This window comes from Dipteris shenzhenensis, chromosome 20 (genome assembly GCF_047967505.1).
Source record: "Dipteris shenzhenensis isolate YYH24624 ecotype China chromosome 20, Dip_SZ_1.0, whole genome shotgun sequence".
Taxonomy (NCBI): Eukaryota; Viridiplantae; Streptophyta; class Polypodiopsida; order Gleicheniales; family Dipteridaceae; genus Dipteris; species Dipteris shenzhenensis.
The window spans coordinates 49,288,878-49,431,278 of NC_141615.1; the positions used below are offsets into that span (position 1 = coordinate 49,288,878).

At 44.8% G+C, this 142,401-nt stretch overlaps 2 protein-coding genes across 3 annotated transcripts; one reads left to right on the top strand and one right to left on the bottom strand.

Moving 5' to 3' along the window:
* Positions 1 to 20,152: 20,152 nt before the first annotated feature.
* LOC147889786 (Late embryogenesis abundant protein, group 2) lies at positions 20,153 to 28,051 on the bottom strand. The gene is made up of 2 exons (XM_087391963.1): positions 27,006 to 28,051; positions 20,153 to 20,476 (listed from the first exon to the last, which is right to left on the bottom strand). Exons 1-2 carry the CDS (start codon positions 27,951 to 27,953, stop codon positions 20,471 to 20,473), a joined length of 954 nt encoding a protein of 317 aa, XP_087248089.1. The 5' UTR covers positions 27,954 to 28,051; the 3' UTR covers positions 20,153 to 20,470.
* Positions 28,052 to 54,298: 26,247 nt separating this feature from the next.
* On the top strand, positions 54,299 to 121,129 carry EMB2759 (embryo defective 2759). 2 transcript variants are annotated; one of them, XM_087392090.1, is made up of 4 exons: positions 54,299 to 54,688; positions 84,570 to 84,703; positions 119,333 to 119,737; positions 120,179 to 121,129. In XM_087392090.1, the coding sequence occupies exons 1-4, from the start codon at positions 54,671 to 54,673 to the stop codon at positions 120,615 to 120,617; spliced, it is 996 nt and encodes a 331-aa protein (XP_087248216.1). In that variant the 5' UTR covers positions 54,299 to 54,670; the 3' UTR covers positions 120,618 to 121,129. The 2 variants fall into 2 exon arrangements, with proteins under 2 accessions (XP_087248216.1, XP_087248215.1); XM_087392089.1 differs by having other exon boundaries at positions 54,301 to 54,688; positions 119,312 to 119,737.
* Positions 121,130 to 142,401: the final 21,272 nt, after the last annotated feature.

Consider the following 142,401-nt stretch of genomic DNA (forward strand, 5'->3'; position numbering starts at 1 on the left):
CAGTGTGCCTCAAGGTCAAAGGGAAGAAAGTGTTCAAGAAGAAGTCCAAGGTACTGGAAAAACCCAAAAGTTACTACAATGATTATTCCATGAAGCTAGGTTTCTCCGAATTTCTTTGTAATAATATGCAATTGTATGGTTAACATGTTTTGGATGAAACCCTATTGGATCATTTTGGTGCCGATGCATTGCTTGTCCTTGCCACCCAAAACTCCATTGGATGGTGCTTGGCTACTTGTTGAGCCAACCAGGGTGTTTGGTTGTTCGGCACCTAGGTAGGTTCTTATGTCACCTAGGAGTCAACACTTATTTACTTTCTTCGCTCACAAATTGATTTCCCTTTGTTAAGATTCCTTAGTGTGCAATGGACAAGGAGATTGGTGAGAGGATTCCTTGGGTTTGGACTTTGCACTCTCCCAAACTACAAGATAAGTAGTTGGCTACATTAGCTGTCCAAAATGCCTGATTCTTCATGCTCATCTAACTCAGTGTGCCTCAAGGTCAAAGGGAAGAAAGTGTTCAAGAAGAAGTCGAAAGTACTGGAAAAACCCAAAAGTTACTACAATGATTATTCCATGAAGCTAGGTTTCTCCGAATTTCTTTGTAATAATATGCAATTGTATGGTTAACATGTTTTGGACGAAACCCTTCTATTCCAAACCAATCTTTTGTTCCACACCATGAATTGCATGCTGTAATATTTTGTTTGGGCACAAGGTAAATTTGCAACAACGAATAGTGAGGTTATTTACTCCCCAGTGCCTGGCTGAAGTCTTGGCTTCTCCATACCCTTTCATTATTCCAATCTTGGATTACCATGAGACTTAGGATGTGCACATTTTTGTACTGGTATGATGATAGCATGGTTAATGCATTTTGATGGTGCATATAAGTCCTCTACAAAAGCAGCAAGAGCCACCATGACCTTAGCCTCACCTGACGGGATGGAATTTCAATATAGTAGCCCTATGGCAACAAATACTTGCAATCAAGCAGAGTATTCAGCTCTCATCTTTGGCTTATAGAAAGAAAAGGATCATCAAATCACCCAGCCTTGAAGTGGGGGGGGATACTCAACTCATGTGCCAACAAGTAAGTGGTGATTGGAAAGCGCAAAGTGAAACCTTGGTCTCACGCCATCAGTATGCCACTAAACTTTGCAAAGAGTTCCAAGAGATCCAAGTGCACCACATTCCGAGATCCAAGTGCACCACATTCCAAGATCCCAAAATAGTGTGGCTAACACACTTTCCCATGCCATTTGTGAGTCAATAGAAGGTACCTTTTCAAAAGGGGATTCCTGCCTACACAATTCAAAGTGATTTCTGAAGCAAGAGCCGAGACCCTCCCAATGGAAACAAATGGCCCGCATGAAGGTCATCATCTGTAAATATTGTGGAAGGTGTGGCCACCGTGAGACCAAATGCTTTGAGTATCTTATACAGGTTCACCGACTTTGGGCAATCATCAAGAAAGTTCTCCATTGACTTGCTCAGAAGGAGATAAAATTCCAGATTGCACCCTGCTAGAAGAGATCTCATGAAGGCTACAAGAGCTTGAAGAAGCTGAGGGTGGTGTGCAAGCTCTACAACTCCTTACCTTTGTTTTGGATTTTCTCTTTGCATTGATGAATAATTTGATGCAATGCCATGTACCTCAACAATAAGCATCCTTGTATAATTTTTCCTTTCCATTTGTTTTTTCTCTCTCTCTTTTCAAATAATGGTTGATATCCCAGTGTTTAGTGGATGGATGGATGAGAATCCTAGTGAGTATCTTGTGGCCTTTAAATGCTGGTGTGTTTCCCTTAATTTTCTAATAGAAGACCATTGGTTGTTAGTGCTTCCCACATTCTTGGAAGGATTAGCCTAGGTATGGTACGAGAAGCAACCAAAGGTAGTTCGTCAAAGCTGGCCAACGCTGACGGAAGCAATGATTGCATATTTGGAAAGGATGAAGAGCTAGAGAATTTATAGTTACAGGTGGAAAATTTGAAGCACTTGGAAGGTGAGACGATGCGTCAATATGTGGATCGAACGCATGTGCTCCTTGATTGCCTGATTGCCACGTAAGAAGAAAATGCCAAATTCCAAAGTGGAATGACTCAACATGTGCTAAGTTACCTATTTGCTAGAGCCAATGATGAATTCCACCTCAAGCTGAAGTGGAAGAATCCATAGACCATGGCATGTGCCCAAGAAATTGCTCAATATTTCAACAAGGTTCAGTTTGACCCCGCATCAAAGAAGGCCATTGTACTACCTCAACCCTCTCAAGTCTTGTAGCACCTACCAGGGGTGCCCCTAGTGGGAATATACCCTCAACCTCCACCAGGGGTGTTGTTGAGAAACCATCTCAACATCATGTGTTCAATATTGTGCATAGCATTAACACATAGTGTGCAACTAAATCTAGTGTATAGTTAGCCATTTGTGGTGTGCTCTCTAGATGTGCCCTCTCTCCTCATCTCCACTCTTCTCCTCTCCTCTCTTCATAGTTTGTCGCGGTATCAGAGCATCCTTGCCTTCCACTAAGGCATTGCGATCCTTGAGAGCATGAGAGTGATCAAGAGATTGAGAGATTGAGTGTTCCATTCACTTTGGTAGAGTGATAGAAAATTTCCGTCCATAGGATTTCCATTCATCTCTTTTGAGAGTTTGTGAAAGATCGATAGAGTGAAAGTATCCATTCTTCTTCACTGAGAGAGGGATAGTGTTCTAAAAGAGTGATATGAGCAAAGTTCTTCTTCTTAGGGAGAGAGATAGGTCTTAGTCATTGCGAGAGAGATCGGGAGAGTATAAGGAGTGATTTCTACTCCTTTGAAAGAGTGAGAGAGAGGTTATTATCCTCAACTGACATAGAGAGGTTCTTGAAGTGTTTGTTCCAAAAACAAGGGAACACGCAAGGCTTCAGCATCAAAAGCACGGGAGACAACAAGAGCTTCAACAACTAAGGCACCAAGCGACTGCATTCAACGAGGCAACTAAGCGCCAGAACTCTATGCCTCTACAACAACAGTGAGCTTCCCTCAACGACTTCCTTCTGCCAATACAGGCTAGTCTCAAATACCATCAGTGACTATCCTAGCTACTACAGCAGCTTGGCGGCCTTGCAGCAACCTAAGGCGGCTTCTGCCTTTGAGTTGACCTTGGGCGCTTGGCCCTCATAGCACGAAACGACTCCAGCCAAGCTCCTACAAGGCTGACTGTTTGCCTCCTACAACGACTCCCTGCAACACCAAACAAGCTCACGTAGAGGCTCCTGCATGCAACACCACCCAACACAACAGCTTAAACGGCGATCTCCTCCATCTACGGCTCCCAACGACTCCTTTGCAGCACCCCAACGCTCAACTCGGACTGTAGTGGCGAGGCTCTCTCAACAGCAACCCGTCCACCAACGAACTCCCAACCAACGTCCAGACACTGTAATCAACAGTCATCCCGCTCTCCACAAGGCTCACAACTGGACAAGGCTACAGGCTCCCAGCTTTGCACTCAGCCCTACAACAGAACTCCAGCCCCACGGGACAGCAGTGACATACTCCTTTGGTGACCACGAAATCGACAACGCCGATACACCCTGCAGCCAACGCCTTCTCCACGGCTCGAACAAACTCTACAAAGGCTCCTCCAACAGCAGTTGCCTCCACAAATCCGCGACACGTAGCACCTCTCCATCAACGACGACGACAGGAAGAGCCCGGTGATGGAATTTTTTTTACGACAATAGAATCTTTGAGAGATTCTGAAAGAATTTCTTCGGATAAGACTATCCCACGTGGCATTTGGTCACCACTAGCCCTTCTCTGCCACATCACCAACAACCACAAGGTGCCACATGTTGCCTCATCTGCTACGTAGGCAGTTGGCATACCTGCCATGTCATCAATGACACGTGTGGCAGTCCTGTCTGCCACATCAGTAGTCCCTACCAAAGGCACCATGTCACCATCTATCCTCAATGCCACATCATCGTGAGTTACACATCATCCTTGATTGCCACATCAGTAATGACTGCCATGTCACCCTATCCACATCTACCACCTCAACAAGTACAATCAACAGGCCACCTCAGCATCCCAATCAAAGTAAAAGTGCCACGTGGATTGTCCACCTCATCTACCACATGGTTATCCCCTGCCAAGCACACAGCCCCTCTGCAGCCACATTGTGCACACTGCATGTGCACCCTCTTGCGACCTTAGCAGTGCCCAAGAGGCACACCCCTTCGCAGGCACCCCTCTACATGGGACTCACCCTACCACATCATCATTTCACCCTTTTTGCCCCTCCACCTTGATCAAGCGATATCTCTTGATATAGGAAGAAGTTGAGGGTGCTCCAAAAAGGAAAATTGCTCCATTTTTTGTGCTCTACGCAGAGCACATTTTGGTGCAAGTATCACACACTTTTGAGCCTCGCCAACAAATCCACTTCTTGCATGCACATCAACGTCTACATCAACACATCTGACCCAACACCTAAAACGAACAAAGAAAAGGAATTATTTGCTGCTTTTTCATCACTCGACGGTTGGTCTAGATCTAGTTCAGAGTATATTAGATGATAGATCATCCATAGTGAAGAGAACTCCAAAGCAGCCAATCGAAGCCATGCCCAAAAATTCCTAAATAGTTTCTATGCGAAGTTAGTCGCTTCGCTCACATGCAGTGTCACACGATCACATTTCCTGAAACCCAACGTTCCACAGTTTAGTGAGTAGACTTCAAAGTTTTTCAGACGCATTGACCAATTGATCAAAGGACAGATTGCACATTTGTGCATTTTGCGCACACATGCCACCATTGTAAAGCCTGTTTGGCTATTTTCCGCCATTGTGCACATCATTTGAACCTTGTAAAGCCTCTTGGCTATTCTCAACATCATTTGCCACAAGCCTTGCAATAGGTTGGATTATATAATGCAATTCTATTTTCACCAATAGTTTAGATTGCAGACAATGTATTGAAGTTGATTAAGACAGCGATTTCATAGACACTTTGAGTACATTTCTTGCACCATGTCTACGACTAGCAACCTCAATTTGGAGGCATCCGCTAAGCTAGACAACTCCAATTACGGCACATGGAAATACCAAATGGAGACCATTCTTATACTTCAAGACAAATGGGAGTATGTCGATGGGTCTACACCTAGACCTATGGACAATCCAGCCGGCAGTAGCTCCACTCCCACCGTTGCCGCAGCACTAGCAACAGGATCTATAGCTGCACCAGTGTCCGCACCTGTAGTACATCCTACCACCATTGCCTGAGCACAGGCAGAATGGGACAAGAAAGACAAATATGCATATCATTTGATCAAGCAGAATGCGCAAGATGTCATGCTTGGACAGCTCAACACAGTCAAGACATCAAAAGAAGCATGGGATACGTTCGCAGCTCTTTATGAGTCTAAGAACACTTCCAGGATTCTCACACTGAGAAACCAAATCAACTAGAGTTTTTGCAACAACATTGAAACCGGTCATGCTTACATCTCGGGTCAAGGATTACAACAATCAACTCGTAGCAGCAAGAGAGACTATGAATCCCATAGAAATGGGTTCAAGTCATCCTCAATGGACTAGGAAAGGGATACGAGAATCTAGTTCAGAGTATTGCCATTCAATAGCAAATTCCAACGTTGGAACAGCTATAGTCAGTTTTACTTGGCGAAGAACTCAGGACGCAAGCCATCACGCATGCAAAGGTCTTTCCAATGATTAAGCATTCACAGCTTCAGATAGAAGTAGAGGCAAAGGCAGAGGCAGAGATAGATCATTTCAATGAAGTGGTCATTATTAACAACAAAGTCATTAGCAAAGTCAACATCAGCATCATCCTTAGCAACATCAGCATTAGAATCCAAGAGAAAATCATTCCAACAGAGGAATATTCCAAGGACGAGGGAATGCATCCACCAATGTGTCAAACTTTCAGTGGAACTATTGTCATAAGTTTGGACACTATGAAAGAGATCGCCACCACAAGAAGCAGTATGGCTGAAGTGGTCATTCCAGCGACAATCGAGGGAATTTTTAAGGAAGAGGAAATCATCGTGGGCATCCAAGTCATAGTCATTATGCCAATGAACTTGAGAACATGTTTCTTGCAAGCGAGGACTGAAACAGTGTATCTTGACATAGATTGCAATTCAAAAGGGGAATGCAGCTATCATGTCGATCAAGCAGATTAGGGTCCTTGGTACATTGACTGTGGCACATCATCTCACATGACAAAGCATCAGGAATGGTTCATAGAGATGAAACCATTAGAAGGACAGAAGAACGTTATCGACACTGTAGATAACACACCGAATCCAGTTCAAGGCAAAGGCATTATCCCTACGAACAATGTCACTGGTACGAAAGGATTAGTGAAAGATGTACTCTATGTTTCGAATCTCAGCAAGAAGCTCTTATTAGTTGGGCGAATGACGGAACACAACGACTGAGTCATCTTTGATGGAGATGAATGCATGATCAAATCCAAGGGATATCAACTAGTAGGAAAGGTAGCCAAGGAAGGACGCTTGTTAAAAATGCTAGCTTCAATACCAGATTTGCATGCCATGTTAGCTCAACAAAAAAGATGTTACTTTCTCCACTATGGCACAAGAGATATGGACATGTCAATTTAAAAAGCTTGATAGAACTCAGTAATCATAATATGGCAATTGGAATTCCTAAGCTATAGTTTCTTGGAAAAGTTTGTGAAGCATGTTGCTTCGGTAAACAATAGCAAACCAATTTCAGTATAAGCACCTCTCAAGCACGAGGTATTCTTGATTTGATTCATACAGATGTTTGGGGTTATCCACAAACCCACAACATCAATGATTCACTTTACTACTTGACTTTCATCGATGACTATAGTATATATTGTTGGGTCTACTTCCTGAAAGAGAAATCTAGAGTCTTTTCCAAATTTCAAGAATTCAAAGCCATGGTAGAAAACTAGACATGCAGAAAGATCAAAGTCATGAGATCAGACAGAGGAGGTAAATACATGTCTTCAACATTCATGAAATTCTGTAGAAGTAATGGCATTTGAAGACAATTCACTTGTGTAGATACTCCTTAGCAAAATGCAAGAGCTAAAAGGAAGAATGGTACTTTAGCAGACAGTGCTAGAGCAATGCTTAGTGAGAAGCATCTTCCAGATCAGGATTGGGTAGAAGCACTTGCCACTGCAAACTACATACTTAATCGACTTCCAACCAAACTGATTTAGGGTATGACACCTTATGAAGCATTCACTGAATACAAGCTACACATTAGGCATCTCCACATATTTGGTTGCATAGCGTTTGCCCACATACATGATGATCATCCTAGAAAATTGGATGTGAAGTCACGTAAATGCATCATCTTTGGCTACAGTGAAGAAAGCAAAGCATACAAGTTGTATGATCCCATCAACCACAAGGTCATTATCTCCAGTGACATAATCTTTGATGAGGAATCAGAATGGAAAACCTCAAATACAAAGGAGATAGACACATCGATTACTCAATCACCTACAAAAATGTTGATGAAGAAGAGAGAAAATTGCCAGAGACATCCTGAGAAGAGCAATAGCAACTCAGAGGGTCTACTAGGGAAAACAAACCACCAACCAGATCGACATATGCTCAGAAACCACAAATTATGCTCTTATGACTACCATCATGGGCTAGTGTACTTCAAAGACGTAGTTGACAAGCCAGAGTGGCAAACTATTGTGAATCAAGAAATGGAAACTTTGTACAAGAACAATACTTAGGAATTATGTAACCTTCCACACAGAAAGAAGGCCATAGAAAACAAATGGGCTTACAAAGTGAAGTACAATCCAGATGGAAGCATTGAAAGATACAAAGCCAAACTAGTTGCAAAAGGATTTACAGAGCAATATGGTCAAGACTGTGATGAGACTTATGCTTCAGTAGCAAAGGTGGATTCCATATGGTTCTTGATATCCCTAGCAACACTCAACAGATGGAATGTGTACCAACTAGATGTCAAGAATGCTTTTCTCAGTGGTTACCTAGAAGAGGAAGTCTACATGCAACAACCAGCAGAGGCTATGTTGAACTTGAGAAAGAGACTCGGGTTTTCCATCTCAAGAAAAGTCTATATAGCTTAAAGAAGGAACCCAAAAGTTGGTACAACAGAATCGATAAGTATTTTGCTAATTTGGGATACATGAAGTCCACTGCAGAACATATATGCTCTACTACAAAGTTTAAGGGGAAGACATTACTATTGCACTTTTGTACATAGATGATCTGATTGTGACTAGAAGCAATAATAGTTTCATTAAAAGGTTGAAACAAGACTTATTTGCAAAGTTTGACATGAAGATCTTATGCACTATTGTCTTGGAATTGAGTCCTGGAGAGACTCAGATAGCACCTTCATGAGTCAGCTAAAATATGTTGATAGTCTCCTGAAGAAGTTTCATATGGCACATTGCAAGATTGCAGCCACTCCCATGGAATAGAGTTTGAAACTTACAAAAGATTCAGAAAAGCCTACATTCAATGAGAGATACTATCGACAGCTCATTGGATCTCTTATACATCTGACTATCACATAGCCAAATTTTTGTTATGCAGAAAGTTCCCTAGCACAGTTTATGGCAAATCCAAACTAGTCTCACTAGGATGCAGCCGAAAGCATCTTGAGATACCTCAGAGGTACAAGACAGTTTGGAATAGAATACAGAGGAAGTCATCTAAGGTTGCATAGATACTATGACAATGAATATGCCGAAGATCATGAGACCAAGAGATCCACACAAGGATATGCATTTTTCCTTGGTCAAGGTGCTATATCATGGTTGTCAAACAAACAGCCAATTGTTTCTTTGTCTTCAACATAAGCAAAATATAGGGCACTCACAACAGGTGCATGGAAGGCTATATGGCTTAGAAGACTATTGTTAGAAACAGATTACTTTGATGAATCAAAGCCAACGACAATGTACTGTGATAATCAATCGGCTCAAGCATTGGCCAAGAATCCAATATATCACTCCATGACAAAGCACATTGATGTCAGAGAGCACTTCATTAGAGAAAGAGTGTTACTTGGTGACATCACACTGCAGCATTGTGATAGCAAAGAGAATGTTGCAGACATCTTTATCAAACCACCTGGCAAAAATATTTTCAAGAAGCACCAACAAGCTCTTGGTTTGATGCAGAGGACGAACATTCCCATTAAAGGGGTGTTATGGAATGTAATGCTCAATCCTTCGATTCCCAGAATCATCATCTTGAGGGAAGGCCTACTTCATGATGTTGATCTTGAGGGAAGGTGTTGAGAAGCCATCTCAACATCATGTGTTCAATATTGTGCATAGTACTGACACATAGAGTGCTATAAAGAAAAGGGTTAGATGCCCTAACCCTAACCCTAAAGGGGCTTGTATATTTTCTACATTTTCAACTAAATCTCATGTATAGTTAGTGATTTGTCGTGTGCTCTCTAGTTGTGCCCTCTCTCCTCATCTTCACTCTTCTCCTCTCCTCTCTTCATATTTTGTCAAGTGTATCCTCAACTGCCACCTGGAATGTACACCTATCTGCTGCCAAGAGTGTATCCACAACCTCCAACTACAGGGCTTCCACCATCTCGCCCCCAAGCCCCTCTTCTTCCTACCCCTCCTGTTCTGCCACCTGAAGAACCTAGCATCAATGACCTCACAAAGGCACTTAGTGACCTCCGGCTTGAGATGGTGGGATTGGGAAACAAGCCAACTGCATTCCAAGGGTGTTAGAGACTCACTGTTCCCACCTGTGAGCCCCCGTTTTGTGGGGACAAGGGGCAGTGAGAGTAAGGAGGGATGGGAAAGAGAGACTCAGCAAACAACAAAGATTTGGGGGGGGCTCCATGCCTTCCTAGATGCAAAGGACTGGCTGCACAGGGCACCCTTTTATAGGGGCCAGTGGCAGGGCCAGTCGGCCCAACCAGGGCCACCGGGCCGACCCTGGGTTTTCCAGACTGATCTGGTCAGCAGGGAACCGACCCTGCTGGTCGGCCATACCAACAGGCCTGGGCAGTGCCTATAAAAGGCCCACACTTCCCTTTATTCTGGCATCCAGTGCAGGACAGAAAGCCTCTGTTTTAGGCTGTGCTGTGCACTCAGATTCGGCATCTTCTGACAGAGAGAATTCCTTCAGTTTGTCTCAGCACTTGGCTGAGTTTTGTATTGCTCCCCTGGAGCCAGTTTTCTGCCCACCATCCGGTGGATGAATATATTCTCTCTCTGTCTAAGTTTTCTCTGAGTGAGTATTGTATCTGTGATTAGTTATCTGAGTTGAGTGTTGCTAGAGCGGGAGAGATCTTGGCTGGAGGTTAGAGTGATTCTTTCCTTCTGTTTTCTAACATGGTATCAGAGCCATAGGCTCTCGACTCTTCCTCATCAATAACACTCTCTGAAGGAAGGAGTTCCTTGGCTGTAAGGCAACTCTGTTTTCAGCTCAGTTCAGTACAGAAGGTCAGTTCATTTATTTCTGTTTCAGTTTTTTCAAGTTCTGTAGCTATTCACCGAGATGGATCAGCGATCAGAAGCTTCTATTGCTCGTCCTTCCTCCTTCTCCATTCATCTTCCTTCTTCATTTATCCCTAATTTCGGTGAAGCTGGAAAGCTTGATGGTACAAACTTTCCAATCTGGAAAGTCAAGATCCGAAGCCATCTCTGTTGGCACGGAGGTTGTGGAAGATTGTCAATGGTACTGAAGAAAAGCCGGAGGATATTGTGGACAAGAGAGGTGAAGTTCTAACTGAAGTAGATGCAGATGAACTCTATGCATGGGAGGAGAGGGATGCTCAGGCCTTAGCAATGCTTATAGGCATGATAGGAGATTTTGTGATTCCTCATATCCAGTTGGCAGAAACGTCTTCAGAGGCGTGGACCATACTGAAGGAGCTGTATGAAACCGATAATACAGCTCGTATCATCACATTGCAGCATCAGCTTTATAACCTTGATATGAATGAGGGTGATAGTGTTCATGATCATCTGACGAAGGTGAAAGTTGAGCGGGACCAGCTCGCAGCAGTTGGTCAGAAGGTGGACTCGAGTCAATTAGCATTACTCACACTCCACAAGTTGCCACGGAGTTTCAAAAGTTTTGTGACATTGATTATAATTCAAAAGGGGAATGCAATTATCAAGTTGATCAAGTACGATCACTGCGGGTCAACGGACAAAGCCAATCAACTTTGAGGAGCTTTGTCCACTCCTACTTCAGGCGGAGGCCCGAGAGAAACTCTTTACGCAAACCGACGAAAAGGCATTGGTTGACAAAGACAAGCCTGGCAAAGGCAAGTCAAAGGATTCCAAGAAATCAGAGGACGCTGAACGTAAGAAGAAAATGAAGTGCTTTTACTGTGAAAAGCTTGGCCACTCCGCCAAAGAATGCCGGAAGAAGAAGGCGGATCAAAAGTGGAAAAGAGAAGCCAAAAACAAAGAAGAGCCTAAGAGTGATTCTGCCAATGTGACAACTGGACAGTTATTCTTACTCAGTGAACATTGTTCAGCTTATGCAGTTAGTGAAGGTAAAGAAGGTTGGTATGTTGACAGTGGTGCTTCTAAGCACATGTCCAACAGAAGGACGTGGTTCAAAACCATGGACAGTACACACCCGGATTCCAAAGTTTCTGTTGGGGATAGCCGGACATGTCCTGTGAAGGGCATAGGTAGCATTCCTTTCATTACCATGGCGGGTGAGGAGAAGGATATCTTTGGAGTACTTTATGTACCCGACCTTTGCAAGAATTTACTATCTGTAAGTCAGATGGACAAAAACAACATGGTAGTTCTTTTTCAAGATGGCAAGGTTACCATGACATCTAAAGGGAGTGGGCAAGTGGTGGCACAAGGTGTTGAAGAGAATGGACTGTACCGTCTTAGTGCAATGTTGGTTCATGATGATCACGGAAAGTCCAAACTTTGGCATGAGCACTTCGGTCACGTCAGCTATGGAATCTTGGGTGAAATGTCAAAGTCGAAGATGGTGGATGGACTTCCACCAATTACAGGCAAGGATGATGTCTGTAGGGCTTGTCTTGAAGGCAAGCAGCACAGGGATAAGTTCCCACAAGAAGCTTCGTTTCGGGCCAGCAAACCACTTAAGTTGGTTCATGCCGACATTTGTGGTCCAATGTCTACTGCATCATGGGCAGGATCCAGGTATTCACTTCTCTTTGTGGATGATTTCAGTAGAATGACTTGGGTATATTGTTTGGCTAAAAAGTCTCAGGCTTTTGAGAAATTCAAAGACTGGAAGGCTAGAGTTGAAAAGGAGACAGGGGAAGATGTGAAGACATTTCGCACAGACAGGGGGGGAGAATTCACCTCAAGTGAGTTTAATACATTTTGTCGCAAGCATGGGATCAAGCGACAACTCACCACGGCACATACTTCTCAGCAAAACGGGGTAGCCAAGAGAAAGCATAGAACCACCACCGAGACAGGGCTTGCTATGCTCCGAGGGAGAAATCTTTCTAAAGCCTATTGGAGTGAAGCTATCAATACAGCGGTACACATTCTCAACCGGACCAAGACGAAGGCCGTCAAGGACAAGACTCCATATGAGGCATTTTATGGTAAGAAGCCCTCTATTTCTCATCTCCGTATTTTTGGTTCTAACGCGTGGGTGCATGTGCCCAAGGAAGATAGGACCAAGCTTGATTCTCGAAGCAGACCATGTATCTTTGTTGGGTATAGTGAAGAATCCAAGGCCTACCACCTCTTCGATCCAGTAAAGAAGCAAATACTCATCAGTCGTGATGTTGTCTTCGCGGAAAAGAACCTAAACCCCAGGTGGAGCCTCAGATTGAGGAGGAGGAGATTGTTCAACCTCCGATCCCACCCCGTCCCAGATTGACCATTCAAGAGGTTACCCAATCAAAAGCTGATATTCCACCCGATACTCAGGAAGAGCAGGATGTTCTAGCAGAAGTTCCCATTCCTCCTCCCACAGAGAAGCAGAAAAGTTTGCCCCAATGGTACCTCCGGACATTGGAAGAGTCTCGTGTCACCTCATTACCTGAGAGTAGCAATTCCGGATTGCGGCGGTCTCAACGTCTTCAAAAGACCCCATCCGTGAATGTTGCTTTGGTGGCTCAGATTGTTGAGCCAAGAACCTTCGCGGAGGCGAAAGACAATCCCGAATGGCAGGCTGCCATGCAAGCAGAGATGGATGCTATTCTGAAGAGCCATACATGGGACTTAGTGGCCAGGCCCCTTCGACGGAAAGTCATCGGCACTAAGTGGGTATACAAACTTAAATACAAATCTGACGGCAGCTTGGATAAGTATAAAGCAAGGTTGGTTGTGAAAGGTTTTGCTCAAACTGAAGGCATGGATTTTGATGAAACTTTTGCTCCCACAGCTTGCATGGTTACTATCCGGACAGTGATTGCCCTTGCTGCCCCATTCCAGTGGCCTATTTTTCAAATGGATGTGAAGTCCCCATTCCTTCATGGAACCCTGGAGGAGGAGGTATATGTGGAGCAGCCACTGGGCTTTCAAGATCCAGTGTCCCCATTAAAGGTCTGCAGGTTGAAGAAGGCGTTATACGGGCTGAAACAGGCCCCCAGAGCTTGGTACCAAAGGATTGATATATTCTTTCAGAAGATAGGGCTCAGTCGAAGTCCTTCTGAGGCAAACCTTTACTTGTTCGTTGAGAAGGGATTGCGATTGGTACTCATCCTCTATGTTGATGATCTTATCTTGACAGGTGATCATGTCAAGAAGATTTCACAGGTCAAGGAGCTACTCATGTCTGAGTTTGAGATGACTGACCTTGGGTTATTACATTACTTCCTTGGGATTGAAGTAAAGCAGGCTAAAGACAGGATCTTCATTTCACAGGACAAATATTGCAGAGAAATTCTGAAGAGATTTCAACTGGAGGATTGATGAAGCTAAGTGTTCACGAAACATCTCAGCTGGTTGATACTCTTTTGAAACGACGATTGGTAGGAAGTTTGCTTTACCTTACTAATACGCGCCCTGATATTTGTTATGCAGTTGGGCTATTATGTCAGTTTTATGCTTCTCCCAGGAAGAATCATTGGAATGCAGGTTTACGTGTACTGAGGTATCTGAAGGGTACTTGCACCTTTGGGATCAGCTACATCCAAGGCATTGAACTAGGCGGGTTCTGTGACAGTGATTGGTGGGCAGGTGATGTGGACACCAGAAGGTCGACGACAGGATATTGTTTCTTACTTGCATCTGGAGCCATCTCTTGGCTAAGTAAGAAGCAACCCACACTGTCCCTTTCATCTACAAAGGCAGAGTACAGAGCCGCGTGTACAGCCGCTTGTGAGACATTGTGGTTGCGGTGGATTCTGGAGGACATGGATGTGTATCAGGAGAATGCGACAGTGCTGATGTGCGACAATCAGAGTTGCATAGCTATTGCCAAGAATCCAGTGTACCATGCGCAGACCAAACACATCGAAGTTCATTATCATTTTGTTCGAGAGCTCATCATCGACGACGTGATCGAGCTTATCTACTACCCGACCGCCGACAATTTGTCCGATCTTTTCACGAAGGCACTCCCTCGAGAATAGATGGAGCACCTCATCAAACGCATGGGGATTGGCCCACAGTTGTGACATTGAGGGGGGGTGTTAGAGACTCATTGTTCCCACCTGTGAGCCCCCGTTTTGTGGGGACAAGGAGCAGTGAGGGTAAGGAGGGATGGGAAAGAGAGACTCAGCAAACAGCAGAGATTTGGGGGGGGCTCCATGCCTTCCTAGATGCAAAGGACTGGCTGCACAGGGCACCCTTTTATAGGGACCTGTGGCAGGGCCAGTCGGCCCAACCAGGGCCACCGACCAGGGCCGACCCTGGTCGGTTTTCCAGACTGATATGGTCGGTCCCCAGTGGTCGGTTTTCCAGACTGATATGGTCGGTCCCCAGTCAGGGAACCAACCCCGCTGGTCGGCCATACCAACAGGCCTTGGCAGTGCCTATAAAAGGCCCACACTTCCCTTCATTCTGGCATCCAGTGCAGGAACTTTTGATATAGTAGTTATCAATGACAACATCTACTGTGTGTTGGTGGCGATCCATATCTTCAAAATTTGATGAAATTTCTCGTAACTTTCCCTTCTTTTTGGACCTTTGTGTGGAAATCCCTTGCTAAAGTTCACGCCTCACTTTGGGACTTAATGCTATCAGCTGAGGAAGTGTGATATTCAAGGGCTAGTGGGCAATGTCTTGAACTACCAAAAAATCTTCTTGAGTAGAACTGATAGGGAAATCTGATGGCAACCACTTACCTCCACGGGTTCTAGGAACCTTAGCTTTCTCCCTAGGTAAATTGGTCATCTCAAGATCTGGGGGCTCTCAAAAGGATACCTTCTTCTTTGGCTGGCCAGGTCAACGGCTTGAGGAGGGGTCTGCAACTTCACAGCTTCTCTTCCCGAGGTCAAGAAACTCCACATCCGACTCCTCAGCATTTGATTCACCGAGGAGATTCAGTCATGGAACATTTGGGCATTCCATGTGGTAAAGACCCTTCTGGTGGCAATCAAAGCACACAGCATTAGCACATTCCCTTTGTTAGAAAACAGAAGGAAAGAATCACTCTAACCTCCAGCCAAGATCTCTCCCGCTCTAGCAACACTCAACTAAGATAACTAATCACAGATACAATACTCACTCAGAGAAAACTTAGATAGAGAGAGAATATATTCATCCACCGGATGGTGGGCAGAAAACTGGCTCCAGGGGAGCAATACAAAACTCAGCCAAGTGCTGAGACAAACTGAAGGAATTCTCTCCGTCAGAAGATGCCAAATCTGAGTGCACAGCACAGCCTAAAATAGAGGCCTGTGTGTTGATGGTGGTGCTGCATGCAACATTATTATGCCCCAAATCATGAAGAAGCTCAATCTAAAATTTACCACGCATTCCTCTACCCGAATCAAGGTTGCAGATGGAAGGCAACTAGCCACCATGGGCGTTATTGAGGCTTTGCCCATCATTGTCAATGGATTGACTACCATGGTCAATTTATGTGGTTGACATAGAAGACACATGAAGAAGCTATCCCACCATATTAGGGTGACCTTGGTTGAGAAAGAGTGATGCAATCAGTTATTAGAAAATAGGACACGTACCTTTTGGTGCTTCAAAGGAGAAAACCAAATGTACAACGCGCTCCTCTACCCGAATCAAGGTTGCAGATGGACGGCAACTGGCCACCATGGGGGTTATTGAGGATTTGCCCATCACTGGCAATGGATTGACCACCATAGTCAATTTCTATGTGGTTGATATAGAAGACACAGGAAGAAGCTATCCTGCCATATTGGGGTGACCTTGGATAAGAAAGAGTGATGCAATTAGTTACTAGAAAATGGGACATATTCCTTTTTGGTACTTCAAAGGAGAAAACCTCGTCCAACCTAGTGTTGCCGAACCAAAAGAAGAGGAAGACCTAGGAAGTGACACTGCCTCATCCTCGATATTTGGATACACAAAGGATTTAGACCGAGGAGGAGGCGGTCTCAAAGGAAGAAATCTATAGGATGGAAGTGTCCCCGCACCACAACCTATAGAAAAGGTAACAGCCAGTCCTCCTGATCTTACTCCCAATGAAAGGATGAGTTCCTAGAAATGTTTAAAGATTTCCCTAACCTCTTTGCCACAAGTTACCAAGTCTCATGCTTCTATTACCTCTTTTTTTCAACCTCCCATAAAACTAGGATTAGCAAGGTAGGCATATTGGATTTTGCATGTTTCCCAGTAGGCACATAAGAAGCCTATTCATGCACATCCCTAGATATGCACACCATTTCCATCTCCCTAGACTTGCAATAATACAATGGAATAAAGTTTTTGAAGGGCTGAGTGCTCTATATAGATTTTCTTATTCATCTAGATCTGACCTATTTATGGAGTATGGCATTTTGAATATTTATGGTTTTGAAAAGAAAAGGAGTCTCAATCCAAGAGGAGCCTAATGGGCTAAAAGCTACTCACACATGGAAAGTCACATGGAGCCATTCGGCATTCATCCAAAGGCTTGTCATGACGACCTCTCCAAATCTGACACAATGTTGCAAGCATGGATTTTTATAAGTTGACAACCTAGAGGCAAAAACAGGAGGTTATGCCCTCTCATTTGCAAGATTCCTCCCATGAAGATAACTCCCCCAAGTGCACAATGTTGGGTAACCGTAGAGGCATTATCTCTTCTACACAAGAGACACAATACAACTCTCCCCCAAGGAATACAATCCTGGGAGAAGGCATCGAACCTTACTAATCAAGCACCTAGGAAGTTCAACCTTAGTGTTAGCCGACATACAACAAAAGTAAAAGTGACCATCTATTGGAACCAAACCTTCAAAATAAACTCATGCCTAATAGAGACCTAAGACAATGGTAGTTTAAATATCCAAGGCTCAATGCACCTGCGTCACTTTAAGACACATCTCCTCCATTGAAGCGGCTAAAGATTGAATAGATAAGAACTAGCAACCACCCAAATTCTCGATAGCAAGTTTATCAACAATGGCATTTGTAAGCAGAGATACTTGTGGGCATGAATGGTTTCTCAAGCACTAGTAATAGCTTCAAAATTTTAACATATGAATCCTATAAGCTTAGAACCTATGAACAATAAGCACAAAGCACTTTAAGCATTCACATGAATATTTTCTAAAGCTCCCTTTGGCTTGATTGTTATGTCTACCCTAACTATTCTATTTTTCGGCTCTTTCTTCATGAAAGTCTCTTTCTCTTTAGAGCAGGCAAGCTTGTAATTGCTAAAATTTGCATTGATGCCTCTTCTTATTAGCTCTTATGTGAGTATATACCTAGATGAATCCAGGAACATTCCCAAACTCATCCTCTAGAAACACAACATAGTGCAGTTTCAATCACTCATAAAATTGAAAACCATAAACTCCATCACGCATAGCAAGGACTAGCTACTATGACATCCCTACTGATGTCATCAGCCCCCAACAGTGGGTGTAGACAATAGTATAAAAGTATGCTCTCACACATACAAATCCACACACTAACACATACTTGAGCATCCTTTTATACAAATTCTTCGTACTAAGTTTCTGTCGGCACTCCGGAGGTGAAGGGCAGACTTAGCCATGACAAAGGCTAGCACTAAAGGAGCATGTCTAACATTATGTTAAATGAGGGTGGATCATCTTTGCTGTAACACAGCATCATAATCCTTGCTGAGATGATTTAGTGCCATTTGGGCCAATCTTTCTATTCAGAATTGGAAAAGAAAGGCATCCCAAGCTACTCTCTCCAATGAGTGAAGGTCACCTTCTCTTTCCCCCTTTTCATCATAGGGCAACTCCACCATGTTGAAGTCACCTCCGACAGTCCATGAGTCTACAATGGGGGCCCAAGAGAGAGATTCCTTCCAAAAAAGGACCCGACCCCCTCTATTGTTGGGAGCACAAAGGTTGAGAAGACCAACCTTACATCCCCAATCAACAATATGATCCATTGTGCTCTAGAGGGTATAATGATACCATGTCCAAGCACCAAGGGAAGAAAGGAATCTAAGACTGAAATAAGTTCCTTCCCTAGTTCCAAAAGGAGGAGACCTAAAGGTATGACCACAAAGCAATTTACTTGACTTTGCACAATCTTTTGCATCCAAATTGTGCTTTTGAAATAAAAAGAAAATCAATAGATTCCCCAATGACACCTTGATGTAGTTGATTATAGATCAACGGCATTTGGTACTGTTGTGGTACGAGTAGTGAAGAAGAGGGAGATCCACAAGGGAGAGAACCCCCAGAGCGTGGTCCTTTGATCTTAACACAAGGTACTTCTACTATCTGCCGGATATCTCTAGAACACCGAGCCCGTGTGCTCCACCGCAAGCATATGTAGACTCTCTGTCTCGAACCCTTCCACCTTGCTGTCTGCAAACCAGCCTAGGTGGGCTGCCAATGAGTGAGCTAAGTCTGCAGGTCTCCGGCCAAGTTCACCTCCAGAATGAGGCCCAACTGTTGCTGCTGGTGCTGCCCCTTCTGCACCTCAAAGGCTGCTCCAGAAGATGATTTATGAGGGCACAAGGCCCTCCCTTTTATAGGGGCTGAGCCCTCCAAAACTAGCCGACCCTTTGAATGGCTTGCAGGCCCCAAGGGCAGCCCCATTGGGCCCCACCCTTGGGCACATCTATGGCCAGGTGGCTGGCCCACCATAGGCTCCACCTCTGCCCCTTTGCTGCGCCTATGTACGGCCTGCTTCCAGAGCCTGTTGCAGGCCAAGACCCTGCCCACAGCCCTCGCCATGCTGCCGTACTGGTCCACACCTATCCTGCCATGCTGCTCTTCAAGAATCGCCTTCTGCCAGGGCAGATCCAGGGCTATGTGCCCTCGCCATCTCTCCTGTATGATGATGCCATCTGATGCAGCCACGAGGGTCCCTCCAGGTACCTCTTTCTTTCTCTGATCTCTGCCCCCATGGCAGCCATGCTGCTGCTCATGTAGCATTCTCTCAGTTCCCAGGTTCACCCCCCCCCCATGCTCTCCTCATATGGGAGCTTACAAATGGGGAGGTGACCTTTCAAACAAGAAAGTGCTAAAAAGATTGTTTTTTTGTGATTGCATGGTTTCACGTGTTCTACTCAATCTGGATAATTTGAAGTTGTATAAGTTTCTCCAAGGCTAAGACAGTTTATGGTTGGAAACTAAGATTAAATTTAAGGTTGCCAACGAATATAGACTTGGACTTGGTGCTCCTCAGAGATTTCTAAGGGTTCCAGGGCTTGCTTCTTGTGGTATACCTGTGCAGCATTTTTTCAATTTTTGCATTGGCATAAATAGGCCAGCACCTTCACAACACAATTTTTGAGCTGTCGCAGTAATGTAATAAGATTGATGTTAAAATCTATATTTGGAGACAAGATCCCAAAACAATTAGTAGCTCACAACCTCCAAAACTTTAATTGGAACCCAGAATGGCTCTAGCTTTTCAGCAATGTAACGTAAAAGAAGGTGGAGTACTTTAGGTAAATGGATCTCCAAAAGATATCATTTTATTAGGATACTGATACAAGCATTATTCATACCATTGGAATACTTGTAGTTCATGAAACCTACAACATCAAATATGATTTTAAAACGTTAGGTTTTAGTCTGAGTGTTGATCAACCTGAGATGTGTTGAATTTCGGAGCCCAGATCCACCACAAAAGTAATGAAAGTAACCACATATATATAACAAGTTCTTAAAACATACTGACATAAGCATTTTTATACCATTGTAATAATTTTAGCTCTTACAACATACAATATCTCATGCGATTTCAAAACTGCTAATTTTTAGTCTAGGCGCTGATCAACCCTAGAAGAGCTGATCTGCACGGGCTGTGAAGGAGTTATAGTAAGTGCACTGCCATAGTGTCCTTTTACATCAAGCTCTGATCAGATCCAGGGCACAAGAGAAATCATGCATTTGATCACTCCTGCAACCACACACATGGATAACAACTTTTAGAAATATGTTATAGCACATGTACAGAGATAATTATCACTGACGCCGGTTACATATATTACTGCATTTATCATCCAGCTGTGGAAAGAGAACACACAAAATAATGTACAATCAGACATTTAGGCTCTGAAAGGTACGGTGGCTGAATTCACAGTGCTTCAGTAATCAGCATGGATCTACATGCCAACTTCGGAATCCCCCAATTCAAATATAAACACTTGCACACATAAGAACCATCTCGAGAAATGAAATCCCAAGAATATCTCCAGATAACCTGGACCATGAACTCTCACTGAGCTCTCAAGAAAGTACTCTTTTGGCTTCAATACACCCTGTCCATAATCACCTTCCAACAATCTGGTGAAGAAGCACCCACACTTCCCCTTATGCCTTCGAAGAGGGCGCATTCCTTTCGATCTCGCATTTCTGGAGACACATGAAGAGCAGATCCTCTCCACAGCATGTTATAAACGCTCAAATTAATGACACAAGTACATACCAGAACGTCGTATTGCCTGTGTGCCTGCTCTGAAAGCAAACCATGTACCTCAATGATGCACATACCAATGACCTGACGCACATACCAATGACCTGTATACTCCTGTAATGCCCCCTTCTAAATTACAGCATCCATCTGAACTAGAAACCCTAGGGCACTCCATGGAATCCACCCTCATGTTATGGCAGCCATGATGCTGCCCATGTGGCCATCTCTTAGAACCCAGGTTCACCCCCCCCACGCTCTCCTCATATGGGGGCTTACAGATAAGGAGGTGGCCTTTCCAATATCCAGGAGCATGCCCAAGCATCCTCTAAAACATAACATAGTGTAGTTTCAATCTCATGATAGTCAATCATAAGGTTGAAAACATAAACTCCATCACGCATAGCAGGGACTAGCTACTATGGCATCCCCACTGACATCATCAACGACCAACCGTGGGTGAAGACCATCGTATAAACATATGCTCTCACACATACAAATCCACACACCCACACATACTTGTGCATCCATTTATACAAAGTCTTCATACTGAGTTTCTGCCGGCACTCCGGAGGTGAAGGGCACACTCAGCCCAAAATCTCTTCATTCAAGCTACAAATTCTTCTGAAGACTAAACGACTTCACTTTAGTCTCTTCGAGACGAGCATCTAAATCTAGCTGATAGGGCAACGCACCACTTAAGATAGAAAGAAATGTTGGTAGTACCTTGCGTAGGCCAACTCCATTTATCTATGCCAATGGTAGAGACAGCATATCCCTTGGCCACATCTTTTGCACTCATTAGGGTCCAAGAGACCATTTGGTAAATCCAATGATGGTATGTCATATGAGAGTGTGGGTTATTCCCATGGACAGCATGATATTTTGGTCACTAACACAGAACATGAGGTTATCACAATTGGCATGGAAAAGAATGACGCATTGACTAAAGTTGGTGATTTGGGATGCATGCCTATTCAAATAATCTACTCAAATAGACTCCCACAAAATTGTCAAAGGCGAGCCTACATCAAAGGACAATTCAAATTTGAGACGCTTAGCTTAGATGCCATGCTCATGAAGCAAACAACAGAGATGCTCACATGCAGTCAGAGCCTTTCATCTTTTGGGAAGCTTACTAGTGAGCAGCCCACTATGACCTTGCCCCATGGAAAACTATATCGAGAGACTCCCACCAGTGGCACTTCCAATGGGTGATATCATCGAGTTACATGCAGCGGATAGGAGCCTGTCTTCAACACCACCTTTGGCACATCCCAACTTTTGGAAATCAGGGTCCAGTGTCCCCCCTGTAAGCCCCCACAGGAGGAGAGCACAGGGACATAGTACCAATATAGGAATGGGGGTTTTAGAGTCTATTGTGTGTGCATCAAGTTTGGATGCCACATGGGCAGATCTAGGTGGAAGGAAACATCCACAGGGCTTTCCATGTGGGCTTCCACATAGTTCACTGTTAGAGGTGCGCAGCAAGGACAGCAAGGAGGGCTATCAGATAACTGCAACTGAAGCAAACCAGCCTGGAGCACAAGAATGTATGCATGGACAGGTAGGCTGAGCTGCCAGGACCAAGTTAACACGCTGCAGACAGAGCTACAGACCTGCGCAGCAAGCAAGAGCTGTTTGGAGGGGTTATACAGGTCAGGGCAGACTACAACCATGCAGCAGATAGGCACAATGATCAGGGTTGCCACGTGGAAGCCAGGCGGCTCAAAGCAATTCCAAGGTGAGGTTCACATTACTTAGAAGAGTATCAGTATGCAGTTTATGTTTATTTGAAGACCTAACCCTTGTATAGCAATCCAAGGAGAAAGGTGGATTATTTTCTTGAATTTGTTTCAGGAAGTATCGTGCAGAATTATTCAAGTTGCTGTGAATTCAATGAAGGATTCAACCGCTTCAAGACCTCATGCAGTCAACAAAAGTTGCATTAATGTTGATATGAAGAATTCACCTTCGTATCAGAAGGAGAAGAAAGATGTACCAGAAAAGAGCAGGTATGTGCTAGAACGGAATGATTTCCAGCCATCCCAATACAAAAAGAAAGGGTTTCAACCTCGAAACCAGAACCAGAACCAGAATCGGAGGGCCCTATGGAAGAGCTCGCTTTACACTTGAGCAGATCGAGACCATTCAAAAGGAAGAGTTATGTTTTCAAATGCGAAAAAGAAGGGCATGTGGTTGCCAAGTGCTCCGAAAGGCCTTCGGGTCCGAGGGAGCAGAGAAGGCCCCAGGACATGCTAAGGCCGATGGCGGGAGATATCCCAACTATTTTGCAACAAGTGGCCAATCCAGAGGCCATAGAACTTTGCTTCCTTGGATAAAGTGAGAAATCGGAATGTCTTGATTCTTTTCGACCCAAGGGCTATTGTTGGAATGGTCACCTCCCCATCTGTAAGCCCCCATATGAGGAGAGCATGGGGGAGGTGGACCTAGGGATGTATAGACTGCCACATGGACAGCACATGAGCTGTCATATGGACAGCACAAGAGTCCTTGTGCAGGAGAGATGGCGGGGGCATGTAGCCCTGGATCTGACCTGGCTAGACGGAACTGCAGAACAGGTGTACGGGCTAGAACAGGCCCCGAATAGAGGCACACAGGTGGCGCTGACATTGGCAAGCGTACGGAGCAGGGTACAAGGCTGTGCAGACCTGGGACAGGTTGCGCTGATCAGCAACCGTACGGTGCAGGGTACAAGGCTGTACGGGGCTGGATGAGACCTGTTAGAGCAGCAAAGCAGGCTGCCATGAGGCAGGGACCTGCCTTTATATAGGCTGGGCCCTTGCCTTGATTGGAGGGCCAAGGCCCTAGAAGAGTGGGCCCAAAAGGCCCCCGTTTGTGAGCCCTAATAGGGCTGGACCAGTCACAGACTGGTCGGCCAGATTGGGGCAGGCTGGTCGGTTTTTACCAGCCCCCTTGGGGGCCTATAAAAGGAGGGCCTCCAGGCCCTCATTCACATCACCTGGAGCAGCCAAGAGTCAGCACATTGAAGCAGCAGTAAGACCTACCTTGGGCCTATCTTCTGGAGGTGAAGGAGGTACATCATAGCCTGCGGACAAAGCTGAGAAAGAGCTGCCCACCTATTCTGGCTTCCGGACAGCAAGGTGGAAGGGATCTAGACAGAGAGTCTACATAAGCTCAAGGTGGAACACGCGGGCTCAGAGATCTAGAAGTGTTTGACATCTAGTAGGAGAACCTTTTGGTATTGTATCCTGTCCTACTTTGTGGACGGAGGGAAATATAAAGAGTTGCTTCTATATTTGTTTTTGAGCATTGTCTATTTACTGGCTTGCACATTTATGCACATTAAGTTAAGAAGTCTGTGATTCCACACCCCACATCACACTGTGTGAGCTCCTGGGCAATACTATCAGTCTTCCGCTGTGTGTACCCTCTGTTGGGTCTTTTCTAACAGCTATAGATAATTTTATTTCAGAGTTGGCTCTGCAACTTGGGATGAAGACAGAGGAGCTCGAAAGGGTTTTAGATGCAGATCAGATGTTTAAAGAAAATTAAATGCCCATTACTCCTCTCATTGGGAAATTTCGCATTCATGTGCAGGACTATATTGACTAGGAGGCTAGATGCCAAGTAGGTGGTTGAGGAATTTTTATCAGAATACCTATAAGTTGTGCAGCTAAAACAAGAAGCTTATCAGTTGAGGACAACTGAAAAAGAAGCAATGGAGATGTCACACAGCCGTATTTATCCCCAGAAATAAGGAGAGAATATTAGATGCAGATCAGATGTTTCAAGAAAACTAAATGCCCATTACTCCTCTCATTGAGAAATTTCGCATTCATGTGCAGGACTATGTTGACTAGGAGGCTAGATGCGAGGAAGTCTGTGATTCCACACCCCACACCACACTGTGTGAGCTCGAGGGCAATACTATCAGTCTTCCGCTGTGTGTACCCTCTGTTGGGTCTTTTCTAACAGCTATAGATAATTTTATTTCTGAGTTGGCTCTGCAACTTGGGATCAAGACAGAGGAGGTCGGAAGGGGTTTAGATGCAGATCAGATGTTTCAAGAAAACTAAATGCCCATTACTCCTCTCATTGGGAAATTTCGCATTCATGTGCAGGACTATGTTGACTAGGAGGCTAGATGCCAGGTAGGTGGATGAGGAATTTTTCTCAGAATATCTATAAGTTGTGCAGCTAAAACAAGAAGCCACGGGGATGTCACACAGCCATATTTATCCCCAGAAATAAGGAGAGAATATTAGATGCAGATCAGATGTTTCAAGAAAACTAAATGCCCATTACTCCTCTCATTGGGAAATTTCGCATTCATGTGCAGGACTATGTTGACTAGAAGCTAGATGCGAGGTAGGTGGATGAGGAACTTTTCTCAGAATATCTATAAGTCGTGCAGCTAAAACAAGAAGCTTATCAGTTGAGGACAACTGAGAAAGAAACCAAGGTATTTATTCCCAGAAATAAGGAGATAATATTTTATTTTGACTTTGGTCAAAGGTTATTGACTCCAGTCAAAGAGTATTGACTTCGGTCAAGTGAGTTGATTTTTGTCAGCTAAAAAAAAAGTTTTGATCTTTTTTATTCTGTTTGTTTAGTTGCATGGTGGGGACTCCCACGGAGAACGAGGATAGTCCAGAGAATTAGAATGCTTGGTTTGGCTAACCATGACGGGTGAGAATGTGCTTGGCGTAGGTATTTGAAGAGGGCTAAAATCCCCATGGGAAAAGGCATACAAACTAGATGTCCGAAAGTGTTAAAGGGAGCTCCATGTTCAAGATTGCTATTTTGTTAGCAAGAACTGCCATGATTAGCAATCAGCTTGCATCTACTAGGAAAAAGGGCGAATTTTGGAGTTGGCTGCTACAGTCGTAACAGCAATTTTGTTGTAGCTACTTCTATGTGCTCCACTAGAGCTGATCTTTACAACAAACTATTGAAATTATGCAGGGAAGGCGGGGGGGGTCCACTTCCACTTCCTGCTCCCTCTTCCACCTTTCAGTTCAACTAACTTCCCAAAAGAAATTCCCTGCTGTTCCCTCTACGAAGAAGATATCTGATGCATGTTTTCCCGTAACAAAGCCCTCTTTCTCCAATATGCAGGTAGACCTTCAGATCCACACCGGTGTCTCTCTGGGCCCTGCAGCTCAATCATATCTTTGGCTCTGACGTCACAACACTGGCTCTAATACCATGTTGGACATATAAAAGGTCTTGGTAAGGAAACCATGTTAGAAACTACTTGTCAATGGGCCTTGCTTGCTTACTTGCTAGGCCAAGCCCAAACCACAAAACACAGCAGAAAATATATAAACCACCAGATCCAACCTATGACTTAGATGCTACTCAATATGTGCACACAAGCATATATCAAATCTGAAATAGGCAGTGAGATAAATAGCAACAATAAACTGAATAAAGAGCTAGACCTGAGGCCACAAAGTGTTGCTAAGGAGCCATTTTGGGGCTCCTCCTAATCCACTGAAGACCTCATTTGAAACACAGACAGCGAGAGAGCAGAAGTATTAAGCAAAATTGGAAGGCACCGATCTAGCACCAGTGGAGCAAAACACCACTGTCCGCATGGTGTAGACTGTGAATTCACTTCAGTATTCAAATTCGGTCCTATTTGTGGACATATCTATTCATGTTTTGGTTGCAATATCTCACTTTCTATTTCTGTGCATGGAGTTTATACACAGCACATGAGCCATTGGGCTCGCCCAATCTTTTTAATATAAAACATTTTATTAACATAGAATGAAGTATATCTCTTCCTCGTTTGAAAGCTCAGACTTTTGAGAGAGTTTCATGATTTAGCAAAGTATGCAAGATTGTGAATGTACCCATGTGACATGGCAACTATACCATCTAGCTAAAGGCAGCAATCAAATCTAGCGATGGCAGAGAGCAGATCTATGGGTAACCTACATCTCGGCCGAAATTCTGAAAAGACATAAAAGGAGAACAAGGACCATCAGTCCTCGGATTGACCAGATGCTTGAAATAAACCGACCTCGTATCCGTGGTCGTCGCCGTGGTCATCTAACCCTCTGGCACCGGCCTTCTTCTTAAGCGTCGTTTTACCACCTTCTCTCGAAAATGGTAAGTGCATCGGTCCAAATGGTGTGTCCACCTCCAAATTACCAACCATCGAATAACCAGCTCCCTTTCCTTTTATGATTTCCCACACAGCCGAGCCGAGATCTTTCGGGCGAAATGAGATGGGCAGCTCCACCGTTCCAAAACCGCACTTCTCTATGTTAGCAGCCCTGCTCAAGGTCGCATCTGCGATAGTCGCGTCTGCCAATGTGAACTTGTAGTCCAGCGCGGTAATTCCCAGATCAAATTTGTTCTTGTTCTGCACCTTAAGATGGAGTGCCGCAGAGGTCTCTTCAAGAGATAGATGCTCGAATTCAACCCTCTCGACATCAACATCCGGCTTGTACGGAATGGGTATTTCCCCTGTCTTCTCTAAGGGGAGAGTGAGCCTCCCAAAGACAGGGACGTCGGCAATAAGATCGACTTTGACTCTGTAGGGAATGACTTCTCCCGGATGGATGTCATCATAGGTTTCTTTGATATCCTGATAGATCAGAGTGACGGGGATCTTGATAGTCTCAGATCCATGAGCATGGATTGTACCAGCATCCGGAATAGTCCCTGAGATCAACTTGCGACCTTCACTCTCGATGAGGTATTGGATGTCGACAAGCGGAATGGGAATGGGATTGGGATTGGAGACAAGGACATCGACGACGACGTCGGCTCGCTCGAGGTTGATGTTGGGCAGATGGAATCCCACGATTTTGGCGGTAGGCTTGCCGAATCCGACGGTGTCGTGAATGAAATCTTTCACTTTGCCGAAGAAACCTTCCTGCTTGTTCTTTGCTTGATGATCATCTTCTTCTGATGAGCTCTTCCCGAACAGACCTCGATCCTGATGCTCTTGCTCGTCGGCCATTTCTCGCAGATTTTGCAACTCAGAGAGTGAGCGTGAAAGTTCTTCCCCTCGCCACCAATCGTCTCACGCCACGTGGCTCCCCGGGGGCCGTACTGCATACCCCGATTGCATTTGCATCTGCCTAATGGTTCTTCCCCTCGCCACCAATCGTTTCACGCCACCTGGCCCCCTCGCCACCTGCCACGTGACGTGGACAACCAAGAAGACCAAGCATACCGGGGACACTACTTCATATCGTGCCGCATCGCAAACCGTAACCCAGAAGCGTAGCTTGAGGTCCAATTCAGACCACCCCGCGTCCGCTCCACCCTTTTTCGACTAGAAAGGGTTGCTCGATCAATGATTCTCATGTCCTGCCAACTTGTAAACCTTGGTAGATGCAAGGAGTTGCTAACTATGGAAAGGGTAAGCGATTTATTGGTGCTACAGCGAGTGTTGGGAGGGTGGTCAAAGTGACAAAGCTAGAAGAAGAACCACAAAAATGGGCCATGAGGTGTCTCTCTAGCTCAATGTTGGCTTAATGTTGCTGCCAAACGCTATGAGCGCCTCACTCCGGCGAATGCATTCGGATGATTGGCTAGCCTCACAATTGCTTTGGTGCCATCAAGTTCGTTTTGGATCGAGCCTGAGAAGATCATAATAATGCACTCCCATGTCTATCAAGAGCACACTCTCTCAAGCGGCTCCATCTTTGGACACAATGAGGCACCACCAATTATGCATTGACGGCGGCAATCTGTGGCTTGGCCCTCTTTATTATGTTGTAATGCACAATGTAAGGGGTATTTTCACACACCTGGGTGAAAGCTTATAGTCAAGGCAAAAAGTGGCCATCCATCATTGGTCCATGTTTTCAAGTTATTGATTTAAGGAAGAAGTGGTCATCCATCATTGGGTGCAGGTTTTCAAGCTATTGATTGAAGGAGAGCATGTGTCATGCATGTGCTAAGAAGTTCATCTGAGTCATGATGTGTTTAGTCTAAGTGCAAAGAATGGCAATGTGTAGTTGATAAGGGTGGTCCACCATTTTGACCTTTGCGATCATGGTATCACAAAATGATCCGTTCTGTCATATTGGCCTAGTGATCAAGACTCTAAGTTGCTAGCTGCAAGTTAGGCTAGAGAGGGTGCAATGAATATGCCAATTAGACCTCATTTTCTGTGTGTGTGTGTGTGTGTTTAGATTAAAAAGTCCCATCAATAATTGAGCCATATAATTAATTCCATCAATTGGATAAAAAGTTAAAAAATGAAAACATAAGGAAAAAATGTTTGGGACATCTAAGTTAAAAAATGCAACTAGAGTTTGCAAAAATTTTGATCAAATTAAGAATTTGTAATAATATTGAGTTTGACAAACATAATATTGAAAAAAGATGTCGAATCCTCAAGCAGTCCAGGTTTCGAGGTCAGGGTCCACTTACCTGCCACCATCCAAACAAACTAGGTGTTAGAACATCAAAGTAGACAAGTAATGCATGTTTTCCCCCCACTTGTTATCGCTTTACCTAGGAATATAAACAACCATATGGATTCTTATATAATTAAAAAAACAATTTAGCCACAAGAGGTTTAAGTGAAGTTTAAGTCACAAGTGGACTAAGGAGCGAATGAGTGCATGGGTTAAGAAGGGATTAGAGAAGGTATGGGACGATTAGTGGGCTTGGTATGTGGGGTGGTTAAAAAGAAAGTGTAAAGGGAAGATTTCAAGGGGGTACATAAAAGAATAATTCATAGTTAGGGAAGTATTCATGTGTGTGCAAAAATTTCGGTCAAATTAAGAATTTTTAATAATATTGAGTTTGACAAACATAATATTGAAAAAAGATGTCGAATCCTCAGGCAGTCCAGGTTCCGAGGTGGGGGTCCACTTACCTGCCAGCATCCAAACAAACTAGGTGTTAGAACATCATAGTTACATTTGGGTAGACAGATAGTGCATGTTTTCCCCGGCTTGTTATCGCTTTACCTAGGAATATAGACAACCATATGGATTCTTAGATAATTAAAAAAACAATTTAGCCAAAAGTGAAGTTTAAGTCACAAGTGTAGTAAGGAGTGAATTAGTGCATGGGTTAAGAAGGGATTAGAGGAGGTTGGGATGATTAGTGCGCTTGGTATGTGGGGTGGCTAAAAGGAAAGTGTAAAGGGAAGATTTCAAGGGGATACATAAAAGAATAATTCATAGTTAGGGAAGTATTCATGTGTGTGTGTGTGTGTTCAACCTATCAAACATATATCCTATTATATACTGGATCAGTTTTCAATGTCAAAGTAAATCAATTACAAGCATCTACTATTGTCCTTTTCAAACAACTAGTGAGAGAATAATCCGTTAATAACCAACCTCTCAATACCTCATAAGTGCAAATAATCCATATCATACCATTCCTCTTAATAAGGTGTCAAAGTGGGAGTCAAATATTATACTCACATCTATATCAGTACATTGCAAAAAGTACAACGATACTAATGATTAGTCTCTAATAGAGAGTTTAATTATATTTGACAATACTTGGAGAAAATCCGTTGTAGAGTGCTTCTCGAATTTGCCAACACCGTGTCTTCATGCCTAGATTTTCTAATGCAAACCTAATGGAGAGGTACGCCAACTCACCTGCATCCATCCACAAACATAGTACGTTAGAATATGCACACTATGAATTTTGGGACTGCATGCTTCAATGTCAACACACAGTTGTTATCCGTGTCACTCGATCTAGATTAGCATTATCAAATCTTGGCATTTTACTATTCAATAGTAATCAGAGGTGGGCAATTAAAGATATGAAGAAATGCATATAAAATGTTAGTGAAATCCAAGTAATAAGTGGGAATCTCAAGTAAACCATAAATTTGGGTATTCCAACCAAGTCCAAGGGAATTCCCAAGGTCAAAAAATCCAAATATAACCTCGATATACTAATACCTTTCTTTGATCTCTTGTTGGCACTTTCCACTTATCACTATCAGAGGTTGGCATGTAGACAGTTAATGAAATGCATATAAAACCTTAAAGTAATTCCCAAAGGATTATATGGGCTAATCAAAGGCCCTGTTGTCCTTTGGTCAATTCTCAACCAATCATGATGTTGCATCATGTTAGGCCTGCACACAAGAACTCCAAAAATGATGGATAGAAACCTGCATATAGATCAAAGGGTAAAATATGTCTCGACTCAGCATATATCCAAGATGATCCCATTTTTCATTTGAATATTCTAGAACATAGGGCAAGAAACTCTTTTCAAAAGCCAATGGCATCCTAGGCATAACACACTATGATAAGATGCCAATGGGTAGGAGGATGGCATAAAGTCTAAAAGCCAGACATGTGGAACATGAAAGCATCAATCCATTCACCATAAAGGAAATTATGTTAAAAACAATACCGTAAAGACATCCTCAAATACTAAACATTGGAGATATTGTTCTTTCTCCTCATGTCTGCAATTCCCTTGTTCCAATTCAAAGACAAATTCCAAGTTCCAATGGTACAGTGTTTTTCACCTTGGATTAAATAATGCCAAAACAATCTCATCATATGGTCGAAACTTAATAAGGCATGGCCATCCATTAGGTAAAGGCCATCCCATAGATCCATATTAATGATCGTGTAGTTTACCCACATAATACTCAGGAGTGTGAGAAAATTTCCAATACAAAATAATTTAAGTATATTTTCCAAGTGGTTTTCATCACGCCCCTTGTAAGTATCACCATAATTCTTAGAATTGTAAAGAAATCCACCATGCAAGATAACTTAAATGCCCAATAACCCAAGATCATCCTAGGGGTAAAATAATGCCCATGGAGATCTACCTTACACAACTTCAGGATGAAGAATAATGGTCCTAATTATCCAGCAGGAGAGTTCCAAAGTAAATTAAAAATCGAAGGGCGTCTCATGGGATTCTATGATTTTGATTAAACATCCTCCTTAAGCTTCTTATCTAGAGCTCTGATAGAGATGTATCAAGTATCCTATGCTCGAGTTTCAAGAGCAAAACACGAAGGTAGGAGCAGAACCCAAAGAGTACATAGAAAGTAAAATAGAAATATTCCCATCCTTTCCATCAAGGGGATTACTAAAATTAAAAGGAAACTCCCTTATGAAATAGAGGGAACTTCCAATCAAATCTAAGTCTCCATCTAAAGTTTGCCAGATACAATAGAAGGAACTCTTTCTATCTTCATATCTTTCTATTCAAGCAATGAGCATAAGATAATCACATCAACTATAACCTATTCTACAATGGAATTTTTGAGACTTCAAAGTCATAACGAGCTCATCCCTAGTAGATGGAAGAGCTCTCTCCATACTATACTCCTGCTAGTGTCCCTTAACACTTTTTCGTAAACAATCTATTTGAATTTTGGTAAAATATTGTTCTACGTTATAGTCTCATGTCCATAATACCGTATTACTGATGCATTACCAATCTATGTAATAGTCTTACAAAATTATGTTCAGTAGTACTAGGAAGGAAGGTAGGCTTCAGACAACAAATAATAATCATCCTAATAAGCTCCCAAACTGGAATATCTACTTGGCGATGCTCATTTCAAGCCCATATATTAAAATACTTGCTCAAATATATGAGGGGATTGAGAATTTCTCAGCAGGGTCATCAGAGGATTGTGTCACAGTTCTGAGCTGGTCAACCTCTCTCTCAGAGGATCCGCAAGCCAGGCACCCAACGCCCTTATGCATAGACAAGCATTCAACAAGACAAGCATCTAACAAGACAAGCATTCAACAAGACAAGCAAATTGCTGCGCTATCAATTGAACATATGAAAATCGTGAAAATCTTCTATGCCCATGCAAATTAAGCAAATAGATAGTAATTAAAACAAATCCCAGTCCTTATGAGATATTTTTTGTCTCTGTGCCAACATGGATTCAGGAAGAACAGAATGTGTGTGTAGAGTAGCGACAAAGCTACGCTTGTACTTGCATAAGGCTAGAAATAATCCCTCTTAGAAATCCAACTTCCATGTTCTACATGCAAGTTCTACATACGATTCCTACATGTAACTCCTACATGCGAGTTCTACATGCAACTCCTACATGCGAGTTCTACATGCAACTCCTACATGCGAGTTCTACATGTAACTTCTATACGCAACTTCTACATGTAGAAAGAGAATGTCTTACAATTCCTACATGCAGAGAGAGAAGCTCTCCAACTTGTATAAATACCCCATAATGGAATAAAGCCCACACTCTTTGGGACATTGTGTTGAGTTCTACTTTGGTATTCCAAGCAATTGTCTCAAGTGTCCATGCTTCCTTTCACTCCACGTCCAAAAGCATGTCCTAACCTTGCAACTCCTCCTCCCCTCTCCTCCAACCTTGCAACCCATCCTCTCCCTCTCCTCCTCCCTCCTCCTCCTCTTTTCTCCTCCTCCCTCCTCCTCCTCCTCCTCCTTTTCCCTCCTCCTCCTCCTCCTCCCTCCTCTCTCTTCTTTCCCCCCATGCTCTTGCACCTTCTTCCTCTCCCACTCCTATGCTCCTCCTAAACCCTTAACCTCCATGTTCTACGAGGGAGATGAGTTCTCCACCATGTACTCTACCCTGAACCTTGGATCCTCCTTCTAACCTTGGAACTTCTTCTAAACCTTGGAACCTCCTTCTAAACCCTGGAACCTCCTTCTAACCCTTAAACTCCTCCTAAACCCTGCAACCCCCAATGAAGACAAAAGCCTTCATTACCTCAACCATGATGATACATGTTCATTTTACACATGCATGCACTATGTTTGCTTACCACACTTAAGCCTATGTCTCTCACCGGAATACGACTCGAGGTCCTAAGCTACATGTATACTATAAACAACAAGTCACATATATCTGTAGGTGATAAAAAGCCTCGGAACCCTGCATACTGAGAATACCCTGCTCTTCCCACGGAAGCCGTGGGAAAGAGCCAACATTTGGCACCGCTGCCGGGGAGACTAGCATCTCAAGTAACGAGTAAACATATGCAAGTATGTGTAAAAAACAAACTACTTCGAACTTTCATGAACATATCACTCAAGAGCTAGGAGAGCTAAAATTTTTCCAACTCAAGTAAAAAATAAATAAATAATTCCTAGTTGAAACTCTTCGTTACCGGTTTAGGAAAATGCATGTTTTCTAGAAAAACAGCACCTTAAGGAATAAATCAGACCATGTGATGGTTGTCAGAGTATAGAGCTTGAAATTCTGTACATTTCTCCTTTTTACGGAAGCACATTCTGACACAACCACCAAAAGTTATGGGCAATCGATGATTAAAGGTTCTAAATGCCATAACCCAAAAGAAAAATGAAAACCACCTCCCTAGTCAAACTTGGACAAATTCAAAGGTGCACATGTGTTTGACTAAATCCACAAGCTCCCCCTCCTTCCCTATAAAAGAGCACCCATCCCTCTCATACTTTTTCTTTCACATCTTGCCTCCATCCTCTTCCCCATTCCGAGCCCTATGCAAGACACTCCTCCCTCTCCATCGACCACTATCCTACTCCCATCCTCACACAGTGAGTTACTTTGAGCCCATCTCGCCAGCGATAACCTAGCCATCCACCCACCGTCCACTCCTCCCTCTCCATCGACCACCACCCTACTCCCATCCTCACATGGTAAGTTACTTCGAGCCCATCTCGCAGCGATAACCTAGCCATCCACCCACCGTCTATTGATCCCCGACAATCCCGTTACATCGAGAAAGACTTGGAGAGCATTCAAGTGACCATATCTTCCTCCCTTTGGATTTTTGTCAAAGTTTTTCGTCAAAGTTTTCCGTCCATCAAGTTTTTTTTCTTTTTTCTTTTTTCCCCCTCCCCCTCCTCCATCTCCCCCTCCACCCTCCCCTCCATCTCCACCACCCCTTTTCCCCCCTCCCTCCCTCCATTCCCCCCCCCCACCCCCCCCTTCCATCTCCCCTCCCCTTCCTCCATTTCCACCACCCCCCCCCCACACCCTTCCCCCCCCCTCCCTCTCCACCACCCCCTTCACCACCCCCCTTCCCCCCCCGCCACCCCCCCCCCTCTCTCTCTCTCTCTCTCTCTCTCTCTCTCTCTCTCTCTCTCTTTCCGCCCTTCTCTCTCTCTCTCTCTCTCTCTCTCTCTCCAGCCGCTCCACACCCTAAAATCCCTAACACTAACCTAATAAGCAAGGGCCAAGCCCTTGCTGCTAAGGGCATGGTGCCCATCGAAACGGTGGCGCCCGCACGCAACGCTTGCCCCACCAGCGGCGGTGCTCACCACCACCCCGTACCTCGCCACCTCCTCCCCTCGCCACCGCACCCGCCACCTTGCCACCACCTCGCCACCGCCATCTACCCCCTTGCACCTCACCTCACCTCACTGCCCGCCTCCTCCCCCCTCCCCTCCCTTCCCCTCCACTCCACACCTCCTTTCCCCTCACTTCACAACCCCCCCTCCCCTCCTCTCCACTCCACTCTCCCTCCCCGTTTGCGAAACCCCCCCCCCCTCACAGACTCTCGTCGCAACGCAACGCAAAGCCCCCCCCCCCCCCCCCGAATTTTTTTAAATTAATTAATTATTTTAAGTTTAAAAACCCTAAATCTAACCTTAGTTAGGTTTAACCTAGGTTAGGTTAGTCTAACTTAGTTAGGTTTACTAACAGCTAGGTTAGTTTAACTAACCTTCAGTTAATAACTAACTATAGTTAGTGCAACTAGTTAGGTTAACCTCCCAGTTCCAGTAACTAAGGACTATATAGGCTAGGTAATCTAACTAGAATTAACTTGGTTTAAACCCCTCAGTTGGACTTAAAGTCCATTCACACCACCCTTAAGACCCCCCCAAAAGGCCAATTTAACCCCTACTTCAACACTTCGTATCGCGCCCATTTGGGACCCAAACTGGACCCCATTTGAACCAAAATTTCACACACGGAAACACCACGCTACGAGGTATTTTTCCAGCCCATTGCACACCATTTTAGCATCCCTATCACTCGCTCATTTGCGCCCCCGTGCGAGCCTCATTTCGCACAAATTCGCTCGTATCTTCACGCCGTGACCTCCAATTGACGATCTGTCTGCACCGGCACATTTCCCTACACACGTAGGACAATCTTAGGTACATTATTAACATGATGGTTCCTACTTAAACTAACACCACTCTAACCCTCCCAACAAAACTACATCCACACCTGCACTTGCGGCAAAGACACCCTTTGCAAATCTCGCCCAATCTGCATGCAGCTAAGTTCTGGCCAATGCCTCCGACTCCAACCCTCGCCAAATTCTCATACAACTCCACTGCAGCCACCGCCCCTGACAATCCTCTACCCCAAATTCCCCTTGAGATTCAATCACTCCCTTTAACTCCTCCACACCACAACATGGCTGGATGCCATTGTGACAATGATGGGGATATCGACCTCAATGCAAAGGCTAACAATTTCTTTAATCGAAGAAATAATAACACTCAAGGCAGGCACCCCTTGGGAAAACTAGAACTTCCCAAATATAATGGTAGGGGAGATCCAGCCCGATTCCTCCAGCATTTTGATGCTGCATGCCAAGCAGGTGGAGATCAATCCCATGAAACCAAGGTGGCTTGGTTTCCCATGGCCTTAACTGATGAAGGGTCTGAATGGTACCTAGACCTTCTAGTGGAAGAGCGCGCCACATGGGACCTGCTTCAAATAGAATCTAAAACATGCTTTCAAACAGAGAGGCTACAAGATGATCCCGCTCTCCAACTAAGCAAGATCGAACAAGGCCGTCAAGAAGATGTACACACGTACTTGGGTAAGATGAAAATATTAATCGCCAAATGTGACCCACGCCCTGATGCAAAGTACCTCACAGCCTGGTTCATTGCAGGACTAAGAAAGAAAATTTGAAAGGATATAAAAAAGATTAGCAACTAAGAAACGTTCAGTGCTGCTCATGCAACAGCCATTGACATTGAGGATGGCATGACCGAGTCTAACACTAGTAGTGATGACGGTAGATCTAGTGCACGAGATAAGCGCTCAAAAAAGGGCAAATCCAAGTCCACTGCCGAAACATCAAATGAAGATCGCCTAGAGGCCATGGCCATGAAGCTGAAAGAAGACATGATGCAGGCCATGGAACAAAAACTTCACTTGTCTCAACCGCCAACTCAGACGTATCCATCACGGCGAGAAAATGTTTGGTGTCCACACTGCACGGCCAATCATACAACAAATGAGTGCCCGGTCCTAAGAGCCAAGATCACTGCACAAGCAAATCCATCGCCAAGGTTGTGGTGCCATATCTGCGTCGTCGGCAGCCATGATGAAAAAAGTTGCATATTCAACATGGGCAACAACCCACCTCGACCTCAAGAATACCAAGCGGCACCCATGCCAGTGTACAAGCAATCGGCACTTGCACAAGTGCCCCTAGCTCCGAGGCTAAATCCTGTTCCCGTTCGAACACAAGTCCCACAACTACTCAGGAATCTGAATCCACGACCATATCCAAGAGCACCAAATCTAGCTCCTCAGGCACTTCCAATACATCAATTACAAGCCGAGGAAGTAGACTCGTCATTTGAGTATGAAATAGAGTACCCAGTGTACTATGTAGAAGGTGCAGAGGGTCTAATACCAATTTATGCAATTCAAGTATGTCCCAGCACATATCGAGCACCAATCAAGTGCTACGGTTGTGGAGAAAATCACCGGATCACAGAGTGCCCTCATCGTGGTAGCCCCGCTACTTTCCAACCACTCTACAGAGATTGTGGCATAGGACATGCCTGTATGGATTGTCCCATGAAAAATAAGGTCCCACAACAAACAAAGGTTAAGCCTAACGTCCCAATCGGCATCATTGGGGTGGACCATCAAAGTCTAGGTCCAGCAAGTGTAATACCACAACCTGTAAATGTAATTACATGCCAACAGAAAAAGGCCACCAAGGGCCCTAACATTCCAATCCAACCAAAGCGACTTCTTAAAAAGAAAGCACAAGTGCCTCCACCTCCGCCAAGCAATGAGCAGCTGAGCTCATCCACATCAACTCCCGAGCCTCAAATAAAAGAAGCTCCATACCCAAATGCAGAGGTGGAGAAGGCTCATTTTCAGGCACTTCAACAATGGGTACAACAGGAACAAGCTCAATTTGAGGCTGAGAAACAAGCTCAAGACCAAATCCATTACTTGGCCCCACAAAGTATTGATACTCTACTCAAGCCTCTGTTCCAACAACAGACTCCACAACATAATGTACTGCCACATCAACTTGAAGGAGCCGCATTCTCTAGCATCTTGAGTTGCCCTATGTCAATTCCCATCAAAATCCTCCTACAGAATTGTCCCAATCTCTGGGAGAGTTTCAAAGGATAGATTGAACTCAAATCCCCCTCCACCTATGAACGACATTAAAGATATCCCTGTGCAGATGCGTGAGAGAGATGACATACGCAACATTACTGTGCCTTTGATCCACAAGGCATATAATGAAGTCCAAGCCATAGTGGATGGTGGAGCAGGTGTAAATGTCCTATCAAAGGAGCTCTATGAAGAATGGGGTCTCCCACCAATGCAAAAGGCTAATTTCAACATGCGCCTTGTCGTTGATTCACGAGCTAAACCCTTGGGAATAGTAAATGGCGTGTCCACAAAGGTCGCAGGAGTCCGCTTTTCCTTTCAATTCACAATCTTGGATCTCCCCAAAAAATCCTATCAAATCTTACTGGGACGTCCTTGGGTACGGGAAGCATCAGTCCTCCATGACGGGGGAACTGATAGACTGACAATCTAGAATCACGACACTGCTGTCAGGGTGAATGTGGGAACAGGAGCTATAAAACCAATTATGCCTAGAGCATTGGATGACATATCTTCAATGACAATCTCAAGCAAATCAGCTCCTTTGCAACAGCATGCCATAGCAGGCAATTCACAAAGCAATGTAAATAACTGGATACAAACATTGGCAACCATCGACAACTGCCATTCATTAGACCCCATCTTCTCACAGATAGATGCTAAGGTGCTACAGGTAGATCCTCCACTCACACATGAAGAACCAATCGATCTAGAGATGCCATTCTTTATGACTGACCTCGAGTGGAATAATGAACCTAAAGAAGGTACCCATACCAACGATGACTCAGATTTTCCTTGGGACCTTGCAACAGAGGCTGACAATGCTGAAATTGAAGATCAAATCTTTGATAATGACTTAGCCATTCTGCATGCCCTGATGGCTGTCGAGCTCCCAAAAGTTGAACCTCCAAAGTTACCAGATGCCACACTATTTCAAATAGATGATGTTCCAGAGTGGTGTGGAGATATCATTGGATACTTAATGATAGGAAGACCACCCCCTGAAATGAAAGCAGTAGATGCCAAAAAATTGATTCTAAAGGCTGCACCCTATCAACTCATTGCAAGATAACTGTACAAGATGGACAAGGACCAGATATCAAGAAGATGTGTAATGCCTCGTGAGATCATGCCAATCCTGAGTGAAGTCCATGAAGGCATTGTAGGAAGACACTTCCAAGGGGAAGCCACAGCAAGAAAAGTTCTCCTCGCAGGCTACCGGTGGCCAACACTGTGGGCAGATGCCTATGAATATGTAAAAGGCTACGATGTATGCCAACAAACTACTAAACCACAACACAAAGACTTCAATCCCCTAATAACAATTGTTGCACAAAAACCATTTGAAAAATGGGGGATTGACTATGTGGGTCCCATACATCCAGTAGCAAAAGGAACACAGGCACGCTACATCATTGTGGCCACTGATTACTTTACAAAATGGGCTGAAGCTAAAGCAGTCAGAAAGGCAGATGCTAGAAGCACATCAAGATTCTTATACGAAAATGTGATCACCCGATTCGGATGCCCCATTGAAATTGTGTCGGATAGGGGCACACATTTTGTCAATGAGGTAATCCAAGAACTGTTGTCTAGCTTCATGGTAATCCATAGAAAAAGCACACCCTACTACCCCCAAGGGAATGGACAGGCCGAATCCACCAACAAAATAATATGCATTATCCTCACCAAGATAGTAGAACCATAGCATTCTAATTGGGCAAAGAAACTGAATGCAGCCTTATGGGCATACAGAACCACACTCAAGGTCAATATAGGGAACACACCTTTTTAGTTGGTGTACGGCCTTGAAGCCGTGGTCCCACTAGAATTTGTAATACCAAGCCTACGCATAGCAGTACAAGAACGCATGGGAGACCATGAATCCTTGAAAGAAAGACTCTATCAATTGGAGAAGCATACAGAGACAAGACTAGTTGCCTACCATGCCATGACAACAAAAAAACGCAGAAGAAAGGCATGGTTTGACATAAATCTTAAAGCTAAAGACATCAAGGAAGGTGACTTGGTCCTATTATACAATTGCAAAGTATACAAAGGGAAACTGAAGTATCTAGGTCAAGGACCCTACCAAGTAAGAAAGATGAATCCCATCGGAGCTGTGCTGCTAGAAACTTGGATGGAGTCCAATTCAACACAACAATAAACGGGAGCCGACTGAAGTGCTACTACTCCAACACGCAAGCCATCCCCAACAAAAACGAAGATTTGGGAAACCCAAGTCTTCCTTAGTTAGGACTAGATTGTTACACGTGCACTCACTAGCATATGCATGATTTTACACATATAGTTTGCACTAGATTGTCACACGCACACTCACTAGCATATGCTCATTTTTGCACATTTAGGGAGACCTAATCGATTTTGTATTAGGGATGATTGAGTCTTAGTTTCCCTATTAAATCCCACAAATAAGCATATAGTTAGTCCCTAGCTAATCGCACATCACGTGCACTCACACGATTTTGCATAGGCACATAATAGACTGCATCAATAATAGTATCACACACTTTCATTCCATACTCTCAAAGCATGCTTGACTAGACCTCATCAGGACAACTTGACTAGACCTCACCGGGACAGTTGGGCAAACTTTTTATACCAGGGATTTCTTGGGTCTTTGATGTTCTTCCCAAAATATGAGAGAGAAATAAGCACAAGCTATGAGTCTTTGCCGATCCCAAGCATTATAGCTGGTACTAAATGTGATGCAAAGTTAGATTATTAAGTTCTAAAGGTAAGCAACGTGTCAGTTTGTTGCCTTTGCTCTCTTCATGATCTCTTGTGTCGGCAATACTCTGCCCTTGGCTCGCACAGCAACGTGGAGGATATTGGTTTTTCATGAGACAAGTGAGCAGCTACGTCTTGTTTGACCAGTTGCCAGTTTTTTGTAGTGGTATCAACGAAATGATGCAGAAGAAACTGCAAATGCTCATTTCACCTCGACACCCACACATGGATGATGTAAAGGGTTTTATGACAGATTTTTTCGTGGGCATCGTAATGGAGAAAATGCTTATTGTGTTGCCATACCTCGTTTCTTCTCACATGGAAGTAGATAGTTCAGCTGCTAGCATTCAATAGAGTCTCTCAAGGTTCTTAGAATGTGAGGGTCCTACCGAGAGTTCTACATATATTTGCAACAACTCATACAATCCGTGAAGGTTCGTGAAGGTCAATGAAAACACCATGGGCACTGGGCAGTGCGACATGTATTCAACCTTCCCTTTCCACCACCTTTCAAATGGTCGCTTCAATCTCTTTGTTGGTAGTAGAGGAGCTTCGAATGGTGACTTACCTTAGGTAGCTCCACTGCTCGAGTCCCCTGCGCCTTGGGTTGTTGTAGAGAGTATGTCACCAGGGGATCCGTTCCCATGAAGGAAGATAGTTCCTAGCTTGCATTCGAGGTAGCCGTTCACATACGGGAGGCAAAGTGGGATACGAAATTGCGAGAGGCAATAGTTGATATTTTCCATACTGTCTTTTGCTCTACCTTCGAGTGGTTTGTTTCCAAAGTGAGGGCTCCCCTAAATCGCATCTTCCTTATTTCAAGCTCTTGAATACCGTATCAGGGTATCTTTTCCTCGACTTTCGTTCCACTCAACTTTGTATTTAAGTGGGCAATAGTGGACCACATATCCTATTTCACAGAGCGCCAAAGTAGAGTCCATTAATACGACATTGACCTTCATGTGGATGCTCTGGCATAGTCCTTCTAAAGTACATCCTACTGAAGTGGAGTATACCCAAGGTATTGGTACTCTGTAAGAAGTTTAACCTCCTGCTCAAGAGGTGCATTTCAACAAAATACAAACAAAATTAGTGAGCACTATTGAGATGAGGGAGTGTAAGGCATCATCGAGAAGTGTGAGACTAAGATAGTCTAGAGTTCAATCTAATCCTTCTCTAACAATTAATAAAGTAAGGACCAAATGGTCTCTTTCTTTCATTATGTCCCTTAATGGTCCACTATGTGAAGTTGGTCCTAATGAAGCATACTAGTGGGTTTTCCAGGGTAAGTTAGGAGATTCTCTTAGATCTCCTAGAGTATATTACATATATCCTAGTATTGATTAGGGGCATAGTGGTCCTTCATTTTTGGGGCCTTATCCCATTAAATAGTATTAGAGTCCATTCACAGTATGGTGGTCTCTACAGAAGGAGATGTACCCCCAAATGTAATCACTAGGCCATATTTCTTTATAAGGGGATGGAACAAATGGAACAAGTAAAATATGAATGCTCTTCCTTCGAGATGAAAATGAAACACATCAAGTGAACAATCCCCAATGCTTACCAATACTCTCCCCCATGCTCTTTTCGCATCCATGTAGCGCCTTTCTGCCAATATCTGGGATAGGTCCAAACTCTATTGTATCAAAACATTTACCAAAATGAGATACACCCCTAGAGATCAAAGGTCCCCAATGGGGAGGGGGGTGTGTGTGTGTGTGTGTGTGTGTCTGCTGACAAACATAGTCCAGTCACATCTTATGGACACGCACTTCTAGATATGGGGAGGATGCATTATTTTATCATTTAGAATGGTCTTCAGCTATGGCCCTCTTTAGGTGGGTTCACTTGTTTCCCACACCCAGGGGGGTCTAGTGTACTTGACTATATCACGGGATCCCTTGCCTTCACACCACATATCATAGACTTCTCTACCTCACCACTCCCTCTGGAAGTGGACCACACTTATCTCTTCTTCCGCATCTCTTACCCCTGTCTCACATTGCCTTCTACTGCTCCAATCACTTACACTACTTATCATGATATACATTTTGAGCACGACCTACCTCCGGCTTACTATGCACGGCTTTACACACTACTCACATATATTGATCACATACCCCTCTTAGAGGACCGTGTTGCCTTGATTAGCTGCTCATTCCATGAGGCTGCATTACATGATTTTCCCTACACTACCCGCTCCACTAGACCTTTGCCTCTTGGATTTGTGCCTTGCCATAGTTGGTATGATGCAGAGTGTACGGCCCTTCGTTGGACAACTCCGATTCGAAGCCAAACATAATCTTCCAAATAGTCTATACACGATACATGAGTACCATTGTCTAGTACATCAGAAGAAGTAGGCATTTATCCACCGAAATAATGAAGAGTTCCTGCATACACTATTTAGTAACACCTCCAAGGATTTTTGGCACAAGTTCCTTGAGCGAAAATCACCCTCACCTCTCACCAATACCCGAACTTGGCACGCATATGCACATAGCCTTTATGATGTCCCACACCAGCCTGCCCTGGATCTCTCTCACTCACCCCGCCCCACAACTTGCACCTTGTTCACTAGAGGTGGCATCAAGGATGCAGCATTTAAACTTCACTATGGTCGAGTGATATATCACAAAGCACTTTGCACTGAATTTTTTGCATATGGGATTGATATCCTAGCCATGATCCTATTCAATGATGCAGTTTGCCTTGGCTTCCCACATGCCTGGACACTTAACACTATCATTCCTTTTCACAAGGCAGGGATCCCATGAACCTAGGAAACTATAGGGCCATTATGATTGGGCATGTCATGTCCAAGGTTTATGCATCACTGCTTGACATAGAGGTTAGCTGGTTCGTAGAGATGCAGGGACTCAAAGCAGAGGGGCAGTCAAGATTTTGACGGGACCATGAATCATGTGCTTATAGTTTGGAGCATCATAAAGGAGGCTAGATCACAAAAGCAGAAGGTATATTGTTGCTTTGTGAAATTCTGCAAGTCCTTTGACACAATCCCATAGGCTCACCTCATTAGGCGCTTGCAGGATCTGGGATGTGACTAGGAGATCATATGGGCTGTTATGGCACTCTATGAGATAGTCGGACAAGTGCCGGATGGACAGAGGACATTATGAGCACCATTGGGGTCAAACAAGGTTGCTCGCTACCACTAACCTTGTTTGGTCTCTACATACACAAGCTCGAGACATTGATGAGGACATTAGGGGGGCTAGTTGCTCTCTCGCCAACGTAGATGATGTGGTACTGATGTCCTCCTCTCCCGAGGGGCTCCAAAGACACTTGGACAAATTGCATGCCTTTTGTGAGTCACACACTTTGAAGGTTATGATCTTTAACACATCTTGAAGGAGCCATGCACATGGAACAGTTCACTTTCGATGGGAGCCGGTTGAGATTGTCTCCTCGTATACCTACTTAGGCATTCATTTATTTGGCCCGATCTTCATCATGAGATTGGCTATGTAGGCCCATTTGAGTAGAGGATATGCCTCACTTGCCTGATTGGAGAGACAGTGCTTCCATTCACATTTTCAGGACCCTCGAAACCAAGGCTCTCCTATTTTACTCTTTAGTTCAATCAACGGGCATGTATGGCAGCCCTTGTTGGGGGCCAAACCTCTCAGACATAGAGTGGGCGCGAGAAGAGTGATTACAGATCGTCTTGCTCTTGCGAATGATCTAGGGCAAGTCATAAGTGCCACACCATATCATGCAGGTCGCGTTCGGACTTACCCCCTTGCAGCTAGATGCCATCTTCCAGACTATCGCCTATCTCCATTGAGTTAGACGGTATGGATCCTGCACACTAAAATGACATAGGTTACCACTACTGGCTTGGGAATTATCTATGAGTCTCACAGATGGAGGTGACAAGAGGGGTTGGTATGCATAGACACGTAAGTGATACGAGAGACTGGGACTCCACATTGAGAGTTTGCCTCCTTTCTAGAACAACTTAGATGCTCCATCTATCCCACTTGGGTACCACGTGGTGAACCAGGTCATTCAAGAGGACCTCCTACAACTACACACTTTCAAGACCTGGTTGGAGCCGATGGAGCTTCCAACGAAGCTCAGCTTCTACAAGGATCACTACCTCCACTTCTTGAAGGAGGGTTTAATTACCCCCATAGAGTACATGCGGATCCATCTACCGTACTCATTGAGGATCACCATCAGGTAGTTTCGAGTGTCATCGCACCGACTCTGTATTGAGAGTGGACAAGTTGAGGGATCTTTGGAGAAGGCCGCATATGCATGTTGTGTGATCGACATGAGATCGAGTATGAGGAGCACTTTGCATTCAGATGCCCCATATCTATGAGATTAGTGGCCGATATCACTACCTCTATACAGACGATTTTGGGCCCCTCACTAAGCTCCTTACAGGTAGGTGTCTTGGTGCCTTCCTTCACGAGACTCTTCAGCATTGAAAGCTTCTACTCAAGGCATAGAGACAAGCTTCTCACACTTCGACATTGAGAGCTCCTACTCAGGGCGTAGAGACAGGCTTCTCACACACAGTCCAATATCTCTTAGAGCAGAATTACTGAGTTTTTCCATTCAGATCGTGTGGACCACACAGCACTTGTCGGGAGACACAACAGAGACCCAAAGTCTAAGACATGCCACACTCGACAATGGATGGACACGCAGCTTATACTTGGTGACCTCTCCTCCTTGTTCAGACTTGGAGCATGGCCCACATGAGTTAGAGTAGCTTTGGTCAGGAGTAGGGTCATCACCAAGAGATCAAGACGGACTACACCAATGGACAGCCGCCAACGCTCCATCATGGGCTACACATCATCATGATCTCAACCTTCCCTCGAGTCCCCCGAGACACCTACACCATCATGAGGTTACATTGTACTTATGAGGATGATGTTGATGACACCACTGATGCTATATGACTATGTATTTTTAGGACTTAGCATCCAGCATGGGTGATGATGCTTGCTTAGTAGCTCCACCCTTGTGCTTGTTTATATCAGGTTTTTATCAGTCTCATAGACCCATCGGGCTTTCATAGACTTTAATAAAGTTTCTTTCTTTCTTCTTCTTCTTCTTCTCTCTCTCTCTCTCTCTCTATCGTGTATTGCCTAAGTGGAATACTCCCTCAACCACTTCTCACTATTTTCTTCTCGAGGTAGTGTTCTACAACTTGCCTTCAACTAGAATGCTATGTAGACTAGGAGTATGAGCTTGGTCATTATGCTCTTCTAAGAAGCTTTGAGATTGGTGAGGAATGGGCTCAAATAAGGTGGCTCTAAAATTAAGGTGTTGGTGGATATGCTATGCGGGTTGGCTTATGAGCTTGCACACAACAATGGTGGTTTTTGCTAATGGTCAACTTTGATCATCAATGACAAAGGTATTAGGCCAAGTGGGACAAGCATGCTACTAATGATCCAAGGTTGAATGGACAACTAAGTCTTCATTAGTGAAAAACCTAACTAGGCCTTCTTGGTGTTGCAATTTCCTCTTGAAGTCTTGATGGATCATGTTGAACAACCCTTGTGTCATACTAGGCTTGTTTTGATATGACATTGAGTGATAAGGAATAGCCTGTAATGGTGAGTTGGGATTGAGAGGTGATATTAATAATGGATCAATGCCTTGGGATCGTTTCCCTTGGAACTTCTTTGACTAAGAGAGAGGAATCAAAGCGTTGTTTGCTTGTGGTCAAGAGGATTCATAAAAGGTATTCAAAGGTTGGCTAGGGGCTTCTTCGAGATTGACTTATATTTTTAATCACGTTGGCTTGCTTGGGTTGGCTAAATATAGCATAGAAATGCCAAAATTTGCATGAGCCAATGTAGAGGGACTATAAGCTTTGGACTGATGAGTTTGAAGGATGACACTTGGATGGTGTAAACTTGATGCTCGGATTAGCATGCTAGAGCTATTGTGGCTCTTGTGGATGGAAGTTCTCAATGGTGGTGGGTATCCATGGTGGAAGTACTATGGCTCCCCGCTTTGATAGGGTTTTGATGAGGCTTCCTCAATGTGTAGTAGTTTCTAAGAACTCGAGGGAGTCTGTTATATTTAGACTCTCCTCTCGAGGATGACATTATTTTCTTGGACCAGAACAATAACTTGGATGACAAGAAGTATGCAAATTGGGGATATTCAATATCTTTGAGAATCCCATGGAGCCAACAAGCTACGTATACCCAGCTACGTATACCCAATAAGTCCTCAAGGAATGCTAAGTTGATAAATGTGGTGCCTTAAGTGCAAAATAAGGGCAAGGTATGAGTAAAGGTACAAAGGCAAAACATGTTTCCACATGCAAGGAGGCTTTATCTCACACATGCACAAGCAATGCACGTATGTACCACACTCCTATTACATCGATATAATTTTCTTGCAATAATATATGCAAGCTCGCAAATCTCTCTATGAAAATATGGCTCATTTTTGTAACCTAGTTGAGCTTGAGCATGTGCTTATTTAACCTAGCTTCTCATCATGTCGCAGATAGGATTCATACACTATAGACTAGTTTAGACAGTCCATAGGTCTTGAGGTAGTCATGTGCTCATATGGTAGCAAAGCTTGGTCGTGACTTCCGCTAATGTATGGTGTTTGCAGAGACATTGAAAGAGCTATATTCGTTCTAGTGAGTGTGAGCATTATTGTGATCTTTTTTCTTTGTGTGTTCAAGTTTTCATGGTAACTGAAATAGATATCTTTGTGAGTGTGAGATTTTTTGAGAGATTCATGAGTGCATTGATAGATTGTCTTTCTTTCCCATTGTTACCACTCTGGACTGAATCTAATCTTGTATTTAAAGCTGTCTAAACCTCTACTACAACCTCCTATCCTAGCCTATGCTATGTTCCACATGCCTTTGCAACATTAAGCTTGCCTAAAACAAGTAGACGTAACATGTTAACAACCAAAACATAGCAAAGCCTATGCAAACTACGTGACAAACTACATACAAGCTATCTATGTAGCAACAACAAGCTAGCTACAACCCTACAACACTACAAAGCAATTTCAAAGACATGACCAAAAGAACACTAGTCAAGCAAGTAGGGACAACAAAAAATGCTACATAGGTGCAACACTTGGAAAGGCAAGCACCAAATGGTAGATAGGCCTGTCCATAAGCCACATGGCAAGCAAAGTCAACAATAACATGTCAACATGCCAAGTTACTAGGTGACACATCAGTAGTACCACATCAATAGCGGCCACATTAACAAGGTGCCACATGGCACACCTACAACATAAGTACTCATAGTGCCTTCTTAACACATTTTTGTAAGCAACATGCGATCACACATTGCCACATCATTACACTAGCCACGTCATCATTTTACCCCTCTTCTTGATCAAAAACTTTTGAGAAGCCATAACTTTTAATCCATGAAGAATTTTGCATGTGAGACCCACATTCTTGTCACATCAATCCTATTTTATGCAATTAGAAGTTACAAACATTGAAATAATTCAATCCGTAAGAGCTTTACAACAAATGCAAAACACGTCAAAAGCATGAATGCAAAAAAACTTATCCAATGCATGCCCAAAGTACGAGTGCATGAGATGACGGTAGCATAAAACATGGCATCCACTTATAATGCATCAAAGGCACATAAGAAAATCAGGAACAAAGCATCATACAACAAGGAGCATCAATTCCACTTCAAAGAAGCTATCAAAGAGACAATATTCAAGACAAAGAGCAAAGACTAAAATCAAAGAAGTAGCTCGCAAGGAGATGAAAGAGTCCAACAACTAGGACAAGCACATCAACAAAGCCAAAGAAGCAACATGAAGCCAACTACATAGAGTCTTCATCATCAAGAAAAGAAGAGAGTGGCAAATGATGAGAGCCACAAAGGCAAACCTTACCATCTTACCTCATGATTGTAAAAGGTCACCATATGAGTAGACCTAGTTTTCTTTCTATCAGAAGTGATCACTTGAGAGTAGCTATTCAAGCACCCAGGGGAGGTATTGACATGTAATACCACACTTTACCAGCTTTAGTAGCAGTGTGTGTACTAAGGTGAGGTGACATATTTTCTTTTATAACTTACATCTTACTACCTTGTAGTAGCCAATACATAATGGCACCAAGGGGAGGTCTTAAGAGTTGTGGTGCCATGAGCACAAGATAAGGGAAAGGTATGAAGGCAAGAGCGTATTGCCACATCGCAAGGAGGATTTATATATGGAAAGCAATGCAAGTATGTACCCGCTCCTATAAAAAGAGAGATCATTTTCATGCAGTAATATATGCAAGCTATCAAGTCTCTCTATGAGTACAAGTCTCGCTCTTGTAACCTAATTGAGCTTAAGTCTGTGCTTATTTAGTCTAGATCTTCATCATCTTTCCACCTCAGATTTATCCACTATAGACTAGTCTAAACACTCCTTAACTCTTGAGATAGTGATTTTTTTCACACCTTAGAGAGCTGAAGATGAAACAAAGGAGTCCCCCTTTACTCGGCTTAGATGGCACTTGATCACCCAATCATGCTATTGATGAGCATGGAGATAAATACTATTAATTTTTTACTAATGATCATGAGGGTATAGTTATGAACTCTAAATAGCTCTAGTTTTTACCAATATTGAACACTCAATCATGCTGTTGATGACTCATGATCCTGTAGGTTTAATGGTGCAAATTTTGAGCTACACACACCAACGAACCCAGTGTTAAACATTGTGGACAGGAGATTTTGTTGATACACCTTGCTTATATCCTTTCTATTGTTGCTTGAGAAGGAGGCATGAAAGCTAAATGCAGGGATGAACACTGAATGCAGGGTCTCGATGGAATCAGTTAAAGGTGTTTGGTGCAAATGTTGATAGAGAGGTGATTTTATCTACCTAATTATTTGCATAGGCATAGAGATGAGACCTCGTATCTTGGGTTACCACTAAAAGGTTGCTCAAGCCGTTTGGCATCAACATCTCTAAAGGTGAAATACTAGTATCTTTGGTTGGAATGTCATATCTTATCATTGAAAGAAGAGTTTTGTGGTGTTCTATGTTAATGGAGCTCCTACTCACTCCCACTGCTCTCCCGCCCCCCTGCCTACCCTTCTTGCTTCTCCCTTTTGCCTAGTCTTCGACTCTTTTCTTCTAACCTCACGAGCATTGTGTTTGTCATTGGCTGGCCCCAACCTCACCATTAGCTAGCCTATAGCCTCGCCTTTCTTCAGCCCGCCCCTTTGCCCCCAAGCTGGAGTTGCACATTCTTTTGGAACACATGAAGGTGGCTTGCATTAGCCCATGAGCATTGTGGAAGCATGCCAAGTCACCTTTGCTAGGCACTCCTTTGTGCTTAGCTTCGGAGATGGAGCCTCAGTAGTTGCATCCCTGGTCTCGTGGTTTACCTCTCGAGCTTGGAGTGGCCTCTACTCAACCTTTATGGCAGGTCACGACTACCACAGGTGCCCATTAAGGCTACTTATTGTGGGTGCTTGAGGCGCTTCTCATGCAAAGGCCAACTAAGAATATTTTCAAGACTGGCAAGGATGCCTTTCAAAGGAGCTTTTACCATTTGTTTTAGTAGCTAGCAGGTCACCTTTTAGAGTAGCCTCCCTTCACCCTTTGCATTCATGGCTTCTCCTAGAGCACCATTGGTAGTAGCCTGTCGGAGTTGGTTGTTTTGATTGTGGTTTTCTTCCAAGAGGCTGGTTTTCTTTGAAGGTAGGAACCAACCCACAGCTTGGGGGACCCAAGGTTCTTCATTCGGTACTTTCTTGGCTTTTTCACCCTTTGGAGAAGATTTGGTAGGTCACATTGGCAGAAGGTCCTTTGGGCTTATGGAGGCTTCTCTTTTTGTTAGCCCATTGAGGTAGGTTTTCTTTCTTTTAGTAGCCAGCCTAGCTAGCGTTGGGAGCAATCTTTAGCCCCAACTTGTCGCTGGCCTTCTCTCCTTTTAAGCAGCAAGGAGTTTTTTTGCTTGTTTTGGAGAAGTAGAAACTTGGTGGCAAAACTGGCCAGAGGGGCTCCACGGCAGCACCCTCAAATCCCCTAGCCGTTAAGGTTCTCCTTTCTCTAGCAGTTAAGCAACAATTGAAGCAGGTAGTTTAGGCACTATAGGACAAAGATAATGGTGGGCAGAATAGTTGGCCTCATGCGTATGAGGAGATAGGCGAGAGATTGGATTCAAGTGAGCTTGGCACTAGATGGCATACAAGAGGTCACTATCTATGGGAGAGGCATCTTCCTCCTCCAGTTGAGCTCCCTTGCCACCATCGTGGCACTTGTTGAGCAGAGCTCCATTCTCCTTAGCCCCACTTGGTTTACCTTTTCCTATGTACCACAAATTCACGGTGGAGGACATGGACTCGATGACCCACCATGTGCCTAACTTCCTGGGTGGCGATGCTCCTATTCTTTGGACTCTGGCTCCCTTCCGCAATCTTTGACCCAATATTAGATTTGCCTAATCCTGAAGGGGGAGGGGGGGATAGATCAAACATTCTGCACTGGAGGCCGATCACTTTACTTGGGCGCTTACAAGATCTTGCCCAAGGTCTTAAGCTTGCAGCTGAGGCCCCACCTACCTGATATCATTCATGACATGGAGACCAGTTTTGCTCAGGAACGCATATCTTGGACAATATCTTCACCATTTGGGAGGCATGGGATTGGGCCAAGGAGGAGTTGTAGCCTCTGGCCATCCTTCTCTTGGACTTCGAGAAGGCGTATGATAGAGTGGAGTGGTCCTTCTTGGAGGGGAGCATGTTGAGATTGGGCTTCTTGGAGAGGTGGATAATAGAGATGTCAAGTCTTTATGCATGGAGTTCTACTTAGGTGATCATTTGGGGGCCACATGGTGAGGCCTTTTCTCTTTTGCACTCAGTTTGGTAGGGCTCTCCCCTTGCCCCCTTCTCGTAGTAGAGGCACTGGGATATTTTTTGCGATCTCAAGCAATAGGCCTTGTAGGGATGATGAGGCTGCCGATTAGATAGGAGGAGGAGCCACCAAACACAAATTTTGCTGATGATATAGCTTTGCAAGTGGAGGGTTCCATAGTGAGCCTTAAGATGGTTTTGTGAGGCCTGGATCAACTAAAGCAAATCTATTGGCTCCTTCATGGACACAGAGGAGGTTTAGGAGGCTTGGGAATAGGGAGCTACTTTTGGCTTTTGTTGGGATTTTGGATTTTGCGAGGACAGAAAGTGAGACAACTTGGTTTTGCCAGGTGGGTATTGATATGCAACAGATAGTACTATCTCTAGAGAGCATTTGGCATAAGCTTTTGCACTGAAGCTCGGTAAACTCTCCCTAGTAGGTAGAGTGCTGGAAGTCAACTAGGTCCATAATGGCCACGGCTTGGCACATAGCCTCCAATTGATGCTTCCACAGGACAACTGAGACCTTGGTGCACAACTTACTTTGGGCAGAGTCATATGGCATGCGGAATACGAGAGCCTATGTGGCATGGCAAACAATGATCATGCCGCAGGCATGTGAAGGATTGGGGTATCATTGATTTGGAAATGCACAGAGCAGAGCCCTGTTGGGCAAGCTAATGGTACGAGGTCTCATCCCAGGTGTAGAGCCCTGGAAGCTCCTCCTCTAGAAGGGGCTCCTTGGCGACATTCCTCGCATAGGTGGATAGTGGCAGGAGTCCCACATGTGGGATATTTTCAGAGGCTCCCCTAACAAGGAAAGGCTCCCCCCTTATGAGGAGCCATTTTAGGGTCTAGCAGTGTTTGGTTGGGGGGGTGATTTGGGCTAGCCCATCTTGGAGGGAGGAGTTCAAGAGGCAGCCGTTCATATGGCACCCAGAGGTCTAGGACTTAGAGGGATGCATGCTAGGACAATGGACCCACATTGGATGGGCATAGTGGGACAATGACCTAGCCAAATCTTTTGGTGTTTCAAGACAGCTCCCTAGGGATGTAGAGGCTGGGGCATACGCTCTCTCGCATTTAAGGGGGGCAGGCACCCGGATGATAGAGATTGACGTAGCAATCCTTGCTTCCTGGTTGGAGGGGTTACGTAGTGCTTGGACTCCTCACAGCTGGTCTATATTATTTTGGTAGATAGGGGTGCCTCTTAGAATTCAATTTGTTTGGGAGTTACAGGGTGGGGCCAAGAGGCTAGTTGAGGCTGAGACAGAGAGGGACGACGAGGATGAGGTGGCCCTGGATGGTTTGGAGTGGCAACGGATCAGGATAGTGGGCTGCTTGGGCAAGGTTTTCTTGACACAGTCTTAGCCTCGGAGAGAGCAGTGTGGCACCTGGGCTCTAGGAGGGCTGGCCTCTCCGTGATATTCAGTGAGACCCAAAGGAGTGGTTTTGGCTAGCTCGAATAGGACACTCAAATAGGGTAGAAGAGGTGCCCTTTTTCTCATACACGACACACATCAGTTGATGTCTCCAGCTAGAGGAAAGTCTCAAGGGAACACCACTAGGTTGAGCAGGATGTCCCTCAAGAGGTTGTCTCCCACTTCAGGCCTCATGAAGATTTACTATTTCTCCTTGCCTGTTGGCTCATGGGGGATTGCCCATTGGTCGTTGGATTTGCATGGTGTTATTCAAGCATTAATAGAAGATTCCTTTTTTTGGGGGGAAAAAAAGACAAGAGATTATACAAGATATGGGAGAGTAAGAACTCTATCCCTGACCTCTACAGTATGACCAGAAAGCAAAGGGGGTGGTCTATAATGCCATGACATCCCAAGTGGTGTCGAATGCAAAAAAAGAAAACAATCCGAGGTCCTCATGAATGGGCTCAATATCTCTTGCACCACTCATGAGGACCTAGTAGATCTCTTGCACCACTCATGAGGACCCAAATAAAAGCCAGCATATCCGCCAAAGTAGATGGCTCACCACGTAAAACATGTGCATGTCTTAAACACCACATCCGCCACAATGTAATGCTAGATACCACATCCAAGCCAAACCAGCTTGTGAAGAAGGCAAGGAATCCTGAGCTAGAATAGGAATAAAAAACAAATCCTGTGGATCCATGATGCTAAGCTTTGTATGACCACGTCTCAAGCGATGTTGCATGAAGAAAGCATATCACTGACCGAGTACATCTCTTGCACGACTCCTTCTATAAAGCGAGAGAGGGAAAGGGTTGCAGAGGTGGGTGGGGCATTCGTTCATTTGACCTGGCTGCCCTGGGGCGATGCCCCGAGGCAGAGTGTGTGTTGAATGTGAGAGTAGGCGAGGCAAGGAGCGGGGCAGTGGAAGAGAGAGAGAGAAAAATAGGGGGGTGATGTGGTACGTGCGAGTGAGCGTGTGGATTGGGTTGTCCGCTTCACACAAACACAACCTTGTCATCCAAAAGCTAAAACGTAAAACCTTTTTAGCGCACTGCAATCCAATTTGCCTGCCTTGTTGGCCTTCTTCTTCCCTGCCATGAATCACAAAGCATTTTGCTTCACTACCCTCCTTTTGTAGACACAGGACCTCTCATGCTGCATTGTTCCCCTAGATTCAACCAAGCTCACCAACATTTTTTTTGCCAATTCAACGATTAGCGACTTGGCTCATCTCTGCGTAGCTTTCCTGATTTGGACGCAACACGGATTATCCCCCCACACAGGGCTCCGTCCCAGACACAGAATCGCAACATTTCCCCTTGGGAAGAAATTCGGCCTTCGACTCATGGACTACACCACACAGGTACGCACATTTGGCGTCCGTTTTTCTGTCGTTCTTGTACAGGAACCACCGTAATTTCCCTAGCAACCGAATGAACGGATACGCTCTCTAGACATGACATTGCAGGCTCCTAGCGTCCTAATTTTAAGAGCAATCCCTTCTGGAAAAAACATTCTCAGTGTGTCTAAGAACTTGCTCAGTGGGAGGTTTCATTCCTTTCGCTAGTTTTGTCCAGTCTCGATGTGAGCTCTCGACAACGCTGTCTTAGGTTCCTTCTCGGTTTGAGATTGTACCCCAACCGTTTAATTGTTTCTCTCAGAATGTGAGATGTAGATAGCCGTTTCTTCGAGCTTACACATAGTCGCCGTAGGAGGCAGCAGACTTTGAGCAAGCTCTGTCCTCTAGGCATCTCTACAAGTTCTGATTCCTTCATATACGCAGTTCTGGGCTTTGTCCCGAAGGATAACAGATAAATGTGCTTCTGCTGATATTGCCCGTGCATCTTGCCCGACGTTTAGCTAGATGGTTTATGCTGCTGCCTTATGTTGTGTAACGAACTAATCTTATACGTTCTATACACGATGAGATTCTGCAGCTTTTCTGGTGGCCCCTTGGCTATAGGAGACATGAAGCACATCTGTTGAAAACCCGCCACTTTCTCATTTATCACAAGTTCTAAACCCTTCATCTAAGCATGTTGGGTGAGCACCTGGTTTCATGTTTTTTCCCTTAGTTTTGTTTCATGTCTTTTCTAAACCTCCTTCTTCTCGTCTGTTTTCTTTCTCTCCTTTGCTCATTCACTAGTTTCACAAGAAAGTGTATCTAATCCCTTCTCTTCATCTAATCATGAATATGCTGACATTGCCCAGGGTGGTGAGCTGGATGTCTTCTCTCTGTGTATTTCCCTTGTGAGCTTAAGGGGACCATCTTAAAGGTTTAAGTCAGCAAGCTGATTAAGTTCATGTGAAATTTTGTCGTGGCTTAAGGTTTGCACGGTGGTCATTGGTTGTAATCATGCATGAACCTTGAGCGTTTATACTGGCTGAAGTTGCTCTTCACAGCTCAAAATTGTCAAACGCTTGGCACGCCAGTTGTTTGCATAAAGTCCATAAAGGCTGATGAGCAGGCTCCACGTTTTCACGGATCTACGCATGGATGCTAATGAGATGATCAGGCTCCACGTTATGGATTAAGCAAGAACGTGCATTTCTTTCTGATCTGCAGCCATTTAATTGCCGATAATTTACACAGCAATCTCATCTATATAATTGCCCTTGGCTTGTATCGGAGAAGCTATGATCATGATGTCAGTTGACACACTTTTTAACTTATGCAAACCAATATTTGCTGCATTATATATAGGGCAAAACGGTGCACATTGGCTTCACTAAAGTCAGCTTATGACTCAGGTCAGCTTATAGTCAATATTTAAACTGTGGCAAAGAGGAGATTTGAAGTTTGAGGCTTTGCACATTCATCTAGATTAGGAGCTGCAAGCATTTGTGCCATTCTGATGTATCTCTTTTTAAATGCTGGTATTTCTTAGCACTTGGTGAAATGTTAACACTTCTATGCTGCACCATACTATATATGTCTTTATGATATATCTCAGATCATCAGGTTTGAATTTAAATGCTAGATTATGTACCACCGCTTACTGGGTCACCTTGCTTGAGGGAACTCAGGTGGATTGTCACCCCATGGCAATTGCTGTGGATGAATATGTTGCCTTGCAACTTGAGCTGCAAGAACTGAGTCTTCTCTGTTTCTCCTTGTTGGAAAGGTCACCTCCCCATCTGTAAGCCCCCAAATGAGGAGAGCGTGGGGGGGGGAAGACCTAGGGCAGAAGGTGCCCAGAGAAGAGAGAGAGAGGGGGCTGCCACATGGGCAGCACCTCACAAGAGAAGAAGGCTGCAACAGATGGCACGAACTACAGTGCAGATGGCGGGGCATCCAAGTGATGGAGTGGGCCTGCAAGTGGGCAGATCAGAGTGGCGCAGCAGAGGCGGGACAGACCAGCACATGGGTCGGCCAGGAGAGAGGCTGGTTGGGCTGCTTTGAGGCAGCCAACCAGGCCTTATATAGGGCTGACCTAGGGGCTGGGCCCTTGCCTAGATTGGAGGGCCAAAAGCCCTAAAAGTGTGGGCCATAAAGGCCTAGTTTTGTGAGCCCTTAAAGGGCTGGATCAGCAGCAGACTGGTCGGCCAGTATGAGGCTGGCTGGTCGGTTTTCTCAGCAGGCCTTAGGGCCTATATAAGGAGAGGCTCTTGGCCTCATTTAATATCCAGCATAGCCAGCAGTTCTAGGGCAGAAAAGAGCAGCAGGAAGCGTACTCTCTGGGCCTATCTACAGGAGGTGAGAGAGTGCAACAGGTGCTGCAGACTTAGCTTTAGGGAGAGGCTGGACCTTGGCTGTCTTCTAGGGCAGCAAGGTGCTGAGATCATCATACCTTCTGGAGCAGCCATTCACAAGCAGGTTGGAGCAGTGGAACAGGGACCTGTGTGCTGCAGACAAAGCTTGGCAGGGGCTGCTCACCTAGGCTGATTCATAGGCAGTAAGGTGGAGAAGAACACACTGGACGGAAAGTCTATAGACGCTCAAGGTGGAGCACGCGGGCTCGAGTCTAGAGATAGCCAGCAGATTGGAGAAGGACCTTGTGGTTAGATCGGAGGACCACACCATTGGTGGGACTCTAGATCTATCTATTTTGTATTGTGTCCATAGTTTTGGATGGAAATATATATTTTGGTGGTTTCTCTATCTGGCTGGTTCATTGTCTATTGATGAGTCTGCACATCTATATTATGCACATTAAGTTAAGAAGTTTGTGATTCCACACCCACACCACACTGTGTGAGCTCCTGGGCATTACTATAAGTCTTCCGCTGTGTGTACCCTCTGTTGGGTCATTTCTAACATGGTATTAGAGCCCAAGTAGGAGGCTCACAGGTGTGGGAGCCTGAAGGCAGGGACCTTGCTGAAGGACAACCCTGATTCAGAAGCTCTTGGGAATCGACTTCCACGACTGGAGGATTGTGTCCTTGCGAGAAGGAGGGTGACTCAGGTTCAGTTAGGTGCGTTCAGAATTTTGGTCTACTGAAATAGAGTTTGGTTGACTTTGCTGTGTGGTATAAACAAGAGAGATGTCGACCTCTACAGCCTCTTCAGCCCCTGCTTTCCCTTCCTCCTCCCCCAGTTTTGTCTCTTTCACTATCCCTAACTTTGGAGAGTCTGGGAAACTGGACGGGACTAATTACCCGATCTGGAAAGTGAAGATCCGGAGTCATTTAGTGGCTCGGAAGTTGCGGAAGCTGACCACGGGAGTGGAGGCGAAGCCGGAGGACATAGTGGATAGGCAAGGGAAGATATTCATGGCAGTAGACAGAGAGGAGCTCGAAGCTTGGGAAGACAGAGATGCCCATGCCCTGGCAATAATCATAGGGACTACGGCGGACTCCGTTCTTCCACATATCTTGTTGGCTGAGACCTCAGTAGAGGCGTGGGCCACCCTGAAGGATGCAACATAAGATATATTTCCATCCACAAAGGACACAATACAAAATCTAGAGTCCCACTAAACCGTGGTCCTCTGTCCCTACCAAAAGTTGTCCTACTACCTTCTTGGCACTTCTAGATCCTTGAGGCCGGGTACTCCTTCCTGAGCTTCTGTAGACTTTAGTCACCACGCCTTGATCCCTGCACCTTGAGTGTCAGCCTTGATGTACAGCCCCTTCCAAGCTTTGTCTGCAGCTCTTCAGCCTCCTCTAGACCTCGTGGATGTAGGCCCTATTGGTGCTGATCTGCTGCTCCAATCTGCTGGTTGCTTGCTGCTCAAGTGGATGTTGAATGAGCCCTAGGGCCTCACCTTTTATAGGGGCTGGTCAAACCAACCGACCCAATAAGGGTCTTATTGGCCGACCTAGCAGCCTGCCCCAGCTGACCCACCCTGTCTGTGGAAACTAGTAGTGGGAGCACTTTTTTTGAGGTATGGCTGGCCCTGCCTGGCCACGCCACTGGCCCAGGAAGTCCTGCCCTAGTCCAACCTATTTAAGGCCCGCTTTCAGGCCCATAGCCTGCTCCAAACAGGCGCAAGCCTTATGCACCCTTTCCGCCTCTTCTTGGGCCTGTTTCAGCCCAGATCTTTGGCCCCTGGTCTGTTTCTGCAGCGCCAGCCTTCTGCCTACTGTTTCAGCTCTGCACCTGCCCTGCCGTACCAGCCCCATATGTGCAGCTGCAGACACCTGTCATGAAAGGGCATCCAGACCCATGCACTTTTGGATTGTACCTGCTCTTCCAAGCCATGTAATCTTGACCTGACTGCTTCAGGATGTCCATGCAGTCTTGTACAGGCCTCCATGCTCCAGTTGACATGTTCTAGGCTCCAGATCTTGCCCGAAACTGCTGCGAACTGATCCACCTTGCCACGCGTTTGCTTCATACAAGATCTCTCCACTAGGAGCCACACTCATGGCCAAGTAAGTCCTTGAACCTGCTGCCCACATGGAGTCCCATGTGCTTCCCATGTGGCAGCCCCACATCTCTGTGTTTTTCTGTGAGCTTGCTGCCCACATGGCAGTTACCAGATTTGCAGATGGTGCACCTTGGGGGAGATGAGACGGAGGAGCATTTACTATGTGCCTATCTGGTTTGCTACGAGATATGAGGACGCCGTCACTGCCCCCATCGGTCTTTAGTAGACTTTAATCTCTCTCTCTCTCACTCTCTCCATGGCTCATCGGATACGGAGGTCACGGAGACCATAGCCCTTGCCATAGAGAGATACGACCCGGTAGGCACAGATACGAGATATTTTCGTAGCTCACAGGAGAGCCACCATGGCACTTGGATATGCATTTTGACTCTAAGATTGAGTACTAGTTTAGAGTTTTCAGCTTTGAGTTTAGTTTAGTATAGTACTTAGCAAAAGGCAGTGCGAGCCCTCTGCTTCAGCCAATGGTGGTTTGTATGAGTTGCTCTGTGATTGTACTTTGTTTCATAGGCCTCTGAGGCCTCCCGAAGATGGTAACACATCTTGCTCTCTCTCTCTCCCTCCTCTTGACTCCTACCCTCAGCTCACCCTCAACCCATCCGCCAAGTAGAGCCCCAAAGCTAAGCACAAGAATCTCTGTAGGCTAGGGCAAGCAATGGAAGCGCAAGAAAAGAGGCAATGGATGTAGGTCATCCTCTCCCGGTTCTAGTGATGCCCTATGGGCCCTGGTATGTGCCTTGTAGGCATAGTTATAGGCACTCTAGTGTTTTAGTGCCTTTTATGCCACATAGGACATTTAGTCCCATGTGACACCTAGGACACTTAGTCCTAGGGTCTACCTTTCAAGTACCTTGTACTTTCTTTTCTCAAATATAGTTGACGTGACGGTTTATCTCCCTCAACTTCAGTACTTGCTCTTTTGCCCATCGCCCCTTCAGTGGTATTAGAGCAATACAGGTCTGGGAACGAGGAAACAGGTCCAACAATCCGTACAGTCTATACAGATCTCTGATCTACCTGTGCCTCCATCCGTACAGTCCGTACGCCCTCTCAAACAACCTGCAAACAGCACGTCCCTTCAGTTGTACTTGCTCCGTACACCGTGCTACGTACTTGCGCCACCATACAACCACGTACTTGCTCCGTACACTGTGCTACGCACCTACATCGTGGTACAGCTACTTACATGCGACTTGTGCCGTACGTTGTATTTGCTCCATACTATTTGTAACGTCCGTATAGATCAGCTGTTCGTACAGCTTGTACTTGCTTTGGGAGTTCCGTACAGGTTTCGCACATGCGAAGCTATATATAGGTTCTGTATTTGTTTTTAGCATTGGCTGTGAACCAGGTTCTTGGTTCTTGCTTGCTATATCTTTTCTGGGTCTCATTGCAGTCATTTATAGACATTTGCAGTTTGGGGGCTTTTACAAGACATTGGAAAATTTGGGACTTTTAGTTCTTTTCACCTGCTTTGGTTGCAACTTCTTGCAAGAACATTGGAGTTTTGGGATTTGGTCTGCAATTTCTTGTCTAGATTGCAGTACATTGGGTCAGATTGCAGGACATTGAGTCACATTTGTAGGACATTGGGTCAGATTGTACTACATTGGGTCACATTTGCAAAAATCTCAGCAAAATTTGGGGCTTTTCTGTATTTGCCCTCTTTTTGGCCTAATTGCCCTCATTAAATTTGGGGCTTTTGCCAGATTTGCTATTTTTTGCAGTGAACATTGCCTGAAACAGTCACATTTGGGTCAAATTTGCATTTGCCCTTTGATTTGGGCTGGAAATTTGCTGAACATTTACTTGCAGACATTTGCTGTCATTTTTGGACAGCCAGCTCTTTGCAGTGATAGCCTTGAGGCTTTTTTGTTTTCAAGTCTCTTCTTTTTAGGGTATCCCATCTGCAATGGCTGGCAACAATCACAATCTATTTGGCATTCTTCGTGAAGATGATAAGTTGGATGGCACCAACTATCTGATGTGGTCTTATCTCATGAAACATATTCTTGTTGCAAGGCATTTTTGGAATATTGTTTCTGGGATTGATGATCTGAGGCCAGCCAATGCTACAGTGGCTGCTCCTACTGCTGGTCCCTCTGTAGAGGGTACTCCTCCTGATGCCTTATCCTCTAGCACCCTTGCTGCTGCTGCTCCAACTCAGGAACAATCGAGATGGGATGCAAGAGATGCAAATGCACATTCCTGTATTGCTTTATCATGCAAGAGAATCATTATTCCACACATCCGGTCTTGCAGGACAGCAAAGGATGCTTGGGACAAATTGGCTTCTCTTTATCAGATTCGCAATGAGGCACGTGTTGCATATTTAAGAACGTAATTGCAGGAAGTCAGTATGAATGAAGGTGACTCTATGGATGCATACCTGACAAAGGTCAAGGATCTCATGGAACAACTTGCCAATATTGATGAGGTGGTGCCAAATTCTCAGCTTGTTAGTACCACATTGAATGGACTGCCAGATACATACCAAGGGTTTGCTACAACTCTTCGATTAGTGGCCATGGGTAATCTAGACCACTACTCTTTTGATCAGCTAGTCACTTTGCTTTTGCAAGAAGAGCAAAGTCGAGCTAATAGACAAGCTATTATTCCTGATCATGCATTTGCTTCACAGCAGACAGGAAGAGGCAAGGCTTCCAAGCCTATGGGCAAGCCTTGGATACACAAAGATCATGACATAGGTTTTAAAAAGAAAAGATACACAAAGGTAGTAAGTGTAGAAGATTTTTGCTCTTGGATAGATTTTCTTTTGCTTTTCATAAAAGTTTTTGTTTACCTTTTTTCTTCTCTTTCATTTTCTCTTTTATTTTCTTTGTAGATTTTTGATCTTTAGAACAACAAAATTTCTAAATTTGTATGATTGGACTTATTCTAGTCTTACAAAGGTATATTTTTCTATCACCTTAGCGGACATGCAAATTCTTTGAATTTTCGTCCAAGTGGTGATCAGCTGTTCAACTACATTGTTTTATCTTACGCGGGTGCAGAAGCCCCAACAGCTAATCTTATTTTCATTTATTCTTATTATTATTTTAATTCTTTTCTTTTTGTTTATTTATTTATTTTTTTAATTTTTTTAATTTTTAATTCTGTCTCTCTCTCTGTCTCTCTTCCCCTTAATTTTATTTTATTTTTAATTTTATTTCTTTTAAAAGTTTGCTTTTGCGTTTTGTTTTAGTTGCTCTCCTTGGTTTATTTCACTGTATGACCGCTTTATTATTTATTTATTTAGTTATTTTTTTAAAAATTTATTGGTAACTTTCCTTTTCTCTTTCTCTTTCTTTGGTGCTTCTAGGTTGATTAAGCTCTTATAGTGGCCTTGGGGCCCTGGCTAACCCTAACTATAATCGCAAGTTTGGGGGTATATTGGCATTAGCGGTACATGCTATGATGAATTCGCCTTTTGGAAACCAACAGGGCGATCTCCTGGGATCTCATCTGGCTCCTGTGACATTCCCTTGTAGTAGTAAGGGAGGAGTTACCTTGGGATGAGTAACGATTGTGCAAGCAAGCCCCCCCCTAAATACTAGTCTCGCTCCTACTAGAGTTAGGGGATATAGCAAGGGAGAAACTGCTTTGGGATGGGCAGGGAGAGTGCAAGCAAGTTCCCCAATGTTGGATCGTTTGACCTCACCGAACAACATTGGAAATTCTAGTGATGGTCTTGTCTCTTTGGTAGGTGATTTAGTTGGGTCTAGCACGGTAAATCAAAACAAAAAAGTTAGAAGAAACATATATAGAGAAAGGTATAACTTTTTAGCTAGGTCAAACATGAATAATCTTCATGATTTTGGGGAAGGTAACATTAGTTGGTCTAACTTTAAGGCTTTATTAGTTAGCACTCATTATACTAATAATAACATAAGAATTCTTAATAAACTAAGACGTCTTAGAAACAAGCATCTCAAGACTTCTATTTCTATTAGTCCTATTCATGCCATGCAAGTAATTTATGTTGTCTATAACATACATAGTAGTAATATGCTTTATGTAGGACAAACCTATAGGACAGCTTTTATTCGTTTTCAAGAACATTTTAGGGAAGCTAGAAAAGTTTATAGGAAGAATTCCTTAATTGAGAATTCAAAACCCTTATATGTAGCAATGGCAAAGTGTGGTTTTGAATCTTTTCGTTGCTTTCCCATTGAGCATATAGAGGGCCATTTTAATAATGCCAAGGACCTTTACAAGGCTGCTCGTCCTCGTGAATTGTTTTGGATGAGAACTTTACACACTTTCTTCCCAAGAGGTTTTAATTTGGAAGGAAAATCAACTCTTCGTAAAAATAAAAGAACCTCTAAAAAGAACCCTTTGATGTGGAGAACTCATATCAAGCCCTTTAACATTCATCATTACCAACATAGTCATACACCTAACATCGTATGGAAACCTAAAGTTATGTTACGAGGTTGTCCTAGCTCTCCTGCAATCTCACATGTAGTTCGTGAGTCGCCTCCCTCACTTCCACTTCCTCCTCCTTTAGTTCCTTTAACTTCCTCAGTTCCAAGAGTTTTTGCTTCTCGAGACTAAGAAAGAAGACTACTCTACCTAGATAGATTAATGTCACTGGGTCTTTTTTCAATAAAATTTTTTGAAAAATATAATGTCAAAGTTCTTTTTAAACTTCAATACACCTTGGAAAACTTCTCTTTTGCGGATTTGAATCTAAATAAGCTCCATTATATACAACTTAAAACTTCGTTGGATCGCTTCTTAGAAGTAAAAGCTTCATTTCAAAGCAAAGAAGTCTATCTAAATAAGGAACTCTTGATTTGTATTTTTACTTCTCCCTCACTTGACAAGATAGGCTTAAACTCCATTTTGAAGTCTCCTGAAGTAATGGATTCTCTCCCTCATTTTGTGAGAAGAATTTGGAAGCATCCAGTAGTAGCTTGGAAGTATGTAAAAACTTTAGGACAAAGGGCTTTCAACTATGGAGAGATAGGTAAAAGGCTTTCAGAGCATTCAAAATCTTCTATCCTTAAAGAACCTTGTTGTTGTAAAAGTAAGAGATTCCAAAGCTTTATTGATGCTGATTTAGGACATGTAGTCACAACTGATACGTCAATTTTGCTTTCTAGTAACCTAAGAGACCTTTTCATGAAAGGCACAAAATTTCGATTGTACTCTCTTAAAGAGTCTTGCCTTTTAAAAGCTATCGATAAGGGAATCTCAAAGTTTGTTTTGCAATTAGAAGAATGTTTAGGAGTTAAAAATATCTTATCAGAATGGAAAGGGAGGATTTTGAAGAAAGTTGCTTTGAAACTAGAAGAAGTCCCTTCGGTTATTTGCTCAAAGAAAAGTAACCATCTTTCTAAAGAAGATGAAACTCTTCTTCGAAAATTCCAGAGGAATTTTGTCATTTCTTATGTGGACAAATGTTCCAATAACTAAGTTTTACTTAGAATGTCTTTTGAGAGAAGTGAACTCGTCTGCCAAAACTTACGCCCCTGCCTTAGTTTCTCAAAAGGATTTGATCTCAAAACATCAGAGTTTTTGCAAGTCTTCTGGTTTTGTTTGCAATCCAAGCTTACCTTTTCTTTGTGCTGCTTGGAAGTTTCACAAAACTCCAAAAAAGCCAAGATTTATTGCAGCTGCTTGTGAGACTACTTTGACGAATGTCTCTAAATGGCTAAGCTACTGCTTCAAAGCCATGTTGCCTAGTGTCCATGAACTTTGGAGGGACTTATTAAAAGAGGCAGATGTCCCTTCGAACTCAAGCTGGATTTTAAATGACTCTGTAGGAGTAATTCCTGTTGTAAAATTTTTTAATTCCTCTCGAAGCATTCAGAAAAAAGAGTCTCCTATTCTCCTTCAAACCTATGATTTTACGACGCTTTACACAAAGATTGAGCTGGAAGACCTGAAGTTTAGAATTAAAAAGCTAGTGGCTGAAGTTTTCAAGCTGAGATTTGTCAAAGATAGATGCAAAGTGCTAAAAGTTGAGAAAACAGCCTTATGCTTTGACTTTTTGTGGCTAAAAAATAAAGATCATGACATAGGTTCTAAAAAGAAAAGATACACAAAGGTAGTAAGTGTAGAAGATGTTTGCTCTTGGATAGATTTTCTTTTAGATAATCTTTACATCACAATAGGTGATTCTTTGTTTCAACAAGTTATAGGAATCCCCATGGGCACTAATTGTGCCGTCTTTATAGCAAACTTTTATCTTTTCACTTATGAATTTGAGTTTATGCAACGTCTTATTTCTATCAATACCTGCCCTATCATTTTACATAAGCTTAGTCAAGTTAGGCGTTTTATAGATGATTTATTTGTACCAGATGTTCCTAACTTTCAAGACTTTATGTACAAAGACGCTAGAGCTTTTGGAGAATGGAATCTATCCTCGTGACTCTTGTGAACTGAACTGCACTTCAAGAGGGGATTCTTGTATTTTCTTAGATCTTAGACTTTCTCAATCTACCATAGGATTAGAGGTTGATATATACGATAAACGTGAACAACCTGAATATAGTGGTTTACACATTATAAAAATGCCTCACATTGACTCAAACATTTCTGATTTGGCAAAATATGGAGTCATTTCTTTCCAATTCCATAGATTTTTCCGCCTTTGTACAACAACAGAGTCTTTTGTTGGGGTTAAGGCCCTGTGCCACCTCATATACACTTTTTTATTACAGGTTACAGTGTGAACACGGTTCACTCTGAACCGGTTCCACCCTAATGCCTATCCTAATATACTCTTGAGGGTTGTGGTGTGCCCTCGCTTCTGGATTTCACACCCACCACTCTTGTGGTTAGTCTCACTCTCCTCCACGCATTTCCGCTTCAACTGGTATCAGAGCAAATTCGGAGAGTGTGGTCTTTGTTGAGAGAGTGTCTACAGTCTTTGCCTACCTCAGAACGTAGAAGCTTCGGCATGCGTTGCTTTGGAGCATAGCCTTTGCTGCCAGGCTCGTAATAGCAGCTGCAGTAGCGAAGTCTGTATAGTATTCCATCATGCTTGGAAGAGCATTTTGCAAGCTTAGACTGTGGAGAAAGTCAGAGAGTCTCTCGTCCTATAGCTCGAAGCAAGCTTTGCGCACTCTCATGAAGCAAGTGGATTCTGGAGAAAGTCAGAGAGAGTCTTTCGTCTTCGCCTATAGCTCGTGAAGCAGGCTTTGCGCACCCCCATGAAGCAAGCTTTGCGCACGCTTTGCCTCAGTTGCTCCTACCCTCTTGCTCCTTGCAAGTTACCACACTGCCGCTTCCTGTGATACCCTGCAACGGCTCAGACCGAAGAAGCTCGATGATTTGAACTCCTCGTTCATGAGGTCTGCAAAGCGGGTGAGGCCCATCGCTTTGAAGATTTTGAAGCGTCTTTCCTTCTCCGGAGCCCTATCAGCCACGTAGTGCTTGCCATGCTTTCCGTTCTAGGCGTCAAATAGCGTGGAGAGCCTGCTCTCTGACTGGAGGTCTTCAGGGGAGTAAGGCAAGTGATCGGCTGCCGCAAGTGCTGCTGCGCAGCAGAGCAACACACAGAGAAAGAGCGCCGAAGCCGGTCTGGTCTTCACTTTCTACGCTACAGTAGTTGATCCCCGGTCTAAAGAGAACGTCTACAGCTTTGCTCCTCTCGCTTCAACTATGGAGCAAACCATCTCATGGCTGGCCCATTCGACGGAGGTTCGATGAACCCTGCGCTTTCTTTTGGCCCGGCATTGGTCAGCTGGAATTGGGAGCACCACTGGATATTCTGGGCAGAAACTTGAGGATTGGGTGCACATCGTGGTGCATTCTCCGAATTTGGAGAAATTGCATGCAAGAAAATTGGGGCTTTTGATGCTAGAGTGCTTGTACGCACTTGTGGGTGCCTATTTGACGAAATTTCTCTTCAATAGACGCCAAAACAAAGGGCTTTTGCTCAAATTGGTGTTATTGGCCGTTGTAAACAGTTTTGGAAGGGGATTTACATGTCTATGTGTCAAATGCAGTGACAAAAGATGAGATTTTGCAATCAGTTTTGGAGAGTGGACAACATTGCATTAAGTCACAGCACGTGACTTTGAGGCTCTCTGTGCCTTAGGTGTATTTATTTGCTTCTACTTCAGCTTATCATTATGTCTTCAAGCAACGAAGGCAACTATTGGAACATCGAGAAGTTGGAGGGGAATGCAAATTTCTCTTATTGGAAGAACCAAATATATAATGTGTTGGTCCAGAAAGATCAAAATATGCCTATCAAGTATAAAGGGATCAAGCCTGATGAAGTTAGTGACCTTCAGTGGGAAACCATGAATGAGAAGGCTAAGAGTACCATTCTTTTGACCATCTCAAAGAAGATCTACTTCAATGTAGAGAATGAAGCCACCGCTTACAGCATATGGAAAAAACTTGAGTCCATTTTCGAGAGTCAGAGTGCAGCTAGTAAAGTGTTTTGGTTGAAGAGCCTTATGAAACTAAGCATGAAAGAGGGGACAGCCCTCTCACTTCACCTCAATGAGTTTCACTCTATATTCAGCCAACTCACAAATCAGAAAATGAATTTTGATGATGAGGTGAAGGCCATTTTTCTCTTAAGTACCCTCCCAGACAGTTGGGATACTTTTGCTACAGCCATAAGCAATTCAGCCCCTGCTTTCACAGGATTGTCATGCCAAGATGTGGAAAGCGCTCTTCTGCAAGAAGAGGTGAGGCGTAAGAATAGCAGTGAAAATAAGAATGCAAGTGCATTGGTTGTGGGCAGAGGTAGGCAGCAAAATAGAGGGGAAAACCAAAATAAAGGGAAATCTCGCAGTTAGTCCCGTCCTCGGAAGGACCTTGAATGCCACTACTGCCATAAGAAGGGGCATATTAAAAGGGACTGTTTTCAGCTGAAAAACAAAGGCAAGGATAAGGAAAGAAAAGAAGAGGACAAAGATGCAAAAAGAGATGCCCAAGACACCAAGGGCAAGGCTAAACTTGAGGAGCTCAATGCAATGATTAGCAGTGATGAAGATAATGACGATGTCATACTTGTTGCCTCCTCTGGTGATAGTTCTTTTCTTGTGGCCAATGATGGCTCATATGCACAGGATTGGCTATTAGACTCAGGTGCATCCTATCATGTTACTCCTCATGAGCAGTGGTTTGCTTCGTATGATGCAGGGAAGAAAGGATGCGTGAAACTTGGGAATGATTATGCCTGTGACGTTGTTGGTATTGGGGATGTGCATCTAAAATTCCCAAATGGTTCTGAATTTGTATTGCACAATGTGAGACATGTGCCACAGCTCAGGAAGAGCTTGATATCCACTGGGCAGCTTGATGATGTAGGGTATCTCACCCAATTTGGTCATTCTATGTGGAAGGTGCTTAAGGGAAATATGGTTGTGGCCAAGGGCTGCAAATTAGGCACCTTGTATCCACTGTATGTTGAGGGTGTTGATGCTAATGTAATCCATGTGACCGAGCAGCTACACACTTCATTGTGGCATAGCCGGTTGGGCCATATAAGCCAGAAAGGAATGAAAGTATTGTCTTCTTTGGGTTACTTGCCGAGACTTAATTTTTCTGATTTTTCAGCATGTGATCATTGTATTTATGGCAAACATAAGCAATCAGCCCATAAAAAGGCTGGACATGTTACGCAAGAAGTCCTAACTTTGGTACATACAGATGTATGTGAAATGCCCAATCTTTCTTTGGGCGGTGCCAAGTATTTTGTCACCTTTATTGATGATGCATCAAGGAAGATATGGGTCTATCCCATTAAGCATAAGAGTGATGTGTTCAAAGTCTTCAAGACTTGGTTGGCACTTGTTGAGAATCAGACAGGAAAGAAGCTCAAATGCCTCAGGTCTGATAATGGAGGGGAATACCTCTCAAGGGAATTTACTACATTTTGTGATGAGAAGGGGATAAAGAGGGAGTTGCCCGCTCCCTACAATCCTCCACAAAATGGCGTAGCTGAAAGGGCAAATAGGACCATTCAAGAGAGGACTCTTAGCATGCTCTCACAAGCAGGATTGACCCATGGTTTTTGGGCAGAAGCTGTTAAGACAGCAGTACATCTCATCAATAGGTCACCCAACCGGGCCTTGGATTTGAAGGTACCTGAGGAGGTGTGGTCCGGAAAGCCACCCTCTTACAAACATCTGAGGGTGTTTGGCTGCCAGGCCTTTATGCATATCAGAAGGGAAATACGCAGCAAATTAGACCCAAAGTCACGCAAGTGTATCTTTCTTGGGTATGGTGACAATGGAGAGATGGGTTACAGGTTGTGGGACCCTGAATCTCACAAGATTGTGAGGAGCAATGATGTGATTTTTCGAGAAGATAGGATGCAAAAACAGCCTATCAATACCATTGGAGTGAGAAGAGTCATTTTTGAGGAGGAAGGACCTTCAGCACAACCACAAAATGCCAATCAAAATGCTGTCCAAAATGGTCAAAATAAGCAGCCACCTCCGGCTTTTAATGCTCCATATTATCCTCCACAAGAAGAACCACAAATGCAGCATGAGATTCAGCAAGATGTGCTTCCAGAGCAGGCTGTACAGCCCCAAAATATGCAGGAACAGCAAGTAAATCAGCCACCTAATCAAGATGGTTGGGTTAGGCGGAGCACCAGGGTGTCCCGGATGCCTGACAGGTTTGTTCCAGGGGTGAATGCACTTGATGATTACATCATGGTGACAGATTGTGGTGAGCCCTCGTGCTTTAAAGAAGCCATGAAGAGGGAAGACGCAAAGAATTGGCAAAAAGCCATGGTTTCAGAAATGCAATCTCTTAAGAAGAATCAGACATGGAATCTAGTGCAGCTGCTTGCAGGCCAGAAAGTCCTACCATGCAAATGGGTTTATAGGTTGAAGATCACTCCAGGGGATGCTAAGCCCAAGAACAAAGCAAGATTAGTTGCTAAGGGGTTCAAACAGGAAAAGGGAGTTGAATTTGATGAAATCTTTTCTCCTGTAGTCAAGATGACTACATTGAGGACTGTTTTAGCTTTGGTTGCTTGTCAGGACATGGATCTTGTCCAAATGGACGTGAAGACGGCCTTCCTTCATGGAGACTTTCACGAGGATATTTATATGCAGCAACCAGAGGGATATCAAGTCAAGGGAAAAGAAGGGCTTGTATGCAAATTGCAGAAGAGTCTCTATGGGCTCAAGCAGGCACCCAGAGAGTGGTATCACAAGTTTGGTGCTTTCATGAAAGCACAAGGATTTAGACGGTCTGATCATGATATGCTCATGCTTATGCTTATGCATGAGCATAAGAGAAGTAGACATGTGCTCATGCATAAGCATGAGCATGTCTCTACACTAAGAAGACAAAAGATGGTAGTCTTCTTATACTCATTCTTTATGTGGATGATATGCTTATTGCTGGGAAGTCATCTATTGATATGAATGCCTTGAAGGCAAAACTGCACAAAACCTTCGACATGAAGGATCTTGGTGATGCAAATCACATTCTTGGTATGCGGATTGTGAGGAACAGGTCAAAGGGTTTACTCTATCTTTCTCAAAAAGAGTACATTGGCAAAGTTCTGGAGAGGTTCAATATGGATAAGGGGAAGGCTTTGAGCACACCATTGCCTCCATATTTGAAACTCAGCCAAAAGGACAGCCCTTAGAAAGGGCTAATATGGCCAAGGTTCCTTATGCTTCTGCATGTGGCAGTCTGATGTATGTCATGGTTGCTACTAGACCAGATATTGCTTTTGCAGTGGGAGTGGTCAGTGGATATATGGCTAACCCCGGTAAGAGGCATTGGGAGGCAATTAAGGGTATATTGAGATACCTTAAGGGGTCTCAAGATGTGTGCATATGTTTTGGCAAGCAAGATGCACAAGTGCATGGATACACAGATCCAGATTATGCAGGGCATGCAGACAATCGTAAGTCCACCACGGGCTACGTGTTTACTTTCATTGGTGGTGCTATTTCATGGATATCCAGGTTACAGAGATGCACAGCATTGTCTACCACGGAGGCAGAGTATATTGCAGCCACTGAGGCTTGCAAGGAGGCCATATGGCTTTCACGTCTGGTGGGAGACTTGGGTTTTTCAGGGGATATTCCTTCTTTGCATTGTGATAGCCAGAGTGCTATTATGTTGGCAAAGAATCCGGTCTTTCATCAGAAGACCAAGCACATTGATGTTAAGTACCACTTTATTCGTGAGGCATTGCATGACAAGTTGTTAGAACTTGTCAAAATCCATACTGATGATAACCCTGCGGATCTTTTCACTAAGACCTTGCCAGCAGAGCGATTTGCACATTGCAGGACACTGATGGGTGTTGGATAGGCCCTATATCACGTTCTGGCCTTGTACATTCTATATGTACTTGCTGTAATTTCTTTTTTTGTTTTGAGGCACATTGCCTTCAGGTGGGAGGTTGTTGGGGTTAAGGCCCTGTGCCACCTCATATACACTTTTTTATTACAAGTTACAGTGTGAACACGGTTCACTCTGAACCGGTTCCACCCTAATGCCTATCCTAATATACTCTTGAGGGTTGTGGTGTGCCCTCACTTCTGGATTTCACACCCACCACTCTTGTGGTTAGTCTCACTCTCCTCCACGCTGCCACCTCATATACACTTTTTTATTACAGGTTACAGTGTGAACACGGTTCATTTGAACCGGTTCCACCCTAATGCCTATCCTAATATACTCTTGAGGGTTGTGGTGTGCCCTTGCTTCTGGATTTCACACCCACCACTCTTGTGGTTAGTCTCACTCTCCTCCACGCGTCTCCGCTTCATCTTTTATCATTCAATGTAGTAATTTGATCACTTTACTATTACACAAGAGGTATCATCCAAGGAAAATAATGAAAAAAGTTCGCACATTCTTAGATATGAAGTCTTTTATCTATGGAGTTTCGGCCTTAGGTTTGTTTAGAATGATTGAACATAATCTGAAAACAAAAAGCGGGGAGCTGAATAGCCCGTTTTTCTTTTAGTTTCAAAAGAGAGTTTGTTTGAGTATACTTGTGCTTTCTAAGTTAGAAATGTATTTTTGCCTCTTTGCAGAAACGAGACATAAGTGTAAAGTGCCATTTAACTTTTTATGTTTTAAATGAGAGAGAGAGAGTTTCTAGTTTTTTGGAAGTTTTTGTTTCTTGACTTGCTTGTTTATTTTTGCTTAAGTCACCTGCTTCGTTTCTTCTTTATTTCTTGTTTTCATGCTCTTTTTTTTATTTGACGTATTTTAGTAAGCACTGGGTTTGCCCAAGAGACTCTGCGGGTCTTTAGAAACCCAGTATAGCTGCTTATGCTTGGGCACTGATGACGACATAAGTGTTGCTTTGCTTGCTAAGTATGTCTTCCTTTTGCTTTTCATAAAAGTTTTTGTTTACCTTTTTTCTTCTCTTTCATTTTCTCTTTTATTTTCTTTGTAGATTTTTGATCTTTAGAACAACAAAAATTCTAAATTTGTATGATTGGACTTATTCTAGTCTTACAAAGGTATATAAAAAAATTCTTTACATCACAATAGGTGATTCTTTGTTTCAACAAGCTATAGAAATCCCAATGGGTACTAATTGTGCCGTCTTTTTAGCAAACTTTTATCTTTTCACTTATGAATTTGAGTTTATGCAACGTCTTATTTCTATCAATACTTGCCCTATCATTTTACATAAGCTTAGTCAAGTTAGGCGTCTTATAGATGATTTATTTGTACCAGATGTTCCTAACTTTCAAGACTTTATGTACAAAGACGCTAGAGCTTTTGGAGAAGGAATCTATCCTCGTGACTCTTGTGAACTGAACTGCACTATAAGAGGGGATTCTTGTGTTTTCTTAGATCTTAGACTTTCTCAATCTACCATAGGATTAGAGGTTGATATATACGATAAATGTGAACAACTTGAATATAGTGGTTTACACATTATAAAAATGCCTCACATTGACTCAAACATTTCTGATTTGGCAAAATATGGAGTCATTTCTTCCCAATTCCATAGATTTTCCCGCCTTTGTACAACTAAGGAGTCTTTTATCACTCAATGTAGTAATTTGATCACTTTACTATTACACAAGAGGTATAATCTAAGGAAAATAATGAAAAAAGTTCGCACATTCTTAGATATGAAGTCTTTTATCTATGGTGTTTCGGCCTTAGGTTTGTTTAGAATGATTGAACATAAGCTGAAAACAAAAAGCGGGGAGCTGAATAGCTCGTTTTTCTTTTAGTTTCAAAAGAGAGTTTGTTTGAGTATACTTGTGCTTTCTAAGTTAGAAATGTATTTTTGCCTCTTTGTAGAAACCAGACATAAGTGTAAAGGGCCATTTAGCTTTTTATGTTTTAGATAAGAGAGAGAGAGAGAGAGTTTCTAGTTTTTTGGAAGTTTTTGTTTCTTGACTTGCTTGTTTATTTTTGCTTAAGTCACCTGCTTCGTTTCTTCTTTATTTCTTGTTTTCATTCTCTTTTGTTTATTTGACGTATTTTAGTAAGCACTGGGTTTGCCCAAGAGACTCCGCGGGTCTTTAGACACTTAGTATAGCTGCTTATGCTTGGGCACTGATGACGACATAAGTGTTGCTTTGCTTGCGATGTCTCATTTACTTATGTCACATTAGACCTGACTTTGACGTGACGGTTTATCTCCCTCGACTTTAATACTTGCTCTTTTGCACATCGCCCCTTCAATGGAAGCAAAAACGAGATGCTGAAGTGTATTGCTGCAATCAATAAATAAGTACAAGGTACACCCAATATACCAAAACCCTAGGACATGGCGTCCTAATTGGACTAAGTGTCCTAATTGGTACATGTACTAACTGTACCAAGTGTCCTAATTGCCTATAACTAGGCGTATAAGGCACATACCAAGGAATGAGTGGCACCTATGGATAGCCCATAGAATGGCCTACAAACCCTCCTCCATGGTATGGGCTGAAGTATTCTGGACAGGTCTCAACATAGTTGAATAACTAATGTCATGGTTGCACATGTTCATGCTGTAGGGATATAGCTACTTATGACTGTACAGAGCATAACCGATCAAGTCCCACAAGATACTAAGTTTAAAGCTTGCCGATAAGCTTCAAACTTAGGTTGAGGAAGAGCCTTCGTAAAAAGATCTGCCAAGTTGTCTTTAGTGGGAACATAAGACAACTGAATATCACCTGTTGATAATCTCTCGCTAACATAGTGATATGTTAGAAACATGGTGAAGGGGGGGAGAGAGAGAGAGAGAGAGAGAGAGAGAGAAGAGAGAGAAAGAAAGAAAGTTTATTAAAGTCTTCGGGAGACCGTGAAGGTCTATGAGACTAAAGATAACTGATACAATGAGCATAACGGTGGTGGTCTCAAAACGGGCCAACCAACCGTTTCTACAAAAAAGAGGTTATGAAGGACTATGTGTCTAGTCCTGATACAAAAAATATGTGTCTACCTCCAGATGATACAAAGAAGAAGAAGGGGGGGGCACCAAAAATGGGGCAGAGGGGGGAGATACAGTATACATGTGCAGGTGGTGATCGTCAGAGACCAATCATAGAGGGGCCGTCAAATGGGAAGTCGGAAAAAACCCTGCGATAGATGATTGGCCTCTGACGTCACGCGGCCTAGTCGAGCTCGGTCGTCGGGGGCGGCGGGTGGCCCTGTGGATGAGGGCAACGGTAACCCCAGTGGGGCGGGCCGAGAGCAGAGACGAGATGTCATGGACCTGGATGTGTGAGTCTGTCCGCTGACGCAGCTGTCATGGCTCTGGCTCTCGCTCACGTCCGTGTCGTTGGCTAGACTGAGAAGAGGTATTCTGTGACTGAAAGAAGTCAGTGATAGGCCGCTGGGTGTCCTCACGTTGTGTGTGCTGCTCGTGTCATTGTGCTCGGAGAGAAGTATCTCGGTGGCGGGTCATCTCATGTAAGAAAGCGGCTAGGCACCGTTGATCCGAGAATTGCAGCATGTGTGGGAGGGAGCCGAATCCGTTGCGGAAGAGGCAGTGGTATCGGCCTCGAATGGCATAATAGATAGGACATCTGAAAGCAAAGTGCTCCTCCGACTCGATCTCCTGTAAGTCGCAAAGTGGGCAAAGGCGGTGCTCTCGTGGGATACCCTCTGCGCGTCCACTCTCGATCCGTAATCGGTGTGACGAGACCCTAAACTGATCGAGGGAGATCCGGAGCGCATGTGGTAGATGAAGTTGTGATGAACCCCTCCTGTGAGATCTGGAGGCAGTGTCGGCGGTAGAAGTCGAGCTTGACAGGAAGCTCGGAGTGAAGAAACCATGTCCGCCAGGTGTGGAGCCGGAGCAGATCCGTCCGAATGAGCCGATTGACCTCCTGGTCAGTGGGGGAGAGAGGAGATGGTGGAGCGTCGAGGCTGTACTGAAAAGGAGGCAACCGGTCTAAGTCGAGGCCCAGTCGGGTGAACCAACTGGAAAGACGACTATACCAGCATCGCTGGTCCCCATCAACGGATAAGGCCATAGAGGAGGATAGGGCTAACCAAGGTAGGCGGAGGCGACCGTCAGCGGAGGAGCCAAAATCCCTGACTCTGTGGAGTTGGTGATAGCCTGAAAAGCCGCATCAAGCTGTAGGGGTGAGGCGCCGAACTCTGCTAGAATGATCTGGTGTGGTACCAATGGTTTGCTACGGATCATCCGAGCAAACATCAGTATCTGTAGGCGCTCAACTCGAGCCCACTCTGTGTCTGAAAGGTCGCCTCCCCACCAAGGGCTACCGTACATGCCTGCTGGGCAGACCAAAGAATAAAAAAGGAGAGACTTGGTCCGCGGGTCCTGGAAGTGGGAGTGGTAGCACTGTCGCTCCAGCCTGGCAAGAGCGGCGTATCCCCGACTGATCCTGGCCTGCATGGCCGGGCGCATTGTGAAGATCGGGCCTGAGAAGACAACGCCCAAGTATGTGTAGAAGTCAACTATCTCAACAGGGTTGCCGGCGAAGAGGAGGTGCATAGCGGGTCTGGAAGTGTTGAAGATCATCACCTTGGTTTTCCCAAGGTTGACCTTCAAGTCATGTGTATCACAAAAGACGTGAAGTCCATCCAAGTGTCGCTGAAGACCAGTAGCAGAAGAGGATAGTAGTACTACATCGTCTGCGTATAGGAGAATCTGGATGGCAGTCTCCGCAAGAGAGCAGCCTGCACCTCCGAGTGTCCTGATGGTGGTCTCGAGCTCGTCGATGTAGAGGCCAAATAGAGTCGGTGACAAGGGACATCCTTGTTTGACTCCGATAGTGCTTGTGATCTCTGGGGTCCAGCTGGTGCCAATCCTGACCTGCCCCGTCACCCGCTCATAGAGAGCTACTACTGCCCAGATAATCGCCAAGTTGTAGCCTAACTCCTGCAGACGTCTGATGAGTCGGGCGTTGGGAATGGTGTCAAATGCCTTGCGGAAATCCACAAAGCAACAATATACTCTCTGTCTCCTGTGTCTGGCCTCCTCAATGATCCCTCTAAGTGTAAAAATGTGATCGTAAGTCGAGTGATCCGTCCTGAAGCCGGCCTGTCCGGATGCCCTGAGCCCCTGTATCTCTACGCGAGCACTGACCTCGCCATCTAACACTGATGCATAGATCTTGGACATAACATGTCCAACCATGATGGTCCTGTAATTCCCTGGATCCATGGGATCTCCTGCTTTGTGGATGGGTGTGATAGTGTTCAGGGTCCAGGCTCTGGGGAACCCGTGGCAGACAGCTTCATTGAACACAGCGTTGCCAGGATGGGGGCTAGAGTTTTGATGCCATAGGCAACAAACTCTGTGCATAGGCCCTCATGATCCTTAGCTCGACCGTTATGAAGCTTATGCACTGCGTGGGTGACTCCCTGGGTTATGAAGAGGATACAAGAATTGGGGCGGGGGGTGGCTGAGAGGTTGGGAGGAGGCTGATCAGGGATATCATAGAGTGTGCGTGTGTAGGTGTGCCAGAGGGAAGTGTCCGTGAGGGGGGAGGGGGATCGGCGTTCTAGGAATTTCCTCCAGAAATCCTTGGAGTTGCTACTAAACAGAATGTTCAGTAGCGTATCCTCATTTTGGCGCAGGAAGGCTAGCTTCTTGCGACGGACTAGTCGACGATAATCCCTGGTGAGACGTGGGTTGGCCCTAGCGTTTCGCTGGGTCGTGAGTCGGAGTGTGCGGCGTAATGCTTTGCACTCGTCATCATACCATCTGTTGCAAGGGGTGGAGCCAGCGGGTGGAGGGCGGGTGGACCGAGTAGTGGAAGGAAAGATGTGGCGGGCTGCATTGTGAAGGGAGTGGGTGATAAGGGTGGCTCGGTGATCTAGAGAGGGTATGGTGTCTATGTGTCTGAGGAGGGAGGCTAGGATGGGCTGAGTAATCAGGTGAGAGGTTATGATCGAAGTGTATATCATGATAGGTAGTGTAGTGCGGGGTGTGGCTGGGAGGGGCTCGGGACGCAAGTATATGAAAGAAAAGGTAAGTGTGATCGGCTTCTGGGGGTAAGGGTGCAGTGCGGAAGTCAGTGATCTGTGGGGCTAAAGCAGGAGATCCCAGAATATAGTCGACGACACTGGCTCCTCCGCCATGTGGGAAACATGTGAAACCAGAGGAGGCAGGCCACCGATCTAGTCCATTGTAGATGACCAGATCATGTATACGTCCAAGGTCGAAAAGAGCCTGCCCATACCCAGTAACGGGAGCGCGACTGTCAGCCGAGGAGCGGGGGAAGCCTGAGTCCTCTGTGTCCATCTCAGGTAATAGGACCGGATCTGAGTGGAAGTCCAGGAGTGATGTCTGACGTGCACCTGTCCTTGCGTTGAAATCCCCAACTAGGAGGACCTCTCCGCGTCTGGAGAACTCCACAATGTCTGAGTAGAGATCTAGATAGGGGGATACCCCCGTATCCTCGCAAAGCATCCGTGCGAAATGTGACGTCTCAGGAGGTAAGTAGTAGACTGCAATAAAGAGGTCGCGTGTGGAGGGGCGTCGGAATCGGAGCCATAGGTAACAGGCATGGACATCCCGTCTAACCACGGATGTCAAGCTCGTGAGAGAGAGAGAGAGTTAGGGTGTGAGGAAATAATACTCAAATGAAGACATGAAGAAGGCTTTCATTCATTCATCAGGTATATCAAATCAAATCAATGATAAGTGAAGTACAAGCCTTATATAGGCTACACACTCACACACTAGCACCTAGTGCATATGGGATAAGTCCCATGATGACACAGGGCACTCACACAAGACTCACACACATAGACTAGTACTAGATCACCTAGTACTACACACCAACACTTCACACCAACGCACTCTTTGACTATGATATCTCCAACACCCCCCTTCAGAGCAAAGAGTGTGAGACCCAACACGCAAAGAGTAGACTGATCCCCCCTCCACCGCAATACTGCAAAGAGCAAGTCCAACTTTATTACACCTCTCGTGTGATATTGACTTCTCAAGCAACTTGCGACCGGCAAGGGCAAACCATCACTTGTCATCCCCCCTTACTCTGAACTGGGTGGTGAATACCATCGACCAAAGTAAAAGACAATACATTGATTTGGACAACCCAGGGCAAAGTACCTCTTATTGACTCCAAATAAATTCAATTTAGAGGGACAACTCAAGGCTGAGAACCTTTATTTGACTCAACACAAACACACATAGCATAGGGGCCTAGAAAGCCCAACCTTGGTGAAATGGATCCTCTGTTGGAATGGTCACCTCCCCATTTGTAAGCCCCCATATGACGAGAGCATGGGGGTGGTAGACCAGGGGATATTGGGGCTGCCACATGGGCAGCACATGAGCTGCCATGTGGGCAGCACACAACAAAAGGTAAACGCTGCCACATGGGCAGCACACATGCTGCCATGTGGGCAGCTATCTAGACATGGCCAATGGGCTAGCTAGAAGGGTACCTGGCAAGTCGTGGAGCTCCACTCCTAATTCGGCAAGAGGAGGAGCTTTTGGACTCAGAGTTTGCATATGACATAGCCCTTTTTGTAGAGGGCTCTGCTCGGAGCTTGGATGCAATTAGGGAGGCCTTGGCAGTGTATTGTCTAGCCTCAGGCTCCAGGATCAACTGGACCAAATCATTTGGCTTTCTCGTAGCGATAGAGGCGGTACAGGAGATCCAGGATTGGGGCTCAGCACTAGGCTTCTGGTAGATTCCGAGGGGTAGACATCGAGATACCTTGGCTGCCAGGTTGGCATTGATATTTCAGCAAAGCAGCAGATCTCCCGGGTCCTAGAGAGTGTTCGGCGCAAGCTTTTGTACTGGAGCTCGACCAAACTCTCTCTTGCAAGAAGGGCCTTGGTGGCTAACCAGGTCCTCCTTGCTACCGCCTGGTACATAGCCTTGTGCTCGTGTTTTCACAGGGGATGCATGGGACAGCTGAGGCGCTTGGTGCACAGTTTCCTCTGGGCAGGATCGGATGGCACACGTAACACCCAAATCGGGGTAGCCTGGCAAACAGTGATCTTGCCCCAGGCCCAGGGAGGATTGGGCATCATTGATCCGGAGATGCAGAGCAGAGCCTTGTTGGGCAAGTTTTGTAGTGAGGGGCCTCAGTCCAAGAACATAGCCCTGGAAGCTTCTTCTGCAGCGCAGTCTCCTTCGAAACACCCCCCGCACGGGTGGTCAGCGGCAGCAGTCACATAGATGGCTCTTCTCGGAGGCCTCCCTTACAGGGAAGGGCTCTCCCTTGATGCGGAGTCTCTTCAAAGTTTGGCAACGATTGGTAGGGGGTCTTATCCGGGCTAGTCCTAGTTTTTTGACGAGTTTGCGCGACAGCCTCTGATCTGGCACTCGGAGGTCCGGGATCAGGATGGTGGCATGTTGGGACAGAGGTTACACATTGGTTGGGCACAGTGGGATAGCGTCCTAGCTTGATCTTTTAGGACGTGGGCGAGACTCCCGACTGACGTAGAGGTACAATTAGAGACCCTCTCACATCTTCGGGGTGCGGGCGCGAGGATGACAGAGATTGAGGTAGCTATCCTAGAGTCTTAGTGGGCGGGCCTTCAGAGTTTCACACCAGCACAGTGGTTGGGTTAGTTCTCAAGGATAGGGGTACCTCTTCGGATTCAGCTATGCCCCCTCCCTCCCATTCTCAGCCGACCCCGGTTCTACAGTGTGGGTCTAGGTGGCCTCTTGCAGACTCTGACAGATGGAGATCCGGAGATAAATGGAGCCTTGAATCAGTTAGGGTGGCAAAGGGTCAGAGTCATGGGCCCGTCTAGGCAAGGAGTGGTCCATCCACCCGTCTTGCATCTCAGATTTGGATGCAGCTCGCTCGCGCTTATAGTTTTGGGAGGGCCGTCCCCTCAGTGAGGTACTGTGGAACCCAAGCGAGTGGTTTTGGCTGTCCAGAGTAGGCCACGTAGAGAGAGTGGAGGAGGTGCCCTTCTTCTCTTATACTACATGCATAAGACGTCGCATGCAGTTGGAGGCGATAGCCTGGACTATGTCGAGAGAGAGGCATTGGGCAGCGCAGTAGGTAGGTGAGATCCAAGGTCTGTACACACCTCCAGTCCAGTCTCTGACCGGGGAAGATCTCCTACTTTTTTGGGATGATAGCGCATGGTCGTCTTCCTGTTGGCCCTTGGTTGGAGCAGATGCGGGTGGATGGCAGCTGCCATAGATGCACGATTGGGACTTTGGAGACGATCCCCCATTGCATTTGGAGCTGCCCAGCAGCATAGAGGATATGGCGAGGAGCGCTTCGGATTGTGGTGAGGCTTAAGGGCACGCAGAGGGACTTCACGTGGGGCATGGCTGCTTGGTTGTCAGAGGGTGGCCATGCCTTTCCCATTGACGTGGTCTCTCCAGCATAGAGGATACATGGCCTTAGCATTCACAGCATTGAGTTTCATGAGGCGACCCCTCCCACTAGTCATCGACCTTTTCCTTTGCGGAGGACAGCGTGTGGGAGACAGTAGCCAGCATTACGGCATGGAACATCTGGGTTGCTCGCTGCAGTTGGGTTATGGGCCAGCACCATGCTCCACCGTCGGCCACCTTGGTAGCCATCTGGCAAGACATCATCTTCACGCTTTGTGCCATTTGGGAGCGAGGCTCTCGAGGTTCTCGAGCTACCGTCGCACGACAAGAACGTTTCTGCAAGGCTTGGCCTGTAGGTGTTTTCTACAACATCACCCTGAGAGGGATCAGATTGTTGTATAGTCGCCACCCAGAGAATCCCTAGGCAGTGAGCTGGGATCTCCGGCAGCAGCAGTGTCTTTCTGACAGCCAACATTTAATTTTTTGTTGATTTTCATGGTTGGCACCTTTATGGTATTTGCCAACTTGTATGATCGTTTTTTACAAGCATTAGTAGAAGTTCTTTTCTCTGGGAAAAAAAAAGGTGTTGTGGAGCTCTTGTAGGGGGCAGACACGTGGACATCAGGGACGTGCAGCAGCCTGATTGTGCAGGGATTTCCAGCAAGGACAGACGGCGCTTCAGTACAGAGAAGGGATGGGATGCATACGTGGCTGGTATAGGCCTGGCAGGAGGCAAGGATGCTGCAGCAGAGAGGCACAACCATGGCGCTGCAAACAGGGCAGGCTGGAGCCTGCAGGAAGGCCCGCAATAGGGCGCATATGGCTTGGGCCAGTGGCGCAGTGCCACGTGGACAGGCGGTACAGATGGGCCAGCAAGAGGGCCCTTGTAGGGCTGGTTGGGCTGAGTCAACCTAACAGACCAGCCATTCGGCCCATTTAGGGCTGGCTGCTCGGTTGGTTCAAGGGGGCCTTGTGCCCTATAAAAGGAGAGGCCCTGGGCCTCATAATTCATCCAACATTCAGCAAGAGCAGGAGCAGACATGAGCAGCCAGAAGCCACTCCCTTGGGCCTCACACTGGGGGTAAAGGAGAGTGGAAGGTGTGCTGCAGACTGAGTTTCCTAGAGGCTGGACCTTGGCTGTCTTCTAGGGCAGCGAGGTGTTGTGATCATATCTGGAGCAGAAAATCTACAGCAGACGAGCAGCAGTTAGGGCTTTCTTGGGCCTACTCCCAGGAGGTGAAGGAGACCTACAGAGAGCTGCAGACTGAGCTAGTAAGAGCTGCCTACCTAGGCTGATCTACAGGCAGTAAGGTAGAGAGAACCACTCTGGACAGCGAGTCTACATACGCTCGAGATGGAGCACGCGGGCTCAGAGATCTAGAAGTGCTTGACATCTAGTAGGAGAACCTTTTGGTATTGTATCCTGTCCTACTTTGTGGACGGACGGAAATATAAAGTGTTGCTTCTATATTTGTCTCTGAGCATTGGCTATTTATTGGCTTGCACATCTATGCACATTAAGTTAAGAAGTTTGTGATTCCACACCCCACACCACACTGTGTGAGCTCCTGGATCAATTCTATCAGTCTTCTGTAGTGCGTACCCTCTATTGGGTCATTTCTAACATCCTCATCGTCAAGAGAGAGGCCATGAACCTCTGCTGTAGCTGCATGTATCTCCTCCAGGGGCTCTTCAGGTTCAGCTTGGTCTTCAGCCAGAAGATTAACATGATGCTTCTCTTCTTCCTGTGATTTCTTCTTGAAGTAATGGGCTTCAATGTGTCCTTTCCTCTTGCAAAACCTGCAAATAATGTTCTTGTTAGTCTTCCATTTGCTTGTGGAAGCAAATGCATGATCAACAGGAGAGGCAAGAGCGGGTTCCTTATTGGGACGGTCCTTCTCAATGAGGCGTGCCACCATATCATCAAACGTGGTAGTGGCAAGACAAAGGATCTCAAGAGCGTGCTCAAAGTGAGAAATTCCATGCATACTCTTCATAAGGACGGCCATCTTATCTTCATCATCAGGGACTCTTTTAAAGCTTGAGAGTTGTTGAACAAGAGATTGAAACTGGGCTAGATGATCACTCAACTCATCACTCTCTTCCATTTTCAGATCATAAAATTTGAGCTTCAAAAAGACTTTAGAGTTGGTGATTTTATTACCAAAGAAGGTCTTGAGGCAACTCCAAATCTGCTTAGTTGTTGACTTGAAATCCACATGATGGATGAGAGAGTCAGCTAAGCAAAGACCAATGAGGGCAATGGCCTTAGCATTCTGCTGCTTCCAAATCCTTTGGTGTTGTTGATCAAGTAACTCAACCTGGTCATCCTCCTCAACATCCCAAACTCCTTCACGCATAAGGAGAAGCTGCATTTTGGTTTGCCATGTGGGAAAACCTTCCCCTTAAACTTCTCCATGAGGATAGAACTTGAAGACAAGGAGGTCGTGATTGAAAATAGCTTCGTGAGAGTGGACAGCAGCCTGAAATGGATAACCAGCAACTGAGTTGGCTGGTCTAGGTCTTGGTAGACGTCTGCAGCAAGCAATCAATGGCATGGGGTGCTCCGAAATGCACATAGCAGAACCAAGACAGCAAAGTTGATGCTGTGAATGACTTCAAAGAGCAGCAGCCTCCTCAAGATTTGGAACTGAGCGCTGCAACAGGTCCAAACCCCTCAAAGCGGCTCACAAGAGCACTTCGAAATGCAAAAACAGGTTGCCTATTTGAAGGGCAGCTAATGTTAGATATGCTGGAAGCCAAAAGACTGCTCCAAAATGCCTTCAAAGGCCTCAAGTACTGCAGATAATGCTGTCAGGTGGCCGACTACACAGCAACAGCAATAAAAGGCTGTTCTTGGCATTGAGAAACCTCGGAAACTACTCTGTTGAAGGCGGCTATGTAACAGGAGCTAAATTCGACAATGAGGTGCTTTGAAATAGACTTGAAGGTCCGCACGTGCAGGCGCGATGATCCGACCAGCAAGGAAGGAGGCTGTGAAGGGCGCCTAGAGCTCCAAAAGGTCTTGAATCAAGGCGGCTGGCTATGGAGGCAAAAAAGACTGAAAGGAGGGACCAACTGAAGCAAATAGCTGCAAGGAGGAGGCAGAATGGAGACGGAATGAGCTACCTGAGAGAAAGAGATAGCTAGAGGCGGAAATGAACAAGGGGCGAAATGGAGCAGGGCTGAGTCGGCTGCAGGCTGCAAGAAGAAGGGTTGAAGCAAAATTAGGGTTAGGGCTAGGGTGACGTGGCAGCTATGGAAGGTGGATCTGATACCATGTTAGAAACATGGTGAAGGGAGAGAGAGAGAGAGAGAGTTAGGGTGTGATTTTTCCACATCGCTACTTAATTTAACTACCCAGCTTGAGGCAAAGAAATAGTTAAGAGTGTACAGGATGCTCTTTGAGTCCAGATGACTTTTGTTCCTCAGTCTTGAGCACTCTTCTGAATCTAGTAAGAGTACACTTAGCCATAGACATCTTTGTGATTGGTGGGCCAGCATATCATGGACTGCTTGCTACTTCTATCCTTTGGCTGGTGATACAGGAAATGCAGTCATGCTATGGTTGTGCCACTCTGACATGCACTTTTTAGAGAGAATGATTTAAGATGTTTGTTATGCGCAGTCCCACTCACTTGGTTATGTCTTTTTGTTACTTTTTGTATCCTAATAGTGCTTGAAAAAAATGCACGTTCTGTGCATATCTTGAATGCCAGTTTTCTTGTTTCAGGTTCTCAGTGCTGCGGGTTCTTCCCATCTCATAAGTTTTACAGGGGCAGAAAGGGTGCCCTCGCCTTTGTGCAGCAGTCCTTCCAGTGCTAGACCGAGCAAGCATCTAAGATGTAGAAAGTACCCCCCACTCAGGTCAGCAATATAATTATCATCACTTTGACTTTCTGTTATTTGAAAGAGGGCTAGACATAGGAGGTGGTGTGATATGTAATTGCAAACCGATTTAAACTTTCTGACTTACTGCATAGAAGTACCTTCTAGCTTGGATAAGAAAACTTTTTCCTTCACAAGCAGTTGTAGCTTGGATGGACTGGTTTTTATTCCTTCATCCTAACCAACTCTGTCTTTTATTTCATAATTCAAAATAGGAATCAGATCTTTGTATAACGGATGCTTGCACATACGTGTGCACGTGTGTTATTAGAAAACTTCCATATCGGTCGAACTTCTTTGGCAGATTTCATCTAGATTCAAATGATTGTCTGACTGTATCTACAATCATCACTGCCTTTGGTGTACTAAAGTCCTATGCCTTTGATGCACCTGCTTGATAGGAGAAGTATCTTCCCTTCCTCAATCACTGCATCCAGTCGAGGATGTACCTGCAAACCACTTTGCTGAAGGTCCAATGTAAGAGTCAAGGTTTGGGGCTCCTTATGAGCCGCAAGGAGGTTCATATAGCCTATAAAAAATTTCTTATTGAACAGGCCTCGCGAGTTCAAAATGCTTGGACTTCAAGGAGTACATATCCATGTTTATTTCGTGTAGCTCTATTTTGACAAGCTCTGCATCATCCACTGCACTAGCTACTCTTCACCCTTAAAGCCGGTCCAAAAAATGGCTTGAGCCATGGCACATGGACAGGGGATGCATGGTCCAGCCAACATGTTACAAAAATTTCATAGAGACATCATTGAAAATCGATGATGGTAGTGGTCCAGTGGAGTGTGGAGCTATCATCCCTGTGAGTCATGTCCTTTATTTTGGTAAATAGCATGGTAGCTCGCCTTACTTCTGACGCCCCTAAGAATTCCCTAATAGCATGATCACGCACAAACCAAAATCCCCCATTGCCTGTGCCTTGTGGCAGGCTAAAGAGCAGCAGCAGTATGCTATTTGGTGGCCACATAAGAAAGAAGCAGAGCGTGGAGCAGCAGGTCTTACAACTGCCATAAATCCATGTAGGCAGGCTAGATAAGGTGTACAGCCTATATAGTGCCTCCTAAATCGCCCTTTGAGCATTGCCAGCTGAGAAAGAAGCCCCACAGCTTGAAGCAAATAATTGATGGTATGAAAAAGAGGAGCAGCAGCAGCCTACATCAATCGCATCTCCTCAGTCATCTGTAGGACCATTTTTTTTTTCGCAAAAAGTAGTGCTAGTTATATTGCTTGAAAACGAGAGTACAAGAAGGCCTAAAGGCCAGCGGGCTGTAATCACAAAACGGATACAGCCCGTGGTAACAAAATAATTACAAGCCTCTCAGGGCATAATCATCTGAGTGTGGACAAACAGCCACGGCGGGGGCGAGTAATGCCACTGAAGATTGTGAGCAGAGTGCTGGAAGAAAAGCTCTTGATGGTCCCAGTCGCCAAGGAAGCGCCGTTTCTTCTCCTTCCCTGCCCGGGAGTCCCTCTGACTCTGATCCCACTGACCCTTGAGCGTGTGAATGATCGTGCTCCAGATGTCCGCTAGGGTCTAGGTAGCAGAAGAAGCATGATCTCCTAGGGTCTGCGCGCATCTGGAAGTCCAGATATGCCAGCCTACAATACTCCCTATGATCTCCCAAACTGGGTGCCGAGTCATCGCTCCTGCATCTGTCTCTGTTAGATGCCAGGGGAAGCTTTCCATGTATGCCCAGGTGGCCTGCGTGATGAAGAAAACTGGATCCTGTCGAGAGAACTCATAAGCCAAGTGATGTCCCACCTCGGTGCTGCACTAGCAAACGGCTCCCCAAGTGACCGGTCCTAGCTCGGGTGTAGCCCTCGCTAAGATCCCCATGACTCCCTTCCACACTGTCTGAGCATGCGAACAGCTCCAAAGGCAGTGCTTCAGGGATTCCTCCTCCTGAAAACACATCTGGCAGTGACCCTCCTGCCCCATCTGCCTCAGCCAGCTCCCAACTGGTAGCCCCTTATGGACCACCATCCAAAGAAAGTAAGAGATCTTCCTCGGCCGCCAGCTTGCCCATAGAGACTTCCAGAATGTACGAAGAAAGACCAGAGATATCCCTTGGGCATACCAGCTATGTGCTTGGGTAGGTAGCCTGCGTTGGAGAGCCCCAAGAGCACGCCTACCGGTACGCGCGCTATATGAGAAGAAGGGGGTAGGGTTCTCTGAGGTCTCCAGTGGTGGCCAGCGACACTCCCCTAGGTCCCACTCCACCTTTGTCAAGGAGCGGCCCTCCCAAATCCAGAGTCTCCAGTCCTGGTCCTGCACAACCAGGGGGTCCATATGCCACGCTTTCCCTTGCAGCCCTATGATGTGAAGGCGCTGTCAGGGAAGCTGGGGGTCGATCACAGCCTCTCTGCTCTGGAGACGGCTACCATCGGCGGTGGAGAAGAAATGAATTGAGGAGTCCGAGAAGAGGCCTGCAACCACCAAAGGAATGCCGCGGGGTGTGAACTGCCCTAGCCACCTCTCATCTCCTGGGAGGAGCTGTCTGGTAATCATGGGAATCCTCCAACCTGCAGGAATGGCAGCATCAATCTCCGCTCGCCGAGCCTGGATCCCACGTGCCGTACCTATTGCTGCGCTCTGGGCCCAATTGGCTATAGACGTCCCTCCAAACCCGGAGCGAGCGTGCAGGCCCACGCGCCCAGAGCGCCCATGGGATATGGGATCTCTCTCCAAGCTGGCGACCTGTATCATCTGTCACCTGGCTGCTCCAAATCAGGGGCTGTTTGTCTATCTCCTCTCGGCAGCTGGGGGGAACCTGGGAGAGGCTGTGCCGCAGCTTCCTCCAGACCGAGAAGAGATTGCAGAGGAAGGGGAGCGGGGCTGAGTCAGCGGGGCTGAAGTGAAAATCCACCGAATAGAAGGCTGCCAATCACCCCCTCTCTGGGGGATACACGCGCTGAGACCATGCTGAAGCAAGAGCTTCCACGTTTGCCCTCCTGGGGTCAGACCGCGGATGACTAACTTGCCAAGTAATGCCTGACTCTGTCTGGATCTATGATGCCAAGACCGCCGCCCTCTGTCTGGGGGAGAATGACCGTCTGCCAGGCGACCCGGGCTCTGGTGGTGCCGAAACCGTCTGAGCCAGACCATAGAAAGTTCCGCACCAGTCTCCTCAGCTGGGCTACGCACGATCTCGAGAAGCACCAGCAGGATGCCACATACCAAGCGGTGGCTAGAAGGACCTGATTGACCACAAGGGCCCTGCCTGCCAAAGATAGCCGAGCTGTGCTCCAGAAGGCTAGCTTCCATCGTATGGAAGCTAGGACCGGTAGGAACTGCTGAGCCGGCGTGGTATCCAGCCCTACCTGGAATCCCATGTAACGTGTCGTCTGTCCTCTAGGGATCCATCGAAACCCCAGGAAAATACCCCACTGTGAGCTGGCTCTCGGATCCGGAAGAAAACCAACTGACTTATGCCAGTTGATTTTCGCCCCAGTGGCTAGGCAGAAAACCTCTAGAGACAGTCTCACTCGCTCCAGTGACTCAATATCATCTTGCACATACAGGGCCGTGTCGTCTGCATACTCGGAGTCCAGAAGTTCTGCATCGTCCCTGATAGGGAGGCGTCTAAGGTCGGTCGGGGCATAGATATTGAGGATGCCGATGCAGGATCCCTCAATATTCAAGCCCACCCAAAGCGCTCGTCCTGGGATCAAGGTGCTAAAACCACACACATGCTGTACTAGAGAAGCGTTGATGGAGGTACAGACACCTCTGCTCCTCCCCTGCTCGTCGATCGAAGGTTTCCAGTAGGTGTGGGAGCACCCTGTGAGGACCTTCCCACACTTACTGGTCTGAGAAGCCGAAAGCTTGTGTTCCTGTAATAGGAGCACATCTACCCTTCCCACCAAAGCTGGCTGGAGCTCCTGTCTGAGCACCATCTTCCTGGGGCCGCGGGTTCCTGATGAGTGGAACCCGTTGATGTTCCAAGAGATAATGCTTATACTCATGAAGAGGAGAGATGGGCCACAAACAGCTGTCTGCTTGTGGTCGATGTCAAGGTGGTCGGAGGATGTCCGATGTGCAGACGAAGGCGCTTCTGTGAAGGTTTCGAAGGTGAGGCCGGATCATCGGACCCATCCTCTAAAACCTTCAGTAGAGGGGAAAGGCCCTTTGTCCCATGGTGGTAAGCTCTCTCTAACCAACTCAAAACCTCCGCCAGGGAAATACTGTAGAAGCCCGCTACCTCTGAGGTCCTTCAAGGGCGGAGCCCTTCCGCGTAGATCCACTCCAGAGGCGGTCGAATGATGACTAAAAGGCGGAACCGTTTGGCGCTGTGGCGCCATCTCAGACGAATGTCACCCTCCTTCCACTGCTGCTGAAGAAGCTTCGCTGCTCTACTACCAATCCAGTCCTGTACCTGCTCCTGGGACTAATCACGAATCGTCTCCCAAACATTTTCATTCGTCCATTGCTCATTCTCGTCACTAGTGATAGTGAAGGAATAGCTAGGACCATCATGGGGGGCGAGGACGGACACCTTACCCTCTGTCCTTTTCGGAGGAAGAAGATGCTAATGTCTAGGCATGCAGGGAAGGAGCCAATACCAGCTGCATCCAAGTAGTCCCAAGGTCCTGCTCGATAGAACTCCAGAGGTAGAGCTCTAGGAGCTGCCCTTGGGTGGGGGGACGAAGATGAGGAGTCAGAACCAGAAAGGGGGGTGCTGGTCGTCGGAAGAACTGGGGTGGTGCTGGCTGTCTGCGGAGAAAGGCCTCTCCCCTCCATCGGGCCAGGGGGGGTAGGCGCGGAGGAGGTCTGTGCTAGCTTCGGGGCCGCAGGAGGAGGGGGGGTCCCCGTGGGATCATGCTCGAAGGAAAGGGGAGGGCTGAAACCAAAGGTGCCGGGGGGGGTCCCGGAGGGGGAGGGAGGTAGGGAAACCGAGGAGGGGGGAGGAGGAGGGGGGTGGGGTGAAGGATGAGGAGGAGGCTGGCGTACCTTCTCCTTCCCTTTCTCCTTCCCCTTACCGGGCTGCTGCTGACTGGTGACCTCAGGAGTCTCCTGCTGGAGAGGGGGCTTTTTGGTTATTGTTTTGTTTCCTTTCTGTTTTCTTTTGACCTCAGTCCAGGCTTCCCCTTTTGGAGGGGTTGTCGGTGCCTGGCGGGGGGGATCCTGAGTTGCCTGGCTGGGGGCCATCAGAGGGTCTGTCCTCGTGAAGAGAGGGCAAGAGCGATCCTGGTGCTCGAAGCCGTGGCATCTCAGACACTGATCTGGGCGACTAGTGACCATAATGTGCTGCGTCACCACACCTGTGTCCATCTCAATCTCGAACTTTGAGGGGATACTTTGCGGATCTAGGACTGCCACTTTGATGCGTGGCACCCCTTGGGCTGCCGCCGCATCAACGAAGGTGTCCTACATGAGCCAGCCAAAGTGCGCCCCCAAGTCCTTGATGATCGGGCGAAGCTCTGTTGCGAGGCCGGGGAAGATGAGGTAACTGGATGGCAGGGGATGCGGAAGCGGGCATCGAAGTCCGCTACACTGAAACCCCTATACCATGGGACCATAAGGATGATCTTCCCACCCACAAAGGTAGGGGACCGTCTGACCATATCGCTCGCAGCCTGTGCCGAGGAGAGCTTGAGCCAGAAGATACCACGTCCCATGAGTGCGACCTCCTCAATGTGGCTGTCCTCAAGGTATAGGGTGGACTGCAGCCAGTCCCTGACGTCTGCTCGTGAAGGGGCGTAGCCAATGACTCTTCCATAAACGAAAGTCTGGGAAAAGTCATTGGCAGCTTGCTTCACCAAGGAGACCTGATGCTCTGTTAGTGTTATGCGGTAGGCTGAAGGAGGGGGGGGGGTCCGTCTGGGCCACCGGTTCCGAGCTTACGACCGCCATACCGCACCGACAAACTGCGAAAGCTCCAAAAGGCGGGGGAAAAGAAACGGCAAGGGCGAGGGAGGGAGGAATTGTCACGGGGGCGTGAAATTCTAGGTACTTTAATGTACTACAAGACCGTGATAACTTTGGTTTTAAAAGTCCAAGCGTGGGCTTAATAATGTGTAATTAAACGCGGCATGGTGCCTAGCACATAAGCGTAATTAATCCCTAGGCCCAAAGACATTCCAAGGAATTAAAAGAGTGGTTGTTGGGAAATGATGATGTGGCATTTTTAATGGGCCCCCTAGAGGGCCATGTACCTTCAGTGGCCCCCCTAGAGTTCCAGGTGGCTCTAGTGCCTTCTACATGCTCCTTTGCCATTCCTGGACCTTCCTGGGCCTTCTAAACTTCACATGTGTAGTTTTCTCTCTCATCTTCTCCCTTTGTTGAGATTTTGGACTGGTTTTTCAGCCTCCTTCAGCTGAATTCCGTTTTTCTTCATAACTCCTCACCCGTTTGGATTCCTCGACTTCCGTTTGGCCCGATGGCTTCCCCTCTGCCTCCCCTTCGTAGTGATATGCTTTTCCCTCCGTGCGTTTGGTAGAACGGGCAGAGCTGAGCACTTCTTTTGCTGGTCGAATTTGCAAAAGTGGCTTTTTCTGGACCTTTTTTCTTCTACCGCCTCCTGGGCCTCTCCTCTTGCAAAGCTACAGCTTTCTGTTGAATTTCGAGTGGTTCGACGCGCTGGTTGACTGGTTTTTCTCAGTTTTGGAGGACTTTCCGGCAATGAAACTTCTCCAAAACCTTCTCAATGCATTCCTCTCTGAAGCACGCTTCTTTTGAGCCCAAGAACTCCCACTTCTTCGCGACAGAAGTGCTTCTTTTCGCATTTTTCAGTGGAATTCTTGCTGGTCGGCTCTTGTAAATGCTCTTTCTTCATGCCTTTGCACTCCTCTTTGGCTGATAATGCAATTGGGCATTGGCTACTATGTCCTCTTGGCGATTGAGGACTTGGTTCGAGTTTTCAGGGCTTGGTGAGTTGTGATTTTGCTACTGCAATTTCTTTTTGTCATAAGCTATTGGTTGGCCTCGTGTGCCGCCTCTTTCTTGGCTCACAGGTGCCCAGGCAGTGCTACATGAGTCATTCCTTGGTTGGGTACTTTGCTGATTTTATTTTGGAGCTTTGAAAAGCTTTGTGAATGCCATCTGGAAACCACTCAAAGAGAGTGCAGCTGGGGTGCAGTGTGATTGCATCTGGACAGCCAATGGAATTGCACTCGAAAAAGAGAATGCCTTTGGGTTGAGCCTACGGGTTAAGTGCACTTATGTGATGGTGTTATATGCTTGAAAGCCTTGCGAAGGCTTAGTGAATTGGGGCTGCGTGCTCGATTGCAGGGAAGGTCTCCCAGATGCAACTTGTAATCATTTCACTGTGAAATATAAAGAAATACCGAAAGGGGCGCCACGGTGTTTGGGGCCAATCGGGTGCACTTGTCTATGTCTGTTGAGCAGGGGCATTCTAGCCTCCATCCCTTTTTCAGTGGTTTTGTTTGTGAACAAATGGGTAAATGCCAAATGGTGATCATGCAATGGTTAATGGTTGTGATATATGCTTTGTGAGCTGTAAATAAGTGCTGAAGTGATTAAAGGTTTAGTTCCACTGCCCTCTGAGTGATTAGAGGCCGGTTTCATTGGTTCCATTGCCGGGATACCACACACTCTTTCTCAAGAGGTGGGCCTCGGTAGTTTGGTGGAAGGATATCTTTGCTGTACTTTTTGACAGCTGAATATTACAACCATAAACATGGTGAGTACCCATGAGCAAGAGAGCTCCACAACTCCTCAAAGGAGAAGGCAGGAAAGCCTTAATGATCCAGCTAGTGTACAGCTGCAGGAAGCACAACAAATGCCTTTTGAGCAGGCCACACATGAAGCTACAACTGAGCTCAACGGTGATACTAGTTCTAGCAGTGAGTTAGATGATGCTACTATGTTGAATGCACAGCTTGCAAGTGCAGTGACTGCTTTGACTTAGCTGGCTCAAAATTTGGCTCAGATTGTGCAAACAAATGCCAAGAAGAAGAAGAAATCAAGAAAGCACAAGCAGGGAAAGAGTGAGTACACACATGCATCAGCTTCTCATGGCGGACCGCACACTCATGCATCAGTTTCCCATGAGGGACAGCCATCAAAAATGACTCAGAAAGTGACTTCCAAGAGAGAGGAATCGCCCAAAAGAGCACTTGAGAAAGAGGTACAAAAAGTACAGCCAGTGCAACAGTATGAGCAGCCAGCACAAGGCCTTGGTTTGGGTATTTCTAGTCCTCAAAATAATAATGTGCAGTCCATAAATGTGGCTCAACCACCTCAGCCATATTTGAGGCAGCAACCTGAATATTTTGGTACAGATTCAATCTTTGATGCTATGTTGATTTCACCGCCAATTGGGCATAGAAAACAAGCCATGTATGACAATGTGGGAATGCAGCCAGGCATGCAAGCCACAGCATATGCTCCCATGCCTAATGTTCAGCCATCTTTGGGACAGCCAATATCAAATGTATATAAAGAATTTAAAGATGGTGGTTCTCATGTCAAGTTTGATACATATAATGGAGTACAGGACAGGTACAAAGCCCTCACATTCCTTCAACAGTTTGATGCTGCATTTCTTGGGGGTTTGTTTACAGAAGCATCCAAGATGAGGAAGGTTGCCACATTTTTGAAAGGCAATGCACTTAAGTGGTACACCAACCTTATGCTTCATGGAGATGCACCTACTACTTGGTTGGAATTTAAGCAAGTGTTCTCTTCTACTTGGCTTACTCCAACTTTTGAAGTTAAAGTACTTTCACACTGGCATGACTTGTCATACAAACTTTGCAAGAATCTTGATGATTACACCAAGAGGTTTTGGGATGTTTTGCTGCCATTGAGCTCTTACAGGCATGTTTCTTTGAAAGAGCAAATAGAGAGGTACTGTTGTGGATTGCCTAGTGAGCTACGTGATTATTGCTTCAAAACCAAGGTGGGTTTTATGACTCAATTAATTGAGAATGCAAGGACAGCATATGCATGGATGCAGGAGAAGAATTTGGGCTTTATGGACAGTAAGAAAGAAGACAACAAACGGGCTGCCAAACACCAGGATAAGGACATCAAATCTGAAAATAAAAATTATGGCAAACGACCGTTTCAAAAGGGAGGAAAAGCCCAATTCAAAGCTGGTCAAAGGCGTGGACAGCCTAATAAACAGCCCCGTACCAAGTTATCTGATGAAGAGAAAAAGTCACTCATGGAGCAAAACAAATGTTTTATATGCAAAGGAGAGGGACACCGCTCTTATGATTGCCCATTCAAGAAAAGAGACAGGTCAGATGATGATAAGAATGGTGATAAACAGGCTGATCGGAAGGGCAAAAAGCCTAAACCTTCTGCAGGACTTCTTCCAGATGTGATAGGGAGTTTGCCACATGCACATGATGAAGAGGAAATGAAAAAGACAGAGATGTGCAGAGCATGGGGAAAAATCAGAAATCAAAATTGTTTGTTTTTCTTTGATTCTGGGGCAAAGGCAAATTTCATAACTCCTGATATGGCAGGAAGGCTTGGCATTGAGCCTGAGGAAATGGGGCCATCCGGCATGTGTGATATGGCCAACCCTGAACTCAACACACCTGTCACTCCTATCATTGGCAAGTTGAGGATGCATATCCAGGGATATCAGGATGCAGAGGACTTCTACATTATGCCTTTGCCAGAGTGTGATGCTTTGCTTGGGATGCCTTGGATGTACAGGGTGGGGGCTGATGTGCAGATGAGAAACAAGAAGATTTCTTTAACTCATAGAGGCAAAAATCATGTACTTGATGTAAAGTTGAAAGGGGAGTCCATCCCTATAGTTTCAGCTTCTTGTATTTCCAATGTAATAAAGCGTCATATTTCAGCGTACTTGATTTTTGTCAAAGAGGACAGCCAACCAGTTCAGGAAGGCTCTACTCTTTCTGCTTTAGATAGAGAAAGGGCTGCTTTTATTTCAGATTTTCAGGATTGTTTCTCAGATGCACTTCCTCAAGAATTACCTCCCAAGAGGCCCGAGGATCATCAAATTCATATAATTCCAGGAAGCTCACCGCCTAATATACTTCCCTATCGTGTCAGTAAGGCACAACAGGAAGAGATAATGTCACAAGTGAAGGAACTCTTGGAAAAGGAATTAATACAGCCAAGTAATTCTCCTTATTGTTCCCCTGTGTTGCTTGTGCAAAAGAAGGATGGCAGTTGGAGAATGTGTATTGATTATAGGGCTTTGAATAAAGTCACAATTAAGAACCGTTTTCCAATTCCACGCATTGATGATATCGGTTGGAAGGTTCCTCAATGTTTAGTCGTATTGACCTTAAAAGTGGATACCATCAGATAAGGATACGGCCTGAAGATGTCTACAAGACTGCCTTCCGCACTTCATTTGGCTTATATGAGTTCCTTGTGATGCCTTTTGGTTTGACTAATGCACCTGCCACTTTCAATAGAATGATGGACAGAATTTTTAGAGCACACAGAAAGTTTGTGGGCACTTTCTTCGATGACATCATTGTGTTCTCTAAAAATGAGCAGGAGCACAGGAAACACCTCACTATTGTGTTTCAAGAGTTGAAAAGACACAAGCTATTAATAAACACCAAGAAAAGTGAGTTCTTTATGCATGAGATTCATTTTCTCGGTCATATAGTGTCAAAGGATGGAGTCAAGATGGATCCTGCAAAAGTTGAGGCCATAAGGAGTTGGCCAATTTTGAAAAATCTGCATGAAGTCAGAAGCTTTCTTGGGTTGTGTTCATACTATCGGAGGTTTATAAAGTACTTTGCAGAAATTGCTTCTCCCTTGCATGCTTTACAAAAAAAAGCTGTACCGTTTCGGTGGGGACCAAAGGAAAATGCAGCTTTTGAAGAGCTGAAGCAAAAATTGTGTTCTGAACCCGTTATTATCTTGCCAGATCTTGCAAAACCCTTCGTTGTAACTTGTGATGCATGTGGGAACAGCATAGGAGGCACTTTGATGCAGGATGGCAGAGTGGTTGCATATGAGAGTAGAGTTCTCAAAGATGCTGAATTGTACTTGCAGACATACGAGAAGGAAATGTTAGCAGTGATACATGCTTTGACCACATGGAAACATTACCTTCTTGGAGCTGATTTTTATGTGCAAACTGATCATCAGTCACTTAGATATTTTCTCACGCAGAGAAAATTATCTGAAAAGCACATGAGATGGGCTAACTTCCTCTCAATGTTTCATTTTCAAATTGTACATGTGCCGGGTAACAAAAATGTCGTGGCTGATGCACTTTCCAGGAAACCACAGCTTGAAGCAGTCTCCAAGAAACCCAGTGTTTCAGCAGTGAGCATTGCTTACAACAATGTGTTAGATGTGATGAAAGATCAGTATGTTAATGATGCTGATTTTTCAACTATTTATGAACAGCTTTCTGATGGTCAAAGGCATGATCACTATATGTTGAAAGACGGTTTCATTTTGATGCATGGATGACTCTGTGTCACTGATCAGATGCGACAGAAAGTCATAATGGAAAGTCATGCTCCTCCATATGCAGGACATAGGGGAATTACAGCAACAATTACAGCAGTGGAGCAATACTTTTATTGGCCATCTTTGAGGAAAGATGTGGAAGAATATGTGAGAACATGCATGGTTTGTCAGAAAGTTAAGTTTGACAGGCAGAAGGCACCTGGGTTGTTACACCCTTTGCCAATTCCGGATAGACCATGGCAAAGCATAGCTATGGATTTTGTGTTTGATCTTCCACGTACTCCTACTGGACATGATGGATTGTGGACAATAATTTGCAGGTTTAGCAAACAAGCCCACTTTGTGCCAGTAAGAAAGAAAATTACAGCAGATCAAATGGCCAAATTGTTTTTGCAGCATGTCTTCAAGTATCATGGGATGCTTGAATCCATAATCAGTGATAGAGATCCGAGGATGACCAGCCTCTTTTGGAGAGGACTGTTTGAAAATATGGGCACTACGCTGAATTTTTCGTCATCTTTTCACCCTCAGTCTGATGGACAATCAGAGCAGGAAAACTCTACCATCTTGGATATGTTTAAATGCTATGTCTCAGACCACAAAAGCAAATGGGAGCATTATTTGCCTTTGCTGGAATATGCTTATAATAATACAGTGCACACATCCACAGGTAAAGCACCTTTTGAAATAGTGGAAGGTGCCAGGAAGATACCTCCCATTTTGCATACAAAAGAGAAAATCTTTGAAGCTGATCGTTTTGTGGAAAGCCTTGAAGAGGCTTACAAGAAGATCAAATATGCCTTGCAAAGAAGTCAAGACAAGCAGAAAAGAGCAGCAGATAAGCACCGCAGGGAATTGGTATTCACAGAAGGTGATTGGGTTTTGCTGCGTTTTCAGAAGGCGTTTTCAGAAGGCAAGGCTGAAAAATAAGAAAGGCAAGGAAAGGTTGTACACAAAGCTGAACATGCGTTACTATGGTCCTTTTCAGGTTTCTGAAAAGATAAACGAGGTAGCTTACAGGCTGAAGTTGCCTCCGCATTGGAAGATACATAATGCCTTTCATGTGAGCTTATTAAAGCAATATCATGGAGATATTCCCGAGGATGTACCTGATGAGGTGCAGCCTGAAGTGGAAGAACAGGATGAACTTCTGGTCCCAGAGCAGATTCTGGCACACAGAGATAGAAAGCTCAAGGGTAAAGTTATCCGTCGCTACTTGGTAAAATTTCAAAATTACCCATCACTTGATGCGAAATGGATGGAGGAAGGTGAACTGGCAGATTCACCTGGGATATTGCAGCTTTACCTTGATGCTTTCCAATTAGAGCCGACTGCGGCCCGGGCTCCTACAGGTAGTTCAGCAGAGCGAGCGTCTGGAGCATTACCTGATGTTCGAGAGGGGGGTAGCACCTCCACTCCCTCAGTACAGACGGGCTCACTAAGATTTCATGAGGTCGCTTGATGACACTGTATGTTTCATCCGAGATACTGAGCTGACAGTATTTCTGCTGTGAGACTTCATGATATTGATGCATCTTGACTATTGATCGCCGAGGATCACATAGATTTTGAGCAGTATATATGGATGGATGCATGCCTCTCCTAGCCATATTTTTACTATCTCTGTATACTATAGCTGCGGCTTTCTTGTATACTCTTTTATGCTATATTTCATGCTCGCTCCTGTGTTTTGGGGCAGCAAACTGTGGTTTGCTGTTTCAAGAGAGGGGTATGTCACGGGGGCGTGAAATTCTAGGTACTTTAATGTACTACAAGACCGTGATAACTTTGGTTTTAAAAGTCCAAGCGTGGGCTTAATAATGTGTAATTAAACGCGGCATGGTGCCTAGCACATAAGCGTAATTAATCCCTAGGCCCAAAGGCATTCCAAGGAATTAAAAGAGTGGTTGTTGGGAAATGATGATGTGGCATTTTTAATGGGCCCCCTAGAGGGCCATGTACCTTCAGTGGCCCCCCTAGAGTTCCAGGTGGCTCTAGTGCCTTCTACATGCTCCTTTGCCATTCCTGGACCTTCCTGGGCCTTCTAAACTTCACATGTGTGGTTTTCTCTCTCATCTTCTCCCTTTGTTGAGATTTTGGACTGGTTTTTCAGCCTCCTTCAGCTGAATTCCGTTTTTCTTCATAACTCCTCACCCGTTTGGATTCCTCGACTTCCGTTTGGCCCGATGGCTTCCCCTCTGCCTCCCCTTCGTAGTGATATGCTTTTCCCTCCGTGCGTTTGGTAGAACGGGCAGAGCTGAGTACTTCTTGTGCTGGTCGAATTTGCAAAAGTGGCTTTTTCTGGACCTTTTTTCTTCTACCGCCTCCTGGGCCTCTCCTCTTGCAAAGCTACAGCTTTCTGTTGAATTTCGAGTGGTTCGACGTGCTGGTTGACTGGTTTTTCTCAGTTTTGGAGGACTTTCCGGCGATGAAACTTCTCCAAAACCTTCTCAATGCATTCCTCTCTGAAGCACGCTTCTTTTGAGCCCAAGAACTCCCACTTCTTCGCGACAGAAGTGCTTCTTTTCGCATTTTTCAGTGGAATTCTTGCTGGTCGGCTCTTGTAAATGCTCTTTCTTCATGCCTTTGCACTCCTCTTTGGCTGAGAATGCAATTGGGCATTGGCTACTATGTCCTCTTGGCGATTGAGGACTTGGTTCCAGTTTTCAGGGCTTGGTGAGTTGTGATTTTGCTACTGCAATTTCTTTTTGTCATAAGCTATTGGTTGGCCTCGTGTGCCGCCTCTTTCTTGGCTCACAGGTGCCCAGGCAGTGCTACATGAGTCATTCCTTGGTTGGGTACTTTGCTGATTTTATTTTGGAGCTTTGAAAAGCTTTGTGAATGCCATCTGGAAACCACTCAAAGAGAGTGCAGCTGGGGTGCAGTGTGATTGCATCTGGACAGCCAATGGAATTGCACTCGGAAAAGAGAATGCCTTTGGGTTGAGCCTACGGGTTAAGTGCACTTATGTGATGGTGTTATATGCTTGAAAGCCTTGCGAAGGCTTAGTGAATTGGGGCTGCGTGCTCGATTGCAGGGAAGGTCTCCCAGATGCAACTTGTAATCATTTCACTGTGAAATATAAAGAAATACCGAAAGGGGCGCCACGGTGTTTGGGGCCAATCGGGTGCACTTGTCTATGTCTGTTGAGCAGGGGCATTCTAGCCTCCATCCCTTTTTCAGTGGTTTTGTTTGTGAACAAATGGGTAAATGCCAAATGGTGATCATGCAATGGTTAATGGTTGTGATATATGCTTTGTGAGCTGTAAATAAGTGCTGAAGTGATTAAAGGTTTAGTTCCACTGCCCTCTGAGTGATTAGAGGCCGGTTTCAGGAATGGAGGCGGAGGAGGGGAAGGAAAGAGGGAGGGATGGAGGCGCAAGAGGAAGCAGGGGGAGGAGAGAGGGCAGCGGGGAGAGAGAATGGCGAGGGAGGGGAGAGAAAGGAGGAGGGAGGGGGTGGCAGCGTGGCACGAAGGCGGGGAAGGGAAGGAGGAGAGGCGGGGGTGTGGCGGCACGGCGCGAGGCGGAGGCGGGGAAGGAAGGAGGAGAGGAAGGAGGGGAAGGGGGGGGGGGTGGGCAGCGCGGCGCAAAGGTGGGGAAGGAGGAGGAAGGGAGGTGGGGGTGTGGCAGCGCAGCGCGAGGAGGAGGCGGAGGAGGAAGGAGGGGCGGAGGGAGGGTGACGCGGCGGGAACACGGCGAAAGGCGGAGGAGGGGGAGGAGGGGAAGGAGGGAGGGGGCCGCGCGGCACGAGGGAGGTAGACGGGAGCGGGGGGGTTCGCAGGAGCAGAGAGCATGTCACAGAATGTTTTTATCTGTAGGACCATTCCTCCTTCTTCAAAGCATTATATTCATCCAGCTGTTTAGCATTCAATTATTAGAAATATCCTCTTAGGAGCTGTGTTGGAAATGAGGGATAGAATCACTCTAACCTCGCAACCTCTGCTGAATAGGAACAGCTCCGTCTCACTCACTCAATGATGGAGACCACACACTAGAACCTCACTCAACAGATAGAGTATAAACGGCATATACAAGAGAGAATATGAGGGAGGGATGGAATCACTCTAACCTCGCAACCTCTGCTGAATAGGAACAGCTCCGTCTCGCTCACTCAATGATGCAGACCACACAGTAGAACCTCACTCAACAGATAGAGTATAGACGGCATATACAAGAGAGAATATGAGGGAGAACTCAGATGTATTCTTCCACCAAGTAGTGGGCAAAAACCTAGCTCAGGGTGACACAAGAAATCCAGGAAGCAGCTGGCCTGAATTTGGAACTCTCCTAGTAGACTACTACTGCTCGTGCTGCCTCTCTGTAGGCTTCTATGGAGGCTGTGGCTGATGCTGAGATGAAGGGGGTAAGGGCCCCTTTTATAGTGGGCTGGAGACCCCTTGTATGGCCGACTTTTTGGGTTGGTTGGCAGGCTGCTGGCTGACTTGCCAGTCGGCCCTGTTTATGCCCAACCAGCCCCAATTAGCATTCTATATAAAGGGCTGCCAGGGGGTCCAGTAGGACTTGCTCTTTGTGGCCTTCTTCCAGCCTCCAATGCTGCTGGTATGCAGCTCAAAAACTGTCCCCTCCCCGTCATAATCATATGCCCCTTGTTGTTCCAACTTCCCACACATCGGGGGCTCACAGATGGCTGCATTGATCTCGATGACACAACTATGGGCCGATCCACATGCGTCGAATGAGGTGCTCCAATTGCTCCCGTGGAAGAGCCTTTGTGAAAACTTCGGAAAGGTTGTTGGCGGTCGGACAACACATCAGCTCTAGGACATCGTCGATGATGAGCTTCCTTAAGAAGTGGTAATGGACTTCGATGTGCTTCGTCTGTGCATGGAACACTGGGCTCTTTGCGACGGCTATGCAACTCTGGTTGTTGCAGATGATGACTGTCACCTCCTCCTGAAACATGTCCAGATCCTCAAATATCCACTTGAGCCACAACGTCTTGCATGTTGCAGTGCACGCAGCTCAGTATGCCGCCTCTGTAGAAGAAAGGGAAACTGAGGGTTGTTTCTTGCTCAGCCAAGAAATGGCCCCTGATATAAGGACAAAACAGTACCCTGAAGTCAAACACCTAGTGTCATTGTCACCCGCCCAATATGGTGTATGTAATCCTGTATGTGCAAGTACCTCTTAGATACCTCAGCACCCGTAGACCTGCTTCCAGTTATTCTCCCTGGGTTTTGCATAGAACTAACACAACAGCCCAATGGCAAAGGAGATGTCCAGCCTGGTGTTGGTTAGATAAAGCAGACTGTCTGAAAACGGCCTCAAGGCCAACAAGAGGGCGGTAAAGACAACCACCAGTTAAAGACTTCACACTAGAATATTCAGCAAGTAACAAACACAGATTGGGGGAGCTAAAGTGCTTTTGCTCAATAACAAGGACATAGATTGGCCCCAAACCTTTGGCGCCCCTTTCGGTATTACTTTATTAATTGGAGAGTCCAGCAAATAGATTACACAATGAATTCAATCTAACTGCTCTCCACTCTCAGTAGGCATCAATATTCTAAACATTAGCCCTGCTGGGCCCTGCTCTCACACCCCAATGACAATAGGCATCCATTTCAGTGCAAACACTTGCATAAAACTTGGGAGCTGTTGCTAGCAGCCCACGCGGGGTCACACAACTCCCCAGACTGCCACAAGTGTCCACTAATTCGCTAAGTAGCCAAGCAAGGGGTGAGAGCCTAGTTAGTCTGTCCGCAACCCTTAGGAGCATGAGCTTGAATTGCAAGTACGCACAGTGAACCACCCGGCCAACTAGGCCGCTGCCAACACAGCTCACAGGCCAATGCAATCACTACTAAGCATGAGTGAACGTTTAACCAGCCCAGAGCTCAAACTAAGATCATTCACGAGCTAATGCATAACACCTCGGGAGCCTTCTATCCACGCTGCCACACAGCTAGCTGTCCCTGCAATCCTAGCTCACCTGCCTGTGCACGCAGCCCGAGGCAACCAAAAACAGCCCGTACAAAGCAGCTAGGAGGCAAGCATAACTCTCCATTATAGCTATCTGTACATAGGTGTATCTGTCCGTACAGTTGCACTTGCACTTGCACTTGCACATGGGCATCCGTATAATCTCCCATGCATTAGCTATACACAGCTCCTATGTAGTCTATACCAAAGTTGCCTTAGGCCATTCATAGGCCGTACATGCTCTATACACTCTCGTATGCCATCATCCGTACAGCTGTATGGCATAGCAATCCGCAATTTGTACACTTGATGGCACCTGTATTGCCGTACTAACCACTTCAAGGCATGTGCAAGGTCCGTACACAGTTGTCCGTACGTCGGATTCCGTACACCGAGCCCAAGATGCAATGTGGTCAACACCAATGCCCCTTGCCCCTTCTAGTGAGGCCAAACCAATGGCCAACTTGGGTCCTAAGGGTACTTTGCCCCCTCTTTGGACTTATTCACTAATTCACCCCCAAGGCACTAACCCCTAGGTGAAAACTTGCACACCCACATCCCAATGCCCTGCCCCCTAGTTTTCCAGGGTCCTGCCCACATGTAAGTACAAAACTCACGCCCTCGTGACATACCCCTCTCTTGAAACATGGCAAGAAACCCCCTCGATTGCATCCGGATGTTACAAGGATATGCAAGAATTGAAATACATGTAACTCTACCATCATGAAAGCATGTAATACCATTTGAGACGACATATATGAATGTTCAGAGCCTAGGATAGCAATCCATATAAATTGTAAAAACCATCTCATAGTGACTAGTACACTGGATGTTACAAGGATATGCAAGAACTGAAATAAATGTGACTCTACCATTATGAAAGCATGTATTACCATTTGAGACAGCATATATGAATGTTCAGAGACTAGGATAGCAATCCATATAAACCGTAAAAACCATCTCATAGTGACTAGTACACTGGATGCTACAAGGATATGCAAGAACTGAAATACATGTGACTCTACCATCATGAAAGCATGTATCACCATTTGAGACAGCATATATGAATGTTCAGAGCCTAGGATAGCAATCCATGTAAATTGTAAAAACCATCTCATAGTGACTAGTACACTAATCATAGAAGTCCGAAGTCAGGTATACTGTCAGCAAGCAATACCTCGGGTGAAACATACAATGTCACCAAGCGACCTCTAGATATCTGAGCCTCTGTGGAAAAGCAGAGGAGGTACCACCCCTCTCGAGCATTAGGCAATGTTGGGTGCAAGAAGCAATGGAACGGAAGTGGAGTGCGGGAAGCAAACAACAGGTTGGAGCAAAACGTAAACTCTGCTCAGTAGGACAAGAGGAAAATACAAAGGGTGGGCTAGATGGCCCTCAAGTCAACCATATGGTTGACCCAAGAAGTCAACTCATAGAGTTGACCTGACCTACACGGCTCATACCGGGGCTAAGTGCTAACAAACCCCCCTCCATGGTATGGTTAGAATATCCTGGAAATATCTCAGGAATACGTGGAATACGTGGAAACTACATCATGGTTGCACATATTTGTTCCAGAAGGATATAGCAACCTATGATATGGACATAGTGATCCCTCACATAACAAAAGGAGCCAAGTGTAAAGCATGTCAAAATGCCTCAAACTTGGGACACGGTAAAGCTTTCGTGAAAAGATCTGCCAAGTTGTCCTCGGTGGGAACATAGGACAATTGGATGTCCAAACCGATAAATGTGAGTACAAAAGCGATGCATGTGGGCTAGTGGAAGGGCGAAGCACACACACAAGCTATCAACACCATTAGCAGAGGGGCTAGGTAGCACATAGGCAAGGCCCTCAAAGGCCACATAATTAAGGCCCATGTAAAGTGGTTGACCCCACCCAAAATCAACCTCGTAAATGGAAGCCGTGCCCAACTGGTAATCCCTAAATTCGAGGCTTTGAATGTATGCTCTGCCTTGGGAAGAGCTCGCCTTGATCGAACACGTTTGGCACCAATGCATGGGAAACAAAAATACAAACCCCTCCACTCCTGTCTACTGTAGGGATCACACCTCAAGGCCTCCCTTGTGAGGAGGCAGAGTCAATTGGAGGTTCTTTGTAAGCTGTCTCTAGAAAGGAGGCCACTGCTGGCTACAAGCCGGGGCATACACATTTAGGATCCCAGTCCTTAAGTCACCCATCCATAAGCCGATCACACTACCTGCCTTGGGATGAGCTCGCCTTGATCGAACACATTTGGCGCCAATGCATGGGAAACAAAAATACAAACCCCTCCACTCCTGTCTACTGTAGGGGCTCACACCTCAAGGCCTCCCTTGTGAGGAGGCGGCACCAACATCTGATAACAATTGCTGAAAACATGTGCTCCTAAATCAAAAGAAGATCACCTGCCTATCCTACCACATCCCTCTACAACTCTTGATGAAGTATCAATTGCTATGGCTGCTTCCTTGCGTGATCATGACGTCCGTGCACCTTCCAATTCATGGAGAGGAAAGAGCTCATCAATGCGAGGCATTGGTGTTATGATCCCAAGGTCATAGCTTGATTGGTGGGGCTAGGTCCAAGGAGACCAAAGCACTCTAGCTGTCGGTGTAGATCGTAGTAGAGTCGGGCTGAATGATATCAAGATCTGCAAGTAACTTGTGAAGCCAAACGCACTCTACTGTAGCTGTGAAAGCTGCTTTGTACTCAGCCTCACAACTGGATGTGGCAAGTGTAGGCTGCTTCTTCCTGAACCAAGAGATGCATAAAGCTCCAAGCATAAAACAGTTGCCGCTGCGTGACACCCTAGTGTCATAACATCCTGCCCAGCCGCTGTCCGTGAATGCGTGCAAAACAAGTGGGGCCTCTGAACCATAGAGTAAACCCAAATGCTGGTGGTATTCAAGTATCAAAAGACCCGCTTCACTGCTTGCCAATGCTGCGTACTAGGCTTGTGCATGTACCTGATGACCTGGGAAATGGCATACTGAAGATCAGGCCGGGTATGACAAAGGTATATGAGGCAACCAATAGCCTGCTGAGAAAGGGGTGCATCAAATGGCGGACTGACTTCCTCGAAGGAGAAACAAAAGCTTGGCTCCAATAGAGTAGAAACTGGCTTGCAATCCTCGAACTGGAAGCAATTAAGGAGCTGTCCAATATACTTGGACTGACTCATTATTTACCGGGTGTCATACATGGCACATGGATAACCATCAAAGAGAACCCAAAAGCCATTCAAGGATATGGCTGCAATGGAGATGAGGTTCTTTTTTATACCTGGGACAAATAAAACATCCATGAGTGTGATTGTATCACTGGAAACTGAAGTGACCTCGACTTGGCCAATCCCTTTCACAAGATATGATGCATTGTTGGCACATGTCACTGTGCCACCATGTGGAGCAGCCCCCAATGTGTGAAAGAGTGATCTGCAAGAAGTGATGTGCTTAGAAGCACCATTGTCGAAGCACCAATCTAACATAGAATCTAAGACAGACAAGGCTGTAGCATGCTTCTCTGGATGGTATTGGCATGTCACCGTGAAAGCCCACTCATGGTGAGCAATGTTTGCTACCTCATGACCATGATCTAGGGCAGCAGCAGTAGTAGTGACAGCAAGTCCCTTTCGCTGCCTTTTCTTTTTAGAAGCGATGCGCTTGCGACATTCAGAAATGTCACGTCTTGGCTTCCGGCAATAATTACAACGTTTACAGGCAGATCTGAGTCAAGAGTGAGAGAATCTCAGCCAAATGGTGCTAGAGCAGGTTGGAGCACATGAAGGCCCGAATGACTGAAAAGAGTCAAGATGTGAGCAAAAAACCTCAAAAAACTATCAAAAAAATACTCAAAATCAACTTCTGACAAGTCATACATATTCCCGACAGCATCGCGTGCCTGCCTATATAGGTCGGTATGGCCGTACGTACATCCATACAACTGTACGGACAAAATTTTTCCTCGGCCGAAGTGGTGCGGGACAAGGTCGTTTGTATATGGACAGCTCAACAATTTCCAAAAATGTTGAAATCGGACCTCAAAAAGTAAAAAAACAGTCGTTGGACTGTTTTTCAGCTCAAAAAACAGGTTTCTGGCAATGAAATGAGGCACCGGACTGAGCTGGATCAAGATGGCAAGTAGGAGCAATGGGAGAGCAGGAGGGAAGGCAAGTAGGAGCAAGAGAACCTGCTCTGATACCACTGTTGGGTGCAGGAAGCAATGGAATGGGAGTGGAGTGCGGGAAGCAAACAACAAGCTGGAGCAAAACGTAGTACTGCTCAAATGAATAAGAGGAAAATAGAAAGGGTGGCCTATATGGCCCCCAAGTCAACCATATGGTTGACCAGAGAAGTCAAGTGATAGAGTTGACCTGACCTAGAAGGCTCATACTAGGGCTAAGTGCTAACAAACCCCCCTCCATGTTTAGTGTTGCTTTGATGATTTCCGCAAAGCATTTGATACGGTTCCAAGAGCCCACCTCATCCGGTGCCTATAGGATTTGGGTTATGACCAAGAGATCATTTGGGCTGTCATGGCATCTCAGGTAGAGTCCGGGTAGGATCTGGGTGCGAATTTTGGGACCATGGTAGAGGCCGACAAGTTGGATGGCCCCAACTATGTTTTGTGGTCATTTACACTAAAAAATATCTTGGTTGGAAAGTGATTACATGGGACATTGTGAATGGTGATGAGGCTAGATCTATTGGATCTAGCACGAGTGCATCATCCAGTTCGAGTACTGCCAGCTAGGCTTCTACTACCACTGCCACGGAGGATCAGAAGAGGTTTGATCGCAGGGATGCCCAAGCGTTGTCTTTAATTCCATTGTCTGTGAAGACACGCATTAAGTCCACTATCAAGTCTTGCAAGACTTCAAAGGCAGCTTGGGATAGAGTGAAAAGTATGTGGAATGTCAAGAATGAAGCAAGAAGCATTGCTTTGAATAATAAGCTTAATAAAGGCTGCATTTCAGGTCATCACATATCTGAACCGAGTCAGGGAGTATGGGGATTATACTTTTGGACGTAGCAGGCTACCATAATTAGCATTGTCCTCTTCTATCGCTCTCTTAGCAGGAGGGGACCAGAGGTGTTGGTATGCACGCTTAAAGAGATGGTTTGAGCACTAGGGCTCCACATGGATAGACTCCCCCCTTTCAGTATAGTATGGACGCTCGGTTTTCTCCCCTCCGGCAACATGAGGTCAACGAGGTTATTCGTGAGGATCTCTTACAGCTATACACATTCCAGACCTGGGTGGGACCAAGTGAGCCGCTTCCAGTGAAGCTCAGCTTCTACAAGGATCACTGCTTGCATATTGCAGAGGAGTTTATCGACCCACGAGGATACACGCAGATCCACTTACCCCAGTTAACGAGGATCTCTATTGGGCAATTTCGGGTCTCTTCACATAGACTTCGTATCGAGAGCGGCAAAGCATAGAGCCTACCCAGGGAGAGGCGCATATGCACATTGTGTGATACTCGGAGGTTGAGACAGAGAAGCATTTCATCTTCAGGTGCCCTCTTTACTATGAGGTTCGAGGGTGCTTTTACTGCCTCTTCAGAGATAGCACTGAGGTTTTGTCCCGTTTCCTCTCCTATCCAAACTAGATATGCCTGGCGGCTTTCATTCATGAGCCAGTGAGGCACCGCGAGAGGCTACTTCGATCACTAAGACAGGAGCAGACCTCTCCCTTGACAGACCCCTCTCAGAGCTCCATCATGGAGTTCTTCCTGCTAGAGCACAGGGACTCCCATAGGGTGAGACCTCGACATGATCGTGACCCGGAGCTAGTGACTCAACAGCTCAGACAGAGGGTTGACGCGCAGATTACACTTGGGGATTTCCCCTCCCCGTTTGGAGTCGGAGCCTGGCTGACAGGGGTTACTGTAGCCCTTGTTAGACACAGAGTTATGACCAGTAGACGTCATAGGGCTAGACCTGTGAGCGGCCGACAGTACCCTATCGCTGCGTTCATGCCTCCATTGCCTCGCCCACCTTGATGTCCTTATGATGTTGATGATGATGATGAGATTGATCTGTAGTCGACCACTGACATGACTATGTTGTACTTAGTACTTAGTACTACCATTTTGCATTTTTTGCATTCTGCATTGGTGTGGATGCTGGTTTAGTAGCTCCACCCTCAGAGATCATTTGTAGTAGGGTTTTCACAGTCTCATAGACCCATCGGTCTTCCGAAGACTTTAATAAACTTTATTTATTTCTTTCTTTCTCAGTTGCAAGCCTTCTGCTGATGCTTTCATTGCTACTGCTGTTGCGCACTGTTTGCACTTTTTGGGGCTCAAGGTAGGAGCCATCAAAGGCAGATTTTGCCCTTTAGGCTGCTCCACATCAACCCTAAGCAAGGTCCTATACTTCCAACAAATCATGCTTCAATACCTTCATCACAGTTTTCTTTTTTGAAGCTTAAGCAACTCTTGGTCTATATTGCTATTGAGTTGTTACCTCAACATATGATACCAATTACTTGCCACTGAATTTGAGCCTGCTTAAACATATGCCGCTATTAGTTGCATCCAAGGACCAATTAACCAGCATTGGGTTTTTTACCTGACAAACCAAGATGCAACTCTTGTTGTGATGGGAGAGAGAGAATGGGAGATAGTCTCAGAAGATGACAAAGATCCGGAGAAAGGTGTGGTGGCAACGCGATGGGAGAGTCATTGCCTTGATTGGCCTAAGCCTTGCAACACCTTGGTGCAACCCATAGACTTCAAAGCAAATCTGGAAGAAAAGGAGGTAATAAAATTGCTAAGTCCTAACGTTTTCCTAAAGCTCAACTTTTATGATCTTAAAATGAATGCAATTAAAGAGTTATTGATCGTCTGTGTAAGTGTGGGTCAATCGTCCAACAAGTTGCCAATTTAAAAATGTGAGCCTGAGGACGAGACAAGGTGGCCGTACTCATTAAAGCATGCAAGGGAAACATGTTAGAGAGGCAACGGATCATTCACATCCATACAAGGAGAAAAAGTATTTGCAAGCTTGGCTGCCTGGAATTGTTTGCTAGAAAATCGGGATCTCGTCTAGAAGTAGTCTACTAGGCAATGCCGCTACATGGTGGAGCTCTTACTAGTTTCATGTGGACCGGTAAAGAAGTCCTTCCAAGATCTCTAACTACTAGAAGTGTTTGGTTTCTAAGTCCACCACTCCAGGGCAGCTTGTTAGAGATCAAAGCACCCATCTGTTAGGCCCTGATGTGTGGGGACAAAGGGGCATATGATTGTGAGGGAGAGGGGACAGTTTGGGCTGCATACGTGAGCTAGGTTTTGCCCACTAGTTGGTGGAGGAATACATCTCAGTTCTCTCTCATATTTTCTCTCTTGTATATGTTGTCTATACTCTATTTGTTGAGTGAAGTTCTAGTGTGTGGTCTGCATCATTGACTGAGTGAGATGGAGCTGTTCCTATTCTGCAGATGTTGCGAGGCTCGAGTGATTCTATCCCTCATTTCAAACATGGTATTAGAGCATGGTTCTCAGCTCTAGAGCTTTGACATCGAAGAAAGGTCTTCTTCTTCAGGAAAGTGACTCCGATTCACAAGGTTTGCAGAGTTCTATTCCATCTACCACACTTCTCTTTGGAGATTCTTTGCTGTGTGAAATTTACAGCAGACATGTCAAACTCAGAAGCCTCTTCTGCGACTACCATTCATACTCCCTCGTATACCATCCCTAAATTTGGAGAGTATGGGAAGCTAGATTAGACAAATTACCACATCTAGAAGCTAAAGATCCGGAGTCACCTTGTGGCTTGGAAGCGGTGGAAGCTCACGACGGGAGTGGATGAAAGTCCGAGGATGTTGTAGATCACAACGGCAAGATCATTATGCTGGTGGACAAAGATGAACTTGAAGCATGGGAGGATAGAGAGCCCAACCCCTTTTTTTAATCATAGGGACAACGGCGGACTCTGTGATTCCTCATATCCATATGGCTGACACGTCAGTGCAGGCGTAGGTCACTTTGAAGGACTCATACGAGACAAATAACACTTATTGTATCTTGACTCTCGAGTCTCCATGCACATTGAACCGGGCAGGGCTCCTCTGTGTGACCGCCAATGAGCATCTGATTGATGCTCCTTGCATAGAAGGCTGTGAACCCTCAAAGACACCGCTCATAGAAGCCCAACCTCTACATGGTGCCCTCCAAAAAGGACCACTCCACTCTCTCGTAGGCCTTCTTGAAATCCAAGAGAAGAATCTCAAGAGGCTGTGACTCCTCTCGAGCCCAATCAACAGCCTTCCAGAAAGTGTAGATGTGGTCAAGATGCTGCGCTGTTGAACAAAGCTTGTTTGATATGAGAGGGGGGAGAGAAGTGGAAGAGAGCAAGAGAGTGAGAGTGAGAGAGAGTGACACTCTAGTGCGGGTGTGAAGAATGATGAGCCACACCACAAACTCACTAATGTTTTATTAGGATTAGGTTTACCCTATGACTGTCTTAAGACAGTCATAGGTGTCCTATCTTTTAATGAAGGGTTGGCAATGTGCCTTTACCCCAACAACCTCCCACCTAAAGGCCAATGTGCCTAAAGGGGAGAAAAGAATAAAAATTACAGCAATATACAGTTACTGTATACAAGACCATAAAGTAAGAATGGTCTCATCCTAATCCCATGATGTGGCGGCAATGTGCAAACCGCTCTGTAGGCAAGCTCTTAGTGAGCAAATCTGCAGGATTATCATCAGTATGCACTTTCACAAGCTCAAGTCGCTTGTCTTCCAGTACCTCCCTGATGAAATGATATTTCACTTCTATGTGCTTGGTCTTCTGATGAAAGACCGGATTCTTTGCCAACATGATAGCACTCTGACTATCACAATGCAAAACTGGCATATCTCCTGTAATGCCCAAATCTCCCACCAGCCGAGTAAGCCATATTGCTTCCTTGCAAGCCTTAGTGGCTGCAACATATTCAGCTTCTGTGGTTGACAGTGCAACGCATTTCTGCAACCGAGACACCCATGATATAGCACCTCCTGCAAATGTGAAAATATAACCGGTAGTAGACTTCCGGTTATCCGCATTCCCTGCATAGTCTGAATCTGTAAAACCATGCACCAATGCATCCTGCCTACCATAGCATATGCACAAGTCTTTGGTACCCTTGAGATACCTCAAGACACCTTTCACTGCTTCCCAATGCCGCTTGCCTGGATTTGCCATATACCTGCTGATGACTCCCACCGCAAAAGCAATATCCGGACGAGTGGCAACCATGGCATACATCAAAGATCCAACTGCAGATGCATACGGAACCTTGGCCATTTCAGCCTTATCATCATCTGATCTGGGGCTGTCCTTACTGCTGAGTTTTAAATGTGGAGGCAACGGGGTACTAATGGACTTCCCCCCCTCCATTTTAAACCTCTGCAGTACTTTGTCAATGTACTCTTTCTGTGACAGAAACAAAAGTCCCTTGGACCGGTCACGAGTAATACGCATGCTAAGAATATGATTTGCATCACCCAAGTCTTTCATGTCAAAAGACTTATGCAGTTGTCTCTTCAAAGCACTAATCTCATGCTGAGATTTACTGGCAATAAGCATGTCATCCACATATAGAATGAGTAGCATCAAAGTGCCATCCTTTGCCCGTTTGGTGTACAAGCAATGATCGGTCTCACACCGATGATACCCTTGGGACTGCATGACGGCATCAAACTTCTTGTACCATTCCCTTGGCGCCTGCTTGAGTCCATACAAGCTCCTCTTGAGCTTACACACAAGCTGTTCTTTCCCTTTAACAGCATATCCCTCTGGCTGACTCATATAGATCTCATCATGAAGATCTCCATGAAGAAAAGCTGTCTTCACATCCATCTGACATAAATCCATGTCATCATGAGCAACAAGAGCTAACACTGTTCTCAAAGTAGTCATCTTGACTACAGGGGAAAAAATCTAATCAAAGTCAATGCCCTTTTCCTGCTTAAATCCCTTGGCAACCAATCTGGCCTTATACCGAGGTAAAGCATTTGAATCCACTTTGACTTTGTAAACCCACTTGCATGGCAAAACCTTTCTGCCTGCAGGTAACTGCACCAAGTCCCATGTATCATTCTGAAGTAGGGAGTCCATTTCTGACTGCATGGCTTTCTCCCACTTCTTTTTCTCTGTTCTTCCCATAGCTTCCTTGAAGCTGGAAGGCTCACCACAATTTGTCAGCATGATAAAATCAGCCACATTATTGGCTCCTGGAACAAACCTGGCAGGAGGCCGTTGTGCACGGGTGCTCCTCCTAACAAAATGTTCCCGATTAGGCTGCTGTCCAGCCTGTTCTTCATGCATGACAGGTGGCTGTACCACCATATCTGGCTGTACTACAGCCCCATCTGTTGGCACATCCAGTGGTGCATCATTGGCAAAATTATCTGGCTGATTTTCAGCCTGTATACCCTCTTGAACAGGGTGATCTGCAGCAGCCTGCTGCTGCATATAAATGGGCATTCTTTGCTGTCCAACATCATCATAAATAACCCTCCTGTATTCCACAGGTTGCACGGGTTCCTTGTGTACACTATCTTCTTTAAAGATGACATCATTGCTGCGTATAATCTTCCGTTTAACGGGATCCCATAACCTGTACCCCATTTCACCTTCGTCACCATAACCCATAAAGATGCATCTGATAGACTTTGGATCCAGTTTGGTGCGTAGATCTTTGCGTACATGAGCAAAGCACTCGCAGCCAAATACACGTAAGTGCTTATATGAGGGTGGCTTGCCAGACCACACCTCCTCTGGCACTTTCAACTCCAAAGCCTTATTTGGTGACCTGTTAATAATGTGAACTGCTGTTTGCACGGCTTCTGCCCAAAAGCCATGGGGTAATGCAGCATAAGACAACATACATCGAACCTTCTCCTGAATAGTTCGATTCATCCGCTCACTTGCACCATTTTGAGATGCATTATGAGGGGCTGTGAGTTCCTGTTTGATGCCCTTAGCTTGGCAAAACTGCACAAAGGTATGTGACACATACTCACCCCCATTATCGGATCTGAGGCATTTCAGCCTACGACCTGTCCGATTCTCAACCTGAGCGACAAACTTCTTGAAAGCATCTAAGGCATCTCCCTTATGCTTCAAGAAATAGACCCACACCTTACGTGTGGCATCATCAATGAAAGTAATAAAATATTTTGCACCCCCTAGTGATAACTGTGGCATCTCACACAAATCAGTGTGCACTAGATCAAGTGGTGCTCTATTCTGGGGAGTTCTCCTCTTATGAGGAGTCACAGAATGCTTGCCAAAAATACAATGATCACAAGTAGGCAAATCTGAAAAAGAGAGAGGCGGCAGATAACCCAAACGTGACAGTTCTTGCATTCCTTTAACAGACATGTGTCCCAACCGGCTATGCCACAATGAAACCTTTGGCAGCTCGGTTATGGCAACAACATGATTACCCACACTGGAAACATAAAGAGGGTACAAGGTATCACTCTTAAAACCCTCAGCCACTACAGTCTGGCCATCAGTAATCACCCATTTGGAATCCCCAAATGTGGTGTGGTAACCACTGTCATCCAATAAGCCAGTGCTAATCAGATTTTTCTTGATTTGCGGCACATGGCGAACACCATCAAGCATAAATGACTGTCCATCAGGAAATACTATCTGTATACTACCAATCCCTGCAATCTGACATGCATAGTTGTTCCCAAGATGAACAACTCCATGAGTACCTGTGTAGGAAGTAAACCACTCCCTATGAGGAGTAACATGAAAAGAGGCACCTGAATCCAAGAGCCAGGTGTGCATGTCATGGCCATCAATAACCAAAGCATGTGCTATTACAGCAGAAGAGCATAAAACATCATGTATGTCACTGTCACTGTCCTCTGCTGCAACATTCACTGCATCCAAGTCATCTGCCTTGGCCTTGCCTTTGCCTTTGCTTGCATTTCCTGCATCCTTTGTTTCAGCCTTCTTGGCTTTCTGATCCCGTATGAACTTGAAGCACTTCGACTTCACATGTCCCTTCTTGCCACAATAAAAGCATTCAATGTCCTTTTTGCCACGGGACTGACTGCGGGATTTGGACTTACTAGCAGATCTCCCCTTCTGCTGAGTCCTGCCTCTATCCTGTACCTGCAAAGCATTTGAAGACTTGCTGCCCGCATTATTCTTCCTGCTCATCTCCTCCATAAGGAGAGAGCTCTCTACATCAGCATAAATAAGAGTGGCATTCGAGTTTGATAGGGTGGTCTTGAAAGTGTCCCAACTCTCGGGGAGGGTACACAGCAAGAAAGTAGCCTTGAACTCCTCATCAAGGTTCAACCCCTGTGCAATCAGCTGTGTAAAGATAGCATTGAACTCACTCAAGTGTGAGGTCATAGCTGTACCTTCCTTCATGCGAAGATCGACCAGCTTCTTCAGCCAATAAACCTTACTGGCTGAGCTCTTTTGGGCATACAATTCTTCTAGTCTTTGCCATAGACCATAAGAGGTCTTTTCAGCCTGTACATTGAACACAAGAGTGTCTGAAATAGTGAGCATGATAGCTGCCCTCGCGGACAAATCAAGCTCTTCCCAGTCATCAGCTGCCATATCAGATGGCTTGACACCCTTCACCCTTATGGGCTTAGCAATCTTCTTTAACAGAAGTACATTCAAGCACTGTTCTGCCCATAATGCATAGTTGTGTGCTCCTTCCAGTTTCTTTATGTTCAGAATTGAAGAATCACCTCCCCCTGATGCCATATCAAATGAGGAAAGTACCTGACTCCCTGGAAGTAAAAAGACTGAATAAAAATTCTGATTTCTCAGAAAAAACCTGCTCTATTCAAGAGCAAGAAGCACTTTCAATGGTGCTGTTTTTACTGTCAGTAAAATCTGCAGCAAAACAGTAAATGACCCTGCAAATACTGTACCTTCTGACAAACTGTTCTGAGCTCAAAGAGGCATAAAAACACAGTAATTTCAGACTGCTGCTGCTGCTCAACAAATGCTTAACAGTGCATAATCATCTGACAAAACCACCAACACTGCTGTAAACACTGCTGTACTGACTATACTGATCACTTCTCCCACCTCAGATGAGGTATTGCACTGAGTTAAATTGCAGAAACCACTTGACAAACACCCCAAAAACAGTAAATGATCCTTCAGCCTGTCACAAAACCTGCAACAGTAAATGGGATAAATCCCAAGCTATCACCCTTAGACCAAGGGGAGAAAATGCATCTGAAGATCTCTGTCGGTAACCCAAGTGCTATCAAACAAAGTCTGGGCAAAAGCCCCTTGATCTGACACCTGAATCAAGTGGAGAACACCTCAACACTGAGGTAGCATGCAATATGAAATCTCTCTGACACTTGTACTTGACAATGTGCAATGCATAGACTGCCCCTGTGTACTCAGTAACAACACAAATCACAAAGTACAAACACCAAGAAGAAAATCTTTTGAGCACTGTCAACGATGGGCAGTTAGGGACCGAGTAAACTCGATGCGCCCTGACCAAGCGTGGCTCAACTGAGATTTTCAAAGTGCGTACAAAGAATGTGACCTGCAACAAATGTCACCAAATGCACTGCGGAAATAAAGCAAATGTGTGCTCCCTGGCTACACACTGCCTCAAGGCATATACTGCAAATACATCCAGGCAAAAGCCCTTTGAAATGGTCACCCAAAACTGAGAATTGCACTCAGTAAATGCATAGAAGCTTCTGCAAAACAAGCATCTGACCTTCCTGAAAGACAAGTAACTGCGCAAACACCACCACTGTGGCACAAGTCACCTCAAGCGTGAGTGACACGAGAGTACCTGCTGTACCTCAAAAAATGCACAGTATACAGCTGAAATGCTTCAGGAATGTATCAGAAATGCTTCATGTACTGCGCACACATGCACAAAACAGAGTGCTTCAGCACTATTCCTCTTCCAACAAAAAATGTATGCTGTACTTTTCAGTACCTGCAAAGTACCTGCTGTACTTCTGTCCCTGCAGAGTACCTGTGTACTCACTGTCCCTGTAGCAGGCACGCTTTCCCAAAAAAAAAAACGAGTCTTTGCAGCCAAAAAACTGTACCTGCAGGTGAGATACCAGAAGAAGACGCCCGTACACAGTTGTACGGCAGTCCGTACGACTGTACGGATAGTCCGTACGGCTGCCGTATGACTAGCTGCGCACAGCAGCTATGCAGCTGCCTGATGCAGCGTCGAAATGCTGCGTACAGCAGCTGCTGTACAGCTGCAACAAAGAAATCCGACGACGCCCGTGCCCGCGACGTCGCCCTGCAGCCTGCGCCAAAAAACCCTGCAGCCCGCGCCCGCGCCTTCACCCTGCAGCCTGCGAAAATGCGCCGCCCTGTACCGTCGTCCTGCAACCCGTCGAGATCTGTCCGTACGGCCGTACGGACGACGTACGGCCGTACGGATCTGTCCGTACGTCCGTACGGAAAGAATGGGGCAGGCAAATGAGGCTAGGGAGAGGAGGCTTGGTAGGCAAGGGAGGCTCTGATACCAGTTGAGAGGAGGGAGAGAAGTGGAAGAGAGCAAGAGAGTGAGAGTGAGAGAGAGTGACACTCTAGTGCGGGTGTGAAGAATGATGAGCCACACCACAAACTCACTAATGTTTTATTAGGATTAGGTTTACCCTATGACTGTCTTAAGACAGTCATAGGTGTCCTATCTTTTAATGAAGGGTTGGCAATGTGCCTTTACCCCAACATGATATCGTGGATGATGTCTGTGAGGTGGGGTCGCAACCCAGGCTCAAGACCTTGGCTAAGATCTCGTAGGCGATACCTAGCAAAGTCATTGGTCTCGTGTTTGATTTATCTTCCCCAAAAAATCCCATCGTTGACTTAGGGACTGAGAAATGGAGATTAAGTCAAAAATCTCCTAATAGCCAACCGAAAGGGGGTATGAAAGAGCTTCTCAAAGTAGGGAAAGAAGGATGGGGTCAGTCCATCCTCCCTCGGGCACTTTTGGGGAGGGAGAGCCTTGAGGGCCTCTAAGAGCTCCTCGTCGGTAAAAGATGCCTCCACTTACCTTGCTCATGCCCTGGGAGACTACTGAGGGTATGTTGGCTGAGATAGTCTCCTGAGCAGTGCAAACATGCAAAGACTACTTTCGAGCCTGAAACAAACATTGGTAGAAGTCCGTATTCATCTCCAGAGTCTACCGTAGATGTGAGTGAATTCACTCACTCTCATCCCTCAACCGCTGAAGTTGGGTCCCTGTTGACCTAGAACCTGTGGTCTGAAAAAATTGTTAGGTAATCCTATCTCCCTGCTGTAAGCAGTGCCCTGGAGGAATGATAAGAAAACTCTGCTCTGTGAGCCTTCGTGGCTTGAAGTTGCCCTCCTTGATGCTTTAATGCCCTCAGAAGATTTCGGTGTACAAGATGGCACATGTAACATCCTAGTGTTTTCCTGGCAAAAATTTTCATTCCATTATTATTTATTTAACATATGTAATGATTCATCTAATCGTGATTGAAAGGACTTGCTTGTGGTGATCAACACTTCGAGTTGAGGATCCTCATCTAAATTATACATAAATTTATTTGTATCTCATCCATTGGGATGATTAATTATCTTACGGTGGTAACTGGTATCACCTCTTCATGGCAATGTGATGGTACATCTTCATTTGATGTGGTGTACATTCTGTAGTTTGGAATTACTAGGACATGCTTATAGTGTATTGGATCTGCTCCACCTAATCAGGTACTTGATTAAATGGCCTAGCATGCAGTTCGATTGCCTACCTATCTAGGACGTGCACATCCGTGGGACTTTTTGTGCCCTGTTCATGTAACCATTTAGAATTTTTGGTGAGTGTATTGGCTGTGGCCTTTGACATTATTTAAGAGGAGCATTAAAGAGTCTAGAATCAAGCTTCAAGCACCACCCCTGTGCACTTGCATAGACCCGATGTGCAAACTTTGCATTGAATATGAGTATTCTAGCTTAGGATTTCAAGCTGTAAGTGGTTGCGGAATTCTAAGTTGTACTCACCCTTAGCAATTAATTAAAGTATAAGGGTAGAGGGGTCACAGAGAAAACTATTTAAAAGCTGACAAGTTTTTTTTTCTAGGTTGTCTATACAGCTGATTTCACAGTTTTAGCCATAAGATTTACTTGTTTTTGATTTTGTGTTCCTGAGCACATGCTCCTTGGCAAGATCTAATTTAGTCAGTCAGAGATTGTGGTTCCAGTGTGCCTGCATTGGCATAGTTTTGGGCCATCCTGCCGGAGCAGCTGCTCCATGATTTGAGATTTGACCTGGTGTCTCTCCCATGACTTGGTGATGTTAATTGCAGGCATGCCTTTTATAGATCTTGATCTGAAGGTATCTATATGAGGATTCTTTGCCTCATCTTAAAAACTAGTCTTTGATGTCGCCCATCCTTCCTAATTGCAAAGCTTTGCTCTTTCCTGTCTTCTACTTCTTTCCAAGCCTGGCAGAGAAGGCTGTGTTCTGGCAACTCTGCACCTCGTGGATTTATGTGATTTTTCTCTCCATTTCAAGAAGTTGTCAAGGTAAACTTCTAGGCTTCAAGAGGAGACTTGAGAATGGTGTGGTTCCTTGGAGTCCAGGGAAACTAGTCAATAACTGTTTTGGATCTTTTCCATTGTGTTCTAGGTCTCTTTTAGAGAGACTAGCCCCACAGGCCTTAACCTGTATAAAGCATAGGAGTGACAAATGTGTCAAAGAGATGTCTCTTCAACTCTCAATACCATATATGAGCAGATCTATAATTTTTTTCAAAAGAAAAAAAGAAAAAAAGTCTGAGCCACAAGCTTCCAGTGACTCCAACTGAAGGCACAAGATCTGCTCGTTCCCAGCTATCAAGGAATGGCTGATAGTACTCTGTTCTTGTTCTGCAGAGTGGACTTCTTTGTAGGCTGCTCCAAGCCACCATGGGGCTGTGCTTATATTTCTATATATTCTGCTCGCAGTTGTACTGCTGATGCTGTTGGTCTTGTAGTTCTGGAGGATAGCAGTGAAAGAGTCCAAATTATCAGATATATTTTAGTCTTATGAGAAATTATGCGTGGCTGCCATTTATTTTCTATAGTACAGATGTGCATATAATTTGACATGTGCGTGATAGGCTTTGGATGACAACATAATAATGGCATTTGGTGAAGTACGGAAAACTACTTTTTCATGGTTGAGTTACTTACCAGAATAGAGCACTCCATTATTTGATGTACTGAGAAGCTTTATCTTCATGTGCAAATCAGACTTCTACATGGTGGTTGCAGTTGTAACGTGTTTCCACGTAATCTGGGAAAGAAATGTGTTTACTTGTCAAGGAATCAGCAGCTTTTGTTCCATGCCTTGTCACTCCAAGCTGTTACAACAGACAATGACTCTGAAGGAAGTAATTCTCCTGGGCCATCCTCTGCAGTAGATTATGCTTGCATTTTCCAAGAAGAAGAGAGTGCAAAGCAATCTCTGATCCATTACATACAAGTTTGGTACAGCAATGCAAGGAAACAGGGTATCTCCTTAAGTATCAAGGAAGTGTTTGATAAATCAAAGGTCAAATTGCGTAACTTGGATGCAACGCAAGTCATTAAACAACTCAAAAGCAGCGAGTGGGACACATATGCATTACAATGGTGGGAGAATACACAGCCATGGATCAAATGGCCGTTTGCGATCTTGTAAGAGTCTTTACCCTTGCTTCCAGCATCAGTTTTGAAAACAAGTTCACAAATTTGAAATGGACTTTGCTTTTGACTATCCTTTGGTTGTCAAGTGTTGTGATATGCTGCTGTTGCAAGTTTCATTAACAATGGGGTATCAGTCTTCGTGCTATTAATGTCATTAATGTCACCAGCACGTGGGTGCTGGGGTAACGAGAAGTAATGTCAGATCGTGTGATATATTTAGGGTTATGATGAAACATTTGTGACCGAAGCACCCTGTGAAGTAAAGTTTGCCTCAGTTTTATTTCCAATTGAGGAATAGGCCTAGCGTTTCATCCATGGTTATCAATTGTGACAGTGCTAGGCTAATTTTCTAGGCTGATTATTGCCACAAAGTCTCAAGGGTCTCTTAGCAATTTTGTCTAAACATATTTATGTGGTTGAAATCGGTTGCAGCGTTCCATGGTTTCTTCTCATAAATATGATCTATGGGAGATCAGTTTCCATGGATTTAACGCCCTTGTGGATTATTGGACCCGTTGTTGTGGGCTTGGTCATCAAAGCCAGCATTGAGTTGAGTGTAATATGCAAGCAATGGATAGCCAATTCAAAAATCACAGAAGGTTTGTTGTTTATCTACGAGGATGCCAAGACAGGTCAATTGCCTCGACATACGATGGAAGCTTTAAGCTCAAAATATGAAGAAGTCACAAGGCTTCTTGAAAATAAGAAGGCAGATGTTGTATGCTATGTCACAAGCGGTCAGATTATTGTTTCTTTAAAGCATTACTCAGAAAAGAAGTTTTTAGAGCTATGGCAATCAAGCATTGACAAGTATGAGGACTTCCGGTTGTTTTGGCTTGCTTTGGAGAGGAAGCTCAAAAATATTATCTAGATTATGTGGTTCCCCATAATGGCACTAAAGACGGAAATAATTCTGGGGTGTGGATATGATATAATCAGTGTGAATTCTGCAAGTATATCCCTCCAAGTTCTTGCCAGAAGGGCACTTGCCCTACATTGGAGCATGCACACTTCGAAAGTCTTCCTACTTCTCTACACCTGTGGGTTACAGTTGCTCAGCAAGTTTGAAATTTGTTTCTTTTTGCCTTCATTATGAAGGAGAAGGGTTTGTTCAGAAAGGCTGATTGATAAGAGCAACTTCCCTTTATTTCATTGGGTGACAGGCTGACAGCCATGGAGTTTAAATTTGATACACGAATAACTTCTCAGACTATTCCTAGCAGTCTGTAAGGACAAGGCAATTTTGTAAGGTATTTTGATAGTGAATTAACAATCGTTGCAAATTTTTTAGGTTTTCAGGTTTAGTTGCTGTTCATATGTAGTTTAGTAAAACACAATTTGTCTAATGAGAAGAAGAATGCCCAGAAACCTTGGCAGTTTTGTGTGATTTTGTTGTGCAGCTTACAATTACATGGGTCAAACTTAGATTAACGATTGTGATCTGCCGAAGTATTGCAAAATTTGAGAAGTTGCAGCTTTCTATGATTGACTTTTTGCTTTGGTAAATATTGCAATGAATACAAGAGGAGGGAAAGACATCAGATGAGGGCTATATAACAAAATTTGCTAACATATAGGGGTCGTCGTTGCCTCACTTTCCTCACAGAGTGTGTAAGCTCAATCATTCTTCTCATTTGGAGTATCCCTTTTCTGTATAAAATTTTCTTTGCTTGGGTATCTCTGTAACAGGCTAACAAGTTCTCCTACATCAAGATTATTCTCATTTTCTAAGGAAGTGTTGTAAGCCAAAGCCCTCATGTATGGTCGCATGTAGGTGATGACCTGTCAAAGCAGCTCAACAGCTGCTCTTCATTTTTGTATTGTACTAGGTTGACAATGTAGACATGCAAGAAAAACCAGCCCTCAAAACAAAACAAAGCAAGCCTATAGAGGTTCGATTGTGGAGCTCCTCAACTAACATATATGTGATTGACACCCACATGGATAAATGCGTATGCGTGCGTGCGTGCTCACATGTTTGATCCACCCGTTTGTTTTAGCCTAGTGATGCCAATTAATATATGCTTGTGTACAGGTCACTCTATTAAAAAACAAGGGGGCTCCCTCAATGCAAGAGTTTTAGTGCACAATCTCTTTCTCCACACAATTGAGCTCTACCTCCACACATGGATAAATGCGTATGCGTGCGTGAGTGCACACGTTTGATCCACCTGTTTGTGTTAGCCTAGTGACACCAATTAATCTATGCTTGTGTACAGGTTACTCTATTAAAAAATGAGGGGCTCCCTCAATACAAGATTTTCAGTTCACAATCTCTTTCTCCACACAAGCGAGCTCTACCTCTAACACATAATGCTAAATAGAACCAAATAACTTATATTTTAAAAATAGAGCATGATATCCAACCCCCCTTCATTAATGTTCCCCTACTTGCTTCCCCCCAAGCCCTTCAAAAAAAATAAAAAATGAATTATTCCCTACTTATAGTTTTCCGCCTTCATTGATGTCTGTAGGTACCCACATATATGAAAACATATGCACGTATGTGTACTTACACATCTTCCACGCATATGCACACAATCCGTGCGTGCGCGTGTTCGATAATAGACATCCTTGCTCAAGCGAGTGTGCATGCATGATTGCGCAGACAATATTTGCATGTACATACTTGCATACAACATACATACGTACATACGTACATACATGTGTCTGTGTGAGAGCATGTGTGTGTGTGCGCGCATGTGTGTATGTGCATGCCACATGTACTTGCTGGGGTGCATGTGGGTATGGTATGTATGTGTATATGCCTATTTACACACATGCACGCATAGACAAGCACGGACATAGTCTGTGCGACGCTTTGTCTCAAGGGATGAAGCATCTCTTTATAAGTTTTAGTAAAAGTTATCGATTCCTAATATAGGAAAATGTTTAAATTATATGCGAGTAGTTGCAAAAAAATTATGTCGTATACATGTGACATTAGGTCTATACCTCATCGGGAGTTGATTTTATATAGCTCCAAAGCTTTTGTAAATCTTTTGGTTGTTAATTCTGCTCATTTATTGCTTTCAAAACATGTTATCAAGGCTACGCGAGCTAATCTTGAAAGCCTAAATCTAGATTTTATTATAGTTGTACATAAAAGCTCTCTAATAGACGTCTCAAAGTTGATTTATTGAGTAAATATGTTGTCAACGTTATGTGAGCTTTGGGATACACTTATTGTGAGATTATTTTTTAAGTACTTGATTGTCTCTTATTTCATCATACGTAACATGAGTTCATCAAATAATATGGGATGACTTATGGCAGGTATACATCCATAGGACATATGTATCCCTTCCACAGCCACATGGGACCAAGATAGCCTTTTATAGATTGAATTTCCTATAGTTGATTGAGGACGGATTCATTTGGTCATTAGGTATCTAGAGATTTGTCTCCATCATGAAAATGGCCATGATTTTCTCTAGATCAAGGCACATTCCCATTCAAGAGATTACATGACCTAACAAGGTTGCCCTTGTGATTAGGAATTCACTTTTCATTAGGTTTAGTTGCAACCCACAATGCGGTACTTTTTGAGACATAAGAGAAAGAGAAGGGGATGCTCCTTCAGAGAGGTCTTCTTAAGAGAGAACTCCTAGGCTGCATACCTCTTCCTGTTTTGCATGCAAGGTCTTCCAAAAACACCCACATGAAGTTGAAGAGATGTTTATATAAGACTAGTGATGACCCACCAAAATGAGCAAGTTTCTCTTGTAAATGAAATGTGAAGATCATTGCATGCTTAAGAAAATTAAAATCTATGCTTTCCATGGTGAAACATGTGTTTTCTAACCATCTATTGTGTTGCGATTTTGTTTTTTGTTTTCATATAGCATGTGATCATATATAGGAGCAACACTAGTTTGGTAAAAGGACATAAAGTTGTCCTTGGACATAAACATGTCCTAAATTTGATTTGGTCTTTTAGCATGATTTAGGTCATAGTGATTTCACCTCTTGAACAGAACTTGTTTGAGAGAAACTTAAGTTGTATATTCGTAACTTTTTTATTCATGAAAAGTTTGATATTTATGCTTTGGATATATAAGCTATTTGCATTCGTTTTCTCCTCATGAAAAGCTAAGTATTGTAAAGCATGAGTCAAGGACTTGAAAAAACAAATCCTGTTAAAGCTAGGGGCGCATTTGGTTTTGGGATTGGGGATGGAAAAAGTGATATGCACAACGGTGTCAATGAAGCAACAGATTGTGTGTGGGATTCTTGAAAGCCATGGTAAGAATTTGACTACTTATGTGGAAACCAATCAACTACTTTAAGGGGTAGCCTAATTTAATGTTTTATAATTTCACGGATAGGCACATCAAGTCCAAAGGAAGGGAAAAAAAATGGAAAGGTTTCATGAAATCAAAAAAATCAAGCGCTTTTGCTTCTTAACCTAAAGAATTAAAGAAGGTTATAGAAGCTTACATAATTGCTATATAATGTTTTGATCTGAAAGAAACCTTTGCCATGAGTTTCTTATGGAGAACATAAAAAATCCATCAGTGAATTAATGTGATCATTGAAACAATGCAAGTCTAATTCTTTCACACAGAACTTGTTTGCATAATAGCTCATGTGATGGATCCTCCAAGGTTAGTATTTAGAACAAAAGCTATATACATGTTAGAGGGACTTTGAGGCAAAGTGTTAGTCCATTCCATCAAATATGCTAGCATTTCCTTTTGGATATTTTATTAACTCCATTTTTCTATATTTTAATATCTCCACCATTTTTGTTAGTGAGTTTGCCATTGTTTACATTTGTATCTTTTGTTTATGGTTTTAGTACTTTATGTAAGCTAGTCATAATTTCCATGTAGGTTACCATGGCATGCAAGGAAAACAGCAACAAGTTGTGATTGAAAACTCACTCAAAGTAAAAGAAAGAGGTTGCAAAAGATGTTAAAGTGAACCACAGCTCACATAACACACACAACGATGAGGAGGAGAGAATAAATTAGCCTTTTGGCAAAACAAAATATACTCTCTTCGCTCTTCTATCCAAAAAATGATATAATATATACTGAAACCAAAGTAAGGACTGTTCACTCCGATGACTTAGGGTCCCTTTAGAGTTCTCTATACTCCTAAACATGTAAGCTGTGTACAACATATAAACATATGCCCCACGAGATGTACATGGATGATGACCAACCCAATGACCCATAGAGATATACAAGTTGTGAACTTTTCAAACTTGTCATGAGCCAAGGCCTTTGCAAACAAATCTACTGCTACTTAGTCCTCGGAGCAATAGTTTGAACATTTCTATGTTACACCTGATGTCATACAAAAGGGTAGCAGATGTCAATAACAATCATCGTAGCACCATCTTGGATTGCACCAAGATCCTCCGAGAGCCTTTGAAGCCGAATTTCTTCACATACATTTGTTTCAAGAGAATTATACCCAACCTGTTGCTTGCTTTTTGCTAGACCAAAACACACAATGAGCATTCAACATGAATGTGTATCTTGAAATATACATGTGTGTGGGGCCTTCTCCCCAATTTGCATCACAAAACAAGTTGTTGTTCTACATGTGATTGGTTGCCTTAATAACGTATCTAAAAACTTGCTTCACTCCATTCCAATGGTGGCCACACGACATTGCCATGAATTACCTCACATGCCCTATTACATAATAAATATTATTTCATGGTGATGGCATCGAGTAGATGAGCTTATAACTTGTGTGATCTAAAAAGCTCTAGCAGAATGGTCGACTCTACTAGCTCAATCAAGTGACTTGTGCTTTTGGTATTAGCATATGAGGTCTTGTAGACTCAATTTCTCCTTTTTTTTCCCTTGGATCTCTTACGCTCTAGTGGTCTCCCATTTCGTGTTCCATGTTTGCTTGTCCAATCCACACACTGGTGCAATATGTCATGAATATATACTTGTTGGATAAAGGTGCAAAAGAAAAGGTGAAAATGGGATTTTCTAGAGTTTAGAAACATTTAATTTTTCAAAACAAACTTCCAAGTTATGTGCAATAAAACCCACCCACTACTTCTTATATGCGAAATTCCTTTTGTCATGTGTTGTTTTTTGTGCTATATTATCACGCTTTTTCATGTTGTATTGTTTAAAAAACACTCCACCTTACCATGCTTTAGCCCATAAAGGTGGTGGATATTTGTTGGTTATTTGGCATGTTTCCTTCTACCTCTATAAGTTGTTGACAAGGTTAGGACATGCTTTTGGACGTGGAGTGCAAGGAAGCATGGACACTTTAGACAATTGCTTGGAATACCTAAGTAGGACTCAACACAATGCCCCAAAGAGTGTGGGCTTCATTCCATTATGGGGTATTTATACAAGTTGGAGAGCTTCTCTCTCTGCATGTAGGAATTGTAAGACATTCTCTCTTTACATGTAGAACTTGCATATAGAAGTTGCATGTAGGAGTTGCAAGTTGAACTCGCATGTAGGAGTTGCATGTAGAACTTGCATGTAGGAGTTGCATGTAGGAGTTGCATGTAGAACTCGCATGTAGGAGTTGCATGTAGAAGTCGCATGTAGAACTCGCATGTAGAAGTCGCATGTAGAACTCGCATGTAGGAGTTGCATGTAGAACTCGCATGTAGAAGTTGCATGTAGAACTCGCATGTAGGAGTTGCATGTAGGAGTTGCATGTAGAACTCGCATGTAGGAGTTGCATGTAGGAGTTGCATGTAGAACTTGCATGTAGGAGTTGCATGTAGAACATGCAAGTTGAAAATCTAAGAGGGATTATTTCTAGCTTTATATGCAAGTACAAGCGGAGCTTTACCGCTACTCTACACACACATTCTGTTCTACCTAAGTCCATGTTGGCACAGAGACAACATACTCCCGGATCCATTTTATTACCCATCCTCAGGTTATGGCTTATTGTGAGCATGTACCTGGATTGCTATGCCTTTAGTCCAGTGGCTATGGAACTTGTGTCGTGCCAGTCGGTCCTGCTGTAAAGCCTTGGCACCATACAATTTTTGCTTAGTTTCTAGGTAGCTAGTATCCACGATTTGTTCGAACAGAGATATGTGGCGTGCTTCTAAGAAGATCACTCTTTGATAGAGTCGGTTTGTAATCTTAGCATCGACCCGTTCATTGGGATTGAAACTGAGTGGAGGCAAATGGGTATCGACGTAACATGGGACATCCAGAATGAATTCCAATGTTTTACAGAATATAGCACTTAGGCAAAGGAAGCAATCAATGTTGCCGCACATCATTTGCTCATGCTGCTGAAGTGCTCGGATCATTGTACCCTGGATATTCCATTCTACACCAGAGTATGGTTCGATCATTGGCCAATTAATGATAGATCTTCATCCAAAGTGTGTATGTTGGCCTCTCATTTTTTACGTCGTGGAATTGCATAGAACTTGGGATGGGTTCTGAGACATGGAGGTGCACGTGTTGGGGTAAAGGCCAATGGCCTAGTATATACCCCTTTGTACCATACATACATAATAAGAGCTTACCTTGATCTGGGTGAGTTAGCACCCACAATTTTGGTGTTCTTCCTTTCTTTGTTGCTCTCCGATAAGACCTCCTCTCCATCAACTGGTATCAGAGCTTGGTTGAGCGAGGCCAACAAGGAGATTGTAGCATTGCGGTGTTGCTGTGCCAAGAGCCCGAACTTGTTGCGTGGAGTCTCCTACCCGTGGGCTACCCCTGGGAGCTGTATTTTAACATATACTAGCTCGTTTTTATTGTTTCAGCCTTATATATCAGGTTGCCTCGACTGTTCCAGCAATCTATTGCCTTGTTTGAGCGGGGGAGAAGGAATATTATCCATCTACGGTCAAAAACGACTTGCTGCTCTGCAATTCCAGCCATTGGAAGTTGCTTTTTTGGGGCCCGAAAGCAAAAACGTCTTTTGCTTGTGGTGGACTCTAGTTGATCAAAGGCGGCTGGTACATTCAGATTTCAGTTGGGTTTATGCCTTCAAGTTGATCCATATCAAGCCAAAGGTTGGCTGAAAGTGATTGCTTACAATTGATGCATTTTGAGCCGTTGTTTAGCTAAGAAAGTGAGCATAAGTGAGCAGTGTTTTTCTGAAGCTGTCTTGTATCCCAGGGAGGGATTATTTTTGTGAGTGCAATACTCTTTCCACTAAGGGAATTTTTTGGACAACAATTTTCAGAATTGTTGGGCTATTTCATTGGAGTTTATGCCTCAAATGTTTCAGGAAAAGTTGGTGATTGGTAGTTTGCAGTCTTGTGACGGCTAGAAAAAGTGAGCAGGTGGCTGTTTCAGAAGTGAATATCAAAGGAACCAAGAGGAATTGTCTTTTGAGTTGAACTAAGAAGTTTTAGTTTTCTGGACAATCTACAATCTTGTTTTTGACAGTTTATGACAACAGCTAGAAAAAGTGAGCAGTGGGCTGCTTTCAGCAGTAAATATCAAAAAATCCATAATGAATTTGGACCTACAGTAAACTAAAAGTTTGTAGATCTATTGGTTGTCTATAACTTTTGTGTTTACAGAAAAGGCAACCGAGTTACGGTTGGGAAGATATTGACAGTTCAAAACAAGCAAAAACTGTTGTAGACTGTTATTACAGCAGTAAAAGTTTGCAGGTGGTGGTCTCCAACAGCAGATATAAGGAAATATGTAAGGATTTTGGACTTGCAGTAAACTGAGAAGTTGTAGAGGTTTCTACAAGCTACATTTCTTCTGTTTACACCTTTTGTATCGGAGCTACCGTGCAAAAGTTATTGGCTAGTTTTGGAATGCCTTGAGGTCACTTACAGCAAAACATGTATGTGTGACAGTGACTGTGTGGCTGTTGTCATTGTAGTTGATATTTTTGGGCTTGAGTTTGGTACATTGGTGCAATGCATCCTGATTGTTCTATCATCCATTGTGATGGCTCCGGCATCAAAGAATGCATTGTTTAACATTGAGAAGTTGGATGACACAAACTTCTCCTATTGGAAGGAGCAAATCTACAATGTTCTGGTGCAGAAGAAGCAAGTAAAGCCTATAAAACGCAAAGACATAAAGCCAGAGGATTGGGAAGATGATGAAGAGTGGAAGGAATTGGATGAGCTTGCATGCTCCACGATCATGCTCACACTTTCAAAATCGGTGTATTTCAATGTGAAAGATACTGCAGGTGGTGCCTCTGGTGTGTGGACAAAGTTGCATGATCTTTATGAGAAGCAGAGTGCCGCTTGTCAAGTATATTGGCTGAAGAAACTCATAGATCTTCACATGGAAGAAGGGACTTCAATGTCTAGCCATTTAAATGAGTTTAACACAATTTTCAGTTAACTTTCAGCTAAGAAAATTGCCTTTGATGACTCAGTTAAGGCAATGTTCTTATTGGTCACCCTTCTTGAAAGTTGGAACACTTTTAGGACTGCTATAAGCAATTCAGCCCATGCAGGAGGCTTGACAAGCAGTGATGTTGAGAGTAGTCTTCTCACTAAGGAGGTAAATAGAAAGAACAATGCTGGAACTAAAAGTTCAAGTGCTCTCAATGTGAGAGGGAGGTCATATTCCAGGGGAAAATACCATGATAGAAATACAAGCAAGTCTAGAAGCAAATCTAGAGGAAAATCCCACGCCAAAAAGGATTTGGAATGCTTCTATTGTGGGAAGAAAGGTCATTTCAAAAAGGATTGCTACAAATGGAAGAACGATAAAGGCAAAGGCAAAGCTAATGTGCAGCCCAAGAAGGAAGAGGAATCCACGGTCAATATAGAGGAAGTGAATGCCATAAGTAACAATAGTGATGAGGGTGACATTCTTTATGCCTCTATGTTTGAGCATGCTTTTCTTGTGACTAGTGATGATGCATTGTCACATAATTGGATACTAGACTCAGGAGCATCTTTCCATGTCACTCCACATAGGGAGTGGTTTACCATTTATGATGCAGGAAGGAAAGGAACCGTGAGACTTGGACATGATTATCCATGTGACATTGTTGGAGTGGGAGATCTCCACTTGTCTCTTCCTAATGGTTCTACATTTGTACTCAAGAATTTTAGGCATGTTCCAAATCTGAAAAAGAGCTTGATAAGTACGGGACAGCTTGATGATGATGGCTATCATGTATTTTTTGGCATGGAAAATTAGCTAAGGGTCACTTGTGATTGCTAGAGGTTCCAAGCATGGAACATTGTACTCAATGCATGTGTTAGGCATAAGAGATAATGTAATCAATGTGACCGAGCAGCCATCCGTCTCTTTGTGGCATCGTCGGTTGGGACACATGAGCATGACAGGAATGAAGATACTTTCTGGTTTGCAGTATGTTCTCGTGTTTAATTTTTCAGATTTTAGCATGTGTGAGCATTGCATGTATGGGAACCAAACACGGTCTTCACATAAAAAATCTTTGGGCAAGAAGAGGCTTGAACCATTAGAGTTGGTTCACAGTGATGTGTGTGGACCTATGCCTACTATCTCATTGGGTGGTGCTTCTTACTTTGCTACTTTCATTGATGATGCTACACGGAAAGTGTGGGTCTATCCTCTCCAGAAGAAGAGTGAGGTCTTTGATGCATTTCAAAAGTTCTTAGCATTTGTTGAAAATCAGTCGGGCAAGAAGCTCAAATGCTTGCGCACTGTTAATGGAGGAGAGTATACTTCTCATGCATTTAAGAATTTTTGTGAGCTACGTGGCATCAAGCGGGAGTTGACTACTCCTGAGAATCCTTCTCAGAATGGGGTTACTGAGAAGATGAATAGAACTATTCAAGAAAGGAATATAAGAATGCTTTCTAATGCCGGTCTACCTCATGGCTTTTGGGCTGAGTCTATCAAGACAGCAATACATCTTATCAATAGCTTGCCTAGCAAGGCACTAGATGGGAAAGGGCCAGAAGAGGTTTGGTTAGGCAAGCCAGCATCTTATGGGCATCTTCGTGTATTTGGCTGTGAAGCTTATGTTCATATCCCTAAGGAAAAATGCAGCAAGCTTGATCCAAAGTCAAGGAAGTGCATTTTTCTTGGATATGATGATTCAGGCGAGATGGGATACCGATTGTGGGATCCAGAGGCCAGGAAGATAGTACGTAGCCATGATATTATCTTTAATGAGGACAAGATGCACAAGCCAAAAAATACTGTTGAGATACACAGAGCGGTGTTTCAAGAGGATACCACCATATGAGAGGCATGCACAACCTGTCCACATGATGCAGGGCATGGACAACCCATAGATTGTGAGGTGGGAGAGCCACATCTAGGTGGACAACCTCAGGTTATGCATGAAAATCAGTTGGGATAGCAAGATGCTCATGGTGAGCAAGTGTTGAGACGTTCCACTAGAGTCTCACGACCTCCACAGAGATATGCTCCATCTCTAGATTATGTCATGTTGACAGATTGCGGTGAGCCTTCATGCTCTGAGGATGCTATGTCTAGCAATGATAAGCATAAGTGGGAGAAGGCTATGCAGTCAGAGATGGATTCTTTGATGAAGAATGCTACTTGGGATTTGGTTTATTTGCCCAAAGGAAAGCATGCATTGCCATGCAAATGGGTTTACAAGCTGAAGATGTCTCCAACAGATGCATTGGCTAAGTATAAGGCAAGGTTGGTAGCCAAGGGTTTTAAGCAGTAGAAGGGTATTGACTTTGATGAGATCTTTCCCAGTGATGAAGATGACTACCCTTCGTATAGTGCTTGCATTGGTTGCCAGAGAGGACATGGAGCTTGTCCAAATGGATGTAAAAATAGCTTTTCTACATGGAGATCTTCATGACAACATCTATATGCAGCAGCTAGAGGGTTTTGTTGTGCAAGGCAAAGAACGGATGGTATGCAAGGTTCAGAAAAGTCTTTATGGGCTGAAGCAGGCTCCTAGGGAGTGGTACCATAAGTTTGATGCATTTATGCGATCCCAAGGGTACACATGGAGTGAGACAAATCATTGCCTCTATACAAAATCTACTTTGGATGTGGATGCCTTGAAGAAAAGGTTGCATGAGACCTTTGACATGAAGGATTTGGGTGATGCCAGTCACATACTTGGCATGAGGATTTTTGGGATAGGAACAAGAAACGCCTTCATTTGTCACAGAAAGAGTACATTAGCAAGGTACTTGAGCGTTTCAATATGGAGAGGGGGAAGTTCATAAGTACTCCATTGCCTCCATATGTAAAACTCAGCCAAGCAGACAGCCCTAAGTCAGATGAGGAGTGGGCTGAAATGGCAAAGATACCTTATGCATCTGCAGTAGGACGCTTGATGTATGCCATGGTTGCTACACGTCCAGATATTGCTTTTGCAGTGGGAGCTGTTAGCAGGTATATGGCAAATCCTGGCAAGAAGCATTGGGAGGTAGTGAAAGGTATCATAAGATACTTGAATGGTACAAAGAACATGTGCATTTTCTTTGGGAGGAAGGACACATCTGTTGTTGGATATGCAGATGTTGATTTTGCATAGGATGTAGACACCAGGAGGTCTACTATAAGATATGTTTTCTCATTCATTGGAGGTGCAGTTTCATGGGTCTCTCATTTGTAGCCATGTACGGCTTTGTCTACCATTGAGGCAGAGTATGTTGTTGCCACTGAGGCATGCAAGAAGCTATATGGCTTACTCGTCTAGTGGGAGACTTGAGCATTGCAGGAGAGGTTCCAGTTTTGCACTGTGATAGTTAGAGTGCCATCCAGTTGGCACGGAATCCTGTCTTCCATGTGAAGACAAAGCATATTGATGTGAAGTATCACTTCATCAGAGAGGTGATTGAGGACAAGCGCATCAAGCTTGTCAAGGTTCACACAGATGAGAACCCTGTAGGTCTTCTTACAAAGAGTCTTTCCTCAAAGTGGTTTGCATATTGTAGAGTATTGATGGGTGTCGGATGACATTAGGATGCCTATCTTCTCCCTTAAAGGTGCATTGGCCTTTAAGTGGGAGGTTGTTGGGGTAAAGGCCAATGGCCTAGTATATACCCCTTTGTACCATACATACATAATAAGAGCTTACCTTGATCTGGGTGAGTTAGCACCCACAATTTCGGTGTTCTCCCTTTCTTTGTTACTCTTCGATAAAACCTCGTCTCCATTAGCACGTAGGTACTCCTTTAAGAAGATTACATCAAAGAGCTTGGGACGACGCCAATTAGGTTGTGGATCCAACTTGCTTATCTAACTTTCACTAATTTAACACTGATGAAGGTTGGTAGAAAGTTGTCTAGGGTCCATCCAGCTCGAGTTTTCATATCAAGATATTTGCTCCAAAATTCGTATCTGGATCCTGATATTCAAAATCAAATAGTTATTTTCTGATGATAGAAGCACAAGTAGTGTTGAAGGTGATGACGGGGCAAGAAGAGAATCTGGGGACATGGGGAAGAAATATGGAAGAGTGCTAGTTGTGGAAGGGGGAGCAGAGGGGAGGGGGGGAAGTACTGGGCAAATGGTTTGAGCAGCTTGGTAATCCTCAAGGGTAGGATTGGCAAGGGAGGGGAAGAGGCTAGGTGTGAGGGGCTCGTAAGTTTCTGACTGCTGGGTTAGTTGAAAATGGTGAGAGGCATGAGCAAAGAGAGGATGGAGTGAATAGATATTAGGATGGATCTCGGGGAAGGTTAAGAGGGTGGTAGCAGCAAGGGTAAGTGAGGTTATGAGGTTGGCAGAGAGAGTGGTTAGATATGGGAAGTTGGATGTGAGATATGCCTTGTCATCTTCCGACACTTCTTTTTGTTGGTGCGATGGGATCATCAGCTGCATGGGTGGGATGTCGGCTATGTCGTGCCTTGCAAATAATAGTGATGGGTTTTGTAGCAATGGCAACAAACCAACCCTGAGGGGAGGACTACCCATGAGGCATACATATGCAATGAAAGCATCTGTCCTGAGTGCTATAAACCTGGCATGTGTAGACAGGCATAAGATATTTTTCTCATCTTCGGACAAGTCTTGGCAAATTATGCGCAGAGTTTTGGTCCCTATGGAACATTTCCATTTGATTTTTAAATGAGCAGATATGATCCTGATTTGGAGTTGCTTCCATTGGATAAGCACGTGTGTGTTGAGGTGATCTTCCACTTGTAGAGCAGCCACAAGCTCTTGGTACACCACCGTTGTGCATTGTAGTGGGGCTTCATTGGTGTTGTCTTCCGTTGGCTCATTATTGTGCACTAGCAATTGGAGTTCAAGCTTGGAGATGATTATCTTTTGGGAGTGCATCTCATTCATTTTTTCTTTGTATTTCTGGTAGATGGTTGTATATGCCTCCTTAAGCTTTCTAATGCAAGGCGACCTTTGCCTATTGAGGAATGTCTTCAATGGTATTGGACCATTGGTCCAAGACTTGTGCTTGTGAAGTGCTGGCCTCTTGAGCGGTAGCAAGTTGGTCCTTTAAGATTCTACATTCCCTTGTAAGCTCGTCAATGCTGAAGGCACGTATTGTCAAAGATTGTTTCATGTCTTCAAGCTTGTCTTTGCAATCCTCGAGCTCTTCTTCTTTGTGAATTAGAGTGAGTCGAGCTTGTGCCACTACCTCCGTCTGTTGAGCATGTGCGGAGGTCAAGGAGTTATAGTAGGTTTGTAGGATTGCCATTGCTTGTACTGCTGTTGTCAGCTGTGTTTGACTTTGATGGAGGTTGGAGGTCACATTTCTCACTGCTTTCTCTTGAGCTTGGAGAGCTTGGTTCATGGGCACTTCTTCTACCTCCTTCTCATCTATTTGCACCCAAAGTGCCTTGACCTCTATGGTGATTGCCTGGAATTGGTCTTTGATTTCTATTGCAATCTGTCTGTCCAATTCTCTTGCATATTCTTCCTTGGCCAATCTAGTGAATAGTTATGACATTTGGATCATTTGGCTAGCTTGATGTTGGAGAATGACAGACGGTGATGAGGACTGGTGATACTGCTGATACAAGTGGTGCCCATGTAGCCATCTCGATGATTCTGTAGTACTTGTGGGAGGTTGTTCCAATGGTATTTTAGTCCCTTGTGTACAATAGTCATACTGTTGATTTGGCACTAGCTCCCCTTGTGGCTCATCGACTGGCATGGCGTCGATGGGCGGTTATAGTGATGATGTAGCCTCAGGCTCAGGTGCCGATCTTTCCTCAGGTTCTGGTGCCGATCTTGCCTCAAAGGCTTTGGTTGCTGCTGTTGTCAGAGATATATTAGTTGTAATTGTGCACCGAGCTGTAGCATCTCGTGGGGCAATTCCTTAATCTCGACTTCCAGAATAGGTATTTCTTCTAAGGCATCTGCATTTATCAACGTGATAGTAGGAAAAGTTGGTGACAACTCCCATACTGGTGGTGAGAAGGGTATGTCCAACTCCTCAATTGGTTTTAGTGACTAGGGCAGAGTCATTTCTCTTTCTTGTAGCTCTTTTTTGATGATTATAGCCAATAAGTGTGGAATTTTATATTTTTGACCTGATGAACCATCTAGTTTCTTTGTAAAGAAGATGACTAAGTGCTGGATCCAGTCTTGCTTTAGCTTCCTACTCAGCAAAACAAATGTGTGGAGTGGAAGGGATCGATTCTTGCCGCACTTAACCCCTAGGAATGTGAATAGGAATTGTGCTGCTTCCTTGAGGCGATGGTTAAGGATTGTGTGAAGTAATATGTCGTCCCTATGGAACAGTGTGCCCTTGGTGACGAGGAGAGACTGTACTTCGAGAAACTTTGCATCGGCAGGCCGTGTAGGGTATTTGGCACCATGTGTTGGTAATGAGAAAGCCCTTTGAATGATTGTACTATTGAGGATAATGTTTAGTGGGCTCTGATGTACAGTGATTGTACCATACGTGCCAACCTTTGCATTGCTGGAGTGGTAAGAATGGAGAAAGTCCTGGATGTATGTGGTCATTGTAGGATTGTCCTCCAAGGATTTTAGGCTCTCATACAAACTGCCTAGACCCCTTTGCTCTAAAAAAGATGTTGCTTCTTGGGAAAGAGCATAAGTTGAGATAGGTGGCCAAACAAGTTTCAGTGATTGGGCCCCGTCAATGGTTGTGTAGGCCGGTGGTGACTGGGGTGGCATTTGTTCTTCTTGGTCATGCACTGAATCCTCTTCGGAGCTATCGCTCTGGACCACAAATGCCTATGGTCGCTGTGGTCAAGAGGATGTAGATGGCTGCGAACTCTGGAGGGGGTCTCGTGGTTGAGGCAGTGTGCTCTTTTTGCGCATTCTCTTTAGTGGCGGTATTTTTTTTGAACTTGTGTCCATGTGCATGTGGTGTACCATTAATCATTAGATTGGTTGGCATGTAGGTATGACCTTTCTATGTGTTTGTGAGAGATCTTATTTTTATACATGCTTTGAGAGTGTGGAATGAAAGTGTGTGGCACAATTATTCATGCAATCATCTATGTGTCTAAGCGAAAGCGTTCGACTGCACATGACCTAGTAGCTAGGTAGGGAGTAACTATATGCTTTTTTTGTGTTGCTGGGATTTCATAGGGCAGCTAGAACTCAGGCATCACTTCTGAGCCCTAGGTTAAAAACGATTGATGGTACCTATATATGCGAAGACATACATATGCAAGTGAGTGCTCATGATACAATCTAATCCTAACTAAGGAAGACTTGGTTTCCCAAATCTTCGTTTTTAACATCAGCTCCCGTTTATTGTTGTGTTGAATTGGACTCCATCCAATGTTTCTAGCAGCACAGCTCTTATGGGATTCATCTTTCTTACTCGGTAGGGTCCTTGACCTAGATACTTCAGTTTTTCCTTGTGTATTTTGGCATTGTATAATAGGACCAAGTCACCTTCCTTGATGTCTTTAGCTTGACCTAGATACTTTAGTTTTTCCTTGTGTATTTTGGCATTGTATAATAGGACCAAGTCACCTTCCTTGATGTCTTTAGCTTTAAGATTTCTGTCAAACCATGCCTTTCTTCTACGTTTTTCTGCTATCATGGCATGGTAGGTGTCTAGTCTTGTCTCTGTATGCTTCTCCAATTGATAGAGTCTTTCTTTCAAGGATTCATGGTCTCCCATGCGTTCCTATACTGCTATGCGTAGGCTTGGTATTACAAATTCTAGTGGGACCACAACTTCAAGGCCGTACACCAATTGAAAAGGTGTGTTTCCTATACTAACCTTGAGTATGGTTCTGTATGCCCATAAGATTGCATTCAGTTTCTCTACCCAATCAGAATGCTGTGGTTCTACTACCTTGGTGACGATAATGCATATTATTTTGTTGGTGGATTTGGCTTGTCCATTCCCTTGGGGGTAGTAGGGTGTGCTTTTTCTATGGATTACCATAAAGCTAGACAAGAGTTCTGGGATTATCTCATTAACAAAATGTGTGCCTCTATTTCAATGGGACATCCGAATCGGGTGATCACATTTTCGTATAAGAATCTTGCTGTGCTTCTGGCATCTGCCTTTCTGATTGCTTTAGCTTCAGCCCATTTTGTAAAGTAATTAGTGGCCACAATGATGTAGCGTGTCTGTGTTCCTTTTGCTGCTGGATGGATGGGACCCACATAGTCAATCCCCCATTTTTCAAATGGTTTTTGTGCAACAAATGTTATTAGGGGATTGAAGTCTTTGTGTTGTGGTTTAGTAGTCCGTTGGCATACATCACAGCCTTTTACATATTCATAGGCATCTGCCCATAGTGTTGGCCACCAGTAGCCTACGAGGAGAACTTTTCTTGATGTGGCTTCCCCATGGAACCTAGTCCTTGCCCATCTTGTACAGTTGTCCTGCAATGAGTTGATAGGGTGCAACCTTTAGGATTAGTTTTCTGGTGTCTACTGCTTTCATTTCAGGGGGTGGTCTTCTTGTCATCAAGTACCCAATAATATCTCCACACCACTCCAGAACAACATCTATTTGAAATAGTGTGGCATCTGGTAAGTCATCTTCTACTCTAGTGGCTTCTTCTCCCGACTTGACACGAGACATGTGATCGGACAATGTAGTGTTGGGCACCTTTGCAGACCACTATTTTGAAGTTGAATCCTTCAAGCAAGAGGAGCCATCTGGTTATTCTTCCTGTCGTTCACAGATGGTTCACAAGATAAAGCAATGCTTGATGGTCGGTGTAGAAGACAAAATCATTTGCCAATAGATAGTGCCAAAATTTCTTTACACTATACACCATTGCTAGGGCTTCTCTTTTTGTGGTGGTATAGTTGATTTCTGCATCATTAAGTTGTAGCCGACTGGCGAAGTAGAATGGGTAGTCTTTCTTATGTTCACCAGGTTGACAAAGCACACTCCCAATTGCATACTTGGATCCATCAATATGAACATGAAAATCAATATCCCAATTGGGAGATATAAGGATGGGTGCTGTGATTAGGCACCACTTTAAAAGCTCAAAGGCTTGGTGGCACTCTTTTGTCTATAAGAATTCTGCTAGTAATTTGTAAAGTGGTCTAGCTATCATGGCATACCGCAATCTAAATCTTCTATAATAGCCGGCATGTCCCATAAAGACCTATACACCTTTGGAATTTGTAGGAGGAGGCAACTCCATGATGATTTTGATTTTGTCCATGTCAGTTGCAATCCCATGTTGAGAGACGATGTGTCCCAAAACAACTCCATGGGTGACCATGAATTGGCATTTTGTTGGATTTAGGGAGATGCTGTACTCCCTACATTTGATTAGTACTGCTTCAAGACATTTGAAGTGGTCTTTTTTATTTGAATGGATGCACAAATCATCCAAGAACACCTGTAAAAACTTATTCAAAAATGACTTGAAAGCTGTGAACATGACTCGCTGGCGTGGTCGGGGCATTACAAAGGCCGAATGGCATGACTCTATATGCAAAAATACCCCATTATGTAGCAAATGCTATTTTTGATTGGTCTTTAGGAGCAATTTGCACTTGGTTACAGCCACTGAAGCCATCCAAGAAGCTATATATTTTGGAGCCTGTCACCTTTTCCAACACTATTTCTGTTAAGGGTAGGGGATAGTGATCCCTAATTGTGGCGGCATTCACATTTTTTCACTTTACACATATTCTTAGCTTCTTGTTGGGTTTAGGCACAATGACAATGGGTGAAACCCAATCAGTGTGCTCTATCTCGTAGATGAATCCGGCATCTATTAGTTTTTCTAGCTCGTCACATAAACCATGGTGCCATACTTAGGATTTGTGCGATAAGGTCCACATACCTTAGGGTGAGCACCTTCCCTTATAGGTATCGTGTATATTGCCACTTCTGGTGAAATTCCTTTCATCTCTTTGTATGACCATGCTAGGCAGTCATGGTATTCCATTAGAAGTGCTTTGAGTTTGATTTCATCTTCTTGTCGAAGCGGTTTCCCAATGAAAACCAGTTTTTCTTCCTCCCCTTCAAGAAACTGATAGCATTGGAGAAACTCCAATCTATGAGGGACCGGCAAAAACCAGTGTGTGTTTTTGCCGGTCCCTCATCGATTGGAGTTTCTCCAATGCTATTAGCTTCTTGAACTTTAGATTCTCTTAGTGGTCTTAGCATTGCTATTGGTGCACTGCCACGTGTAATTCTTGAAGTATTCTGGCACTTCTCGAAGATCACCTCTAATGGTGTTGAACTAGCCTAACATGTGCCATGTGTACTAGGTGGCATAGTTGCATTTACCAATTTGTTAGGCTCTTTTTGACTTTCTTTTTCTGAAGTCTCTTGATCGAGCTTCATCCGCACATGTGGCTTATATTTATGAAACTTCTTACGTTGGGAACTGTGGGGTAACTTTTCCACTGGTAAGGTGTTTCCAAGTAAGGGTTCATTTGCTACGCATACTCCTTCTAGTCCCTCAGGGGACAATTCAAGAGGCGGTGGTTCTGATTTTGAGGGAGCTGGCTTTGCAAGGTACGATTCAGCGATCCTTGTTTGGACTTGTTCGAATTCATTGAAGTGTTCGGCCTTAGCTTTTTTGTGATTTCCTCCTCCAACTTTCTTGCGGGATCTTCTGCTTGTTATTCAACTTTGAAGGTGCAACTTTTGGGAGCTCAACTGCCATTAGGGCATGCAGAATGGCTAAGTCATTATCAAAGATTTGATCTTCAATTTCAGCATTCTTAGCCTCTGTTTCAAGGTCCCAAGGAAAATCTGAGTCATCATTGGTATGGGTACCTTCTTCAGGTTCATTATTCCACTTGAGGTCATCCATAAAGAATGGCACCTCTAAATTGATTGGTTCTTCATGTGTGAGTGGAGGATCTACCCGTAGTGCCTTAGCATCAATCTGTGAGAAGATGAGGTCTAATGAATGGCACTTGTCGATGGTTGCCAATGTTTGTATCCAGTTATTTACATTGCTTTGTGAATCGCCCGCTATGGCATGTTGTTGCAAGGGATCTGATTTGCTTAGATTGTTGTTGACGATGTGTCATCCAATGCTCTAGGCACAATTGGTTTTATAGCTCCTATTCCCACATTCACCCTGACTGCGGTGTCACGATTCTGGATTGTTAGTCTATTAGTTCCCCAGTCATGGAGGACTGATGCTTCTCATAACCAAGGACGTCCCAGTAAAGATTTGATAGGATTTTTTGGGGAGATCTAAGATTGTGAATTGAAGAAAAAAGCGGACTCCTGCGACCTTTGTGGACATGCCATTCACTATTCCCAAGGGTTTAGCTCGTGAATCATCGGCAAGGCGTATGTTGAAATTAGCCTTTTACATTGGTGGGAGACCCCATTCTTCGTAGAGCTCCACCATTCACTATGGCTTGGACTTCATTATATGCCTTATGGATCAAAGGCATAGTAATGTTGCATATGTCATCTCTCTCACCCATCTGCACGGGGATATCTTCGATGTCGTTCATAGGTGGAGAGGGTTTTGTGAGTTCAATCCATCCTTTAAAACTCTTCTAGAGATTGGGACAATTCCGTAGGAGGATTCCGATGGGAATTGACATAGGGCAACTCAGGACGCTAGAGAGTGCGGCTCCTTCAAGTAGATGTGGTGGTACATTATGTTGTGGAGTCTGTTGTTGGAACAGAGGCTAGAGTACAGTATCAATACTTTGTGGGACCAAGTCATGGATTGGGTCTTGAGCTAGTTTCTCAGCCTCAAATTGAGCTTGTTTCTCAACTTTAAATTGAGCTTGTTCCTTTTTTACGCATTGTTAAGATGCCTGAAAACGAGCCTCCTCCACTTCTGCATTTGGGTATGGAGCTGCTTTTATTTGAGGCTCAGGAGCTGTTGTGGATGAGCTTGGCTGCTAATTGCTTGGCAGACGTGGAGGCACTATGCTTTCTTTTTAAGAAGTTGCTTTGGTTGGATTGGAATGTTAGGGTCCTTGGTGGCCTCTTTATGTTGGTGTATAATTACATTTACAGGTTGTGATATTACACTTGTCAGACCCAGACTTTGATGGTCCACCCCAATGATGCCGACTGGGACATCAAGTTTAACCTCTGTTTGTTGTGGGACTTTATTTTTCATGGGACAATCCATACAGGCATGTCCTATGCCACAATCTCTATAGAGTGGTTGGAAAGTAGTGGGGCTACCATGATGAGGGCACTCTGCGATCTGGTGATTTTCTCCACAATCGTAGCACTTGATTGGTGCTTGATATGTGTTGGGACGTACTTGATTTGCATAAACTAGTTTTAGACCCTCTGCACCTTCTACATAGTACACTGGGTACTCTGTTTCATACTCAAATGAACGAGTCTACTTCCTCGGCTTGTAATTGATGTATTGGTGATATGGTCATGGATTTGGATTCTTGAGTAGTTGCGGGACTTGTGTTCGAATGGGAATAGGATTTAGCCTCGGAACTGGGGGCGCTTGTGCAAGTGTCGGTTTCCTGTACATTGGCATGGGTGCCGCTTGGTATTGTTGAGGTCGAGGCGAGTTGTTACACATGTTGAAGATGCAACTATTTTCATCATGGCCGCCAATGACGCAGATATGGCACTAGAACCTTAGCAATGGATTTGCTTGTGCAGTGATCCTGGCTCTTAGGATCGGGCACTCATTTGCTGTATGATTGGCCATGTAGTGTGGACACCAGACATTTTCTCGCTGTGGATATGTCTGAGTTGGCGGCTGAGACAAGTGAAGTTTTTGTTCCATGGCCTGCATCATGTCTTCTTTCAACTTCATGGTCATGGCCCCTAGGCAATCTTCATTTGATGTTTTAGCAGTGGACTTGGATTTGTCCTTTTTCGAGCGCTTATCTTGTGCACTAGATATGCCATCATCATTGCTTGTGTCAGAGTGGGTCATGCCATCCTCGATGTCAATGGCTGCCGCATGAGCAGCACTGAACGTTTCATAGCTACTAATCCTTTTTCGTATCCTTTCGGATTTTCTTTCTTAGTCTTGCAATGAACGAGGCTATGAGGTACTTTGCATCAGGGCGTGGGTCACATTTGGCGATTAATCTTTTCATCTTACCTAGGCATGTGTGTACATATTCTTGATAGCTTTGTTCGATCTTGCTTAGTTGGAGAGCAGGATCATCTTGTAGCCTCTCCATTTGAAAGCGTCTTTTAAATTCTGTTTGAAGTAGGTACCATGTGGCTCGCTCTTCCACTAGAAGGTCTAGGTACCATTCAGATGCTTCATCAGTTAAGGCCATGGGAAACCAAGCCACCTTGGTTTCATGGGATTGATCTCCACTTGCTCGGCATGCGGCATCAAAATGCTGGAGGAATCGGGCTGAATCTCCCCTACCATTATATTTGGGAAGTTTGAGTTTTCCCAAGGGACGCCTACCTTGAGTGTTATA

What these genes read in the sequence shown, in the direction of transcription:
- LOC147889786 (XM_087391963.1), bottom strand. Translation starts at nt 27,953, where the DNA reads ATGGCCGACGAGCAAGAGCATCAGGATCGAGGTCTGTTCGGGAAGAGC.
- EMB2759 (XM_087392089.1), top strand. An exon ending in AGAAAGTACCCCCCACTCAG is followed by an intron (nt 84,704 to 119,311) that starts GTCAGCAATATA and finishes TGTGCAAATCAG; the next exon opens with ACTTCTACATGGTGGTTGCA. An exon ending in AAATGGCCGTTTGCGATCTT is followed by an intron (nt 119,738 to 120,178) that starts GTAAGAGTCTTT and finishes AATCGGTTGCAG; the next exon opens with CGTTCCATGGTTTCTTCTCA.